The sequence below is a fragment of the Prunus avium genome, chromosome 4 (assembly GCF_965620075.1).
Source record: "Prunus avium chromosome 4, drPruAviu1.hap1.1, whole genome shotgun sequence".
NCBI lineage: Eukaryota > Viridiplantae > Streptophyta > Magnoliopsida > Rosales > Rosaceae > Prunus > Prunus avium.
In genome coordinates, this window is record NC_142287.1 from 23,093,745 (window position 1) to 23,236,047 (window position 142,303).

A 142,303-nucleotide genomic window follows, 5' to 3' on the forward strand; every position below is an offset into this window, starting at 1 on the left:
GGTTTGCTGGCCAAACAACAGTGTTTTTTCTGGGCAATAACATCAGTTGCACTCAGTGGCGATTTTAGGATTCAAATGCGAACTGGGCAAAACTTACATACTAAACTTGACGGTATGAGTGAATTTCATTAATAAACACAAAAAGATACACCTAATTAGGGGACATAATGAGCTTTACTTTCAAATGCATCTCTATTTATAAATAAAAGTTAAACAAATACAAAAACTAAAACTAGACGACGTAATCCTAAATCACGTTAAAAAAAAAAAAACTAATTCTCATAATATCATCAATCAGTTTAATCAAATATCTGAACAATATAAAAAACAAATCAAACATCTCAACCGAATTCCTAAAGTAATATATCCCATATATATATGAGATAAAAAATAGTGTGAGTGTAGGCCATGGCCTATACTAGTCCTACGCTGGGGAGAAGTTGATGTCACAAGGAAGAAAACAGAAAGAAGTTGCTGTAGACGTAGAAAAGAGGAGAGAACTGCCCAGCCAATATTGTTTTTGGAGAAATTCTGCCCAGCCCGCCCTCAACGTAGGAACGCCCCTGGTTGCACCTTGCACTCGAGAGTTGAGGCAAGAAAGATCTCCATTGCTTTCTCGTTTTTTTGGGGGGTCTTTTCTGCTTAGAAGTCAATTAAAGACATGATGAATGAAACATCTAGAAGGGCATGTAAAGAAACCCCGACTGATGCACGAGTTGTTGACTTGTGTGACCATTCTATAAATGAAAATTCGGTTAGGTGTTGGAAATTACAAATGACTGAATGATGGATCAACTGATTCATATGAGCTTTAAAGAATAATTTATTGCACATGCTTATTTCCTATCTTCTTATCCTTGAGATGAAAAACAAAACGGGTACGTTAAGTTATCCACACTTAAATACATTAAACATTGTTATCAAGATGTTAAATTCATATAGACGGGTCAGCGGCCTACTACTAACAATACCAATATTATCTCTAACTTAACTATTTACAAAACCCAATAGATGTGGAGTTTTATCGGGAGGCTCTAAAATGAGCTGCACCACCTTTGGGCTCTAATAAATAACAACTCTCAGAAAAAAGCCATCCCCAATGGTATAAATTTGAGGCTCTAAATGGTAGAGCCTAACAACCGACCGGAGCTGAAGCCAAATATGTGTACCCGGTTGCAGCCCCTGAAAAAGCTGTTAGCCCAACAATTTTTTGGCTCACTTGCCTTGCGACTCAAAAGTCATACTCGCCCATTTTGATAGCTGCTGACTACTTTTTCTATTTTTTTAATCAATTGGCCAATTGCAACAAGCTTGTCTCATTGTTTTTCGTTTTTCTTTTTGTAAAGTTGACTCAGGCTACAACCCTCAAGTTCTAAATGGCTAGGTTTATTTTTTTTCACCATGTTTTCAAATCTTGTCCAATTTTTTATTTTTTTGAGTTGAAATGTTAAAAAGAAAACACTAACATAAATAAGTTAACAAAAAACAAAAATATCACCTAAATTAAATTACATCATTAAAAAAATATAAAACCTCTAATATAAAGCCCCGGCTATAGAGCCTCTTACTGTGGGAGAGATGCCTTTAGAGCTCCAAAGATTCCATCGGAGCTCTAAAAGAGGCTCTATAAATAAATATTCAAGCCCAACATGTGAACACCACATATTGGGTATGTGTAAAGGCTCAATTCAGGCTCAGTCAATCAACTCGCTCTGATACCATGTTAAATTGAGAGAGACGGGTCAGTGGCCCACTACTTACAACATCGATATTGTCCTCAACTTAACCACCTACAAAATCTAGTAGGTGTGAGGTTTTATCACAAAAGGTCTTGGTGATATTAGTAGTGGAACCATTCATTATATCTTGTATTTTATTTAGTCAAATTTCCGATGTATGACTTATATTCTTCAACACAAGAAAGATACATTCACTGTATACCTATTTAAAATACACTAGTTATTTATTTATTTTTTATATGTAATTCATGCACAAAGGTTGTCAACCACAAGAGCCAGTACCAAAAAATAATAATAATTCATTATTTTTTTTTTTTGGTTTATCTATAAACTATGCTTTGATAACATAATATATGAGAGCATTCAACTCAAAACTAATCGGCGATGAATGGAAATGCGATATTGATGAATGTATGAATGTTGACTATTGAGTTCCTTTTATTGAACAACACAATATACTGGTCATCGATGAGATGTGAATCTAAGAACTCCTCTAACAAAGTAAAGACAATATGCCACTAGGGCTAGCAATGACTGAGCATTTCCAGCAAGGGGATCTAGGGGAGAGCAGGGGGGCAATCCCAAAATGCTGTTTCCAACAACAAAAAGTGGCCCGGGCAAGGAGTGGGACCCAGCAAACTGAGCTGGCCCGAGTGCCAACCCACGTTTTGGAGATGACGTCAGCCCTGGCGTTCAAATTTTTTTAACGTTGGCGCGTGCGACACACGCGCCAACGTTAAAAAAAATTTGACGTGCCCGCTACAGTTCCCTAACGGCTAGCTTCCACATGGCGCGCGCTGGGCTCTCTGATCTGATGTTTTCCAGCAATCCAACGGCAGCCAATTTTTGTGCAATAAAAAATTGAAAAAAAATTGAATTTTTTTTTAAAAATACAAAAAAAATACTGAATTTGTTTTCTATAAATACCAACTAATACTCTGAAATTTATCTGAAATGTGAAACCAAAAATCTAGTTATGAATGGTATTGACAGGTAGGAACCCAAAAATCTTACTCGAAAATATTATCCAAAATAATTGTTTAAGTAAAAAAAGTTGTGAAAAAAAAACAAAAAAATGAATAGTAGTTGCCATGGCAAAGGGCAACTGCTGGAAACACACATAGCTTAATATGACAAGGGCAGCCACTATTCACGTGAATAGTAGCTGCCCTAGCCCCCCTTGCCATGGCAATGGGCAAACTGCTGAAAGTGCTCTAAGCATAATTAATGCCACAAAATCTGGTTATTAGGAATTTTGAGGGCAAACCTCAACAAGAGTACAAACACAAGGCATGCAATTTCCAACAAAACATAAGAAACAAAAGCCAAAGACCCCAAACAACTTACGCAAGAGGCAATTTTGACATGTGTAGTGGGTGTGTTTCCCCTCCTTTGTGGTTATGATGGTGTGGTCTCTGTTCCATTTACAGTGACGATGACTTTATGTTGTATTTTGTTTTGATTTGTGACGGAAAAGATTATTATACTAGACTGTGCTGGTTCTAGTCTAATCTTCTTGCGTATGTGTTGCTTTGTTCCTGTATTTGGTCTTTTCGACTCTTGTATTATCTGTTTGTTTCTCTCCTACTGCTCAAAATTGATTAATTAAGAAAAAAAGAGAGGCAACAAAGCCAAACCAATCACTGAAACATCAGAACAGAACATAGTAATTGATGATTGATTTCATGGGAATGACTGATAAAATCTTTCCACATGCCAGTTGGTAAAAGTTACAACTACCACCGCAAAAAATATATACATATATTTTTGCCCAATCTTCAAAGAAATGAAGAGATTTTCTTTGAATTGGATAAAAAGCCAGTGGAAACACACTGACATTCATGTTTCATAGACGTATATGACAGCAACATGTCACCTAATTTTGTTAAGATAATTGAACACATTAGACTAATTTCAAAATTTTTAACAAAGACAAAATCTTTAGAATTGATGCCAAATGACGTATTTTCAATGACCACGTATATTTGGAAGCCACATGATCATCGAATCCGGATGAACCACAGCCGTTGGATACCGACCATAAAAAACCTATCATTTTCCTCCAGTCCTGACACGTGCAACTGACAAAATTTAATTTAAGGTGACAAAGGGCACCTACCCTTTATTTCATCTTAATTGTCACATGCTTTGCTGCCCCAAATCCAACTTTAGCTCAACTAGTGGGGCCCAAAAATGGACTACAAAAGTCACCTGGCTTATGGTTCACGGTCTCTGGTTCACTCCATCAAAATCTAATCTAATATTTTTATTTGGGGAATGCTAGCAACCTTTTCTCTAACCTTCTCCTTTGGACCTTCTCCTCTCTTTGCTTGACATGTGTAATTCTCTATACACTTAAAACAATGCCATTAATATATTATACAAGCTAACTTTTGCTTTCCAAGTTTACCCTTATTACATGTATTCAATTTATCCAAAAAAAATTCACTACTTTCTTACCATCTTATTAATCTTTTTTTAACGTAAATTATTTTTTTTAAGAAAATATGTGCTTTTTTTCTTAAAAGAGGAAATGTTCCTTTATTTTATTTTATTTATAAAACACAAAGGGTTTAGATTTTTTTTTTTCAAAGTCTAAACTTGACGTTAAAAAAAAAGGGGACATTTCTGCTTTTTTTTATTTATTAAAAAACAGATATTTTCTTTATAAAAAAAAAAAAATAAGATGGTAAGAAAGTTGAGAATTTTTTTTGGATAAATTAAATACATGTAATAAGGGTAAACTTGGAAATCAAAAGTTAGTTTGTATAATATATTCATGGCATTGTTTTAAGTGTAGAGAGAATGACAAATGTCAAGCAAAGAGGGAAGAAGGTCCAAAGGAGAAGATTAGAGAGAAGGTTGCTAGCATTTCTCTTTTTATTTTGGGTTCGACAAAATGTAATCAAATCTGGAACTTTGTATAATAGTAGTAGTTAGAAGTTAGTGGTAGGCATAAAACAATGACCATTCCTTGTTTCATGTTCATTGGAATTTATCTGTCCGTCTCTTTCTTCACAACCTTAAATGCAGCTGATGCCATAACTCAATCCCAAAACCTTAGAGATGGCAAAACCTTGGTTTCCAAACATGGCAGCTTTCAGTTGGGTTTTTTCAGTCCAACAGCTGGTGACACCAAGAACCGCTTCTTGGGGATTTGGTGCAAGAATTCATCAGTCTCATCAGCCACAACTGTTACTTGGGTTGCAAATCAGCACAACCCCATCAATGGTTCATCAGGCGTTCTGATGATCAGCAGCTCCGGAAATGTTGTCCTTCTAAGTCAAAATAGCACTGTTGTTTGGTCAATAGCTTTGTCCAAGCAACCCCGGAATCCCATTTTGCAGCTCTTGGATTCTGGCAATCTTGTCCTAAGAGAAGCCGGAGATGAGAATTCAAGGAACTACTTGTGGCAAATCTTGCAGTGGGACGAAAAGTCCGGTCTTCACCGGAGTCTATTGGCTTCAAGTTCAAGGGACATCTGTGACAATTATGGCCGTTGTGGCCCCTATGGAATGTGTGACATTAGCAACCCAGAAGTTTGCAGCTGTTTAAAAGGGTTTCAACCCAAAGATCCTGGAAATTGGAACTATGCAGACAACTCAGGAGGTTGTGAGCGTATTACACCATTCGTGTGCCAAAATGGAGATGGGTTTATCAAATATGGTGGGGTGAAGCTGCCAGATACAACACATTCTTGGGTCAACCAAAGTATGAGCCTCAAAGAATGCAGGGCAAGTTGCTTGAACAACTGTTCTTGTACGGCTTATGCAATCTCTAATGTCAAAGGAGGCAGTAGCTGCACTATCTGGTTTGGTGATCTTATCAGCCTTAGGAAGCTTCCTGATGAAGGGCAGGATCTATATGTTCGAATGCCTGCTTCGGAATCAGGTGTGTGATTTAATCTTTTAATTTTATGTGTGCCATTTTAGTAATCATTTTTGTTTAGCCTAGGGCCTAAATAATTATCTGAACTTCTCTTGTTTTGCTATTTCTTGTATCAGTTGTTTTGTATTGCCTGATGAATCCATTAGCTGCTCTAAAAACTTTGATTATGTCCCCTGCTTTATAGTTCCCGTATTTTTAGTTGAAGCTGTGATATAACTCTAGTTGCTCTGCCCTTTTGAAATAACCTATGAAGACACAGACCGTCCTAAGACGAAGATAATAGTGATAGCTATAGCCGCAGTATCCATTGTTTCCGGGACGTTCTTAGCTGTCTATTGTATTCACAGAAGGAGGAGAAAGCTCAAAGGTAATATTCTTCTCTAAAACATATTCCCATTAGTCCATATCATCTTTTTGTTCCCAATCGGTACAGTAAAGAGACTCTGCCTACATTCTGCAATGGAATATCCCGAACAAGAGGTGCATGTCAAGTCAAAGTCACTGTCTCAGTTTAAAATATTGCATTGTGAGATAGAGCTTAAAAAGTCCTCAGGAATGCTATGAGATAGAGCTTAATTCAAGTCTGGAAGTTCCATTGCAATTGTAACTGAAGCTCTTGTTTAACACTAGAATGAATTCAACAAAAGTTGCAAAGTTAAAGGGAACATCTGTTGACGTGAGTATATTAATTTAATCTGCACTAAAACCAGAACAAGAATAAGACTTAAGGAAATAAAGAACATTGATGAAATCAAATGAGCAGCACAGGCCTTAGTATATATTTCATATTGATAGAGCCGAGAAAAATCATTTAACTACCAGTTGAGGAAGATGCTTGATGTAGGGTAAGAAGAAGGCAAAAGATTCACTGGATCTGTATTTTCATTAAGGGTCAATTGACATGTAAAAGATTGCTCATTTATGAATATATGCCCAACAAAAGCTTGGACTTCTACATTTTTGGTATGGATCCTTTGAAACTTACTAATATTGTTGGAATTAGATATTGCACTACAAACATCGTACTTTTGGTTCTAAGATGCTTGAATTTGTACTTCTGAGAATTCAAATTAGAGTGACATGAATTAAAACTTGCTAGATCAAACTCAAGGTAGACTGTTAGATTGGTCTCAACGCTTCCACATTATCTGTGGGATTGCTAGGGGTCTTCTCTATCTGCATCAAGATTCCAGACTGAGGATTATTCATAGAGATCTTAAAGCAAGCAATGTGTTACTTGATAAAGAGATGAACCCAAAAATCTCAGACTTTGGCATGGCTAGAATATTTGGAGGAGATCAGACAGAAGGAGTTACAAAGAAAGTTGTTGGAACCTAGTAAGTATCCTATGCATCTCTGCCTATTATCTAATATCTACTACTTTCTGAATCATTAAAGTTTTTGTTCCTTGTGACATACTGCAGTGGTTATATGGCACCAGAATACGCCATTGATGGTCAATTCTCCGTAAAATCCGATGTTTTTAGCTTTGGTGTTTTATTGTTGGAGACACTAAGTGGAAAGAGAAGTAGAGGGTTTTATGATCGAAATCAGAACCTCAACCTCATTGGACATGTAAGTATCAACTATTGAGTTTCTCATTTTACTTGTGTTTCATTTTGTGACTGTCAAACATGTTATATGTGCCTTTAGGCATGGCGATTATGGAAAGAGGGAAGGTCCTTAGAGATGATTGATAAATGCTTAAGTGATTCATGCACTCTCTCGGAAGTCTTGCGTTGCGTACATGTTAGTCTTTTATGTGTGCAACAGCTTCCTGAAGACAGGCCAACCATGTCAACTGTGGTTCTGATGTTAGGTGGTGAGAGCGCCTTGCCTCAACCCAAAAAGCCAGCTTTCTTTTTAGGAAAACATCCATCCTCTGAAGCAGGTTCTTCTTCAAGTAAGAACCAAACGTCTTCAATTTTCGGTGTGAGAAACGAAACATCTTCAACTAATGAATCTTCGATAACAGTATTGGAGCCTCGATAAGATTCGCTAATTGTACATCTAGTACCATGCTAATTTTGTTTGATCTGAAGGAACTATCTGATTTATACAAGGTATTATTCAATTCATATACTCATTTTGTACTCCATAAGTATAAACAAAGAATTTGAACTCAAAGTAACAATGTAACCTGATGTTCAAACAGGCAGCCTGATTTTTTGTTGACAGACAGGTTCAAGATAGAAAGATGGGAATTCAGGGCATGTTTGGTAGGCCTCACTGAATTGGACTGGATTAATTAGTACTTAAAACCCATGTTTGGTTAAAGGAGGGACTAACTTAAATGAGATTATATAGTCCAACAGTACAAAAAATGCCTCACTCGCTGGTCCAATCTAGCGAACCTGAAACTTGGTTCGCAAAATAATGAGCTTGCTAAACATAACACGCGAGTCCGAGCCAACGCCTCTCTCTCTCTCGTTTCCTTCAACATCGACTCTGCTCTTCTTCGAAGTTGTACTCAGGCAAGTTTTTTTATCTCCCCCTTTACATACCTCCCTTCACTCTGTCTGCAAAACCCTGTAGCTCTCCACTCTCATTCTCTTCCAATTCCCTTTCGTCTTTTAACTCGGAAAATGAAAACGGAGATGCCTTAGAAGATGCGTAGTTCGAGAGCAGCAGTGCGTCTTCTTCTCAAGGTAGTCTCTGAAAGATATGCTCTAAGGCCACACTTTGAACTGTGGCAGACGTATATTATTTATAGGAGCCAATTACAAGATGTGATAATTACACAGAGTCAGAATAGAAGTCTAACTCTATCGAGATAAGCAACAGAGATTTACAAGGAATTATTATGTGATAATGACAAATAATCTAAGTGTTTGTCTTCGACTGGGTTTCTCCTTCAGTCTCCAACAAGAGCAACGCTTGTTATCCATTTTACCGCATCATTCTGGTAATGGCCAAAGAAGAAGAAAGGGATCAATAAGATCCCAATTGTGTTTTGGGGGTTTTGGTGTTTTTTAATTTTAATTTTGTGGTGTGGTAATTGGTTTGTGAAAAGTTGTGGTGTGGGGCTAATTGGGTTTATTCTGTTGTTCTCTTTGGAAATTTGGAAAGAAAGACAGAGCGAGAAAGAGAGGAAGGCAGAGATGGGAAAGAAAGGCAGAGCGAGAGAGAGAGAGGAAGGAAGAGGAAAGAATGAGAGAATGAGTTTTTTTTTCTTTTGTAATTTTTTTTATATGTTTATAATTTTTATAAATTTTTTTTTTTCACACATCAGCCCCAATTAAATATCCCTAATTAAATTTAAATATTTTTTTAAGTCAAAATCCCTAATTAATTTTAAATATTACAAGAATTATTTTTTAGTCCGACATAGCACTAAACATAGGTCTTCACTATTTTTACAATCCAGCTTCTTAGTCCGACACAACACCAAACGTAGGTCAGTACTTAATCCAGCTTAGGCCAATCCAAGCTAATCCAAGACAGTCACAGGACTCAGTCCAATCTATGACAGTCCGCCATACCAAACAATCCCTCAGGGAACTATTTGTGACAGGGCTTTGACTATCCTTCTGATACATTTTTACCAGGAAATTGAATGAAGCTTGGCAGCTGGATCTTAAAAAGACAGGTCTTGACTCTTGACCAATTACTTCCTTGAGCTGTACACAAGAAATGTGGCAAACTCAGACTTGAAATGTCTTTGCTTTGCTTCAGTGCCAAGAATGCCATGACCATTATGGCCCTTTAGGTGCATTTGGAAATTGTATCATGGGCTTCTTCAAGCATGTACCCAAAAATTTCTTTTGTTTTGTTTTCTGTTTTGTTTTGTTTTTTTTTTGGTTTTAATTTGCCACAACGTAGTTTGTTTTGATTAGTATTTGATTTTATTCCCATGATGATTCCAATGCTTCATTACATTAAATAGAGGTCATGATGTATGTCATGTTATATAACAATCATAAACTCTTAAGACACAAGAAAAAATAATTATTTCCACTTTGTCAAGGTGTTTTCTATAATTTTTATAGCAGCAAAACTTTTTTTTGGTTGTTGCCAAAGTTAGGAAGGGGGAGGGGAAAACTCACACACACACGGGTGGGAATTGAACTCAGAATCACCTAAAAGCACGCCAAAGACCTGACCAATCTAACTAACACCCAATTGATTAATAGCAACTCAACTTTACAAAGCTGAAGTTGCAGCATGCATAAATATTTGGTTGAAAACCCAGATAATATTTTTTTTAAAAAAATAAGAAAAGGAAACAAATAAAATTTAATAGTAAGGATTATAATATGGTAGACTATATAGTTGATATACTAAATAAAGAAATGAAAAATAAATATGAGATTAGTGGGATGACTAATCATAACACTTGATATTAAAGAGATGAAATTTAAAAATGATTAGTGGGTCAACCAAACCAAGCCACGTAATAAATCCAGATATTCCATGTCTTCATTTCATAAGAGGCAAATACAAGACTTGGTCAATTTCTTTGTAACATTCCAAATTTCAAAGCTTCAAAGCCTTCATTCTTTCATTCAATAACTTATCAAAATCACATTCCAATTCAAAAATCATTTTACATCTCTGCCCTAATTCCCAAATACACAACAGAAGCAGGCAGGCAGGCAGAGGCAGGGCACAAGTTGCAGCAGTAAAATAACAGAAATCAAATGAAATGAAGTGAGGAAGAAGACCAGAAAGCCCCAAATCCCTCTCCGAAAAAAGAAAAGAGCAGCCAGAAAATGGAGAATGGTCACGATTGGAAAATTGCTGAGAAATTCTCAGGTTTGACGATTGCAGGCGCTGACCCAATTCGTTCTTCAAACAACAGCACCAGCAATCAAGAAGGAAACTTGCTTCAGGTCATGAAAGCCATGGAAGCTGCAGAGGCCACAATCAAGCAACAGGTTGAAGAGAACATCCGATTGAGGACCCAGCTCGAACACAAGATGCTCGAGCTCCACAGATACAAGCTCCACGAATCCATGCCCACCCAAATGACGCCTTCTGTTGATCCGTGGGCCCAGCGCCTCCATGGATCTCATGATCAAGCTCATCAACCAGTTGCTCATGTCGACAATCAAATCGATAGGATTGCAAATCCCGCGCAGACTCATAGAGAATCAGAAACCCGAGAAACCCAATTGGGTAGCAGCGAGATCAATGGAGCCATGAAGGTCGTTCGAGTTTCTGGTAATCAGGCAGCTGCAGAAAACGCCAGCAGTGGCATCTCTCGGTTGTCTTCACCGTCCACAACGACGTCGCTTTCTCCGGGAAGGTCGAGCACCGAAGGGGAATATGATCCTCAGCGTGTCAATTTTTCTGGACATGGGTTGATGCCATTGAATGAAAGAAACAACCCCAGCAACAGCCTGTGGAAGAAGGATCTGGTTGTTAAGGTTCATGAACATGAACAAGAGATTATGCAATTGCGAAAGCATTTGGCGGATTATTCGATCAAAGAAGCACAAATTCGAAACGAAAAGTATGTGCTGGAGAAGCGCATTGCTTATATGCGTTTGGCATTTGATCAGCAGCAGCAGGACCTTGCTGATGCTGCATCAAAGGCTTTGTCTTACAGACAGGACATTATTGAGGAAAACATTCGGCTCGCTTATGCCGTGCAGGATGCACAGCAGGAGAGATCGACGTTTGTTTCCTCTTTGCTGCCAATTCTGGCTGAGTACTCATTGCAGCCTCCGGTTCCTGATGCACAGTCCATTGTTGGTAATGTCAAGGTTCTGTTTAGGCATTTGCAGGAGAAGTTGCTTCTTACTGAGTCCAAATTGAAGGAGTTGCAGTATCAGTTAACGCCTTGGCGATCAGATTCGAATCAGCAGCCTAATAACATTAGCATTGCTGCGCCTCCTTCACCACCACCTCAGTCCATTGGTGGTGGAGCATTGCTAAATGTGAGCAGAAATGGGCTTGAAATGGTTCCTCAGAATCAGCCAACATATTCTTCCAATGGTGGAAGAGTGCCAGCTTCTGCTTCTGATACTCAGACAACCGCGGATTGGGATCATCATCCTCAGAGTGGTTTCGGTGGTGGTGCCCCCAACAATGTGGAAACCAATGACTTGGGATTGGGGAGTTATTCACCTGTTCCAAGCAGGACATCAGCAGGCCAAGATCAAGATGTTCCTGTTAATCTTGCTGTTACTCAAGGTGATACACAGCGAGTAAATCATTATAGTGGAGGGACAAGCAATAGACAGGTCACCTTTCGTGATCCTGTTGGGAACACACAGAGAGAGATGGATGATCAATATGCAGAGGGAAACCAGAATGACAGAGAAACCTCATCCAATTGGAGTGCAGGGAACTCTCCTTACACATCCCCACTTAACGATTCCAGCTCCCCGTATCCTCATTATCTACCGCCGGTTCTCGAAGAGGGTGGTTCATCTTCATATTCAGAGGCTGCAGATGATGATCCATTACCAGCTATAGAGGGCCTCCAAATTTCGGGTGAAGCTTTTCCGGGGCATGAACTTCAAGTCAGCGGGTACTCTATCAATGGAACAACCAGTTGCAACTTTGAGTGGGTGCGCCACATGCAAGATGGATCTGTCAATTACATTGATGGAGCAAAGCAACCAAACTATCTTGTAACTGCTGATGATGTCGATACATACCTTGCTATCGAAGTCCAGCCTCTGGATAACAGGAAGCGCAAGGGAGAGCTTGTAAAGGTGTTTGCCAATGAGCACAAGAAGATCACTTGTGATGCTGAAATGCAAGGCCAGATAGAGAAGATTCTTTCTAAGGGTCAGGCTTCATTTAAAATATTTCAGTTCGCTGGATATCTTGACATTTGGGAACCTGCTACATTGGCCATTAAGAGGGGAGCTTACAGCATTAAGGGCAGTGGAGGACCTAGTGGAAGTGGTGGTGTAGTTACAGAGAAGTTTTCGCCGAACACATTTGTCACAATTCCTTATGGAGGTCCTGCAGAATTCATAATAGTTAGCGGCTCGGATGGTGGTGGTGGTGGTAATGAGTATCTCTTAAGAGCAGACAATGAAAGCTGTTCTAGAGATACAGTTGTGCTCACATTAAGATTATTTATCCATAGGGCTGATGTGAGAAAAAACTCGAGGAGAGGGAAAAAGATGTTATTTTTTTAACAAGTAGCTGTTCCTGTTAGGCTCAGCATTCAGCAAGACTCTCTGTTGTTATTTGTTTTAGAGTCTGGGTGTCCATTACATATTTGGGGTGTTGGGTGTGCAGTTGAAATCTCAATTTGAGTAGCGTTGTGAGAAATTTTTGACTGAAATTGATGGCCTCATCTTTGCTCATTATTCTTTGTGGATGCCAATGACAAGCTCTGAGAAACCCACCATTGAAGGCCCAATGTTCTGTTTAATGGTCCCAAAATTTAAACATGATCCATTCCTGCCAAAAGAATTTAAAAAATCCAAAGCATCTAGTATTAGTACTTTTTTGACCATGCATGCAGAAACTTCAAAATATTCAAGCCTGCATTAGACCATCATCATCCTGGAAGTTAATTTTGGTGTAACAGTATCACATATACAATCACTGGCCACTTATCTTTTCCCTACTTTTACTCTAGTAGCTACAAGTTTTCCAATGTTCATTGAAAAACTATTTCAATTTTTATATAATCTGACTGTTTCTGTGGGAAAATTGCATGCCAACACAGCTATGAATAATACCTCGAATAAATTACATGGTGCAAGATTTGCAATTAATTGCATCTCATCGAGCCTCAGGCAACGTTATGATAGAGTCGTAGGTTGAAGATGGTTCGTTCTTACTTGAAGATGTTAAGTTCTTACTTGAAGAAGAATCTGCTTCAGACGAATATTTTCCACCAAAGAAACCTGGTTTTTTGGGTTGAGGCAAGGGACACTCATCACCAAACATCAGAATCACGGATGACATGGTTGGCCTGTCTACAGGAAGCTGTTGCACACATAAAAGACTAACATGTATGCAACGCAAGAGTTCGGATAGAGTGCATGAGTCCCTTAAGCTTTCATCAATCAACTCTAAAGACCTCCCTCCTTTCCACAATCTCCATGCCTAAGGCACGTAATATGTTTGTTAGTCACAAGATCAAACACACGTATATGAGGTCTTTGATGGAGACTACTCACATGTCCGATGAGGTTAAGGTTGTCATCCGGATCATAAAATCCTCTACTTCTCTTCCCGCTTACTATCTCCAACATTAAAATTCCAAAGCTAAAAACATCTGATTTTACAGAGAATTGACCATCAATGGCATATTCTGGTGCCATATAACCACTGTGATATTAACAAGAAACAAAACACATTTGATAAGAAACTATTAGATGATAATTAAAATGCTATATGAGAAGAAACAATAGATATTTATAAAAATACCCAATCCTAGACATGTATTTATAAAAATACCAAATCCTAGACATGTATTTATAAAAATACCCAATCCTAGACATGTATTTATAAAATTACCCAAGCACTATTTAAACATAGAAACATACCCAAAATGGGTTTTGGGTATGTGTGTAATGATGGGTTTTGGGTATGTTTATAAATGGGTTTTGAGTGTGTGTAATGATGAGTTTTGGGTATGTTTATAAAGTGTTTTGGGTGTTGGGTATTTTTATAATTTCAGCCCCCATTTTGGGTATTTTAGTGTAACTCCCAAGAAACAAATCATTTGAACTTCGAAAATAGAATGTAATAAGGAGAGTTATAATGGATACTTACTAGGTCCCAACCACGTTTCTTGTAACTCCTTCAGTCTGATCTCCTCCAAATGTTCTAGCCAAGCCGAAATCTGATATTTTTGGGTTCATGTCCTTATCAAGTAATACATTACTTGCTTTAAGATCTCTATGGATAATCCTCAGTCTGGAATCTTGATGAAGATAGAGAAGTCCCCTAGCGATCCCACGGATAATGTGGAACCGTTGCGACCAATCTAACAATCTTATTTGAGTTTTATCTGCAAGTTTTAATTGAAGTTACTCCAATTTGAAATCCCAAATGAACAAGCTGAACAGTTTTAGAACCTAAAAATGACTAGTAAAACTATTTTTAACAGTATATAGTAAGTTTTAAGGATCCTAACCAAAAATGTAGAAGTCCAAGCTTTTGTTGGGAAGATATTCATAGATAAGCAATTTCTCTTCTCCGTCAATGCAACAGCCTAGAAGCCTTACAAGATTCCGGTGCTGAAGTTTGGCTATTAGTAGTACTTCATTTTTGAACTCATTTAGCCCTTGTCCTGAACTTTGCGAGAGCCTCTTCACAGCAATTTCTTGCCCATCTTCTAGTCTACCCTGAAAATTCTCATTAGGAAAAGGATTATAAAGTTTCAGATGAAAAAAAACTGCTTCATTGTTCTTTACAGTTCTTATGCCTACATCTAGGAAACTTACCTTGTATACAGGTCCAAAACCACCTTCTCCAAGCTTCCTGGTGAATGAAAAGTTATCAGTGGCAATGACTATTGTTGACAGACTAAATAATGGTAGCTCCAGGTCGGCTTCCTGTCCTTCATTGTCCTGACCCATCATTCCATTCTTCCTAATTTTCTCTAAAAAAATAAAGAAGATCAACTACTCCCCAAGTATGATGAATGAGAAGCAAAATATGAATACATTTATAGTAATTACAAATCAAATGACCATATAATTAAAATATAAAAGCAGTGTATCTTTTGTGTTTTCCTATTCTGTACTCATGCATTCATTCTCTTAAAAGGGTCACTGTTCCACTCAGGTAACTGAGCCTATACAACAAATAACTGCAAACTTAAGGAATCTAAATCCACACGAGTATATGAGTTTAATCTGCCCTGAAGCAAATGTCATGGGGAATGGATAGCGCATGATTCAGTACACCATGCTATGGTTGGAAGCTAAATACACCATCTAAAGAAAAGAGATCATTGGTAAAGTCAAATGAGCAGCACTTGATGCAGACGTAGGATGGAACCTAGAAATATTATATAATTATCAATTAAGAAAAATGCTTGATTTGAAGTCAACACAAACTGGAATAACAAGAACCAACCTCTAGTCTTCTATACAAAAAGAAGTCCTGGGTGGCCTTTTTTTATTGTTTGATCATTGTGTGATTGAAATTCATGAAGTGTGTATTAGTTTCATGAAGGCAGCCTCAAAATTCAGACAGTGGCTTGGTATTTTTGGCTGGTGACAACGTTCAAAAGTGGAATTCATTTCTAAAGCATTGAAAGTTGAGATTAAATGAAAACACATAAAAAAAAATTCTTGCTCAGAATACTGCATTGCAGAATACCTTATTGAATAACACTAAGGTAAAATGGCAATAGTTTTACAAAGTTGAAGGTCATAGAAGAACTAGTACCTTTGAACTTTGTCCTCTTTCTGCGAATGCAATAAACAGCTAAGAGTGTCCCAGAAACAACTGAAGCAACAGCTACAACTATCACGGCTATCTTTGTCTTAGGCCAATTCGCCTCTTCATAGTTAATTTCAACAGAGCAAGAAAACTACTGTTAAATGACAGCTAGAATGACAAATATGAGCAGAACATAAAACAAGTGAAATGATCAAAAGTTTACAGAAAATTATGGTTTTATCAGGCAATACACAATTATTGGCTTAATGATTGAGCCCATAAAAAGAAAATGATTAATAATTTAACATTAGTAGCGCACTTCATTATTTACTGAGGAGAAAAAGAAAATCTGTTGCACATACTTAATCCTGAAGCAGGCATTTGAATATACAGATCCTGTCCACCATCTAAGAGCTCTCTGATGTTCATCAGATTACCAAACCAGATGGTGCAGCCACTGCCTCCTGCTTTGACACTGGAGCTTGCGTAAGCCATACAAGAACAGTTGTTCAAGCAAATTTCCCTGCATTCCCTGAGACTCAAAGTTTGGTTGACCCAGGAATTTGTGATGTCTGGCAACTTTAGCTCAGGATATTTGATAAACTCATGTTTATTTTGGCAGCTCAAAGGTTCAGTACGCACACAACCTTCTTGGTGTTCTCCAAAGTTCCATTTTTCTAGTGCTTTGGGCTTGAAGCCTTTGAAGCAACTACAAACTGGGGATTTAGTAATGGTACATATTCCATTGGGTCCACAAAATCCATTGCTGTCACAGGAGTCTCCTGAAGTTGATGTGTCATGCTCTACCCTTGACGCCAATAGACTCCTGCAAGCCCTAGTCTTTACATTCCATTCAATCTTCATACCCTGAAACAACTTATCAGAGTGAGAGTCAAAGCTTTGCCACAAGTAGTTTTCTGAGTTTCCATCTTTGGCTTCTCTTAGGACAAGATTGCCAGAATCCAAGAGCTGCAAAATCGGATTCCTGGGTTGTCTGGACAAATTTATTGACCAAGCAACAGTCTGATCTTGGCTTAGAAGGACAACACTGCCCGTGCTGTTTATCATCAAAATCCCAGATGAACCATTAATGGGGTTTTGCTGGTTTGCAACCCAAGTGACATTTGTGAATAATGAAACAGAACTCTTGTGCCAAATTCCCAAGAAGCTGTTTTTGGAGTCAGGAGCTGGTTGACTGAAAAAACCCAATTCAAAACTGCCATGTTTGGAAATCAAGGTGTTACCATCTCTAAGGGATTGGGATTGAGTAATGGCATCAGCTGCAGTTGAGGTTTTGATGAAAAAGAGGGACACATAAATTCCAATGAACATGAATGAAAAAATACTGGCCATTGTTTTCTTTCTAGTCTTGGAGTTCTACATCATCTATGCCTGCCTGCCTGCCTGCCAGCCTACTACTAAGTAGAATCTTTACAAGTCCAAGATTCTTAGATGGGTAGATGCATAGAAAGATGATGTAGAATTGTATCCAGAAGGGGGCATAATGCCATTGACCGCCATCCACAGATTTGTTGACTTTTGTGGTCCACAAAAATGAAAAAAACACGGCTTGGCCCCACAGATCGAAGTTTAGCGGCTGACGGGCCAACCCGGGAATTGGAAAAATTATATTCTTTGCAAATATACATGCGTAATACTACTTAAAATGAAACTGGAAAGAGTAAAGTAAGTCACTGTCCATCAGATTCTGGAGCCTCAACTCAGACAATAATAGGAAGAAAGCCGAAGTTGTAACCCAAATAAATAAAAAAACAGAGAGAGAGAGAGAGAGAGAGGGAGAGACCTGCAATTCCTTCTTTTCCAGGAGAAGAGAAGACCCAAGAAGATTGTTGAGGTGAAGGAGACGGAGAAGTTTGGGGGGTTCATGGCGCGAAGGGTCCCATACGGTACACAAGTGCATTTGGGCCAAAAAGGAAGTCAAGCGAAGTGGTCACAGTGGACACGTGGGCCCTTTGATTTTATTGGGTAGTCAAATCTCACAGAAAGTCAGAAATGAAAGGGATTAAATTGACGGGGATGAAATTCCTAACTCATTTATGAACTTGTTGTGAAATTATTGCAAGATAGAAATAAGTAGAGTATCGTTCCCACGAAGACTGTAATTTTCTATTAATTACCAATTATGATTAATTCAAAAGTTTATCTGAACAATTGATTAAGAAGATTGATTGATTTAAGTAACCTAAAACAATTATGAAAAATAGCAATTTAATTAATGATAGAAAATTAAGATGATGAGACACTAGAGCATCCGATTTCACCATAACCAATTCCACTTAATTCTTATAGCCAATTAACCCTAATTACTATCCATGTTGACAGTTGGTTTCTCCTAATTCATTCGATATCCCCTCTCGGGCTCAACCAAAAGTATTCTTAATTAACAACTCATTCTCTCTCGAGCAACAGATTTAGAAAATCAAGAACCCATTAAGTTCTATGAGAACCTGCAAGAAAACTGCATGAGTCATGTTAGTCCCTCTCGGGCACTCATTCAAGTCATGGTATTTGTTACAAGAAGCAAACACCAAACATCTCCTCTCGGTCTCCGCTTGGATCATCAATTAAATATTAGCTAGATATTTAAATCATTAAGAACAGTAACAAATACTCAACATGGGATAATAATCAGGAATTAATATAACTATAAAAATTAAGTATTCATGGTTAGGCTACATCGTAGCCCTAGCAAGGGAAATTAGTTCATGACAAAAGAAAATATAAACAAGAGAATTATTGTCATAAAACCGATTTGGCAGATGGATTTGATCTTCGGAGTCTCCACAGGAACACCTTCGAAAGCTCCTCAAGTAGTGCAGCAGCAAATCCTTGGCTCTCTCTGATGTTTCTTTGGGTGTATGAAAGTTGGTGGAAAAGTATGGTATATGGGAGGGATGGTCTAAAGAGATCCTTAGGGTGACCTTATATAGTGTAAAACAACTAAACCCTACTCTTAAAAGGTCTGGAAAAACTCTCCTAAAGCAAAACAAAATCCCAAACAATTAAGGAAACAAATTAGGAAAGAATCCTTCTTTGACTTGGAAACACGTCAGCCAACTTGCACGCACGTTTTGAGGTCGTTCCAATTCCTAGTAAATTCTGGAAAAATATGAGAAACGTAGCTTTATGTCTAAGCTTTCCAGGCATATATTACACGCCACTAGGAAAAATCGGAAAGGTCTTCAAATCTTCAATCTTCAACAGCAGTGCAGTTCTGACGGGATTTCAACTTAGGCTGTCTTGACTTGCAAGTCTGGAGCATTTGGCTTGGTAGAAAATTATGAAACTTTGATACAATGATCTTCAATGCCTTAGATTTCTTCTCCAATTGGCCTTGTGCTAAAATTCATTCGAAAAGTCGATTTTCAGTCGAAATCCTTCCAAGAGTGCAGAATAGCTGAAAATAAGGAAAGTAAGGTAATAATGCTATTTTAAATTAACTTTCCCTACAAAAACCAAATAAAAGAGATATAAAAATATAGTAAATAATGCACTTATCAGAACTTAATAAAAAATCTACGGAGTTGACTGAATGATTAAACGCCTGTGACACCTGATGGACTTGAAGAGTTACATGAATGGCTGAGGACTAAAATGTAAGTTCATAGATTATTGGTAACTACAGGCATTAACTTGTTTTTTATACAAGCCATAGTTTAAATTGTTCTAATCTATGAGGCGGGGTACATGTCCCGGTAAATTGGCCTAACTCATGTTTGTTAGGCGAGAGAAACTCTCATGTAACGGGGATATCATTTTTTACTATCTCGGCCAATAACACAATGATATGTGAAAAAATTAGACATTAACATTTTAGATTAATCATCGTATCCCTTAAAACAGCTGTTGTAAGCCCACAATACATTTGCAGCACATCATCAGGCTAGCTGGTTGAGACATGTTGAATTGGGAAGATATCTAGTTTTGGTAAGTACTGGTAACTTCAATATTGAGTGCATTGTAGCAGGTAAAGATTGATATTTAGCCCTTGAAAAAAAAAAGTTACAAAAGGAGTGACTTAGCTTGGACAGTAGAAAGATCTATGCATGGAATGTATGATAAACAACACTTCATATATTTTTTCTGCATCAAATCTTTGATATGCATAGAATGTATGCCATTCATTGCAATTGGTTTAACATTCATAACAAAAGGGATATTTTCTGTTTTCATTTTCTTGCTGCTTTAGCTGATTTATTAGTGATTCTATTATAAGTTATACAAGTAGGATCTCTACAGCTGTTCTTGTTAGCCTCCATTACATGTTTGGCTGTTGGGTGTGCAGATGAAATTTGTATCCCCTGACTGGGACTGAGAGCTAATATTGATGGCCCATCCTTCCTTGCTCATGATCATTCTATGCCAATCACAAGCTTTGAGAAACACATCATTGAAGGCCCAAAACTGTTTAATGCACCCAAATCTGCAGCATGATCCATTCCTGCCAAGCTTTTTTAGACCGGTGCTTGCAGAAACTCCAACTATCAAGCTTCAAACAGAACATGAGCCTCGAAGTGGAAGCTATAATGTTACATTTACTCCAAGGTGCATTCAAAAAAAATATTCCATGTGTTAATATAATTTGACTGCTCTGCAGGAAAATTGCACTGCAACACTGTTATCAATAATACCTCGAAAAAGTTACATGGTATAAGATTGAATCTTATCGAGCCTCCAGCACGGTTATGGTAGAGTCAAAGGGTGAAGATGTTTTGTTCTTACTTGACGAAGAATCTGCTTCAGATGAATATCTTCCACCAAAGAAACCTGGCTTTTTGGGTTGAGGCAAGGCGCCCCCATCACCTAACATCAGAATCACAGATGACATGGTTGGCCTGTCTTCAGGAAGCTGTTGCACGCATAAAAGACTAATGTGTATGCAGTGCAAGACTTCTGATAGAGCGCATGAGTCGCTTAAGCTTTCATCAATCAACTCTAGAGACCTCCCTCCTTTCCACAATCTCCATGCCTAAGAGGCACATGATATATATTTTTATCAGCCACAACATCAAACACAGGTAAATGAAGAATTTGATGGAGAATACTCACATGTCCAATGAGGTTAAGGTTTTCATCCGGATCATAAAATCCTCTACTTCTCTTCCCACTTACTATCTCCAACAACAAAATGCCAAAGCTAAAAACATCTGATTTTACAGAGAATTGGCCATCAATGGCGTATTCCGGTGCCATATAACCACTGTAGTATTTATAAGAAACATAACAAATTAATTTAAAAGCTAGTAGATAATAAGGAGAGATGTAATGGAGCAAGAAGCAAAACACATTAGTTAAGAAACTAATAGATCATAAGCAGAGATGTTCTACGTACTTACTAGGTTCCAACAACATTTCTTGTAACTCCTTCATTCTGATCTCCTCCAAAAGTTTTAGCTAAGCCGAAGTCGGAGATTTTTGGGTTCATCTCCTTGTCAAGTAAAACATTACTTGCTTTAAGATCTCTATGAATAATCCTCAATCTTGAATCTTGATGCAGATAGAGAAGACCCCTGGCAATCCCACAGATAATGTGGAAGCGTTTTGACCAATACAACAGTCTACCTTGAGTTTGATCTAGCAAGTTTTAATTCATGTCACTCCAATTTGAGATCTCATAAGTAAAACTGATATCAAAAGTATATAGTAAGATATAAAAAGGGTCCGAACCAAAAATGTAGAAGTCCAAGCTTTTGTTGGGCATGTACTCATAAATCAGCAACTTCTCTTCACCCTCAATGCAACAACCTAGAAGCCTCACAAGATTTCGGTGCTGAAGTTTGGCTATTAGTCGTACTTCGGTTTTGAACTCGTTTGATCCTTGCCCTGAACTTTGTGAGAGCCTCTTCACCGCAATTTCTTGCCCATCTACTAGTCTACCCTGAAAATTCTCATTAGCAAAAGGATTACAGAGTTTTGAGAAAGAAAAAGAAAAACTGCTCCAGTGAGGCTTAAAGTTCTTTTGCTCACACATAGGAAATTTACCTTGTATACTGGTCCAAAACCACCTTCTCCAAGCTTCTTGTTGAATGAAAAGTTGTTAGTGGCAGTGGCTATTGCGGACAGACTAAATAATGGTACCTCCAGGTCTTCTTTCTGTCCTTCATAGTTCTGACTCATTGTTCCATGCTTCCCCATTTTTTCTAATAAGAAGCATGCTAGATATAAGTTACCACAAATTGGAAAGAAACTTCTTGCCCATATTAAGCTAATATCAACAACACTCCCAGATAGCTTTTTTTTTTCTTCTGCGTTTTTTGTTTCTTTTAATCATTATTTGTAATGCAAGTCATTCCATATCCATTAGTTTCACCATGCCTGCCTCAGAATTCAGAGTCACATGAGATGCTGTCAATGTGCCAAAATCTCAGAGTGTTTACTTATGGTGTTCTTAAGCGTAGAAAGTTGAAACTAAATGAGTACACATCAAAGTATTCTTGCTCAGGATATTGCATTGCAGAATGGAGAAGTAACGCCCCTCTTTACAATATCTAATTGAGAAAAGAAAAAAGACAAAGAAGGTGGTGATAGAAGAAATATTACCTTTGAACTTTGAACTCTTACGGCGAATGCAACAAACAGCTAAGAGCGTCCCAGAAACAATGGAAGCTATGGATACAACTATCACTGCAATCTTTGTCTTTCGGCAATTCGCATCTTAGTAGTTTCAACAGGGAAAAACAGTTATTGTTAAATCACAGCTAAAATGAAAAATATGTGAAGAACATAAAGCAGGGGAAATAATATAATGGATTCAGCAGGCAATATGATTAAATAAATACATAATGGAGAACCTAATTATTCATTGATGACAAAAGAAAAACCTGTTGCACATACTTAGTTCCGAAGCAGGTATTCGAATATACAGATCCTGCCCACCACCAGCCAAAAGCTTTCTAATGTTGATAAGATCACCAAACCAGATGGTGCAGCCACTGACTTCTCCTTTGATACCGGAGCTTGAGTAAGCCATACAAGAACAGTTGCTCAAGCAACTTGCTCTGCATTCCATGAGGCTCATACTTAGATTGACCCAAGAATTTGTGATATCTGGCAATTTCACTGCAGCATATTTCATAAACCCAACTTTAATTTGGCATTTCAAAAGTTCAGGCCGCACACAACCTTCTGTATATTCTCCCAAGTTCCAATTTTCTGGTCTTTTGGGCTTGAACCCTTTTAAACAACTGCAGACTTGTGAATTACTAATGTCACACATTCCATTGGCGCCACAAAGGCCATCGTTGTTACAGTAATCTCCTGAAGTTGATGCTAATAGACGCTGGTAAACCCCAGTATGTAAGAAACCCAATTGAAAGCTGCCATGTTTGAAGATCAAGTTGTCAGCTGCAGTTGAGGTTCTGCAGAAAATGAGGAACACATGAATTCCAATGGAAATGAATGAAAGAATTTTGTCCATTGTTTTCTAGTCTTGGACTAGTATGCCTACTAATTTCAATTCACAACTGCAGTGTCTTTAACGTGAACAAGTTGCAGATGAAAATTATAGCTAGATGGAGACATTGTGAAGGAGCCTAAGGGCATAGACCTCAACCACAAGTTAGTTGACTTTTTGACCCACAAAATGATGAAAACAGATTTCTTTGCCTGAAAAAACGAGCTAGAAGTTGGTGGGGCAGTTTGTCAACATGTGATTTGATTAATGTGGTTGCCGCATGTGTAATTCCAGGGACTATTGGACCCAAAAATTATAAAAAAGTTGGAAGAGTAAAAGCAAATGTTATTTGAACTGTATGCCAAAGAAAGGCATCCAAAAAATTCAAAGGCAACTAGAACGAATGGCAAAGAAAGCAACGATGTTGAAACGTTAAGATTGGCATCCCAGCAACTGAAATGTCAAGAATATAATTTTATTAAAAACAGTCTGCAGGTTGCGTGGACAATTTTAATTCTTTTCCTCTGTTATAGTCAAGTGGCAAGTTAAAGTATTGTATAATATGTGCAAGGGAGTCAAGTTTCAAATAAACCTCCCCTCTCCTTCTGGCCTTCCTTGTACTTAAAACAAATATTTGCTAGGGTCTCATTGCTGACAAATGATGTGCTGTAATATGCTGCAAGCTGCGCTACCTGCCTGAAATCGAGGACGAAGTGCCAAGAGTTTTGGCATGTCCTCTGGAGTCTTGACCTGATTGATAACCTACAGAACGTGTCTTACATTTGCAATTGGAGACAGTTATAGGCACTAACTTTTTAGATTTATCACCATAAACCATAGAAACAACTTTGTATGTCCACATTACATTTGCAGCACAGAACTGCTTGTAGCTGGTTGGGGCAGGGTGAATTGGGCAAAAATCCAGTCTTGGTTTGATTATGGACAAGTAGAGGGAAAAAGGCACTGATTATTTCAATATTGAGTACATTGTAACAGTTAAAATTTGACAACAAGGTCTATTGTAACTTGGGCATTGGAAGACTTAAACATATATACAATGTATGACAAACAACACTGCATAAATTTATATGATCTAATGATCCTTAACGAGGCTCGAGTTGTGTAATGGTTAAACCATTAGAAGATGGTTTGTTGTTAATTAGGGGAAACTCTCCGTTGAGTAAATCCTTTTCTGGAACAAATCCTGGTTCTTTGGGCTCAGGCAAGGCATTTTCACTACATAACATCTGAACTACAGACGACATGGTTGGCCTGTCCTCAGGCTGTAGTTGCACACATAACAGACTGACATGGATGCATCGCAGTACGTCTGATAGAGTGCACGAGTTCCCAAACCCTTCGTCAATCAGCTCTAATGGCCTTCCTTCTTTCCACAATCTCCATGCCTAAAACATGTTGAACATATTTGTCATTCATTCTTTTAATATACATAAGAAAAAAGAAATCTTGGGCTTGAACTTACTGGTTTAACTTACGTTTCCAATAAGATTCAGGCGGTGGTTCAAATGATAGAACCCTTTGCTTTTCTTTCCACTTATTATCTCCAGCAGTAAAATACCAAAGCTAAAGACATCAGATTTCACTGAGAATTGCCCTTCAGTAGCATATTCAGGTGCCATGTAACCACTATATATGGAAAAGATCATTGAAACAAATTAAGCAATGTTAAATTACAAACAAAAGGAGAATTGTATAGTATGCAAAGAAAATGCCAGAAATACTTACTATGTTCCAACCACTCTGTTTGTATTTCCTTCAGTTTGATCTCCACCAAAAGTTCTAGCAAGACCAAAATCTGAGATCTTCGGGTTCAAGTCTCTATCAAGTAAAACATTACTTGCTTTGAGATCTCTGTGTATAATCCTCAGTCTGGAATCCTGATGAAGATAGAGAAGTCCCCTAGCAATCCCACAGATAATTTGGAAGCGCTGAGGCCAATCTAACAATTTACGTCGTGCTTCATCTGGAAAGTTTTAAACTTGAATTCTCAGAGGAGTATTGTACAGTAGGCTAGTCCCACTACACTATCAGAATTTCAAGGGATCAAACCAAAAACAAAGTCCAACTAGATTCAGAATTTTAAGGGAACAAACCAAAAAGGAAGTAGTCCAAGCTTTTGTTGGGCATGTATTCATAGATCAGCAATTTCTCCTCTCCCTGAATGCAGCAACCAAGAAGCTTTACAAGATTTCGGTGTTGAAGTTTGGCAATCAGTATTACTTCATTTTTGAACTCCTTTATTCCTTGTCCAGAACTTCTTGAAAGTCTCTTGACTGCAATTTCTTGACCATCTACGAGTCTACCCTGAAGATTATTCATATTTGCAGAAAGATGGTGATGTCCCAAATGAAGCAAGTGCTTCCTCAAACTATGGTTCTTATACTAGCAGATTAAAAACTACCTTGTATACAGGTCCGAAACCGCCTTCACCAAGCTTATTGTTGACTGAAAAGAAATTAGTGGCACCCTCTATTGTTGTCAAGTCGAACAATGGTAGCTCCAGATCTTCATCTTTCTGTTCTTCAATGTCTTGACCTTATATAACCAATAAAAAGTAAAAACTATCAGTCATTATAGCTACTCTTGTTCAAGATAATGAACTAGTGATTCTATTACAATTAGTAGGAAAATCTTCCTGCAAGTTTTTGAAGATAAATATGGCTCTAATTCTATCACTGCAAAGGCGGTTAGAGTGGGTAATCTTACCTTTGACATTTTTCCTGCCTCTGGCTTTGAGAATGCAACAATAGCCAACTAAGAGCATCCCAAGAATAAGGGCAGAGGCAGATGCAATAATCACAGCCATCTTCCACTTCTCATCTTCCCCTCCTTCATGGATGATTTTGTTGGAGACAGTATGCAGACATAGTTAAAATCAAGACAAAACTTACACATAACAGAAAAGGGACATTTTAATTCATAAAGATCAAATTGGAACATCCATAAGTTCATACCTAGTTCTGAAGCAGATATCTTGATATATATATCCTGGTCACCACCTGGCATTTGCTTGATATCGACAAGATCATCGAACCAGATGGCACAACCACTGCCTCCTCCTCTCACATCCAAGTTTGTATAAGCCGAACAAGAACAATTAGATAAGCATTTGGCCCTGCATTCCTTGAGATTCATGCTTTTATCTACCCAACTATGCGTAGTATCAGGCAATTTCAACCCGGGATACGTGGCGAATCCATCATTCTTGCAGTTCAATGGCTTCCTGCGCTTACAGCCTTGTGAAAACTCATTTAAGTTCCAGTTCTCCGGTGATCTAGGACTGAACCTATCCAAACATTGACAAATTGGGGATGAACTAAGAACACAATTGCCATTACCACCACAGTGGCCATAACTATCACAAGGGTCTCTTGGAAACGATGCATAAATTGTCCAATTTCGGTCTGCTTCGGACCAAATCCACTCCTGTCGATACGGCGGCGACGTGGTTTGGTTCATCATCATCCTTCCAAGTGCAGACTTATTCACCATGTGGATTGTCATGTAAACCTCATCCTCATTGGAGATGAAGCTGAAGTTCAATGCAGGAAGTGCGTTGGCTGGTTTACCACTGAACAAAACACCATTCCATGGGCCACTTCTCAGGTACTCTTTGGACCCTTTCCACATAACTGGCTCCGGATACTCATGCAGCTCCATTTCCCAGATGAAGTCCCCTGGAGAAGGGTCATCTGGACTTTTCCATGCCGTTAAACGTCGATTAAGTCCGGTCCTCAAGTCCCATCCAAGCTTCATTCCTGGCAACAAAGTATCAGATGGGTAGTCAAAACTCTGCCACAAGTAGTTTTCTGAGTTTGCATCTTTCTCATCTCTGAGGACAAGATTGCCATTATCCAGGAGCTGCAGGACAGGGCTCTGGCTCTGGGACTGTTTTGATGAATTTGTAGACCAAACAGTCTGGTTGTTGTTGTTGTTGACAAGGACAAGATTGCCTGTGCTGTTGATCATTAAGCTGCCAGTGGAACCATTGATTGGAGTTTGCCTGTTTGCAACCCAAACAACAGTTGGAATTGGGATGTTCTTGTACCAAATTCCCAAGTAGCGGCTCTTGGACATGCCTGGACTGAAAAAACCCAGCTCAAATATTCCACCCGGAGACGAAACCAATGACTTGCCATCACTGAGGGACTGAGATGAAGTAATGGTATCAGCAGCTGATGAAATTCTGCTCAGAGAAAAGAGTAAGCAGATACTGAAAACCAAGAAACAGAGGAGCTCCATTGAAATCTATTTTAGCTTTCTCAGTATCAAGCTTACTGCTTACAAGTTGAAGTATTGATACTATTTGGTGGAGCATTAAGAAGAACCCAAAGACCCAGAACTGCACGCAGTTGACTTGTCTGTAGCAGACATTTTTGGTCCCTTCCCTACCAAGCATTAAAAGCGCACTTCATTTCTTTAACTTTTTCTTACAATGACATAGCAGGCGTAAGAAATCTTTTTCATTATAGTTAGGCTATGGCTTGTATTTAAAAAAAAATCTTAATAATTTTCTTACAATGAAGATTTTGTATATTGAAAATAAAAAGGGAACGTTCCTTGAAATATATATATTTTTTAGGTTTTGTTTTGGATAAATATTACGAAGTGTCCCATGCTTGAAGGGTGAGATTAATCTCTGCTCAGGTTTCGACTTGTTCCTGACTACAAAGTACTTTCAACGGATTTTGAATCCCTGCCATTGAGGCTCTAAGTAGCTCGCCAACTGAAGGTAATAGTTTACCAATCACACCACACCTTGTGATTGGAAGTTGAAAGCTTTGATGTAGCCCGTGGATGGCTTTCAAATTGCAGTAGTCAGGGATATAATTGTGGACTATGCAAGTTGAGGAAAAAACAAGGCGCCTCCTTTTTCCTTTTTTCCACGCTAATATTATAGACTAGAGTAATGCTCTTGGTCAAAGGTTCACTTTAGATCTTGACACTTCTTAATAAGGTGGTTGGCTGATACTTCTATGTATCAACTCCAATATAGTTAGATGTAAAGTTCTTCTAACAAGATACTCGTTCCTCGGATGCAGCAAGAAAATCTTATTTCAATTCAATTTTCTTTAGGTTGGATTTCATTTATTGGTGTAGTCCTTAGTCCAAAGTGTGATACTTAAAACTTAAAATCGAAAGTGCTGATGGGGTTTAGCCCAGTGAAAAGACTCACTTGCAAATCCTTAGTCATATATTCAAACTCTCATAGCACCTTCATAGTGTCTTCGTTAAAGGAGTTTGGACACACATATGAAAGTATGCATACCAAAATAAAATTTTGGTTAAAATTTAGGGACCATTCGTATAATTTGCCCTTCCCCTTAATCAATCATTCATTTAAGCATTGCACATCCTGCACAGTTCTAGTTCATTTTATTATGTTTTCAGGCTCACTCTCAACCTAAATAACTTTATAAAAAAAAATCAATTGTTAGTCGAACTACTTTGTTGCTGAAGTGTCAAGCTAAATAAAGGTAGGTTATTTTATCACCAAAAGCAACTCATCAACAATACGACCTTTTTGTTTGTTTGTATTTTTATCTTCAATATCAATAACCCACTTGGATTATTCTGTGCGAATTTTCAAACCACTACATAATCTGTCATTCTAGAAGAAGAAAAACTTTTGGTCCGACGACGACGTTACTCGTGCGATCACTTTCATGAGCAAACAAGAGTTCCAGCATTTGGGTGTCATCCGGACCTAGGTTGATTTGACTCAGAAATTACTAGGATCCAACCAAACCAAGCTATTCTAGAATGAAGGTTTTGCTGTCATCAGCCTCTTCTTCCAAAAAGACACTACGGTACGTCTAATACACGTGCAAGACTAACTCGTTAAAATTGCAAAAGGAAAAGTTTCTGCACATATATATTTTACTGTAATTTGTCTGTAAGAAAGGAGCCAAGTATTTTCCTTCCGGAAATTCTCGTGTGGTGCACTGTAGAAACTTGGATTGTCAATGGTTTCATTAAGCCTGTTGTTTTTTTCTTGAGTCAAAAAGCTTGTGGAAAACGCATCACATGCCTCTGTAATTTCTAGATTTCCACAGACATTTCATTGCGCCTGTTATTTTTCCTCGAGTCAAAAAGCTATGAGAACAATGACTTGTAAAAATTTATCTAAATCAAATGGACAATGGATTTTGATAATTTGTGGATTGCGATGGGTGCTTCTTTGTTTTTCTCTATAAGTCAACAACCTTCTGGAAAACACACCCCTTAATGGCGGCACATATGCAGTCATAACCTACAAATTAGTCGACAAATTTAATTGGATCCAGTTTCTCTTCTTCAGCTTTTCAGTGAGCCAGAGACTGAAAGGTGTTAGGTTTTATAAATTTATACATATCTAACCTCAAAGTCATAAATGTACGCCATGGCTGAAAAGGCCGGTCACACTCACGGGTCATTCAAAAAGAAGAGGAAGCAGAAGCCTTTCTATGCCCTATTATCACATTGACTTCAGACTTTGGCTTTACTGTGGTACCAGGGTCCGATATTCATGTTTTGGCTTTGGGTTCAAAGTTCACATGTGCTCTTACGTCACTCATTGTGTATTGTAATTTAGTATTTTATTTCATTTTAAGTTGGATACTATAAGATTCTAATTCCAATTTAAAATTTCACTTAGTCATGCTTTAAGATAACCTTACTGCTTCGTTCACAAAGTGTACGTTTGAAAAATAGTTGGTAGCAACCAACAAGAGTTGGTCCAAGTGGAAGGGGCTTGGATCCTTTAAACAAGAGGTCCTGGGTTCGATCTCAGGCGCTTGCGAATAGAGCAGACTCTGTTAGGAGAGGTCCCCGCTTTGCACCTAACCGTACCTCGAGGGATTTAGTTTCTGCAGTTCCGCGGGGATACCCTGGGAAACCAAAACCAAAAAATAAAATAAAATAGTTGGTAGCATGTACATGTAGTATGACATGAATAGCTAAAAGGGTTTCATCACTCAACCTATACATTGTTCAATAAAAGAAACCATTTCGATCTGTAAACTAAGTTACCGTGAACTAATCAATCGTTAACGAGCCTCCAAAAGTGTAATTGATATTTCTTTTCTTGAAGATGATAGATTACATGATGATCAATAAGTTAGTATTTATTTGAAAATGCAGATTGTGGATTCTGAAAATGCAGGTTGTAGATTTTGAATGTTTTTGAAATTTGAGTATTTGCAGATGTTAGAATGAAATAAGGAGATTGAAAATGCAGGTTTGTTTCATCAATTATAAAATTAGGGTTTGCTGTATGAAAATGCAGATTGAAATTTGGGCCAAAAGTAAAGTCTGCCCAAAATTTGTTCACAAGTCGAATCGAACCGGCCCAAATCATAGTGATATTATCTTTTATTTTTACTACATGACAAATATTTTTAACTCCGAGTTTTATACTTTGTCCTTTTTTTCGTTTGTCTTTACAAGCCAACAAGCTTCTGGAAGCAAATCATAATCCGCCTAATTAATTGGCAATTTCAATTGGAGCCAGTTTCTTCAGCCTTTCAGTGACTGCAGTTGAAAGATTTTAGGTCAACGTCAATATGCTAAAGTTCTGTAGCAAAATATTTTATAAATTTAAATCTAACCTTGAATGTACGCCATGGCTGATAAAAGCAGGTCACGAGTCATCAAATAAATTCAATTCTTTTCATTTGTCCAAAAAAAAACTTGCCTTTCTCGGGAGCTTTAGTTTTCACACACAATATAGTTTGCTATTTAGGTAAATAGGAATTCAATTTAAGCTAATTAGGATAAAGCCAAAAGTCAAAATATAGTACCTGCTTTTACCAAAATATAATTAAAGAACTTTAAAATTACAACATATGCCATTATGCCATTATTTTCAAGTTTCAATATTTTATTTCAAATTTACAAAATATCTAGCCAATCACCACACCAATCTCGCGTGCCGGCCACCGCCGCCGAACCCCGTCGGAATCCTGCTGCCGGCCACCTATCGCCGGCCTGCCACCTTTTTCCGGGGACCAACTCCGTTACTCTTTATTCACCTTTAAAAAAAAATAATTTGTGTCATTGAATGGACTTGAACCTTGTCCCACAAAGGAGGAAGGCACACTCACAAACCACTACACCAAACTTGATTTTGTAATATTTATTCAGTTATACAATATTTATATAAACAATCAATGGTTAAAACAGAGTCAGTTTAAGACAAAACATGTGCTCAAATTTGAATACAAACCAAAAGAAAGCCATGTTCAAAGTACTAAAACTACTAAAACTAATATCAAAACACATTTAAGCAGTTGTAACATTGCCATACACTTCTAAATGCAGTTTATGAAACCAGAAACTGCAATTCAGTTTCTGTTTAAAAAACTGAAACAAACAGAGGCCAATTCAATAACTGGGCAGCCAAAGAACGAAATCACAAAACAGAGGCCAAATTCACACCATCAATCGAACTTTCACTCAATTTTCTCTTCATCCAAACAGATGGTGGTATATAATTTGTTCAAATCCGCACAAAAAGTCAACATATTTACAACAGTTCATCACAAATCCATACTTACAATCGTGTGATCTATATATCAGTTCTGATACAAAAACATCAAATTTTAATAATATTGACCACTTCCATAAAAATAAGATCCAAAAACCCATTAATCTAGAAACATAAATCGATACCAAATATCAACAATTGAATGCAAATATAGATACACGAAATAAAAGACGATGAGAGAGAGAGAGAGAGAGAGAGAGAGAGAGCAAACCGGGTTAGAATGAGAGCTAGAGGAAAGGGCCTGAAGCTTTGTAAGTCATCCGCGGAAAGCAGAAACCGAAAGAAATTGGAAGCGCTTCGATCCAGAGAAATAGAGTTGTGTAAGAAACGAAAGTGAAAATTTTGTAACAAAGGGAAACAGAGGGGAGGAGAAAGGGAGAAGATGCGGGGGGAGAGATATATATATATATATGAGAAAGTAATGAATTTGGGTTAGGCTTTTAAATGAAAAGGGTGTAATTGTCCTTTTAGTGACTCTTTGGCCTAATCCAAAATAACAATTCTTTTATAGGTATTAAAACCAAAACCAAAATAGCAAATGTCTTAAATACTAATAAGTAAAGTTATCTATGTCTAAAACCTAATTTTACACTTTGGTTGGACCAAACGTTCACGTACGCTAACGTCAATTAATTTATTTAATTAGTTTCGAGCAAAATGAAATAAATTCTTCTTCTAAAAGATTAACATGGGCGCATAAATGGGCTTAGTCAAATTAGTTAGAGCGGATATGCTCCCCACTTTGCACTGGATTTGAATCACTCTTCCTGTAATTTAGATTATATTAAAGTAGAATATCGTTTGTATATTTTTTTTTTAAAAAAGCCAACCAATGTGAATAATAAAAAGAACGAAAATAAATGCCAATTCCATTAGCTCATGTTGGCTAAAGCCTGAACTTTCCTCATTGGATGGGCCTAAGTCCCTATATTGGGCCTGTTGGAAAGAATAACAGATGGAAAAATACTAACACAAGAAGCCTGTTTATGAGATCTTTTTTAAAATAAAAAATAAAAAATTATAAAATAATAGATTTTTAATGCGGAATGTTTATGAGATCTATTGAACTTGGGATACTAAGAAAATTTCATAAAACAAAGAATGCACATATTCATGCGTCAAGATAACCTTGCTGCGTTGTCCAAAAGTGTCCGTTGAGAAATAGTTGGTAGCATATACATGTAGTAGTATGACATGAATAGCTAAATGGTCTTTATCACCCTATCTATTGTTCAATAACTCATGCCACTTCGATCTATAAACTAAGGGCCTTCTCATCTTCCCTCTTAATCCCATCTTCACTCTCATTCTCATTGCCATTCTCCCTCTTTTTCCTCTATACTCTAGCACAAAAAATGAAAACTAAAAACTAAACTTAAAATGGTTATCAAACGGTCCCTAAGTTACTTATTTTGAAAGTATGCACAACAAGTAAACAAAGCAGCATGAACCTATATACCATGAATTAATCGATTCTTAACGGCCCTCCAAAAGTGTAATCGATATTTCGTTTGTTGAAAATGTTTGATTACGTGAAGAAGAGCCTACTTCATGTGATTCCTTTTCTATAAAGAAACCAGGTTGTTTGGGCTGAGCCAATGCAATCTCACTTCCCAGCATGATAACCACAGATGCCATGCTTGGTCTATCCACGGGATGATGTTGCACGCATAAGAGACTGACATGGATGCAACGTAACACTTCCGATAGAGTACATGAGCTTTCTAAACACGTATCAATCAGTTCAAAAGGCCTTCCTTGAATCCACAATATCCATGCCTGAAACATGTCAAAACACCTCTGTGATCAATTGCCATTCACACGTCTAACATTTATCAAGAAGAAATTATACTGCTGATTCTTACATGTCCAATAAGGTTATGACTGTGGTTTGGATGGTAGAATCCCTTATTTTTCCTTCCACTTATGACCTCCAGCACCAAAATACCAAAGCTAAATACATCCGATTTGACAGAAAACAGCCCATCAATAGCATATTCAGGCGCCATATAACCGCTGTTGAAAAGTAGAAACATCATATGCAAGTGAGAAGATAATAAACCATTGAAGAGGAAGAAAACTAGATCATGCAAAATATTATAAGAAAAACTTACTATGTTCCAACCACTCTGTTTGTATTTCCACCAGACTGATCTCCTCCAATTAATGTTCTAGCCAAGCCAAAGTCTGAAATTTTTGGATTCATTTCATTATCAAGTAAAACATTACTTGCTTTGAGATCTCGATGAATAATCCTTAGCCTGGAATCCTGATGGAGATAGAGGAGACCCCGAGCAACTCCGCAAATAATGTGGAAACGTTTAGGCCAATCTAACAGTAGTTCTCCTCTCACACTATCTGGCAAGTTTAATCCAAATCCAACTTCAGTTCAAAGCTGTTTAAAAACCTACATATGAATTATTTTAAAGCAATTGATTCTGCCTAAATTTATAAGGTACCAAAGGTCCAAACCAAAAATAAAGGAGTCCAGGCTTCTGTTGGGCATGTATTCATAAATCAGCATTTTCTCCTCTCCTTGAACGCAGCATCCAAGAAGCTTTACAAGATTTCGATGCTGAAGCTTTGCAATCAGTATAACTTCATTCTTGAACTCATTCAATCCTTGGCCAGAACTTCTTGAAAGCCTCTTCGTAGCAATTTCTTGTCCATCTGGCAGTGTCCCCTGGAAATTTACAGTATTTCAAAATATTGTGAAACTCTGGATGTAGTTATTATTTCTTAGTTTGGCCCTTAAAATACAAGTTACAAATTTACCCTGTAAACAGGTCCAAATCCACCTTCTCCGAGCTTGTTATCGCTTGAAAAGTTATCAGTGGCACTAGCTACTGTGGGCAGGTCAAAGAGCGGGAGCTCCAGATCCTCCTCTGGTTCCCCTTCTTTGTTCTTATTTGTTTCACCTATCTCTGTTTTCCCACATGTAGTAGAAATGGGGTTGATGTCAGTGATAGCTTATAAGTAAGAGTAAAGGAAACAAAAACTTATATATGCAAACGGACTATGTACTAATTTAACCATCTCTTTTCACGAAATTAAACTCCATACAACTTTAAATCCCTTTCTGTCAAATAATCATCAAAATACAATCAAACAACACCCACAAATTTTTTGCAAAGATGGTCAAGGTAGTTAATGTACCTTTTAATTTTCTCCTGTTTTGGAGAAGGTAATATCCAACTAACAGCACTACAGAAAACAATACTGCTACGGAAACTGCAATTATCATTGCTGTCTTCACTTTACCACCACTTTCTTCATCATGTTTGTATGATGCAGTAGAGAAGATGAGTAAAACATGCAGCAAACAATAAAGGAAAAATCTGGTCAATTATTTAACTTAGATAGAAGAAAAATGGATTTCTTATCAAAACAACATGGAATCAACAATCGAGCTACATGTCACATAAAAAGTATTTAACAAGCAGCTAGTGTTACAAAGTTCCATACCTAATTCTGAAGCTGACATTCGAATATACAGATCCTGCCCACCAGCTGGAAACTGCCTGATATCTATTAGATCACCAAACCAGATGGCGCAGCCAGTACCTCCTCCTCTGATATCCGAGCTTGTATAAGCCATACAGGAACAGTTGTTCAAGCATTTGGTTCTGCATTCCTTGAGATTCATACTTTTGTTCACCCAAGAATGTGTAGTATCTGGCAGTTTCAAGCCAACAAATTTGACAAACCCATCTTTATAACTTTCCTGGCAGCTTAATGGTTTATTGCGCACACATCCTTGAGACCAGTCTGTCAAATTCCGTTTTTCTTGAGACTTAGGCTTGAATCCTTTTAGACATTGGCAGACTGGATTCTCACCAATGATACACTTTCCATTGGCTCCACAGAGGCCATAATGATCACACAAGTCTCTTGGTACTGATGAATAGGTCCTCCAAGTTTGATCTGCTTCAATCCACGTAAAGCGATCACGAGTACTGGTGGTTTGGTTCAAAACCGTTCTTGTGATTACAGACTCATTTTGAAGGTTGTACATGTAGTACACTTCATCATCGTTATAGACAAAGTCAAAACTATAAAGTGGATTAGGCCTTAATTCTGGTGAACCACTGAATCTCAGGCCATTCCATGGGCCACTACGATAGCATTTTGCAGTGCCTTTCCGAACATATAACTCGGGATAAGTATCAAGTTCCATTTGAATCCCATCAGTGAAATCTGCTGGACTGAATTTTTCCATGCTGATAAACTCCGTTTTAGACCGGTCCTTAAGTCCCATCCCAACTTCATTCCTGGTAACAATGTATCAGAAGGATAGTCGAAGCTTTGCCACAAATAAGTTCCTGTATTTCCATCTTTCACATCTCTTACTACCAAATTTCCAGAATTTAAAAGCTGTACCATTGCACTTGGGACGTGTTTAACTGAGCTTGTTGACCAAGCAACACTCTCATTCTGACCCAACAGCACAAGATTGCCTGTGCTGTTTATCATCAACATGCCGGAAGAATCATTAATGGGGTTGCATCTGTTTGTAACCCAAACAACAGTTCTAACTAAGAGGTTCTTGTACCAAATCCCCAAGTAACGATTCGTGGAACTACCTGGACTGAAGAAACCAAGCTCAAAGCTTCCATCACTTGAAACCAAGGTCGTGTTGTCACGGATAGACTGCAAGGGGCCAATGCTGTCAACTGCAACGGAAATTGTGAATAACAGAAAGAGCAAATTAGTACTGATAAGCACAAAACAAAGTTCACCCATTAAATTCTAAATTTTCCTTTTTTTTTCCTTGATGTCCCCTGCCTAATGGTTTCCTGCAAGTTAAAGATATAATTAGAAAGAAAAGATACTTGTGGTTCAGAATTGATAGGATTATATGCATCCTCAACCAAACTTCAAAGAATTGTGGAAATGTGGAAATGTGAAAATGGTTGGTTTTTGACAAGTCATAAGTAGATTTTCTTCTGCTTGATCTACATAATCCATCAATGGTGAGGCCCTACCTGTCAACATCTGAATACAAAATGCGTTTTGGAGTAAAAGTTTCCATCTTGGACGAAAATCAACCCCAGATTTTACATTGCTACTGCCTAATCTAAACGAAATTCGAGAGCTTTTTGGCTCAAAATATTGGCCTATTTGAATACGTTACTTTAAAATTTCAAAAGAGAACTAACAGAAGAGAAAATCTGGGTTCTGGGTACTTACTGTTGGCAGTTGAAGATTGTCAAAGACAGAGAAAGTGGCGGCATTGTTGTTTCGTCTGCGACGTCCAAATATCATCACTGTAATATCTGTTTCCACATTCTCTCCTCTGCTTGTAAGGAATAACAAATAAGTACTTGGGCTCGCCAATGCCACCCTCTTCCCTTTTCTACCTGAAACTTTCTGGCTTCTTCCTTTTTCACCCAGTTACCGCTCATTTTAGCCATCGTTCAATCAAATAAAAGACTTTTCGAATTTCTTCATTAAAAAAAAAAAAAAAAAAAAAAAGACTTCTCGAATTTCTCTATATAAAAGCTAATTAAGCTACGCCTGGGGTGCGTTTGGTTCATGGGGGAATTGAGAATGGGAGTGTTTCTGTAGAAGTGATTTTACTCACTAATGATTTTAGCCGAATCAGTTTATTGCATATAAGTGCTTTTATACTGTACATAAGTGACTTTGATGTTATTTATGGTGTTTGGCTACCTAAAGAAAAGTGTTTTTTTTGTCAATTTTCATCATCAAACATATTAAAATTTAAAAAACAATCATATAATATTAAATTTTGAGCATACTCAGACAAAAATAAAAAATATATATAGGTCTAAATCATACCAAAATTTTCTTTTAAAAAAAAAATACATGGATAAATGTTTCTTTAGGATGAGAAAATATATTGTTAAATGACACAAATATGCCATCCGAAAAAAAAAAAAAACATAAGTATCAAGAAGACATAAGAAGATTTGCAATTCTCTCAATCATCCATCTCTCGTGCACGAGTTAATTTTTCTTCTACAATAATCTCTGCCTCATGTGTTGGGTGAAGTAGCTCTTCATCATCATCATATGGTTGGAACTCTACATCTGCCATTAAATGAATTCTTATGAAGTTATGGAGAGCCATTAAAGTGACATCGACTTCTACTTGTTTTTTCAAGGGAAAATTATGAATTTGACGTACCATTCTCCATCGGTTTTTCCAAAACACCAAATGTTCTTTTAATTATGCACCTTATGTTGGAAATTTTATATTATTTAATAATATTTAATTTCTATAGTGAATAAAAATAAGTGTTGTGTGTCTTAATATTTGTTTTGCACTTGGTTATCCTTTAAAGTGCAGTTATTAATTATTAAATAATGAGATTCAAATGATCAAGTGGTCTTGTTTCCATAGAGTTGTGTCTGTAACTTTTCAAATGAAAAGCTACTTATGTTTCAACAAGAGGTGTAATGAGTTTTATATAAAGCAAACACCTTCACTTACTTGGAATATAGAATGAAGAGAGTTCTTATCCGTGAAAAACAAAGAGTATCCCCAATATTCTATTGTTAAATTCTTCCTAGTTTTGTCTTGGGAGTACAAATATATAATTGGTTCACCAGAGTCTTAAATTGAAGTGCTTCAATTTAGGATTATCGATTGTTGAATCATGGGAGATGGATGCCTATAGAACTGCGAGCACAAGGACAGGGGCGAAATCTGTCTTTAGGACATTGCAATTCTTGCAAGCCTCAATCGCTAAAGTTGTCAGTATTTCTACTTGTGTTTGTTGATTTACATTAATTTCATGTAAATTTGTTATTGTATTTGATTATTACAATTATATTGAGAATTATTATTATCTTCAAATTCATATTTCCTATTGTTCCGCCAACAATCTAAAGACAGACTCTCATGGAACATGAGAAAAATGAATATGCGGAAGACAGAGAATTGATCCAATTGAATTGGGCTAGTTGATGATATGCTGGGTGATGTATATTAAGTATACAACAGCATAGGGGAGCCATTGTGTTTCATCTGGAAATAAGATCCGTGCATGTTATCCTTTAAATCTTTTGTTGAACGCATGGCTCTGATCTTGTTCTCGCATGAACAGATTTAAAGCGTTAATTAGTGTTTTGCAAATGCTGGTTGGCATGAAGTGTGTGGCATGACTGTTTTGTCCACCCGTCCAACTTGAAAGGACATAAACCGATTATCCATGTTGAATCCATTTGAGATTTTCTTGTTATACAAAGAGAAATCGTATTACAAATTTGTACACCTCATGGATATGGTGTTAAGAAAGTAATTAGTTGCTTTCGATTTTGATGGGTTGTTACATTAATGGCGCAGCCCACTAGAATAAATATATGTTTATATAAACGTATATATGAGCCTTTGGGTTGATATCGAAATATGCACTTGGCATATTGGATTACATAAAGAAAGATTGCAAATTTGTCAGATGAAGGAATCCGTAACAATTTTCACTATAGGAAAATTGATGGACCATAGGGGTCAGTTTTACTTGAAGATGGTCCTGTGGTTTATGAGATAACACAATGATATAGTATATTGGATTTGTGAATTTATTTTGCAAATTGTATAAAGAGACGTGTATACCATACATATGACAGAATATATCAGTGATTTTTGTATCTCAAAAGTTGTGATTGTTGGAAGTTTGAAAGCAAATTGTCCTACATTGGAGAAACCAAAAGGTTTCACATGCTTTATAAGCATGAAACCTTAACATCAATTAAATAAGGATTGGTGGGCTGATGGGCTTGGATGGATGGATTGCTTGATTAATAATAATATTTAATTAATCAAGACTTGGGATTTCTTTTAGCCCGAAAATAAAATAAATATTTTTATTTTGTTTTTCGGATTTCTTTTAGTAGAGGTTAGATTCAAATCAAAAGACTTATCTTTTTGTTTGAATTTTGAACAGGAATAACTGTTGTTAACTGCTATTTTGAAGGGGTGCGAGTCTGTTATAAAAGCACAAGTCCTATGCCATAATACGATCATCTTTTCCATCCATTTCTTACTGCATTAAATTTATATACTGTGTTGGAGAGAAGCACACCACCGTTCGCCAGAATCCAAGGATCCGGTGCTGGACCCTTGGATTATAGATAGTTGAATCCTGGGAGATAGACGTCTGTTGAACTTCAAGCACTGAGAGGAGGCGAAATTCTGTCTTTAGGACATTGCGAAATACGCAAGCCTCTATCTACAATAAAAGTCAGTTTCCTGTATTTACTTTCTATTTATACATTTATATTAAGTTGTAGTTTGCTGCTGTCTACAATATAGAATTGTATATTATCATTGTCATCTTATAATACAAGTCATTTACTGATTTTTCCTAACAGTGATACTAATGTTCACCTGGGTATGTATGTTAAGAGACCGTGACTATACAAAAAGGTGTTGTAGTTTGAGGGTGCTGTTGCGGGAATTATATTTTCGATTTCTCCAAACAGTCATTAGACGTAATTACTTATCAAACTAATTGTGGAAGTCTATTGCAAAATTGAACAAATGCTGAGAACTGTAAAATATGGGAATCTATTGCAAAATTGCACTAGACATAATTTGCAAAGTTCTTAAGGTATGAAAAATCATTGATAGTTTAATAGCAACCACAATTGTAAGAGAATTGTGGGGGTGGTTTAACTATCTTTGTAATCTTATATTCGTTTAAGAATGAAAATGTAATTTGCTCAATAAAAGAGATGAGTAACTTTTATTTTAAGGTATAGAAAGGTTAAAGACCCTACAAATACCTTAAATGTGGGGGAAGTCTACCGAAGAGTTGGCAAATTACTTAGTAAGTCCCAACAAAACGCATGGAGGACTTTTTGAAAACAACTACTCTCGAATGAATATAATTTCTTAAGACGGAATGTGCACACCCATATGTTTATAGTCAACCTAGTGTATCCAAAATTTAAAAGGTTGGACTAGATAGTGAGTTGAGCATCGAGGGGAATGAGGTTAAAGCCAACATATTGAATGAATCGGCCGAGCGGAAACCTAACCTAGTTGATTGGAGATCCCATGGTCTAGGTTCAATAGGCAAATTGGTTGGGAATGATTCAAAGTTGTTAACACACTATACCTCATTCCTATGGTGGAAAAAGTGTGTTGTCAGCAGAAGTACTGATATCTTATAAATAAGAGGAATAGAGCAGACTATTCTTAATTAGTGTGTCACCTATGTGAGAGTAGAAGTGGGGTCGCTTTTATGAGAACGAGATGGCTAAGTTCTCTAAAGCTCTCATGAATCTGGGAATTGTTCAGGACCAAAATAAACACAACTGCATGAACCATAATATATTAGGATTGGAGATGTGTGATTCCTATTGTCTTGGTTTACTACTGCGGTGAACAATTCAAATTCATTATATCCACTGCGTCACCAAGTAAATCCGATAGGTATTCACTATGATAGGTTCAAGTCCAAAAGACACCTCTTCAGATGCATCTCTTTTCCGCCAGTACTCTCAATTTCTTCTCAATTTTTCATTCATGTGGGGTGTTTGTACCATATCTGACCCTCCACTCGTGCAACGACACGTGGATCTCATAAACTCGCCCAAGTACCCAAGTCCTCGGACAATCGGCATCGGCCACCGATGGCATTGCCTCAAAGCTACGAACAGCCGCTGCAGGCCCAACACAGCCTACAATCGGTATCCCATACCGATCCTACAGAATCAGCCTCGAAGCACCCGCCAGAAATATCTAAATACTCGTGTCAACCTCATAGGGCCCTCCCACGAGTCCCACATCGGAATTGAGCACTAAGAGCATACTAAATGCCCTCTATAAATAGGCCCCCTCCACTACAATGCAGGGGTAAGACTTTTCAGCTTGACTTTTATACTTCTATATGGTCAACAGCAAGAGCTCTTAAAACAACAAACTTACTTCAGCATCGGAGGGTCTTAGGCTGGTTCCACACCGGTTCCATAGACCTTACGAGTCTCGACTTCTTTCTATTCAGGATCAGCATCCAAGGACAGGAAGAATCGGCATCCAATATTCAATCGATCTCTTGATCGTCCATCCCATTTGTAAGTTGCACTCATCTCCATCTGTTCAGTTTTTAGTGCCAACATGGGGGATTGTTGGAAATTTTATATTATTTAATAATATTTAATTTCTATAGTGAATGAAAAATAAGTGTTGTGTGTCTTAATATTTGTTTTGCACTTGGTTATCCTTTAAAGTGCAGTTATTAATTATTAAACGATGGGATTCAAATGATCAAGTCTTGTTTCCGTAGACTTGTGTCTGTAACTTTTCAAATGAAAAGCTACTTATGTTTCAACAAGAGGTGTAATAAGTTTTATATAAACCAAACACCTTCACCTACTTGGAATATTGAATGAAGAGAGTTCTTATCCGTGAAAAACAAAGAGTATCCCCAATATTCTATTGTTAAATTCTTCCTAGTTTTGTCTTGAGAGTACAAATATATAATTGGTTCGCCAGAGTCTTAAATTGAAGTGCTTCAATTTAGGATTATCGATTGTTGAATCTTGGGAGATGGACGCCTATAGAACTGTGAGCACAAGGGCAGGGGTGAAATCTGTCTTTAGGACATTGCAATTCTTGCAAGCCTCAATCGCTAAAGTTGTAAGTATTTCTACTTGTGTTTGTTGATTTACATTAATTTCATGTAAATTTGTTATTGTATTTGATTATTACAATTCTGTTGAGAATTATTATTATCTTCAAATTCATATTTCCTATTGTTCCGCCAACATCTTAGAGATGAGTGTATGTGATTAAAAATTTCTTTCTCCCTCTTGTTTGGTTTTCTCATTGAAAATCAGGAAGATGATATTTACCTATACATGTGAAACAATAACAATATCAATATTATTTTCCATATTTGATAGAAGAAACATATCCAACTTGAAATAAATGGCATTTTGATTACTAACTAGTAGGTGGATGTGGAATTTCAATGCTGGTATTCTTAAGGTCTCAATATATACATGTATCATGGGCGACGCCCTCCCATCCAGCCCAAGAAAATGTAAATCACATATTAAAATCACATACAACCATGATATTTTGGGTAGTGATGCCTTTTCTACCAATATAAGGTACTTGTATTTCTTTAGACACAACTAGTATATGTGTTCCATCAATTGCCCCTATGCAATCTTTAAAGTATGGCTAATATCGATTGTCATCTTTAATTTTCTTTGAAACTCTCTTGAATTCATAATTACTGGGACTTATAAAATCATAGTGAAGCCATGACCTAATGTGAGAAGAAATATTGCTAAAGCCTCCAGTAATGGTATTTCTCCACCTTCTTTCAAACACATGTTATTGAATGACGTTATATAATGAGAAGAGGATGCTTTTAAGGTTGAGGTGATGGTAAGTAGGGTGAAATAACTTTTAATGCCTTTGTATGAGGCTTATGAGAAAGAAGATCCAGCATTTATGTAACATACCGATCCAATGTTTAATCATTTATTTAATCTACATGAATTAATTAAATTATTTAATAATGAAATTACAATTTTGCCCATGGGATAGGGTTATTTTGGTCACTTTTTAATCCGGTAGGATTTTGGAGAAATGAATTACACTATGACATAGATCGCGTCGATACAAGTTCGTAGACACATAGTGGGCTCAAATCGGAGTTGCAACGAAGAAGTTACGATCAACGAAAGTGCAGTGGCACAACCGTAAATATTTCGAAGTCTGTTTTTAAAAATCTAATCTCTCTCTCTCTCTCTCTCTCTCTCAATGACAAACCCCCCTTGAACTGCCGGCCATGTTTTGGCCGGTCACCGCCACATTCGGCCACCATTGGTCAGAACACCGGTCCCAAAACGATCAGGTCACCACCCTCTCTCCGTCCCGCCCAAGCCTAGCTGCTATCCGCCGCTCCAGCCGCCAAAAATTGCTCAAAACCGCTAGATTTTTCGTAAATTTTCTGTCGTCGATTCCTACGATTCTGGCTACCAAATTTGTCGATTCATGTATGCTTTCTCACACTACTACAAAAAGGGCAAAAGACGACCAGAAAAAGACGACGGTAGAACAAAAAACCGTCGTTGTTTTTAAAAAGACGACGGTAATAAAAAACTATCGTGGATAAGTGACTTAAACAACTAAAAAATGGAGATACTGTTGAGAATTTTTTTATAACGACGCACAGAAATAAAAAAGCGTCGTCTTATTAAAAAGCTTTTCTTCATAGTTAAAATCTGACCAAAAAACAACGACAGCAGGTATGACAAGCGTCGTCTTTTAAAAATCAAGTGTCCTTTTTTTGGTAAAGACATGGTTGTTTTGAAAGAACTGTCGTCTATTATAAGTAAAGACGACGATTTTTTTATAAAACGGGTCGTCTATTATTAAGTAAAGACGACCTTTTTTTATATGAAAAGGGTCGTCTATTATATGTAAAGACGACGGTTTTTTTTATAAAAAGGGTCGTCTATTATTAAGTAAAGACGACGGTTTGTTTATAAAAAGGGTCATCTTTACTTCAACATAGACGACCCTTTTTATATAAAAAGGGTCGTCTATTATATTTAAAGACGACGGTTTTTTTTATAAAAAGGGTCGTCTATTATATGTAAAGATGACGGTTTTTTATAAAAAGGGTCGTCTATTATTAAGTAAAAACGACGGTTTTTTTTATAAAAAGGGTCGTCTATTATTAAGTAAAGACGACGGTTTTTTTTATAAAAAGGGTCGTCTTTACTTCATCATAGACGACCCTTTTTATATAAAAATGGTCGTCTATTATATTTAAAGACGACGGTTTTTTTATAAAAAGGGTCGTCTATTATGAAGTAAAGATGACGGTTTTTTTAAAAAAGGGTCGTCTATTATGAAGTAAAGATTATGGTTTTTTTTAAAAAGGGTCGTCTATTATATGAAAAGATGACGGTTTGTTTTTAAAAAGGATCGTCTATTGTGAAGTAAAGATGACGGTTTTTTAAAAATAAAAATTTAACGGTTATTTCAACTCTGATTTTGATGATTTTTTACAGCTACACTCCTTGACCCTATATGAATACAATGACCGCATTCGATCGTCAATTTAAAATATTTACACTAGTGGATACCACAAAATCTTATGTTATATTTAATGAAAGTATAAATAAACTCTTAATTGTTAGTGAATATATTGTTTTGATGGCATACGCATTCTACGAAACTAGTTTCAACGATCCAACCGTCAAATTTGTTTGTTTACACTTCGAGATCATATATGCCAAAAATCGGAAAAATAAAAATAAATCAGAGATCAAGTAACGGGACAAAACATTTCGACGGTTATAAACGAAAAATCAAGATTTAACGGTTATTTCAACTCTGATTTTGATGATTTTTTACAGCTACACTCCTTGACCCTATATGAATACAATGAACCAATTCGATCGTCAATTTAAAATATTTACACTAGTGGATACCACAAAATCTTATGTTATATTTAATGAAAGTATAAATAAACTCTTAATTGTTAGTGAATATATTGTTTTGATGGCATACGCATTCTACGAAACTAGTTTCAACGATCCAACCGTCAAACTTGTTTGTTTACACATCGAGATCATATACGCCAAAAATCGGAAAAAAAAATAAATCAGAGATCAAGTAACGGGACAAAATATTTTGACGGTTATAAACGAAAAATCAAGATTTAACGGTTATTTCAACTCTGATTTTGATGATTTTTTTACAGCTACACTCCTTGACCCTATATGAATACAATGACTGCATTCGATCGTCAATTTATAATATTTACACTAGTGGATACCACAAAATCTTATGTTATATTTAATAAAAGTATAAATAAACTCTTGATTGTTAGTGAATATATTGTTTTGATGGCATACGCATTCTACGAAACTAGTTTCAACGATCCAACCGTCAAATTTGTTTGTTTACACTTCGAGATCATATACGCCAAAAATCGGAAAAAATAAACATTCAGAGATTAAGTAATAGGACAAAACTTTTCGACGGTTATAAACGAAAATTCAAGATTTAACGGTTATTTCAACTCTGATTTTGATAATTTTTGCCAGCTACACTCCTTGACCCTATATGAATACAATGAACCAATTCGATCGTCAATTTAAAATATTTACACTAGTGGATACCACAAAATCTTATGTTATATTTAATAAAAGTATAAATAAACTCTTTATTGTTAGTGAATATATTGTTTTGATGGCATACGCATTCTACGAAACTAATTTCAACGATCCAACCGTCAAACTTGTTTGTTTACACATCGAGATCATATACGCCAAAAATCGGGAAAAAAAATAAATCAGAGATCAAGTAACGGGACAAAACATTTTGACGGTTATAAACGAAAAATCAAGATTTAACGGTTATTTTAACTTCGATTTTGATGATTTTTTACAGCTACACTCCTTGACCCTATATGAATACAATGACTCAATTTGATCTTCAATTTAAAATATTTACACTAGTGGATACCACAAAATCTTATGTTGTATTTAATGAAAATATAAATAAAAAAGGGTCGTCTATTGTGAAGTAAAGATGACGGTTTTTTAAAAAAAAGGGTCGTCTATTATGAAGTAAACATGATGCTGTTTAAAAAAAAAGGTCGTCTATTGTGAAGTAAAGATGACGGTTTTTTTAAAAAAGGGTCGTCTATTATGAAGTAAGGACGACCCTTTTTATATGAAAATGGTCGTCTATTATGAAGTAAAAAATGGCCGCTTAAGTGAATTCGCGCTCGACAAATTTTCAAATTTTCACCCGTCTTTGAAAACCTTATCTCTCATTAACAAGCGTCGTCTTTTAAAACACGCTAAAAAAGGCTACTTAAGTGAATTCGCGCTCGACAAATTTTCAGATTTTCCCCCGTCTCTGAAAACCTTATCTCTCCCTCCTTGAAACCCTCATGCACTCTCTAAAACACCCTCATTAAACTCTCTACAAAATCATCAAAAAATCGATATCAATGAAGGAGTTGAGAGATTGAGGTCTTCGCAGATCCATAAGATGTAGAGGGAGGTTCTGTATTTGAGAATCAAAGCTGGTTGAAAGGTTTGATTTGAAAGATCTCGACCTTCACTTTCTTCAAAGAAGATCTCGCTCTCAGGCACTCAACTCGCTCATCAAACTCAGCGACTCGATCTAGAAAGACTTATGGAAATCGGTATATATATATATATATATATATATATATATATATGTTTGTTCATGTATTGTGCTAATTTCGTGGGATTTAAGTGAGTTTCTCATTTGGGTTTTTTTATAAATATGCACAGCCGTCCCACAAGGCCTTCGTAATCAAGAAGAAGCTGACGAAGAAGATGAGGCAAAACATACCCATCCCTCACTAGATCCGTTTGTTTTTGGACCGACAACATCATCAGGTCCAAAATACTTTTTGTTTTTGTTGTTTACTTTAATTATTTTGGAATTTCATTGTTAATTTTCTGAATCTCTGATTTTTCATTTGTTATGGTGCCACCACAAGAACAGGTTATGGTGCCACCACAAGAACAGGTACTTTGCCAATTATGCCAATTGTGTTCTGCTGTCATTCTAGAGCTGCATAGATCTTTTTGCTAAGGTTACTGCTAAACAAGTTTATGTTTAAGAGTATTGGGGTCTCTTTCGTGCAGGTCTTTCCTTTTCCGACACCAACAACTTGGAAAATGTGCAAGAAGGCAGAGCTAAGTCAACCCAAGAACAAATTGATGAAGTTAAAATCAAATTAGTAGATTTTGTGAGCTCCGTTATTTCTAATTATAGGTAGGAAGTATGTATGTAATAGAATAAAGATTGGTTGACTATGTAATAACTATTGACTCTTCAAAAAACTAAAGATAATAAAACGATGGTTTTATTGGAAAAACCGTCATCTGTATATATTATCAATGACCTCTTTTAACACCATAACGTCTTTTTATATACAATCAACGACGGTTTTACTAAAAAATCGTTGTCTTAGAGTTTGTTTATGCCTAATAAATCACGGCCGTGAGCTGGCCGAAGGAGCCCCCTTTCTCGGCCCTGGCACTTGCTCGTAAAACTGAAACGCAGCGTTTTAACAAGGTACTTTGCCTTCCTAAAGACAAAATAAAAATGCTAAGGCATGATCATCTCGGCCTCGAGTGCAGGCCGAGGCCGAGGCTGAGTAAAATCACGGCCAGAAATATTAAAGTCAGATCATCACGTGATAGCAGGGACCCATGCTTCATTTAATGAAGTAGCGCCTGTTTAATGCAGCAAACCCACTGACCACAAATAAGCATTTAATGCATGAGGGAAGGTGGGAAGTGACTGAAGTCAGGTTTTGGGGACAGAAGACAGAGTGATTAGACGTAGACATTCTCACAAGAATTCTTGCAGCTTGAGAGATTAGGTCACCAGCTATCAGAGCAATAAATGCGTCTCCACGGCCAGCGGTGCAGAAACCACGAGTAGGGCGGCGGCCGAGATTCACCAGGATTTATGGGGTCACACCACCATGCTTCACGATCCCAAATGTCGATTGGACACCCACTTGCGCTAATCAGACTCCACTATGCCTAAATTCAGCCTCGATTACTCATCTAGGAACTCTTCCTATAAATACAAGGCTCGAGCTACATTCAAAGGGTTCAAACACCAAACAAAAGCCTCCCACGGAGCAACTTATATTTTCCTGTAATGCACTTTCAATATTTTACTTGCTTTCCTAGGAGTAGTGATAGTTTGTAAGGAAGATTCATTCATCAATATATCATACGACCCTTGATTTTCAAGGCGCCGGAGCACCATCTCTGTTGTTCGTTCCCTCACCCCATATATCATACGATCGTCGCTCCCTGAGCAGCGCGCCGGAGCACCGCCCAAAACCCACCACCAACACCATCACTTAACGGCCTTGTAGTTCAGGCCGTGAACCTAACAGCCGAGACTAGTTCATCTCTCGGCTGCAATCGTTTGATTAGAAGACGAGTTCAAACAGGCGCACCACTTATCCATCCTACACTCATCAACATCTCGACTCACGGTAGACCGTGCTGGCACGCCCGCGCACAACCGCACCGCACCCAAAAGCAGGAAACCGCGTGTCAACGCACATCCCCTCTGCCCGGAACTCCAGGCCGTGAGATTTGCGCGGCAGACAGAGTTAATAGACGACAATATTTCAAGAAATCGTCATCTTCACATTTAATAGATGATGGCTTTTTAACAAAACCGACGTCTTTGGATATAATAAAACATAGTTCTTTACTTAATAATAGACGACCATTTTTATAAAAAAACTGTCGTCTTTACATATAATAGACGACCCTTTTTATATGAAAAGGGTCGTCTTTACTTCATAATAGACGACCATTTTCATATAAAAAGGGTCGTCTTTACTTCATAATAGACGACCCTTTTTATAAAACAAACGTCGTCTATTATATGTAAAGACGACGGTTTTTTTTATTATAAAAAGGGTCGTCTTTCCATATAATAGACGACGGTTTTTATATAAAAAGGGTCGTCTTTACTTCATAATAGACGACCATTTTCATATAAAAGGGTCGTCTTTACTTCATAATAGACGACGGTTTTGAGTAAAAGCGTCGTCTTTAGAAATAATAGACGACGGGGATTTACCGTCGTGGTTTTATGCATCAAAAGATGTCGCTCGATTTCACGACGGTTGAAAAACCGAATACACGTCTATTTCGATTTTTGTAGTAGTGTCATCATTTCAATGTGCTCTAGCTGATGGTTGGGTTGATTAAGATTGATTTTGAAGTTTTGAAACTCGTTTTTTGAATCAAAGTTTTCGCCGGTTTTCTGCTCGATTTTCCGGCAAGTTCCGGTCACTTTTTGGCCATGGCCTAAGAACAAAAGTTACTCCACGTGTTGTCTAGATCACGTAGGTATATGTATTGATGAGTGTTTTGAGAAATTTTCGATCCCCGAAATTTTCTCAAAACACCCACGCATTACCGACGCATGGGCCACGTGTGGGTGACCCATTTGATCCTAAAATGATCCCCATGTCATCTCGAGCACGACGGTATGCTTGGATTTGAATTTGGTTATTGTTTGGCGGTCGATCGGATTTAAGCATATTAGGCGTTATCCGGGTTCGATATGTTCAGACCTTTGGATAGAATCCATTTCCAAATATATTGATCTAGGCACCTCTAGGATCGTGTAGGAATTCGTAGATTGAGAATCGGAGTCTCGGATGCTTCGATTCAACGATTAGGTAAAACGGTGACCATCCGATCGTGCGATTGCGAGCGATCCGACCGTTTGAATTTGACCAAACTTGCAGGACATGTATAATAAACCTTGTTGAACCCATAGGAACTTTCAGATCAGAAATAGGAGGTCGTGAGCCCCATAGGCCCGGTTGACCAAATTTGGGAAGTTTGACCACTCGGTTGACCGAGCGTCTTCCGAGGTTATTCCACCATTCGAAACACGTAGTTGGACCTTAGGAACTTCTCGTCATCGTTCACACACTTGGAATCTCGGGAAAAACTAGGAAATTATTTTAAAGTCTCGTTCGAAGTATTTTATTTTAATCTAGCCTCGTATTCTTAAATAGGTACTCCGGCCCAGTGTACCCAGTAGGCAAGACCTTCTCAGGGTCAAGCAGCGTATCTGTGAGTGGACTTTGTTTTTAAATAATATTTATTATTTTCAAGGATGGAAAAATATGCATAATGAGTTCTTTGATTTTTGAGTTATTATATATTTAGAAGTTGAAATATAATATGATTATGAAAAGTATTGGAATTATATTTGAATATTTGGGCTGCCATTGGTGATGGTGGAGGTGACTCCCCGGACGTTCCTATAAGAAAAAGAAACAAAAACAAATCAAGATAAAATGAAACAACAAACAATAAACGAAAACGAACAAAGCACTCTAAACATACTCAATTGAAACAGATAAGCAGCCGTGCCAGTTCCCCGGCAACGGCGCCAAAAATTGTTGCATTCCTAAAAGGACACAAATTAATGTGCAAACAACCAATTAAAAATACCCGCAAGTGCACGAATCTATTGAGGTATAGATTATGTAAGTACGGGGTCGATCCCACGAAGAACTTGTCGGCTTCCTATAAGTTCTAATTTGAGTACGTAAAGAACACTAATTTAACACACCACAAATGCACAAATGCAAATTGGAAACTAAAAATGAGTAAAGAAATGTAAAAGAAATGAAACAACACAAGAAACCAAAGAAAAACAGAAACAGCACTTCTATCACCCTTTTATCACCTATTTATCACCTGTGAACAGTGCCGTAAACAGTGAAAATGAACAGTGCGACCGGTCGTGAACAGTGACGACCGGCCGTTTTTGGACAGATTCATGTGCGACCGGTCGCCTGAACAGCAACGACCGGTCGTTTTTGGGCAGATTCGTTTCTTTGTTTTTCCAGTTTCGACCTCTGTCCAGTGTTTTGCCTATAACTTTCCAACCGTTTTTCCAAATTTCAAGTTCTTTATACGGTTGGATTCAGCACAGAAAATGGAAGAACACAGCGTGGACCAAAAGTCAAAAAAAATTATGGAAACAAATAAAATTCAGTAAACAAGACACACAACGTATCAAACACACAACTCACACACACATTGGGGGGGGGGGGGGGGGTTGGTTTGGTTCAAGTGACCTATTTCTATTGCATGAAAGTAAATGGACTTTGAATTTAAATGAGAATGGCAGAGATGAATTATCAAAATGTGGAATTAAAATGTAACAAACACTAGGGTTTCGGAATCCACCCTAAACAATTCTACCTATGTTCATGAATACTCAAGTAATGAACTCTAAACGTGTTAATGAAGATGTTCGCAATCAAGACCATGGGTTGTGGCTCAAGACGCATTGATTCTCTCTAATATACGTAAAGTGCATGGTTCGTGCTACAATACTTGTGCCCTCCTCATAACCGAACCTAGGTATGGTTCGTACTTCGATTCAATTACAAGGAAAACCCATTAAGTTCAAAGAGAATATGAACATCACAAGAATCCTAATAGCATGGTGTTTACATTAGGTATTCAAGAAACCAATTCACATGGATGGTTCTTACTCCATCCATTTATTGCTTAGGAAAACATGAAGATACACATAATCCCAACAACCTCAAGAAGCATGCTTTCAAAGATGGCCAACCAAGGAAAAACACACATCAAGGATAGATTAATTTGGTGAATTGGAATTCATCAACAATGTCTAGAAATTCATCCACTCAAGCATCAAAACAATAAGGTAATCATGTTTAGGGCTTCAACCTAAGCCCTAGCTATGGAGTTTAGTTGCTCATACTTATTTCAAATACAAACTCAAAACAAAACTAGAAAGAAGTTACAGATTTTGTGAACATAGGAGCTCAAGGTCTTCAATGGTGGAAATCTCTTCCACTTCTTGCTTTGTTGCCCTTGTCTTCCTCCTTGAGCTCCCTAGCTCCAAGCTTCATCTCCAGCTGCAAAATCTCTGCAAATTGTGGAATGATTCTGATTGCAATGGCTGATGCTCTTTTCACTCCTCTCTCCTCCTTTCCAGCTTTTCCAAAATATCTTTTAATATAAAACAATTACTTTTGTTAAAGCCTTAAGCCTTGTCTCCTTGCCATGATGGGCTCTTTTGTTATTGTCTTCACCAAGATGCTCTTTGTTTCAGATAATATCTCTCAACCAAAGTAATTTCTTGTTACCAAGTGTTATGGTAACAAGAAGAATCAAGGTAACATTATGGAGGTAAAAAAACTGGCCTACTTCGGATTTCCAGAGCTGCTGTAACATATAGGATCAGTTGGATAGGCTAAACTTGTCCAATGGAGCTCAAATTTGGATATGTTGTAGTTAACATCCATTGGAACAAGTTTCATGAAGATCTTCTCCTCATCCGAGCATCAGAGCATGTTGATCCCAGGCCAAGAAGTTGACCTACGAAAATGAACAAAAACAGAATTTATAACCAATAATGCACTTTTAGTTCATTTTCATTCTAACCAAGGTAAAATCTAAGAAAACACAAAAAGGAAGTAAAAAGCTATAAAATGTCAAGAACTAACTCAAAATAATAGGTGAATAACATGAAAAATCATGTGTAAAAATGAACCGAACAGTAGGCAAGACCTTCTCAGGGTCAAGCAGCGTATCTGTGAGTGGACTTTGTTTTTAAATAATATTTATTATTTTCAAGGATGGAAAAATATGCATAATGAGTTCTTTGATTTTTGAGTTATTTTATATTTAGAAGTTGAAATATAATATGATTATGAAAAGTATTGGAATTATATTTGAATATTTGCGGATTGTGATTATCTTTAATGGATATATGCTATTTTTGAGAATTATTATCTATATTTGGATATGTATTGGGTACATGGGGTTATTGGTAATGAGATTATGGAATGAGAGTGGGTTGTGGTTTATGTTAGTTTAGAGCGCTATTAGCACTACCCTATGTACCTCATTGGATTTGAAATACATGGATTGGATACTTGGAAACTTTTGAGATACTTGGATATGTCGGAACCCTGGCACCCTTGACAGGGTGTTTCGTAGACCCTTAGTGGGGTTAGTCTGCACGTGTAGGACTTGTCACAGGCATACGAGTATTGAGGATTTTGCTGTACGTGCTGGTGAGCTAGTCCCCAGGTTGGACGGCTTGTTCCCTAGCCACATGGTTAATTGAAGATTCTTCCATGTGGTCTAGCCAAATAATCCCCTGGTTGGATTGTTTCCCTGGTACAAGTTTGGTAGTGGTTTAGCCAAACAATCCCCTAGACATTAGTTGACCTAAGCTGAGCAGCAGCGCCGAGCCCTGAACTTCCGAGCCCCGACTTCCTGTAGGGAAATTTTTTATCTATTTTTACTTATGTTGAACTTTATTTTGTTTGTAAACTGAATTCCGTTAGATATGCTCTTTTATTGCCCATGTTAGGGTTGAATTTAAGGCCGGAGGCCTAATATGTAAATTGCATGTTATTACTGTGTGCATGCTGCTGGTTGTGTTTATAATTGTGTTAACAGGTTTAAAAATTTGGGAAATGTCCGTTTTTCAGGGGAGACTGCCGAAATTTAGGGCAGAATGTCTCGAACTCTTTTCCTTGATTTGGAAAAAGAGGCTATGACGTTATTAAATGGGCCTAACATCAGCTTGATGTCGGAAATATTACAAGATTCATCGCGGATTCCAGGGAAATTCAAGGCGGGTCCTGTCAATTTAGCTAATCTAATGTGGAGGTTAATGCCGAGGGTGGGGGGAAGTAAGTTGTTGGGAGTGATCCAAGACTTAAAAGGTTTTTAAGAACAAGAAATGACAAAGATATGGTTCAAATAAAGAATGAGGTTGATAAGTACTTATTGGAGGCAGCTCAAGATCCAGAAGCACCAGTAGGATTTGATTTGTTAACTTGGTGGAGAGAAAACTCTCTAAGGTTCCAATTTTGTCTAAGGTTGCAAGGGATGTATTTACTAACCCTGTTTACAGTGTGCCTTCAGAATCTAAATTTAGTGCTGGGAAGAAGGTTGTGGATCTTTTTTGAGCTTGTTTGACCCCGATAACAGTTGAGGCCCTTATTTGCACTAATGATTGGCTTAAGTGTGAGGCTTTTTACTTCAACAAGAAGCCCACCAAAGATGATCTTGAGTTTTATTAGACTTTGGAGAAAATGGAATATGATAAGTGTGCATTTGTAGAGATTATAACTTGTTCCTGTAATGTTTTTTTCCTTTTTTAAAGTTGTTCAATAACCTCTGTTCGTACCACTTTACAAAACCCAAGGGAATGTATCGTATAGTAGTGTAGCTCGGAAGTCCGAGTGTCGTATCCACAGAGAGCAGTGTAAAGAAAATAACAGAGATGAAAAAGAACAAGTGTGATTGAGAGGTAGATTTATGCAAGATTTGATTTAAAGAAAAATTAATTGATTAAAACACTAAGGCATTGGGGTTCCACTTTTGACATAAGCATGCAACTCTTAATAATTTGATCCACAAAATATTTTCCAATGTAGTTGTTCAAAATAATTAAAGCTCTTTTTAATTTCCTTTAGAAGTATTCTAAGCATAACTTGTACCAATGGCAACAAACTATCAAAAAATAATCTTCGTCGAAATTCTATTAATCTTTAGTAATTCTCTTCTCTTTTAAAAGCATGAAAGTTTTTACTACACAATAGGAAAAACATGATTGAACCCAGGAAATAGATTATCAAACATTCATCAATTAATTAAAAAGAAAAATACAAATTCCATTTGAACAAAAACTACAAATTCACATTAAAGCTTAAGTTTGGATCAAACGAATAAAAATTGCACACTCATATTAAAAGCTTTCTCCCTAGCCTTAGCTAGGGAGTTAGTTCCCCATAATAAAATAAAACTAAAAACAGAAATTAAAACTTAGAAAGATGGAGGGAAGAGAGAAAGCTCAAGAGTTGTGGAGCTTGGGTGTGTGTTGAATGCTGTGGAGGATCTCTCTATTTATAGGAGAAGCTCATGTTGCAACCTTGCAATATGTCTTGAATAAATTATTATCCCATCATGCCATTCCCGCAGCTTTCTTCTTCTTTAATTCCTCAATTGATGCTCCACTTCCATTGTTTATTGCCATCATGATTCCATTTCCTTATCTCTTTCCTTTGGTGGCCAACCATCTCTCTCTTTGCATTCCTTTGGCATGTGCAAACCTCCAAAAGGTAGCCTTTCATCATCTTGTTGCCAACCCACGTGAATGCCCATGACATGTTTATTGTCCAAGTTGAATAAGCCATCCTTGTAACAACAACACCTCACATGTGACATACCCATGTATCAAAGCAATTAGTCCAAAATTAAACAAATAAGATACTAACAAATATCATTTAAGGGATATTATATGTAATAATTATGTGCTCATCAACCTCTTCCTTTTTATCTCACATTATGTATGTTTTGTTGGGATTACAACACTGCCACGTAGTGCAAAAGATTCCACAAGTGATGTTGCTGCCAATTAGGGGTGAGCATCGGTTCGAAACCAATGGTTTTTTACCAATCCAATCCAATCCAATCTTCTATTGGATTACAAATTTTACAATCCAATCCAATGTGTTTGGATGTCAGGATCCAATCCAATCCGATCCAATGTACATTGGATTGGATTGGATTGGATGATCGGTTTGTATGAAAAAATAATTATGATAAAAAAAACTTCATAATCTTTCATAACATTTAATTCAAAATTCAATATGATGAAAGATATGACATTAATATATTAATTTTTAATATAAATTAATATAATATTATATTTAATATGTTAACGTTTTGATTTTTTCGAAAGTAAGATTAATATATTAGTGAGAAACAAGATGAAATGTAAATATTATACAACATGAAAGTATATTAATGTGTATATTGGATTGGTTCGGTTTAGGTTGGATTTTCAATTCTTGATCCGCCATCCGATCCAATCCAATTGGATTTCTATTTTTCTAATCCAATCCAATCCATCAATGTTGTCGAAACCAATGAAAATTGGATTGGATTGGATTGGATTGGTCGGTTTTAGTGGATTGGTTTGGATCCTGCACAGCCCTACTGCCAATATTTGAAGTTCACGACTTTGAGTAAGTAGCCCATTTATATTTCTGTTATGTTTTTATTATTTTGGTTTGTAAGCCTAAGTGAAGGTAATAATGAGACTTCATTTTTTTTTTTGTAAGGCTTACTTGAGTCAGAGAGGATCTGCTGTCCCATTTTATGTGTCTTTCGGTGTCCCTTCTCTGTATAATTGACACCTGTATTTTGATTTAAGACATTATTTATTCAGATTTCATCATTTCGATTTTACCCTTCTCATTGGTTTTATTTTTTATAATAACCAAAATTGAATAAATTTAGACAATTACTGGTCTGCCATCTCCAAATCTCTCATTTTACACCATGAAAGATCCCAAATCTCTCATTTTCCCCTCACCTACAAGTGGCCGCCGTGCCCATTGCTCAACACACAGGAATTTCATCTTGGGTGAAATAAAATAAACTACAAATATATATATATATATATATATATATATATCAAAGAAGCCCAATTTGATGATTCATAGTAGCATCCTTCTGATAAACCATATCAACCCGCATTTGCTGTAGAAGTATATGTCGAAGTGGTGGCATAAAAGGAACACACAATTATCGTTATAAAAATTATGTCTATTTATAAAAATTATTTTACAAAAGGATATATTTTACAAAAGGATATTAAAACTATGAATTATAAAAATTTGTCTAAATCAAATTGACAATGGATTTTGATAATTTGTGGATTGCGATGGGTGTTTCTTCGTTTGTCTTTACAAACAGGTCACGAGTCATCAAATAAATTCATTTCTTTTCATTTGTCAAAAAAAACTTTCCTTTCTCCTACCTATTGTCATAACATTGACTTTACACTTTGGTTTTTCTGAAGCTGCTTCACATTTTAATATGGAATCAGAGCATGTTACTCATGTTGATGTATGCTCACGTTAATCAATTTATTTCATTAGTTTTGAGCAAAATGAAATAAATTCTGTTTCTAAAAGATTAACATGCCAACCAATTGGCATAAATGGGCTTAGCTAAATTAGCTAGAGCGGAATATGCTCCCCACTTTGCACCCGAATTCAAATCCCCCTTTCCGTAGTTTAGATTATATTAAAGTAGAATATTATTTGTATATATAAAAAAAAAGAAAAAAAAACCAACCAATGTGAATAATCTATATATCTATATATATAAAGCAAAAGGCAGAGAATGGTGAAACATTCAAAATACCAAAAAATGCCCTTGGTTAATGCAAACATTAAGAATTGAAATTATTAATTAAATGAGGATAATATGGTAAATTCACACTTTTTCATATTAAAAAAATTAAAATTAAAAGAAAAATCAGATAATGAATCCTATTTTTATGGAACACAACTACCCATTATTTTTTTCAATTCTAAAAAAAATGTCTCTCATAGGCGCGGAAGCGCATGTGGAGAGGCTAGTATATATAAAGCAAAAGGCAGAGAATGGTTAAACATTCAAAATACCAGAAAATGCCCTTGGTTAATGCAAACATTAAGAATTGAAATTATTAATTAAATGAGAATAATGTGGTAAATTCACACTTTTTCATATTAAAAAAAAAATTAATTAAAAGAAAATCAGATAATAGATCCTATTTTTATGAAACACAACTACTCATTATCTTTTTTAATTCTAAAATAAATTTAAAATTTTAAAAAAAACCCCTCTCACAAAAAGAATGAAAATAAATGCGAAGTTCCATAGCTCACGTTGACTAAAGCCTAAACCTTCGTCATTCGCTGGGCCTAAGTCCCTTTATTGAGCATGTTGGAAAGAATAACGGATAGAAAAATACTAACACAAGCCCGTTTATGAGATCTTTTTTTGTTTTTTGTTTTTGGTTTTTGGGTGCAGAAAGTTTATGAGATCTATGGAACTTGGGATATTAAGAAAATTTCATAAAAACAAGGAATTCACATATTCATGCTTCAAGATAACCTTGCTGCTTTTTTCAAAAGTGTCCGTTGAGAAATAGTTGGTAGCATATACATGTTGTATGACATGAATAGCTAAATGGTCTTTATCACCCAACCTATCTATTGTTCAATAACTCACACCACTTCGATCTATAAACTAAGGGCCCTCTCATCTTCCCTCTCAATTCCATCTTCACTCTCATTCTCACTTCCATTTTCCCTCTTTTTCCTCTATACTCTAGCACAAAAAATAAAAACTAAAAACTAAAATTGCAATGGTTATCAAACGGTCCCTAAGTTACTTGTTTTGAAAGTATGCACAACAAGTAAACAAAGCAGCATGAACCTATATACCACGAATTAATCGCTTCTTAACGGCCCTCCAAAAGTGTAATCGATATTTCGTTTGTTGAAGATGTTTGATTACCTGAAGAAAAGCCTACTTCATGTGATTCCTTTTCTATAAAGAAACCAGGTTGTTTGGGCTGAGCCAATGCAATCTCACTTCCCAGCATGATAACCACAGATGCCATACTTGGTCTATCCTCAGGATGATGTTGCACACATAAGAGACTAACATGGATGCAACGTAACACTTCCGATAGAGTACATGAGCTTTCAAAACACGTATCAATCAGTTCTAAAGGCCTTCCTTGAATCCACAATCTCCATGCCTAAAACATGTCAAAACTCCTCTGTGATCAATTGCCATTCACACGTCTAATATGTATCAAGAAGAAATTATACTGCTGATTCTTACATGTCCAATAAGGTTATGACTGTGGTTTGGATGGTAGAATCCCTTATTTTTCCTTCCACTTATGACCTCCAGCACCAAAATACCAAAGCTAAAGACATCAGATTTGACAGAAAACAGCCCATAGATAGCATATTCAGGTGCCATGTAACCGCTGTAGAAAGTATAAACATCATATGGAAGTGAGAACATAATAAACCATTGATGGGGATGAACAGTAGATCGTGGAAAAATATTCAAAGGAAAACTTACTATGTTCCAACCACTCTGTTTGTATTTCCACCAGTCTGATCTCCTCCAACTAATGTTCTAGCCAAGCCAAAGTCTGAAATTTTTGGATTCATTTCATTATCAAGTAAAACATTACTTGCTTTGAGATCTCGATGAATAATCCTTAGCCTGGAATCCTGATGGAGATAGAGGAGACCCCGAGCAACTCCGCAAATAATGTGGAAACGTTTAGGCCAATCTAACAATAGTTCTCCTCTCGCACTATCTGGCAAGTTTAATCCAAATTCAACTTCAGTTCAAAACTGTTTAAAAACCTACATATGAATTATTTTAAAGCAATTGATTCTGCCTAAAATTTTAAGGTACCAAAGGTCCAAACCAAAAATAAAGGAGTCCAGGCTTCTGTTGGGCATGTATTCATAAATCAGCATTTTCTCCTCTCCTTGAACGCAGCATCCAAGAAGCTTTACAAGATTTCGATGCTGAAGCTTTGCAATCAGTATAACTTCATTCTTGAACTCATTCAATCCTTGGCCAGAACTTCTTGAAAGCCTCTTCACAGCAATTTCTTGTCCATCTGGTAGTGTCCCCTGGAAATTTACAGTATTTCAAAATATTGTGAAACTCTGGATGTAGTTATTTTTTCTTAGTTTGGCCCTTAAAATACAAGTTACAAATTTACCCTGTAAACGGGTCCAAATCCACCTTCTCCGAGCTTGTTATGGCTTGAAAAGTTATCTGTGGCACTAGCTACTGTGGGCAGGTCAAAGAGCGGGAGCTCCAGATCCTCCTCTGGTTCCCCTTCATTGTTCACATTTGTTTCACCTATCTCTGTTTTCCCGCATGTAGTAGAAATGGGGTTGATGTCAGTGATAGCTTATACACGAAATTAAACTCCATACAACTTTAAATCCCTTTCTGTCAAATATTCATCAAAACACAATCAAACAACACCCACAAATTTTTTGCAAAGATGGTCAAGGTAGTTAATGTACCTTTTAATTTTCTCCTGTTTCGGTGAAGGTAATATCCAACTAACAGCACTACAGAAAACACTACTGCTACGGAAACTGCAATTATCATTGCTGTCTTCACTTTACCACCACTTTCTTCATCATGTTTGCATGATGCAGTAGAGAAGATGAGTAAAAAATGCAGCAAACAATAAAGGAAAAATCAGGTCAATGATTTAACTTAGATAGAAGAAAAATGGATTTCTTATCAAAACAACATGGAATCAACAATCGAGCTAAATGTCACATAAAAAGTATTTAACAAGCAGCCAATGTTACAAAGTTCCATACCTAATTCTGAAGCTGACATTCGAATATACAGAACCTGCCCAGCATCTGGAAACTGCCTGATATCTATTAGATCACTAAACCAGATGGCGCAGCCAGTACCTCCTCCTCTGATATCCGAGCTTGCATAAGCCATACAGGAACAGTTGTTCAAGCATTTGGTTCTGCATTCCTTGAGATTCATACTTTTGTTCACCCAAGAATGTGTAGTATCTGGCAGTTTCAAGCCAACAAATTTGACAAACCCATCTTTATATCTTTCCTGGCAGCTTAATGGTTTATTGCGCACACATCCTAGAGACCAGTCCATCAAATTCCATTTTTCTTGAGACACAGGCTCGAATCCTTTCAGACATTGGCAGACTGGATTCTCATCAATGATACACTTTCCATTGGCTCCACAGAGGCCATAATTATCACACAAGTCTCTTGGTACTGATGAATAGGCCTTCCAAGTTTGATCTGCTTCAATCCACGTAAAGCGATCACGAGTACTGGTGGTTTGGTTCAAAACTATTCTTGAGATTACAGACTCATTTTGAAGGTTGTACGTGTAGTACACTTCATCATCATTATAGACAAATTCGAAACTATAAAGTGGATTAGGCATTAATTCTGGTGAACCACTGAATCTCAGGCCATTCCATGGGCCACCACGATAGTATTTTGCAGTGCCTTTCCGAACATATCCCTCAGGATAAGTATCACGTTCCATTTCAATCCCATAAGTGAAATCTCCAGGACACGGGTCTTCTGAATTTTTCCAAGCTGATAAACTCCATTTTATACCTGTCCTGAAGTCCCATCCTATCTTCATTCCTGGTAAGAACGTATCAGAAGGATAGTCAAAGCTTTGCCACAAATAGGTTCCTGCATCTCTTAGTGTTAGTACTAAATTCCCAGAATCTAAAAGCTCTACTGTTGCACTTCGGGCATGTTTAGCTGAGCTTATCCACCAAACAACACTCTTATTCTGACCTAACAGCACAAGATGTCCTGTACTGTTTATCATCAAGATGCCGGAAGAATCATTAATGGGGTTGCATCTGTTTGCAACCCACACAACAGTTCGAACTGGGATGTTCTTGTACCAAATTCCCAAGTAACGATTCTCGGGACTACCTGGACTGAAGAAACCAAGCTCAAAGCTTCCACCTTTGGAAACCAAGGTTGTTCCATCACGGATAGACTGGGAGGGACTAATGCTATCAACTGCAAAGGAAAGTGTGAATAACAGAAAGAGCAAATTAGTACCGATCATAAACGAAAAACAAAGATGACCCATTTAGTTTTTGTTCTGGATCTCCCTTCCTACTGGTTCCATTCATGTTAAGGATAGAATTAGAAAACACCCTTGTGATTGTTAACTGAGAAGACCCTGTATGTACCGTGAAGGAAACCACAATTGACTGGTAAGTAGTATGCATTGAAAACATAGGCAACTTCTGATGTTTACAAAATGCTGATGTATTTATCAAGAAAAGAACATTATATGCTGGAATTCACATAGCCAATCATAGCATATGTATTTCTCAGTATGTTATGAGTGCAAGAAATGCCATCCTCATTCAAACATCAAACGATGGTGGAAAAATTGCAGGTCAAAATAGAAACTTTTTTTGTTACCTTCTGTCTTGATCGATAGATCACGTAACTGTGTAGAGATATGGTACAAACCAGTTGGCCAAATGAGCGCATCAATGCTTGGTCTCGGACACCACCAATCAGCAAATGAAAGACCAAAAATTTGTTGTAGTGAAGAAAGAATTTCCCTCCTTTCACATTCACAGGTTGCGTCTTGCGTTTCATTCTCCAGCTAAGTTCTGGTAATTAAGGTCACAATCAACAGAGGAGTGTCTCGGGAAATAAAAAGCCTGAGAAAGAAATTTGAGTTTTTCGCTCAAGTTTTTCTTTTTCTTTATTCCAGATTTTGAGCACATTTCACTTTCAAATTTGAAAAGAGAATTAAAAGAGGGTTCCAGGGTTATGCGGGGAGCTTTTTCTTGGGAAAATTGAATTGACTCAACTAAAGGATGCAAGGAGGCTAAATCTGGAGCAAAGGTTTTACAGAAGACTTTTTCACACGTTTTGGCTTGATTTTCTAAAGAGTAACCCCAAATTCAATGAGATTGTTGGGAAGCTTGGAAACTTTCTTGGAGGTTTATGAATTAGTTTGGTAAATGGGGAATTGATTTGTAATAGCTCTAGTTTGGGAAAGGGGAAATGATTTGTAATAGCTCTAGGTGTGACTTCCAGTATGTTGTAATTCCAGGTGCATGACTTTCTATCCCAAGCATTAATGGGGTGGCTGGAATCTTGGGCGGCTGGAAGGTTGCCACGAGTAAGTCAGTTTGGGGATGAGCAGCTGGACATCCAAAAGTAAGCCTGTAAAATGGGCTGAGCCGAGTCAAGCCAGTTCGACCCTGAAAAATACGAGCCCAAGCCCTACCCTATAAGAGCATTTCCAGCAACAAACCCTTGCCATGGCAAAGGGGGGCTAGGGCTGACACTATTCACATGAATAGTGGCTGCCCTTGCCTTTTTTAGCTATGTGTGTTTCCAGCAATCAAACTCTTGCCATGGCAACTACTATTCATTTTTTTTGTTTTTTTCACAATTTTTTTACTTAAACAATTATTTTGGATAATATTTTCGGGTAAGATTTTTGGGTTCCTACGTGTCAATACTATTCATATCAGATAAGATTTTCGGTATTTTTTTTTTAAAGTGAAGAGTATTTGTTGGTATTTTTATAGAAAATAAATTCAGTATTTTTTTTGGAATTTTTAAAACATTTTTTCGATTTTTTTTCAATTTTTTATTGCACAAAAAATCGTCGCCGTTGGATTGCTGGAAAAAATCGAATCGGAGAGCCCCAGCAGCAACCACGTGGCAGAGAGTACTGTGCGCGGCACTGTAGCGATGCACTGTAGCGCTGACGTCATCAATGACGTCAGCTTGCCCGAGTTTTGGACCTGGGGCTAGACTTGCCCTCGGGCCAACCCAGTTTGCTGGGTCCCACTGCTTGCCCGGGCTGGGTTTTGTTGCTGGAAATAGGTTTTTGGGCTTGCCCCCCCCCCCCAACCCTCCCCGCTGGAAATGCTCTAACGGACTTTCTTGGCCCTTAAATGGGCCGGGCCGAGCAAGCTCCATATGAAATGTGCTAAGCCCAAACCCTACCTACGAGCTTAACAATTTCGGGCTTTTAGTTCGGGCCTATACGGCCCATGCCATTTTTTGGAACAAAATAATATTTAGAGATTTTAATACCAACTTAGACATTAATCACAAATATTTAGAGATTCTAATACCAAATTTGCCAAAACTCAGTACAAAAGTAGTTTAATTATGGACTAGACATTCTAGGCCCACGCACTCGTGCTTGATGGCTATCAAGTCTGTGAAGATATTTATAAAACACAAAATAGCTGAAGTGAATGTGTGCAGGCGATGTGGGACTGCCTATCATACTTTATGGTTATTTAGCTTTTGTTTTGATGCACCATGCTTTGGGTTGGTTCTTTCTAATGGATATATCTTTGATTAATTTGTGTGCACACACGTCCTCATGTACTAGCTTGAAGGAGTGATTCAAACTTCAAATATATTTTTCTAAGTTCAATCAAACCAATTAAATGATAGGTAACAATCATAGCCTTATAAATGAATGGTTTAGTAGGCAATGATTATAGGCTTAGTAGCTAGAGAGGTTGATATAAACATGTGGCTCATATCATTAAGGGGTCGTTTGGTACGGCGGACTGTTATGGACTGGACTAAATCCTGGGATTGTCTTGGACTGGCTTGGCTTGGCTTGGCCTAAGCTGGATTAAGTACTTGCCTACGTTTGGTGCTTCGTCGGACTAAGAAGCTGGATAACAAAAATAGTACTATCCTGTGTTTGGTTTATGCTCGGGCTGGGACAAAAAAATTTAAAATTTTCTTTGAAGTGATAATATTTTAATTATCAACTATTTTTACTATAATTCCAAGACCAAAAATTGGTATTAAATTTTCCAAAACTTGCCTATATTTTAAGAACATTTCTAAAATGTGAAAGCTCAACTTCCCTAATGCAAATTGCCAAACCGTCACTAAGTAATTGCAAACACAACATGCAATTGCAATCACAGTTTGCAAAAACCAAATGTCTGTTTGCAAACACAACATGCAATTGCAATCACAGTTTGCAAAAACAAAATGTGATTAGCCACATGACCTCTACCCTTTTATTCTTCTTTTCTTCGTTCAAACATGGTGGTGAGACAAGCTCCAAACCATCCCAACATCATATAAAGCAAAAGTCATATAATATTTATAGATGCAAAAGTTAGATATTTTATATATATGCGTCATCCACATGGCTTGAAATTACAAATTCACTTTCACATATTACTTTCCACAAGCGCACAGACTAACAATAATAATAATAAACCAAAAACCCACTAAATAATATATATAAATAAACATCCACAATTCCAAACTGAGACTAATAAAGCAGCAAAAACAAAAGCTATAGCAGCTACTTGTGGTATTTCTAAGGTGGGAGATGCACTTGTGGTGTTTCCAATTTATCAGATGTTGCCTCCTTCAAGCATTTTCGTTGAGCAATTGCTCAGCAAAGGATTTTTTGATATCAGCATCAAGTGACTTGAACAGAGATATTGTTTGTGGCTTATCCAAAATGACTTTTAATGCTTTAATTTGATCCATAGCAGAAAATCCCATTTCCTTGACTTCTTTGGCAATATCAGATCGATCTTCATTACCTTTTAAGAAAGCATCAGTCACCATTTGCATTCTTTTTCCAGATACTTCAAACAATTTTTCCAATGCAGTCACAATTCTGTCTTCATCACTTGAGCCTCTTTTCCTCTTGTTTTGACTAGCCACAGATTGGCTGCCCTCCTTGTTTATTGACATGGGAGATGTATCATTGTCATCACTAGCATCAACTTCATTATTCCCTTGCTCTTCCATCATCTCACTGGGGACTTCAGCTCCTTTTCCTTTAGCACGATCCTTTCCAAAAATATTAGCAAGTCTATCAAATAATGGGAATGATTTGCTCCTCCATTCAGCTGCATTCTTGTGGTGCTACAATAAAATAAGACACCACTTAGTTTATGTTTAACTATGTAACAAAAAACAAATCTCTGTAATGAAATATAGGCAAGTAGTACCTGCACATAAGTCTCCCAAGCTTCATTACTATCAACTTCAATGCATTTTTTTAACATCATTCCATGCAAATCCACTTGTGTTTATGATGTCATAAATTATACTATATTGTTTTTTCCACCATTTTAACTTTGATTCAATGTGTGGACTTGCCTTTAGCTAAGCACCAAGACATAGATTATTCAAAAACTTCTCCATTTGGAGCAAAGTACCATATTTGAAATTACCAGTCTCACATCAATGGCCTCTAGCCACAAAATCTTCAAGCACTGTCAGCAATTGCTCTTCCTCAAATTTAGACCATGACCGCCTAGTTTGTTTCCTCCCTTGCTCAAAGTCTTGATTGGTATCAACACTTTCCATTCCTATTATTACTCCACACATATAAAGCAACACTATATATCATCATTGAACTAAAGAAAAACAAACAACAAAAGAAATATGTAACATTGACAAACAATAGGTAACAACAGCAAGGTTGTCAAAATTATAACATAATTGGTCAAGTCAATATAACAATCATAATCATTATTCAAATTGCAAAGTGCTTAATCCTCAAGCAAATTAATACATGCTTAAGTTTGAATGGTGATCTTTCAAATACAAATTGAAACAGAATTCACAAATTGGCTAGCTATTCATAAACCACAAATTGAAACAGAAACCACAAATTGCCTAGTTATTCCTAGTTGCCCCCCACTCATTATATAGTTGCAAGGCCAAGTCATCCCTCCATGCAGTCCATTGATTGGATGCTTCGACAGTGCCAATCGTATCACCTTCTACCGTATTTTCTGCCTCATTAATTTCATTCACTTCATGCTCCATTGGATCCATGGACATCTCCCTCATAATGAGATTATGTAAAAGACAACAAGCTGTAATTATCCGACATTGCGTCTTTATAGGGTAAAAAGACGGACTCCTTAGTATGCCCCACCTAGCTTTCAACAACCCAAAACATCGTTCTATTACATTTCTTGCTTTTGAATGCCTCATATTAAAATATTCTTGATGATTTGCAGCTGTATATCCATCTCTCCATTCGGATATATGATACCTTGTTCCTCTATATGGTGCAAGAAATCCCTCACCATTTGTGTAACCACCATCTACCAAGTAATAATAACCTAATAACCAAAAATTGACAATTCCTATTAGTGTTGGTATATAAATTTAATTCAAAATTGCACATAAAGTGAATACTTACTAATGGCCTTACCCGTGGGAACTTTTAACCAATTTGGCCTAGTTATGTTATCACGAAGGATTCGAGAGTCAGATGCAGATCCCTCCCAACCCAGCAATACAAATATAAACTGCATGTCACGTGAGCAAACAGCCAACACATTTGTTGCAATTTCACCCTTCCTAGTTCGATATCTTGGTTTATCAGTTTCAGGCACACGAACTTTAATGTAAGTTCCATCTAGAGCTCCCAAGCAATTCTAGTAAAAGAAAGGTTATCTTTAATTAAGTTCTAAAAATTTCAAAAGAAGACAAAGCAACTTACTAGAATTTCTCCAAATTTCCAATACATAATAAACATACCTTAAAACATTTCCATCTATACTCTGTGCAACTCTCACCCACAGGTTCCGGCACTCTCAATAGGTTACCTTTCAATCTTAAAATTCCTTGCAACACAGAGTTGAAGTACCTACTAATGGTCTCACCCGATCGAATAAATCTACTTCTAATAGTATGATTCTTAACATGATGTGCAAGTACATGTAAGAATATACACACTTGTTCCTCCAAAGTCACCAAACCATAATTTTTAACCCTTCCATTAGTGTGAAGCAACTCACATAATATACCAAACTTCCTTAAATCCATTCTTAATTCGCTCTCACACACTACATCATTCTCCAATATACTATTTAGATAACGCAACCGCGTCTCACGTCTAACAAAGGAATGATTATTAAGGTCACATCTTTCTATAAGCCATTGATTTCTCCTCATTTTGAACATCATAAGCACAAGAATTGTGCAACCACACATTGCCTCTAAATGCCACATCTCCATCAGTAATATCAACAAAAGCTTTCTTCGATCCATATCTAATAAATCATAGAAACCACCAAAAATTAAGCATGTATATTTTTATAAACCAACAAAGCATATGTTTAGATAATATATATACAAACCAACAAAGTTTTTGCATTGCTTATGGTACATGTTTCTTTTTTTTCTTTTTTTTCACCGGAAACAATTACATATGTTTAGATAATATATCTAGTCATTCTGTTGCAAACGACAATGACTTTCATTAAATTTGTTCAAAACTCCAATTCCACCCATCAATTTATTCATATTTTCCCATTCCAAACAAAAACCCCGTAATCAAAACAATTCAAAACTGAAAACCCTAGAAAAATACCCAATTATAATCCATGAAACAGAAACCACAAATTGCCTAGAACATTTCCAAAATGTGAAAGCTCAACTTCCCTAATGCAAATTGCCAAACCGTCACTAAGTAATTGCAAACACAACATGCAATTGCAATCACAGTTTGCAAAAACCAAATGTCTGTTTGCAAACACAACATGCAATTGCAATCACAATTTGCAAAAACCAAATGTCTGTTTGCAAACACAACGTGAAATTAGCCACATGACCTCTACCCTTTTATTCTTCTCATTCCAAATAAAAACCCCATAAACAAAACAATTCAAAATTGAAAACCCTAGAAAAATACCCAATTATAATCCAATGAAAATTAACCAATACAAATGTTAACTCTCATCAAATTAAGCTAACTACAAACAACCACATAATCAAAACTTTAAAATCAAACTAAGAAATACCAAATTGAACCCATCAAATATCACCAAGGAGAGAGACAAACAGAGAAGAAGAGTGGAAAGAGAAGAAGAGAGTTGAACAACTAACCTTGAGTGAGTGAGAGTAGAGCATAACAGAAGATTAAAACAAAGCAACGTGGAAGAGGAGAGCCAGAGCATGTCGAAGAGAAGAGCAGAGCAGAGCAACGTTGGATAATGGCAGACTCAATAGCGACTTCGTTATTTAGAGACACCTCTTCAGAGTTCTCTATTTAGTGCCAACGAGTGAAGTTTTTTTTGTGGGCTCGGATTATATAGTCTCATTTAACTTAAAGATGGGCTGCACCAAACATGGGCTTGTGGTTTTATTTAAGCTAGTCCTATCCAAGCCAATCCAAGGAGGTGTACCAAATAGCCCCTAAGTTGATTGGGTAGAAACATGGTAGCTAGTGAGGGAGGAACATGTTATCTATCATTAAGTTGATATCAACTTCCGAGATCTATGGGTTTGATGGATGAACATCCATACCCATTGATATTAATTTCCCATATCTATTACTTGAATCAAGTATAAAGTTTTCATATCTCCCTTTCTTCCATTCCAAGGGCAAATGGAAGAGGTAGTGGGAATGAAAACTTATTTATGTGAAAATTTATTGTAGTTTTCATCTCTCTTTCTTCTCACTTGGAGGAGGATATTATTTTATCTCTTACAAAACACAAGCACATGGATGACTCTTCCCTACTAGCAATTCCACATCGGTTTCTTAAGGAACCCTCTACTTTTTATTTATTTATATTTTTTTATTTTTAAATCCTTTTATAAAACGCTTCAACCTTTCATAGTAGTCCATGGGCTTTAAGTCCACTTTCCTCCCATATGTTTTTGTTTTGTTTGTTCTTAAATGCATTTAAGTAGAATTACATTTAATTATAAGAGTTATTAATTTAAATAAAAATTAATTTATTATATTAGGGCTGGGCTGGGCTTTTTAAAGGCTTAAAAACATGGCTCAAGCCTTGCCCATTAGACATCGGGCCGGGCTAAGCCCGCCTATTATATCGAGTCAGGTAAGCCCATAATTAAAAAGATCGATCCGAGTTGTCAAGTTCAGGCTAGCCCATCGGGCCTGGGCTTTATTTACAGGGCTATCCAAAAGTATTGAATATGTGCAGCTGATGTGTTGTAGTAGCCAATGCATTAATGTGGAGGGTTCTCATCCCAAGGGCATTGATGAGGTGGCTGGCAAGATGAGGTAGCCGTTGAATGGAAGCTCCCTACTTGTCTATTAAAGGAGGAAGCGCAGAGATTACAAATATGGACCAGCCCAATGGGGAGCTGAGAGTTGAGAGCTTGCTTGTAAGTCTAGAAATCAAGGAGGGAAAACTAAGTGAGAGAGTTCATGTTGGGGCCCAAAATGTCACAAGAAACCCAAAGATATTTCAAGCCCAATATAACATGCAATGTTGGTCATGCGTTAATCTCAGCTATATTTTGGGAATTAATTCATTAAATAAATATACAATTAATGTACATGTCATGCCATGCCAAGCAAATAATACATTTTCCTATGCTAAACCACCCGACAAGCTTAAGTGGGCCCAAGCCACATATATGTATGGGGCTTGTTGAGTGGGTTATGGTGTGAATGGTTAGAAGGATCCTTGAGACCTATCAAAGGTTCAAAAGAATGGAGATTTTGGGTAGCTTAGGAGCCCTAAAACCCAAGCCCATTTTCTTGAGCCCATTGGTGCTGCACCTCTTCTACCAACCTTCCCGCATTAAATCACCAACCCAATAACTCTTCTACCAGCATCAAAGCTCAAGCTACCACGTGTCTTCTTGCAGCACTCTTTCTCCAGCAGCACGTATTATCCAACCGATCTCCAAACTTTCTAGCACTTAACCAATTGCCAACCTGCCAATATTAAAGTCACCAACTCAACTCTCCACTGTCCACCATTAAAGGCCACATATCCAATCTTCCAATGGTGCTGCACCTCCAACACCTATAAAAAGAGGCCTGAACCAAAAACCAGAGGGGGAAGACAGCAAGAGCAAGCCATACTCTCTAGCTACTGGAAACATCATATTCAAGCACAATTTCATTCATCTTTTTCATCTCATTCCTAATACACCCATTGCTAGAAACAGACCAAAATCAAGCTTAACCCTTTCATTCTTCCCATTTTCTCCTAGGAAGGCAGAGGCAAGCTCACACTCTGCTGGAAATCGCCCAGTTTCAGCCATTCCAAACCCAGAAACAAGCCCTAGCTATCCCAAGCTCAGACATACCAAACTAAGCAGAGGCAAGCTCATCCTTAAACCACCCAAAAACCCAGAAAACCCACTGCGTGAATACACAAAGCCCAAGCCTTCCTCCATCATGCTTCTCTTCTTTCATAACACTACTCCAAGACCTGCACATCACCCAGAAAACCATCATAGTCCTAAAAAACACAACATGCATCTCACCTCCAGCACCCTATTTCAACTCAAGCATCCCAAGCATTCTCTCTTGCTAAATGCATGAAGACTTACCTCTCACGCCACAAGCCTCTCATGCCAAGCCTATATGATCTGTGTACAATATCAAAGTATCAGTCTCAATATCAGCTGCTATATTTCATCACAGCTGCCAGGAACTTCATCTTCTTCAACATCTTCACCAGCACTGTTTCACTACCTGCAACACTATCCCACTTCAAGAAAAGCACTTCCAATACAACAAAATCAAGCAAAATCATTCCAGTACCTGTTATGCATCAAAACCTGCAAAGAGCCACTGAAGATGACCAGAACATTTCCTAAGAATCGGCATTCTTTCGGGATATTTTGGGGCCTAATCCTTGAACCTAGGTGAAGGGGCAACGCCACTCTCTCTTTATAGCGGCCCAAGTTTACCTAGAGCTGCTGTAACAAAAAAGGCCCATACAGTTCACAAGAGCATCAAAAGTTTGAGCAATGTGTGACACAGAAAAGAGAGCTTGGGGAGAGAATAAAGTTCTAAGGGGGTTTCTTTGTTAACCAAGGTTGTAACTTATTTGTTCATTAGTGAATTTTCACAAGGGGATCACCAAGAGGACGTATGCATAGCCGAACCTTTATAAAACTATGTGTTCTTTGTGTGCTTCCTTATTTTTTTGAGTGTGTGAGTGTTTCATTTATCCTTGTGAGTTGTGAGGGTTTGTTACATAATCTATTGTGAACAAGATCAAAAGGAGTTTCCGCACAACAAGTGGCCTCAGAGCTACATTTGCAGCATGTATTAGTTCATGGCCAAGTGCTTTTACGATTTCCAAAGAGCTAGCGTGTTCGAGATAGCGAGTGACAAGCAAACTGGTAGTGAAAGCAGCTCACATCAATTGAAACAACCACATGTGGTCAGCATGAAGGTGGAGTTGAAGCCTTTCATTGGCAAGGGGAACTTCATACTTTGGCAAAGAAGGATGAAGTCAACCCTTACATAGCAAAATCTCAACGTTGTCTTGGGAGGCAAGGAGAAGAAGCCGACAACCATGACATACGAGGAGTGGGGTGTTCTAGATTAGTTTGCTAGATGAGCCATCGAGAACTACATCGCAGATGAGGTGCTCATCAACGTGATGAAAGACATAGCGAAGCAAACATGGGAGAAGCTCGATGAGATGTTTGCGGGGAAGTTGATGTCCAACAATCTCTTCCTCAAGTAGGAACTCTTTAATTTTCGGATAGAGGAGGGAGGAAATCTAATGGAGCATATAAAAAACTTTAATATGTATGGCTGATTTGCAAGGAATGAAAGTATTGTATAATACAAAGGATAAGGCACTTATGTTTCTAACATCCCTGCCTCCATCCTATAAGCATTTTTGAACGACGCTTATGTTCGTGAAAAGTACTCTGAACTTTGAGGATGTGGTGCAAGATGTGATGATGCATCTGTTGGCGGCGCAAATCTCACGGCCTGGAGCTCCGAGCCGAGGGGATATGCGTTTAACACGTGACGTCCTTCTTTTAGATGCGGTGCTGTTGTGCGCGGGCGTGCCAGCACAGTCTATCGTGCTTCGAGATGGTGATGTAGATGAAATGGTTAAGTGGTGCGCCTGTTTGGGTTCGACTCCTAATCAAACGATTGTGGCCGAGAGAGGAACTGATCTCGGCCGTCATGTTCACGGCCTGAGCTACAAGGCCGTTTAGTGGTGGTATTGATGGTGGATTTTGGGCATTGCTCAAGGAGCAACGGTCGTATGATATATGGGATGAATGAAAGAGTAACAGAGATGGTGCTCCGGCGCCTTGAAAATCAAGGGTCGTATGATATATTGATGAATGGATTTTCCTTACAACCTAACACTACTCTTAGGAAAGCAAGTAAAGATATTGAAAGTGCATTACATGAAAATATAATTTGCTCCGTGGGAGGCTTTTGGTTTGGTGTTTGAACCCTTTAAATGTAGCTTGAACTTGGTATTTATAGGAAGAGCTCTTGGAGGAGTAATCGAGGCTGAAATCTGCGTGGTGGAGCCTGATCAGAGCAAGTGGGTAGTCTAATCGACATTTGGGATCGTGAAGCGTGGTGGTGTGACCCCATGAATCCTGGTAAATCTCGGCCGCCGCCATGATCGTGGGTTCTGCGCTTCTGGCCGTGGGGACGCATTAAATGCCTTGGTCTAGTGGTTGGTGATCTGACCTTATGTTGTAAGAATATTTGTAAGTATGTTTGCGCCTAACCACTCTGATCTCTGTCACCAAATCCTGACTTTAGTCACTTTCCTTCTTCCCTCGTGCATTAAATGCCCTTTTGCGGCTAGTGGGTTTGCTAGTCAGAGGCGTTACTTCATTAAATGAAGCGTGTGACCCGGCTGCCACGTGGCGATTTGACTCTAATCCCTTCGGTCGTGACTCTTTCGTCCTTCGGCCTCGGCCCATAATATCGCGGTCGAGGCCGAGATGATTATGCATTCGCAACTTTTCCTTTGTTTTTTTAGGAAGGCCAAACATCTGACGAAACGCCACGTTTTAGTTCATGAATAGGTGCTAAGGCCGAGGAAGGTCCTTTCGGCCAATTTTTATGGCCGTGATTTAATAGGCCCAAACAGCATCACAGAATGTCCCAACGTTAGGAGGAAAGCTCTTAAGATGTAGATCTAGTCGTAGGAGCCATTCAAGCAAGCATCGAGGCAAGATAAGAAAAATGAGGAATGCTAAGTCTAAGGACAATAAAGGTTGCTTCAAGTGTGGATTCTGAATCATTGGAAGTGAAATTGTCCGATATGGAAGGAGAAATAGAACAAGATGAAGAATGTTGAAGGTTCAAGCGCAGCCAACGTGTCTATCGGAGACACAAATGATGAACGTTTGATGGTTACAAAGGAGAGTAACGAGGAAGTCATGGAAAATTCTTCGGGTGAGAATTCTACTTCAAGCTGGATTTTAGATTCATGATGTTCCTATCATATGTGTTTAAATAAGTTGATGTTTGACACATATGAGGCTAAGGGAGCATGCAAGATTATGTTGGGAGACAAAACTACATGTGAAGTTTTGGGCATGGGGACAGTGAAGATCAAGTTGCAAGATGGTGATGTTTGGAGTCTTAGTGAGGTAAGGTTTGTACCTACACTAAGAATAAATCTACTCTCTCTTGGCTCTCTAGATAGAGATGGGTATTCATACAAGGTCGAATGAGGGAAGTTAGTAGTCACACAAGGTTCCATTGTGGTTATGAGGGGAGAGGTTCAATCAAATAACACATACAAGCTTTTGGGAGATACAACTACTGGTGGAGCAGAAAGTTCTACCAAGGTATACTCGGATGAAAGCAAGGCTGAGTTGGGTGTGTCTTGTACCAAGGAGAGCAGGCAACATATCTTAATGTTAATGAGCCGGTTTAACATAATGTAGTTGTAGGTTCGTTCAACACAAGTTGGACAACGAAGGTTAGTCAAGGTTGCGCTATTGACATTTCATCATCAAAGGTGCTTGATTTCAAGGGGGTAGAAGTTGTGGAGTTGAAGGACAAATTCCACAAAAGTGAAGTCAAGACAGTAGATGATGTTGTTGAACGTAAGCTTCTTGCCAATGTGGTCATGGAAGGGACTCCACTTGAGGTGGAGCTTGACATAGGGTCTGAAGAAGATGGGCAATAACAACAAACTCACAAAGGGGTTTTACTTGAGGTTGATCCATCATAACTGTAAGGTCCGGGCCTAAGGAATCCATCAAACTGTCCGTAGGTTTGGATGGATAGACCAAGAAGTTTCAACCAAGTTTCAGAGTGCTTTAGGGAGAATGAAGCGTGAAAGTTGAAGGGGTGGATTGATGAAAAGGAATGATCCCATGAAGGAATCCGTTTGTAAATCCAAGAGCAAGGTTGGCTGCATGGGGATTTACACAATAAGGGTGGGTGTGCGGTTTGCATACTAAGACATGTCTAGGATTCAAGGTTCCGTGAAAGCGAGGATCAAGGAGTTCAACATGAAGGATCTCATTTCTACACATGAGGTCCATGTTACTCAAGTTTAAACTTGGGTGGCGTACCTCCTCACCTGAGGTGCATTAAGGCAAAAGGTTTCTTGCCCTGGTGGAGCTGTTGGGAGTTACCAAGACGATTCCAAAGAGATTTGAAGATTCTCTGGAGGTAAATGATCTTCACAAAGGAGTTTAGGCTCGCCAATGTGGAGATTATTGGGAAAATTGGCTTACCTAAAGGATGCAAAGAGGATAAGTCTAGAGCAAAGTGATCGATGGCTGGGCAAAAGCTATCGATTGCTTTTAGGTTAGAGACGATCAGAAGCACTTCCTCTCCAAAGCGATCGATCACCCGTGATAAGCGATCGATCTCCTTTGTTCTGCAGAAGACTTTTCCACACGTTATGGCTTGGTTTTACATGTGTTTTCAGTTCCCATTCCAAATAGTTTTGCAACCCCAAAGTCAATGAGATTGCTCTCTTCCCTTCTTCCTTACTGATACGATTTTTACCATCCACGCAAATAAGTTTAAAATCACATAAAATACTTGCAAGAATACAAGGCTATTCATGCAAGGTCATTCTCCTCAAGGACTATTTAGCAATTTATGTAAAAACAATTTCTAATTAACTACCTAAAATTGAAAGTTGAGAAAGATGTTTATGAAATTGTTTGATACTAAAAATTTTTTTTAATAAAAAACAATTACGATTGAAGAAAAGAGTTTTAAATACCAATTTATAAAAGCACTAGGGTTTCACCATCACCTAGCAATCCTATGAATTTTTACAGATTACTTATGATTTGCACATGCCACTTTGAAGGTTAGGTTTTCCTAATTTATATTCTACTTGGAACCTCCAACATAGAACGTATATCCAACATGCAACCCGTCTGGACGTTCGGATCAAATCTGAACATGAAAGACTTATTATGTTTTTGTGAAAACCCTTTGAAAAACCATGCAACCCTTAAGACGTGGTGTTCATCTTAAGTGAAATTACAATTATTAATCACAAGAAGCCAGACTCAATTTTAGGGAACCTTCCGACCAAAATTGCATCCAATTACTTTTCTAAAGATCCTAATGGTGATCATGCATTAAGACAATTAGATAGTTTAAAACAATGATTAACAATTCAAAGTATGCATGCAATCAATCATAAGCAATTAAATAAAAATTACATATTCATGCTAAGGTTCAAGGCTTCACCCTAGCAAAAGGAAATTAGTTAAGCATATTCATAACTGAAATCATGGAAAATATTATTAAGAAGAAAAAGAATGAAAACCCCTTAAAGTCACAAAACTTCAAAACCCTAGCAATTGCTCTTCACAATGTCCCGTTTCAAAAACCAAAAAGAAACCCCAAAATTTCTGTGAAAAAGAACTTAAATACCTCCTAAAACCCAGCTGCCCAATCCCCACAAGGAAACTAATTAAAATAAAATAATACTAGGACATAAAGTCCAAATTGGATTAGGAGAATCTGCCCACAATCTGCCCACCCACGTTTTGAGCTCAAATCTCCTCCAAATCCTAGCCCAAGATAGCTTGTTTGAAAGATAAAAATATTCTGAACACATCTCCAGAAGGCCACGAACCCATCTGAGGTCATTTTGGGCTCTAAAACGCAATAAAAGCCCAAAACGTCACTAGTCCAGCACCGCGCACTGCACATTTATTTTATTGCCAGAAAATAACTGCTTGGTGGACGAATCTGATATTTTAATACGATCAAGCTAAGTGACTAACGAACGTCCTCAAACTAGAATTATTCCAAAATTCGTCCATTTGATTATGTTTTGCTCCAGAGGAAGTCAACAGTCCTATATTGGAAATATAATTCAAAGTATCAAAATTCTTCCAAAATATTAACCAAAATATACTAAGAATGAGGTTAAATATATAATATAAAATATGCCCATCAAAATACCCCCAAACTTAGCTTTTTTGCTTGTCCTCAAGCAAAGCAAATCTAGAAAACAAACACAAAAACTAACGAACTAAAAACTTTAAATAAAACCTAGCTAAACAAAATTTCCATTAAAGTTGCAATCCATAGAAAATGTTAAAAACTAGAACATCTTTTCAATAGATCCAACTAATTCCACCACAGAGTCTAAACTATTTAGAATCAATTAGAAAAGAATTCACAAACTTCCTTCGGTGTAAAGTGAACCATCATAGTTGGAGACTCGATTAAAACCCTTACCTCTCATCCCTTTTATTCATACTTCACATACTTATAGAATCATTCTCATTTTTTTTGTTTTTTTGTTTTTCAGTAACAGCAGTGGTCGTGCAATGTCGGTTCCCTTAAGCTTTCGATCCAACCCGTGTAGCGAGCGTTAGGTCAATGTCTCCCAAACCACTAGGGCTTTAGAGCACTAGGTGTAGAACACCCCTGAGGACTTATTAACTCGGGCTGAAAAGGCTATGAAACCAACTAACCACCCTGCCCCATGCTAAAACTCTACCGTTTGTCTCGAGAATCACTGCTGATTAGGCAGGACTGGCCCGGTTACTAGGCAAAGCTGTGGGTGAGACAATTATTACTTTATAACACATACTAACTTTATTTTATATAGAACAAAAATTAAAACACACTTAGACAAAAAGTTAAGTATTTCAATCTCACTCCCCACAAACCATGCTGGTGTGATGTGCAAATTCAAAGTATAATTCATGAATTAGTGTCTAAGCAACAATAAATAGAAAAGACTGTATTGTGAGATTAATCTTCACCATGTCCATTTGTTCTAACGTTTAAAATAACCTATGGATATTAACTTAAAAATGAAAATGTTAAACAAGACTCAAAAAAATTAAAAATCTAAAATTTACTTTCCCACCCCCAAACTTAAATCACACATTGTCCTCAAGGTGTGGTAAATAAACCGAAGAAACAAGAGCATACCAAACAACTAAATCCTATAAAATAGAAATAAAAAATGAAGAAAATATCCACTACTACAAAATAGTTAAACCACAACACAAAATAGACGACGGTGCATCTTAAAACCGTCGTTATGTTTTAAAAGATGACGGTGTTTTTAAAACCGTCATGATATATCATCTTATACACTACTAGCGTTAGATTGATTTTTAAAAGACGATGCTTGTCACTAACAAGCGTCGTCTTTTAAAACACGCTGAACAAAAAAAAGGCCACTTGATTTTTAAAAGACGACGCTTGTTAGTGACAAGCGTCGTCTTTTAAAAATCAAGTGGCCTTTTTTTTTTTTGTACAAACGACGGTTTTTTTGAAAGAACTGTCGTCTATTATATGTAAAGATGATAGTTTTTTTAAAGAACTGTCGTCTATTATATGTAAAGATGACGGTTTTTTTGAAAGAACCGTCGTCTATTATATGTAAAGACAATGGTTTTTTTGAAAGAACTGTCGTTGTTTTGTTATATAGACGACGGTTTGTGACAAAAAATCGTCGTTAATTGTAGGCAAAATACGACGGTTTTTATTTACAAAAAAAGGCTACTTGATTTTTAAAAGACGACGCTTGTCACTAACAAGCGTCGTCTTTTAAAACACGCTAAAAAAAGGCCGCTTAAGTGAATTCGCGCTTGACAAATTTTCAGATTTTCCCCTGTCTCTAAAAACCTTATCTCTCCCTCCTTGAAACCCTCCTCAGCTCTCTAAAACACCCTCATGAAACTCTCTACAAAATCATTTGAAAATCGATATCAATGAAGGAGTTGAGAGATTGAGGTCTTCGCAAATCCATAAGATGGAGAGGGAGGTTTTGTATTTGAGAATCAAAACTAGTTGGATGATGAAGATCTCGATCTCCAAGCTCTTTAACGATGATCTCCATCTCAGGCGTTCAACTCTCTCATCAACCTCAGTGGCATGGTCCGGTTAGCTTTCCAATTTCGCAGTCACGATCTATGAAACAATTGAGCATACAAGGTCGGTTTGCAAAGCTGGATTGACTAGCTTTTTCAAGTTTTTCTCAATTTTGCCTTTTTTTGTAATTTTTTTCTGTTTCCTGCCATTTTTGTTTCATAGAGCACAGATCTGCTTAGGTTTTACACAAAATCTGTTGATCTTTTCCTTTCCCCCTTTTTGGTGGTGTTGATTGAGATTTTTGTTTTGTTTTGTTTTTATGTCTGAAGCTGTAGCAATGTGACTTTCTTTAAGGCTGGCTGACACTAATTCATAATTGGGTTTATCGAAGTCATGTCCAGAGTTGAATGGATTTCATTCTTTCCTTTTTCTTAACTTTTTTGTTTTCTCAGAATAAGACTGTGCTGTAAAATTTTGAATTCATCTTACTTTGTTATTATACATGATATTATATTTAGTCACAACACAAGCTTTCGCATTGCTGTATGTATGAGTTGGGGCAACATGTTTTCCATTCTTCATTAAGTTATGTTTCTGCAAATACCTTTCTGTCAGTGTCAGGTATTTTGATTTATGGGTAGAAGGAGAACATAATAAATCAATATTCAATCTAGGATCCTGTATGTGACTAAGATTATTTCGACTGTAAATCGTGATGGTTGCACCAAGTTGTGAACCTTGTTAATCAGTTATGACTTTTTCAGCCATATGTATTGCTCTTCTTCTCTGATGACACATAATAGCTTATCCAAGTATATTACTGTTGTGCTTCTTTTGAGAGATCATGCTCTAACTCTTCTTTTTTTATTTGCAAATTTATAACTTTTTCTTTTGCAGGTTTTCTATGGTCTTTTCCATGTGAGTCGTATGTTTTTTTGTTGTTGAAAATTTGTTACCTTCTCTTTTCACCATCATTTTATTTATATATTTTTCCTTTTGCAGGTTCTCGATGGTCTTTTTTATGCTCATTTTACAAGTTTTCTATGGAAATATGGTCCAATGGTAAAATTTTTCTTCCACCTAATTTTATATGTTTATAATCTTAGCTTTTTTTCTCTATCTGTCATTTTTATTTATTTACAAGGATGATGGAGGAGACTTCAGTTGTGCATCATTTGTATGTTTGGATGAGGAAGGCTTAGATTAGGAGTACGTAGGTCTTGTTAGGAAAAGATTGTACTACTTAATTACCATATGTATCAATTGAATATTTATATTTAATTGGTAGGAATTATGTTTGTTGTAGAACAAAGATTGGTTAACTATTGAATCTTCAAGTTTTATGAAAGAAACTATTTTTGAGTGTATATATTCATTAATAAAGCAGTATGGTTGGTTTTCTAGTTAAAATTGTTGTATAGCATCATAGGAAATAAAAAAGAACTAAAATGTACCAGTTTGGGAACTTATTAGACGACGGTTTTTATAATAAATCGTGGTCTTTACAGATAATTAACGACGATTTTTATAAACCAACCGTTGTCTTTGTAGATAATTAACGACGGTTTTTATAAAACAACCGTCGTCTTTAGAAACAATCCATGACGGTTTTCATAAAAAACCGTCATCTTAACCTACAATCCACGACGATTTTATTAAAAACCGTCATCTTTCCTCCTATAATTAACGATCTTTACCTCTAAACAACGGCGGTTTTGATAAAAAACTGTTGTCTTTATAGATAAACAATGACGGTGAAAAGCCGTTGTAGTTTGACACCCAAAAAGATGGCGGTCGATTTAACGACGGTTTTCAAAGCATTACAACGACGATGGATCCCCGTCGTCTATTTTGTTTTTTGTAGTAGTGATCCTAAGAAAGAAACTAGGAAATCGAAATAGAAAAACAATAAAAGAAAATAAAAGAAGAACAAAAATACCCTAAGAAAGAAACTAGGAAAGCGAAAGACAAAAACAATAAAAGAAAATAAAAGAGAACGAAAATACCCAGAAATTGGACACCTCGGGTACTCGAAAGCAGGTCTTGGCAGCTGGGACTTGCAAAGAGGCGCTGACCGTCTCGTACAAGTACACACTTGCGTCATATCTGAGCAACAGCTACAATATAATGGTGTAGCAGCTGCGGTGTCATGTGAAAAACAACGATCTTGACCATGCAGTGGATCCCTTCCACCAGCCTCTAGCCAAGAGCCACCCGCATCTCCTTTTATTTATTTATTTTTTTTTTGGACGAAAAATAAAAAAGAAAATCAGAAAAAGTTTAAACAAAAATTATCTAAAATAGTCCCCGGCAGCGGCGCAATTTCTTGATACGATTTTTACCATCCACGCAAATAAGGTTAAAATCACATAAAATACTTGCAAGAATACAAGGCTATTGTAGTATAGATGCTCATGCAATGTCGTTCTCCTCAAGGACTATTTATCAATTTATGTAAAAACACTTTCCAATTAACTACCTAAAATTGAAAGTTGAGAAAGATGATTATGAAATTGTTTGATACTAAAAACAAATTTTAATAAAAAAAAAACAATTACGATTGAAGAAAAGAGTTTTAAATACCAATTTATAAAAGCACTAGGGTTTCACCATCACCTAGCAATCCTATGAATTTTTACCAATTACTTATGATTTGCACATGCCACTTTGAAGGTTAGGTTTTCCTAATTTATATTCTACTTGGAACCTCCAACATAAAACGTATATCCAACATGCAACCCTTCCGGATGTTTGGATCAAATCTGAGCATGAAAGACTCATTATGTTTTGGGAAAACCCTTTGAAAAACCATGCAACCCTTAAGACGTGGTGTTCATTGTAAGTGAAATTACAATTATTAATCACAAGAAATCACATAAAATACTTGAGGTCGAGCAAGTAAGCAAGTAAACTTCCTCTCCCTCTCTCTATGGTCGAGCAAGTTTCACTCTCTCTCCTATGGTCGAGTGAGTCCCTACCTTTAGTCGAGCTGTGGAGGCTTCCCATCCTAAGGGCATTGATAAGGGTGGCTGGTAAGATGAGGTAGTAGTTGAATGGAAGCTCCCTACTTGTCTATTTAAGGAGAAAGTGTAGAGATTACAAATATGGACTAGCCTAATAGGGAGCTAAGAGTTGAGAGCTTGCTTGTAAGTCTAGAAATGAATGACGGAAAACTAAGTGAGAGAGTTCACAAGAGCATCAATGGTTTGAGCTTGGGGTGAGAGAGAAAAGAGAGCTTGGGGAGAGAATAGAGTTCTAAGGGGGTTTCTTTGTAAATCAAGGTTGTAACTTATTCTTTCATTAGTGAATTTTCTCAAGGGAATCACCAAGATGACGTAGGCATAGTCGAACCTCAATAAAATTTTGTGTTCTTTGTGTCCTTGCTTATTTTTTTGAGTGTGTGAGTGTTTCATTCATCCTTGTGAGTTGTGAGGGTTTGTTACATAGTCCATTGAGAACAAGATCATAGGGAGTTTCAGCATAACACTTTTCCCCTAGCCTTTTGGTGCTAGATTTTTGCATCCATGCAATCTTGCAAGGTTTTGTATCTTAACCAGTTTTATGGGATTTATACCAGTTTGTGTGGCTAGTTTTATGATCAATCTTCATAGATCTGGTGCCTATTGCCCCTGATTTGCTTACTTTTACAGTTTTGGGTTTTAGGTTTTAGAACTATTTAGATATGTTTGCAGAGGAAGTGGAGTTGCTAGATTGGTGGGCTTTTCTATCAATTGGTGCTTACAAATCATGTGGGGAGCTGGAGAATAGCGATGGAATTTTTGAAATGTCCAGGTGGATGTTGAGTGGTCATTGCCATTTATTTGTTGTTGTTTTCTTCCCCAATGTATTGCAGAGTTCATGATGGCTTGGTCTGCTTCTGGCACTGGGTATGAAGGTTTGTTGGGTCCTCTTCTAGTTCAACTCCTAGTGAGATGGTTGGCCAGGATGTGTATTTTTTATCCATACTATCTAGCAATGGATGTTTTTCATTGTCTCTGTCTATAGGTTTACTTATTGCTAGAACCCTTCCTGCCTTATGTTGGGCTCTATTGTTCATCATTTCTCTATAATTGCCCTATTTATCAATGAATTACTTATCTGTTGTGCCAAAAAAAAAAAAAAAAGAGAATTAAAAGAAGAATTTTGTGGTTTTGGATACTAACTTGTTGGGAGTCTCAGGTTGCCAAAGAGCATGATCACTGTAATCTTTTTTCCCACGTTAGTTCTTTTTTTTTTTCTTTTTTTTTTTCCTTTTTTTAAATATATATATATATTTTAATACAAGCTAGTGAAAGTCGAAACTAGAAGGAGAAGGGGTTTCCACCCACACACTACCAAAATGCATGGTGTTCGAATATGCAAGTAGTTTATTATACTCATGCCATATTTTCGATTATTTAAATCTTGAGCCCAGGGGTTACACCGTTAGTGATTTTGTCCAAATTACTAACGTTTACGGAGAATCGAATCTAGGATCTCCAATTCAGAGATAAAATGTATACATCTTTTCCCTTGAGAAAGTTGTGTGGGGGCAGTTGCCTCCACCCTTTGTTCTTCCCCTAAAAACAACTTTACTTCATTGTCTGTTTTGCTCAAGAACAAATGGGAGGCTCTTCCTAGTAGCCTATGGTTAAGAAGAATTGGAGGCTCTTCTTCTTTATATGCATAAAGCCAATTGAAATTTAAGCCAATGAAATCCAGATGGTTGCAAATTCGAATTTAGATGGCTGAAGCAAATTACAAGGGTAGAAGGTAGACAAAAAATTAGACGTAGTGCCCGTTTGGCATTGCTTATTTGGGTGATAAGTGATTTTTTTAAAATTTTGGGAAGCCCAACCCGTTTGGTAAACTATGAGAAAACTATAAGGGAAAACAGCTAATGAGGTGCTTTCATTTTCTGATTAAGCGGGAACTAGTTTCGAATAGGTGCTGGGTTTAATGAAATTTACAAATTTTCGAAAATACTCCAATCTATTTCACGCAGTCTCTTCTCTTCGTGTGTCTTCTCCTTCGCATCCCTTTGCTTCTTCACGCCATCTCTTGTACACAGTTCTCCTTCTCTTGAATCTCTTCTATTCTACCTATTATTTACTCACAGTCAACATAATGTCCTTTTTAGTCATTATACACAGCTCACAACACTTTCACACAAAAATTTACCAAACACTTAGAAACTGATTATTGTACCAACATCACTTTTAACAAAAGTGATATCAAATGCCAAACTACTTTCTCTGATAGCTGATTTCTCTCACAGCAAATCTGACAACGATTATTTTCACAGCACAACAATGTCAAACTGGCTCGTAGCATGAGATGAATAGCTTTGTGGTCTTTATCTAGCCTCAATGCTTGAACCTAGTATAGAACCACTTCAATCTACAAACTTGTATGTTTTGGAAATATATGAACATGTCAATATAGTAGCAAGAACATATATAATTAGCCTTATCGAGCCTCCAAAATCGTAATGGATTCATTGGCTGAAGACGATTGATTATCTGAAGAATCAACTGCTTCATGTGATTCCTTATCCATGAAGAAAACCAGTTTGTTTGGACTGAGCCAAAGCAATCTCACTTCCCAATATTGTAACCACATACGCCATGCTTGGCATATCCTCAGGATGATGCTGCACACACAAGATACTCACATGGATGCAATGTGACGCTTCTGATAGGCCAAGTTCTGATTTGTTTCGCCTATTTTCTGTTTTCTCTCATATAGTAGAAATGGGCTTTATGTTAGTGATAGCCTATAAGTAAGTGTAAGGAAACGAAAACTTATATATGCAGATCGAATATGTATACTAGTTTCACCATATCTCTTCTAACCAAATTAAACTCGATCAAATTTTAAATCATTCTATCAAATACTCATCAAAATACAATCAAACAACACCCACGAACATTTTGCAAAGATGGCTAGGGTAGGGTAGTTAATCTATCTTTTAATTTTCTCCTGCTTCAGTGAAGGTAATATCCAACTAACAACACTTCAGAAAGCACTAGTGCTAAGGAAACTTCAATTCTCACTACTGTCTTCAGTTTACCGCCATTTTCTTCGTCATGGTTGTATGATGCAGTTGGGACGTGTTTTAACTGAGCTTGTCAACCAAGCAACACTCTTATTCTGACCCGACAGCACAAGATTGCTGTTGCTATTTACCATCAACATGCCAGGAAGAATCATTAATGGGGTTGGATCTGTTTGCAACCCAAACAACACAGTTCTAACTGGGATGTTCTTGTACCAAATCCCCAAATAACGATTCGTGGAACGACCTAGACTGAAGAAACCAAGCTCAAAGCTTCCATCACTTGAAACCAAGGTCGTGTTGTCACGGATAGACTGCGAGGGGCTAATGATGTCCCCTGCCTAATGGTTCCTGCAAGTTAAGGATATAATTAGAAAGAAAAGATGCTTGTGGTTGATAATTTAGAAGATTATATCCATCCTCATTCAAACATCAAATAATTGTGGAATGTGCAAAATAGTTGGTTTTTGACAATTCAAAAGTAGATTTTTTGTTTCCTCATGTTCTTGATCTACATAGTACTGTCAGTTCATACATCAATGATAGTGTCCTTTAGACAGTATTTCTCATTTACCCTTGTGCAGTGTCCTTTATTAATTAAATCAACAGAGCCCAAGAGCCCCGAGGCCCAAAGCCAATCTTTTGACAATTAAATTTATATATTTATTACCCAAATATAAATATAAATATAAATATAAATATATATATATTCCAATGAGGCCCGACTTTGACTTCATTACAGCATCTCTAAGGGAGATGGCAAATACCAAACATCAAATTTAAATTTGATGGCTGATGTGGCAATTTGACATCTTACATAGCTTTACACTCCCCGATATGTCAAATTAGATTATTATTTTATTACATTTTAGTGTTGATTTATTTTTAATTAAAAAGAAAAGAATATATATATATATATATATATATATATATATATATATATATATTCATTTGCCATCTTGCTTTTAGGATGTCAAAAATAACATCTCAACCTCCAGCCTTCATTCCACATCAGCTTTGACACATCGGTTGGAGTGATGTGAGATGTTATTTCCAGCCGTTAAAAGTCTATGTGGCACTTTTGACACATCGGTTGGAGATGCTCTTAGGCCCATACTCTATTTACTATTTCTAAAATGGTGGTGCTTATAAACCATGGAAGTAAACAACTCCCATTCCAATGTGGGACTTAAATGAAAGTGTATTTTTCCTATACAAACTCTTAACACTCTGGATGAAAATTAGCATTCTCTCTCTGATTGTACAGAACAACAAATAAGTACTCAGGCTCCCCTCTTCCCTCTTCCCTTTTCCACTTTAAAACTTTCTGGCTTCTTCCTTTTTCTTCCTGTTTAAGACTCATTTTCAGACCAAAAACAAAAAACTGCTCATTTTAGTGATCTTTCCAAAACTAATAATTTATGTTTGTTCCGGGTACCATCCAATCTAATGCATATGGGATATGTGAAAATATTCTCCCATACACATAGGACATAAAAATAAAATATTTCCACATGTCTCATTTATATTGGATGGTAGAACAGCTAGTGTATCCGAAACATACAAAAATTTCTCATCGTTCTCCTATAAGTAGTAACTCCTATAGTTTTGCCAATGGAAATTTGACATGTGTGTAGAAGAAGTTTTTATTTTTGTATTTTTTATGAATTATTTTGGCACATGTGTTAAACCTTGATTTGTAGGAAGGAGAAGAGTATATTAGAAGGGAGACAAGTAGTATCCTTTTAATCAAATAAAAGACTTATGGAATTTTTCTCTATACAAAAGCTAATTATGCAATATAACTCTAATGTATTAATTGTTGTTGCTTTGAGAAGAGAATAAAAAATAAGATATGACTAAGGGATCGTTTGGGATTGCTTCTCTAGGAAGCACTTATGCTCATAGGCATCTAGAAAAAGTGTTTTTATTATAAAGATGTTGACTCGTTTGGGATTGCTTATCTAGGAAGTACTTATGCTCATAAGCGCTTTTATTATGAAATTTTTGAATTTTCATAAAAAAAATCCAAGTGCTTCATGGAAAAGCACTTGGGAGTGTTTCTTGAAGAAGGATATAGCAGGTGCTTCTCTAGAAAGCGTTTCTATGACCTATAAGCATTTCTAAACTTTTATGCTAAATGCTATCAGAAGAGCTTTTAGCCTTTTCGGAGGCGCTCCCAAACATGCCCGAAATTCATAAGAAATCCAAGTGCTTCCTGGAAAAGCACTCGCTTCTCCAGAAAGCGCTTCCATGAGCCAAAATCACTTCTAAACTTTTCTGTCAGACACTGTTTGAAACACTTTTGGTTGTTAGAAATCACTTTTAGCCATTCCAGGAGCACTAACATGCCCTAACTATTATGTACGTGAAAGAAATGAAATGCTACTATACCAAAATGACATTCTAATTGTTTAACTTGTACATAATGCAAATTTTAATTTAAGTGGAAGGGGTATGTAAAGTGGTTAAAAGATTCTACATTTGAGGTCCTTTGTTCGATTACCCCCTGTTGCATTCCTAAAAGGACACAAATTAATGTGCAAACAACCAATTAAAAATACCCGCAAGTGCACGAATCTAATGAAGTATAGATTATGTAAGTACGGGGTCGATCCCACGAAGAACTTGTCGGCTCCCTATAAGTTCTAATTTGAGTACGTAAAGAACACTTAATTGACACACCACAAATACGCAAATGCAAAATGGAAACTAAAAATAAGTAAAGAAGTGCAAAAGAAATGAAACAACACAAGAAAACTAAAGAAAAACACAAACAGCATTTTCTATCGCCATTTTATCACCTGTTTATCACCTGTGAACAGTGCCGTGAACAGTGAACAGTGACGACCGGTCGCGTGAACAGTGACGACCGGTCGTTTTTCGGCAGAGTCGAAATTTCAATAAACGTGTGATGAGCGACCGGTCGTGAACAGTAACGACCGGTCGTTTTTGGGCAGATTCGTTTCTCTGTTTTTCAGTTTCGACCTCTGTCCAGTGTTTTGCCTATAACTTTCCAACCGTACGTCGAAAATTCACGTTCTTTATACGGTTGGATTCAGAACAGAAAATTCAAGAACACAACGCGGACCAAAAGTCCAAAACAATTACGGAAACAAATAAAATTCAGTATCAAAGACACACCACGTATCAAACACACAACTCACACACACATTGGGGGGGGTTTTGATTTGTTTCAAGTGACCTATTTCTATTGCATGAAAGTAAATGGACTTTGAATTTAAATGAGAAAGGCAGAGATGAAATATCAAAGAGTGGAATTAAAAAGTAACAAACACTAGGGTTTCGGAATCCACCCTAAACAATTCTACCCAAGTTCATGAATACTCAAGTGATGAACTCTAAACGTGTTGATGAAAATGTTCGCAATCAAGGCCATGGGTCGTGGCTCAAGACGCATTGATTCTCTCTAATATACGTAAAGTGCATGGTTCGTGCTACAATACTTGTGCCCTCCCCATAACCGAACCTAGGTATGGTTCGTACTTTGATTCAATTACAAGGAGAACCCATTAAGTTCAAAGAGAATATGAACATCACAAGAATCCTAATAGCATGGTGTTTACATTAGGTATTCAAGAAACCAATTCACATGGATGATTCTTACTTCATCCATTTATTGCTTAGGATAACATGAAGATACACATAATCCCAACAATCTCAAGAAGCATGCTTTCAAAGATGGCCAACCAAGGAAAAACACACATCAAGGATAGATTAATTTGGTGAATTGGAATTCATCAACAATATCTAGAAATTCATACACTCAAGTATCAAAACAATAAGGTAATCATGTTTAGGGCTTCAACCTAAGCCCTAGCTATAGAGTTTAGTTGCTCATACTTATTTCAAATACAAACTCAAAATGAAATTAGAAAGAGTTTACAGATTTTCAGAAAATGATGAAAGCTTCAAGATCATCAATGGTGGAAGTCTTCTTCTCCACTTTTCTTGGCTGCACCTTGGCTTTCTCCAAGCTCCAAAAACTCTCCAAAATCTGCTCTCAATCTGTAGAATTCAGAATTGAATTGCTTTCCACGTTCAAAGGCTCCCTCCATATCTGATTGCCAATTGCTTTTGCTCCTTTTCCCATCTTTTCCTACTCACACTTTTAATATAAAACTCATTCTTTCTCTAAAGCTTTTGCCCATTGTCCCCTTGCCATTATGAAGCATTGACTCACAAAGATGCCAAATACTTCAGAAAATATCTCTTTTACAAAGGTAATTCCTTGTTACCAAGAGTTATGGTAACAAGAAATTAAGATGACACAAAGGAGGTAAAAGCTGGCCAAATCCGGATTTCCAGAGCTGTGGTAACATGCTGGATTGGTTGGATAGGCAATACTTGTCCAATGGAGCTCAAATTTGGATATGTTGTAGTTAACATCCATTGGAACAAATCTCATGAAGATCATGACCTCATCCGAGCACCAGAGCATGTTGATCCCAGGCCAAGAAGTTCACCTACGAAAATGAACAAAAACAGAATTTATAACTAATAATGCACTTTTAGCTCATTTTCATTCCAACCAAGGTAAAATCTAAGAAAACACAAAAAGGAAGTAAAAGCTATAAAATGTCAAGAACTAACTCAAAATAGTGGGTGAATAACATGAAAAATTATGTATAAAAATGAACCGAACACCCCCCTCTCTCAATATCGCTAATTAAAATTCAAAACAAAAGATTAAGGGTTGCACCTACCCTAAGTTCGAGTCCCTTTTTTACATATTAGATGATTTATGATAATTTAGACTATCGCTTATATAAAAATAAAAACATAATGACCTCTTTAGATTGCCAATCACTTCATATTTCGAAATGTCAAAAGTAATATATGAAATAGGAAATTCAAGTAATATTATCATGGTATGAGAATGCTCAAAGTCGTAAATGTACGCCATGGCTGATAAAGTAGGTCACGAGTCATCAAATAAATTCATTTCTTTTGACCTTTTCACTTGTCAAAAAAACTTGCCTTTCTCTGCCTTATTATTATAACATTGACTTTACACTTTGGTTTTTCTAAAGCTCCCATATTCACATTTTAATATGGAATCAGAGCATGTTATTCACGTTGGACCAAACGTTCACGTAGGCTCACGTCAATCAATTTATTTCATTAGTTTTGAGCAAAATGAAATAAATTTTGTTTCTAAAAGATTAACATGCCAACCAATGTGCATAAATGGGCTTAGCCGAATTGGCTAGAGCAAAATACATTCCCCATTTTGCACCCGATTTCGAATCCACTTTTCCGTAGTTTAGATTATATTAAAATAGAATATTGTTTGTATATATTAAAAAAAAAGAAGCCAACCAATGTGAATAATAAAAAGTACGAAAATAAATGCTCACGTTAGCTAAAGCCTGAACCTTCGTCATTGGATGGGCCTAAGTCCTTTTATTGGGCCTATTGAAAGAACAGCCGATGGAAAAATACTAACACAAGCCTGTTTATGAGATCTTTTTTTTTTTTTTTTTTGATGCGGACTGTTTGTGAGATCCATGGAACTTGGGATATTAAGAAAATTTCATAAAACAAAGAATTCACATATTCATGCCTCAAGATAACCTTGCTGCTTCGTTCAAAAGTATCCGTTGAGAAATAGTTGGTAGCATATACATGTAGTATGACATGAATAGCTAAATGGTCTTTATCACCCAACCTATCTATTGTTCAATAACTCACACCACTTTGATCTATAAACTAAGGCTCTCTCATCTTCCCTCTCAATCCCATCTTAACTCTCATTCTCACTCTTTTTCCTCTTTACTCTAGCACAAAAAATGAAAACTAAAAACTAAAATTGAAATGGTTATCAAACGGTCCCTAAGTTACTTGTTTTGAAAGTATGCACAACAAGTAAACAAAGCAGCATCGATTCTTAACGGCCCTCCAAAAGTGTAATCGATATTTCGTTTGTTGAAGATGTTTGATTACCTGAAGAAGAGCCTACTTCATGTGATTCCTTTTCTATAAAGAAACCAGGTTGTTTGGGCTGAGCCAATGCAATCTCACTTCCCAGCATGATAACCACAGATGCCATGCTCGGTCTATCCTCGGGATGATGTTGCACGCATAAGAGACTAACATGGATGCAACGTAACACTTCCGATAGAGTACATGAGCTTTCTAAACACGTATCAATCAGTTCTAAAGGCCTTCCTTGAATCCACAATCTCCATGCCTGAAACATGTCAAAACTCCTTTGTGGTCAATTGCCATTCACACGTCTAATATGTATCAAGAAGAAATTATACTGCTGATTCTTACATGTCCAATAAGGTTATGACTGTGGTTTGGATGGTAGAATCCCCTATTTTTCCTTCCACTTATGACCTCCAGCACCAAAATACCAAAGCTAAATACATCCGATTTGACAGAAAACAGCCCATCAACAGCATATTCAGGTGCCATATAACCGCTGTTGAAAGTAGAAACATCATATGCAAGTGAGAACATAATAAACCATTAATGAGGAAGAAAACTAGATCATGCAAAATATTATAAGAAAAACTTACTATGTTCCAACAACTCTGTTTGTATTTCCACCAGACTGATCTCCTCCAATTAATGTTCTAGCCAAGCCAAAGTCTGAAATTTTTGGATTCATTTCATTATCAAGTAAAACATTACTTGCTTTGAGATCTCGATGAATAATCCTTAGCCGGGAATCCTGATGGAGATAGAGGAGACCCCGAGCAACACCGCAAATAATGTGGAAACGTTTAGGCCAATCTAACAGTAGTTCTCCTCTCACACTATCTGGCAAGTTTAATCCAAATCCAACTTCAGTTCAAAACTGTTTAAAAACCTACATATGAATTATATTAAAGCAATTAATTCTGCCTAAATTTATAAGGTACCAAAGGTCCAAACCAAAAATAAAGGAGTCCAGGCTTCTGTTGGGCATGTATTCATAAATCAGCATTTTCTCCTCTCCTTGAGCGCAGCATCCAAGAAGCTTTACAAGATTTCGATGCTGAAGCTTTGCAATCAGTATAACTTCATTCTTGAACTCATTCAATCCTTGGCCAGAACTTCTTGAAAGCCTCTTCACAGCAATTTCTTGTCCATCTGGTAGTGTCCCCTGGAAATTTACAGTATTTCAAAATATTGTGAAACTCTGGATGTAGTTATTTTTTCTTAGTTTGGCCCTTAAAATACAAGTTACAAATTTACCCTGTAAACAGGTCCAAATCCACCTTCTCCGAGCTTGTTATCGCTTGAAAAGTTATCTGTGGCACTAGCTACTGTGGGCAGGTCAAAGAGCGGGAGCTCCAGATCCTCCTCTGGTTCCCCTTCATTGTTCATATTTGTTTCACCTATCTCTGTTTTCCCACATGTAGTATAAATGGGGATGATGTCAGTGATAGCTTATAAGTAAGAGTAAAGGAAACAAAAACTTATATATGCAAACGGACTATGTACTAATTTAACCATCTCTTTTAAAGAAATAAAACTCCATACAACTTTAAATCCCTTTCTGTCAAATATTCATCAAAATACAATCTCTTTTCACGAAATTAAACTCCACATATTTTTTGCAAAGATGGTCAAGGTAGTTAATGTACCTTTTAATTTTCTCCTGTTTCGGTGAAAGTAATATCCAACTAACAGCACTACAGAAAACACTACTGCTACGGAAACTGCAATTATCAGTGCTGTCTTCACTTTACCACCGCTTTCTTCATCATGTTTGTATGATGCAGTAGAGAAGATGAGTAAAATATGCAGCAAACAATAAAGGAAAAATCAGGTCAATGATTTAACTTAGATAGAAGAAAAATGGATTTCTTATCAAAACAACATGGAATCAACAATCGAGCTACATGTCACATAAAAAGTATTTAACAACCAGCCAATGTTACAAAGTTCCATACCTAATTCTGAAGCTGACATTCGAATATACTGATCCTGCCCAGCAGCTGGAAACTGCCTGATATCTATAAGATCACCCAACCAGATGGCGCAGCCAGTACCTCCTCCTCTGATATCCGAGCTTGTATAAGCCATACAGGAACAGTTGTTCAAGCATTTGGTTCTGCATTCCTTGAGATTCATACTTTTGTTCACCCAAGAATGTGTAGTATCTGGCAGTTTCAAGCCAACAAATTTGACAAACCCATCTTTATATCTTTCCTGGCAGCTTAATGGTTTATTGCGCACACATCCTAGAGACCAGTCCGTCAAATTCCATTTTTCTTGAGACTTAGGCTTGAATCCTTTTAGACATTGGCAGACTGGATTCTCACCAATGATACACTTTCCATTGGCTCCGCAGATGCCATAATTATCACACAAGTCTCTTGGTACTGATGAATAGGCCTTCCAAGTTTGATCTGCTTCAATCCACGTAAAGCGATCACGAGTACTGGTGGTTTGGTTCAAAACTATTCTTGAGATTACAGACTTATTTTGAAGGTTGTACATGTAGTACACTTCGTCATCATTATAGACAAAGTCAAAACTATAAAGTGGATTAGGCCTTAATTCTGGTGAACCACTGAATCTCAGGCCATTCCATGGGCCAGTACGATAGTATTTTGCAGTGCCTTTCCGAACATATGCCTCAGGATAAGTATCACGTTCCATTTCAATCCCATAAGTGAAATCTCCTGGACACGGGTCTTCTGAATTTTTCCATGCTGATAAACTCCGTTTTATACCTGTCCTCAAGTCCCATCCCATCTTCATTCCTGGTAACAACGTATCAGAAGGATTGTCAAAGCTTTGCCACAAATAGGTTCCTGCATCTCTTAGTACCAAATTCCCAGAATCTAAAAGCTCTACTGTTGCACTTGGGGCATGTTTAGCTGAGCTTATCCACCAAACAACACTCTTATTCTGACCTAACAGCACAAGATGTCCTGTACTGTTTATCATCAAGATGCCGGAAGAATCATTAATGGGGTTGCATCGGTTTGCAACCCACACAACAGTTCTAACTGGGATGTTCTTGTACCAAATTCCCAAGTAACGATTCTCGGAACTACCTGGACTGAAGAAACCAAGCTCAAAGCTTCCACCTTTTGAAACCAAGGTCGTTCCATCACGGATAGACTGGGAGGGACTAATGCTGTCAACTGCAAAGGAAAGTGTGAATAACAGAAAGAAAAAATTAGTACCGATCATAAACGAAAAACAAAGATGACCCATTTAGTTTTTGTTCTGGATCTCCCTCCCTACTGGTTCCTTTCAAGGTGTGGATAGAATTAGAAAACACCCTTGTGATTATTAACTGAGAAGACCCTGTATGTACCGTGAATGACACGACAATTGACTAGTAAGTGTCAAACAAAGTAGGGTAAATATTCAGTTATGCTAAGATACACTCATATTTGCTCATATTATTATTCTTCTCCAATATGGAGGTATTTATACAAGTACAAAGATATGTTAACCCTAAATAAAATAGGAAATATATAAAAATTACAATAGGAAGTAAATCTCTATTACAATAGGACTAAATAATAATTGGTAAGTAACCAAAATTCTAATGAAATAAGGAACCAGAATCCTAACTAAGTAAGGACTCGCCAACACTCCCCCTCAAGTTGGGCAAAGATATTTCGCATGCCCAACTTGACAAGCGAGTTATAGAACACCATACTTGAGAAGCACCAATTGTAGAGAAGGTCTTTTTGTCAACTACGAGTGAAACAAATGACAAACTAAAGCAAAGTTCGCAGCGGAAACACAAGAGCAAACCCTAAAAAATAGGGCACATAGCAGAACACAGAAACCCTGTGAGCACGACAATAGATAAGGCAGAACACAGAAGCCCTGTGAGCACGGCAGAAGATAAGGTAGATAGCAGAACACAGAAACCCTGTGAGCACGGCAGAAGATAAGGCAGAAACCAAACCCTAAAAAATAGGGTAAGGCAAGGCAAACACACTAGCAAAGGCATGAGCAACAATACTGGCACCAAAACAGGCAGGAGCAACAAGACAGAGACATAACAGGCATCATCAACAGCAATACAAGGCATTGGCATTGGCACCAGCAACAGCAGAGACAACTTCTCTTCACTCCTCTTCTCCCCCTGAAGAGAAGGGGTCGATGGAGCCATATGATCAATGGTATTTAAGAAACATGCACTGACTAACACTGAGATGTAGCAGAATCAGCCATGGCAGATAGGTGGTTAAATTGTAGCAGAATAGATGAGCAGCGGTGACAATAGCAAGGTAGGCAACGATGACGGTAGCAAGGTAGACGGCGGCGGCGGCAGACTAGGATTATAAGCTAGATTTATAGTGCAACGGAAATAGGTAGTCTCTAGGGTTAGGGTAGAGACAGATCAAAACACAGTAACATCATCGGCAATGACCATAACAACGGAAACAATAGCGGCAATGGTAACATCAACGACAGTAGTAGAGGTAATGGCAACGACAATAGCAACAACAACAGTTCTTCCATATCAACTTTAGCTAATTCACACAGACAACTTCTCTTCACTCCTCCTCTCCCCCTGAAGAGAAGAGGTCGTCAGAGTCAAGAAATAAGCAACATCTTCATGGGAATATGTCAAGCTAATGGGGATACGTCAATAAACATATCCTTTTCACTCCCCCTCCCCCCCTTAAAGAGGAGGGGAGGAAAGCACTTAAATTGTAAGGAGAACGCAAACACAGGTCACAAGAAAACCTAGGCTCTTATACCATGTCAAACAAAGTAGGGTAAATATTCAGTTATGCTAAGATACACTCATATTTGCTCATATTATTATTCTTCTCCAATATGGAGGTATTTATACAAGTACAAAGATATGTTAACCCTAAATAAAATAGGAAATATATAAAAATTACAATAGGAAGTAAATCTCTATTACAATAGGACTAAATAATAATTGGTAAGTAACCAAAATTCTAATGAAATAAGGAACCAGAATCCTAACTAAGTAAGGACTCGCCAACAGTAAGTAGTATGCATTGAAAACTTGGGCAACTTCTGATCTTTACAAAATGCTGATGTATCTATTTATCAAGAAAAGAACATTAATGCTGGAATTCACATAGCTATCATAGCATATGTATTTCTCAGTATGTTATGAGTGCAAGACTGATAACCCAAATGACTGGTAAGCAGCCAATGCCATCCTCATTCATACATCAAACGATTGTGGAAAAATTGCAGGTCAAAATTGAATTTTTTTTTTGTTACCTTCTGTCTTGATCGATAGATCACGTAACTGTGTAGAGATATGGTACAAACCAGTTGGCCAACTGAGCGCATCAATGCTTGGTCTCGGGCCCCACCAATCCGCAATTGAAAGACCAAAAATTTGTTTTAGTGAAGAAAGAATTTCCCTCCTTTCACATTCACAGGTTGCGTCTTGCGGTTCATTCTCCAGCTAATAGTTCTGGTAATTAAGGTCACAATCAATAGAGGAGTGTCTCGGGAAATAAAAAGCCTGAGAAAGAAATTTGAGTTTTTCGCTCCAATTTTCCTTTTTCTTTCTTCCAGATTTCTTGGGAAAATTGGCTCCTTAAAGGATGTAAGGAGGCTAAGTCTGGAGCAAAGGTTCTACAAAAGACTTTTCCACGCGTTGGCTTGGTTTTTCACCTGTTTTCAATTCGCATTTCAAATAGTTTTGTAACCCCAAAGTCAATGAGATTGTTGGAAAGCTTGTGAGCTGTCTTGGAGGTTATGAATTAGTTTGGGAAGCTTGTGACTTCCAATATGTTGTTGTAATTCTAGTGCATGGCTTTTGATCCCAAACATTAATGGGGGTGGCTGGAATCCAAGGCATTGATATGAGCAGTTGGACATCCAAAAGTATTGAATATGCGCAGTTGATGTTTTGTAGTAGCCAAGGCATTAATATGGAGGGTTCCCATCCCAAGGGCATTAATGAGGTGGTTGGCAAGATGGAGAGATTATACAATAGTATCGTAGCACAAATGAGGTGATGCTACGGCCCAGTAGTTTTTCAACACGTGGTAAAATTTTGATAAGTCGGACATTGCTTAAATGCGTTTTAACGTCATTACTGTTGTTTTCAAGTTACAGTTCTAAGGTAAATTATGTTCCTGTTTTTTGTTTTTTTGAATTATGTTCCTTTTTTCTGCTTAGAAACCGAAAGAAAAGCTTTTGGGTCCAAAAGAAAAGCTCTTCACAGTTCAAAATTCTGATTGATTATTTCAAGTATGGATGAGATTGTTGTTTTGTTTTCTTTAATAATCGAGAACGATATCATATTGTTTTGGGTGGAATCAAGATTTGAATGTGGTAGTCGGCGAGGTCAAGGCGGTCGTCGTGGTGCTTTGCAGCGGTTGGTCTGGACCAAAAAAAAAAACTAGTCTCCATCGCAGCCCCTCCCTCCTTAGCCTTGTAAATGACAACTGATTGAATGTAGGATTTTTCGAACCCAACTCCAGATTGCACCAACACCTCAGAAGATTCTAAAAAATTTCATATGTGTCTTGATTATTAACAACAATGAATCCTCAATTTCATCAACGATTTAAGAAGAAATCAAAAAATTGGCTTAAAGGAATTGAACAATAGAAAACCCAGACCTTAAGAGTAAGAGATAAATTTGAGGAGCTTCAACAAATTATCAGAAATTTCGATTAGGAATAGCTTCATAGAAGAATCTAGTCGGTTAAAAGCAAACGGTGTTAAACCGTCAGACGACCACAACGACGTTGCCTAATGTTACAACTTCATTTGAGTTTAATTGCTGACGTGTTAAAGTTTTATTGCGTGTCAAAAAACTACTGGGCCGTAGCACCACCTCATATGTACTACGGTACTATTGTATAATTTCTCGGCAAGATGAGGTAGCAGCTAAATGGAAGCTCCCTACTTGTCTATTTAAGGAGGAAGCACAGAGATTACAAATATGGAACAGCCCAATGCAAAGCTAAGAGTTGGGAGCTTGTTGTAAGTTTAGAAATCAAGGAGGGAAAACTAAGTGAGAGAGTTTACAAGAGCATCAAGGGTTTGAGCAATGTGTGACACAGAAAAGAGAGCTTGGGGAGAGAATATAGTTCTAAGGGGATTTCTTTGTAAACCAAGATTGTAACTTATTTTTTCATTTGTGAATTTTCTCAAGGGGATCACCAAGAGGACGTAGGCATAGCCGAACCTTTATAAAATTATGTGTTCTTTGTGTGTTTGCTTATTTTTCTGAGTGTGTGAGTGTTTCATTCATCCTTGTGAGTTGTGAGGGTTTGTTAATCTATTGAGAACAAGATCAAAGGGAGTTTTCGCACAACAAGTGATTTTCAGAGCTGCATTTGCAGCATGTATTAGTTCATGGCCAAGTGTTCTTACGATTTCCAAAAAGCTAGTGTGTTCGAGATAGCGGGTGACAAGCAAATTGGTAGTGAGAGCAGCTCATATCAATCGAAACAACCACAGGTGGTCAGCATGAAGATGGAGTTGAAGCCTTTCACTGGGAATGGGAACTTCACGCTTTGGTAAAGAAGGATGAAGTCAACCCTTACACAGCAAAATCTCTACGTTATCTTGGGAGGCAAGAAGAAGAAGCCAACAATCATGACAGACGAGGAGTGGGGTGTTATGGATTAGTTGGCTAGAGGAGCCATTGAGAACTACATCGTAGATGAGGTGCTCATCAACGTGATGAAAGACACAGCGAAGTAAACATGGGAGAAGCTCAATGAGATGTTTGAGGGGAAGTTGCTGTCCAACAAGCTCTTCCTCAAAGAGGAACTCGTTAATCTTCGTATGGAGGAGGGAGGAAATCTGATGGAGCACATAAGCAACTTTAATATGTGTGTTACTGATTTGCAGAAAATGGAAGTGTTGTATAATATGGAGGATAAGACACTTATGTTTTTTACATCCTTGTCTCCGTTCTATAAGCATTTCTGAACGACGTTTATGTTCACGAAGAGTACTCTAAACTTTGAGGATGTGGTGCAAGATGTGATGATGCATCACAGAATGTCCCAACGTTAGGAAGAGGGCTCTTTAGATGCACGTCTAGTTGTAGGGAGCCATTCAAGCAAATGTTGAGGCAAGAGAAGCAAAATGAGGAATGCTAAATCTAAAGACAATGAAGGCTGCTTCAAGTGTGGATTCCAAATCTTTGGAAGAGAAATTGTCCGATATGGAAGGAGAAATTGAACAAGATGAAGAATGTCGAAGATTCAAGCGTAGCAAACGTGTCTATTGGAGATACAAATGATGAACTTTTGACGGTTATAGAGGAGAGTAACGAGAAAGTCATGGCAAATCCTTCGGGTGAGAATTATACTTCAAGCTGGATTTTAGATTCCGGGTGTTCCTATCATGTGTGTACAAATAAGTTGATGTTTGACACATATAAGGCTAAGGAGGCATGCAAGATTATGTTAGGAGACAAAGCTACATGTGAAGTTTTGGGCATGGGCCAGTGAAGATCAAGTTGCAAGATGGTAGAGTCTTAGTCAGGTAAGGTTTGTACCTGCACTACGAATAAATCTAATCTCTCTTGGCTCTCTAGGGACCCCACTTGAGGTGGAGCTTGACACAGGGTTTGAAGAAGATGGGCAATAACAACAAACTCACAAAGGGATTCTACTTGAGGTAGATCCATCATCAATTGCAAGGTCCGGGCCTAAGGAATCCATTAAATTGTCCCTAGGTATGGATGGATGGAACAAGAAGTTTCAACCACGTTTTGGAATGCTTTAGGGAGCATGAAGCAGGAAAGTTGGAAGGGTGCATTGATGAAAAGGAATGATCCCATGAAGGAATCCGTTCGTAAATCCAAGAGCAAGGTTGGTTGCATGGGGATTTACAGAATAAGAGTGGGAGTGCAGATTGCATACTAAGGCATATCTAGGATTCAAGGTTCCATGAAAGCGAGGAGCACAGAGTTCGACATGAAGGATCTTATTTCTGCACATGAGGTCCATGTTACTAAAGTTTAAACTTGGGTGGAGTACCTCATCACCTAAGGTTCATTGAGGCCAAATTCAAATTTCTTGCCATGGTGGAGCTTTTGGGAGTTACCAGGACGATTCCAAAGAGATTTGAAGATACTCTGGAGGTAAATCATCTTCACAAAGGAGTTTAGGCTTGTCAAGGTGGAGATTTTTGGGAAAATTAGCTTTCCTAAAGGATGCAAGGAGGATAAGTCTGGAGCAAAGCGATCGATGACCCAGCAAAAGCGATGGGCCATCGATCGCTTTTAGGTTAGAGACGATTAGAAGCACTTCCTCTCAAAGCAATCAATCCCCCAACAAAAGCGATCGATCGCTTTTAAGTTAGAGACGATCATAAGCTCTTCCTCTCCACATCGATCGATCACCCATAATAAGCGATTGATCGCCTTTGTTCTGCATAAGACTTTTCCACACGTTTTTGTTTGTTTTTCCAAGTGTTTTTAGTTCCCATTCCAAATAGTTTTGTAACCCCAAAGTCAATGAGATTCTCTGGAAGCTTGTGAGCTGTTTTGGAGGTTAAGAATTAGTTTGGGAATGGGGGAACTAATTTGTAATAGCTCTAGGTGTGACTTCAAGTATGTTGTTGCAATTCTAGGTGCATGACTTCCTATCCCCAGCATTAATGGGGGAAGCTGGGAATCCCAAGCATTGATAGAAGCAGTTGGACATCTAAAAGCATTAAATATGTGCAGCTGGTGTGTCGATCGTAGCAGCCAAAAGCATTATATGCATAAAACCAATTGAAATCTAAGCCAATGAAATCTAGATGGTTGCAAATTCGAATTCAGATCACTGAAGCAAATTATAAGGGAAGAAGGTAAACAAAAAATTAGACGTAGTGCCCGTTTGGCATTGTTTATTTGGGATGATAAGTGATTTTTTTTAAATTTTGGGAAGCCCAGCCTGTTTGGTAAACTATGAGAAAGCTATAAGGGAAAGCAGCTAATGAGGTGCTTTCATTTTCTGATTATGCGGGAATCAGTTTCGAAGAGGTGCTGGGGTTAATGAAATTTACAAACTTTCGAAAATACCCCAATCTATTTCACGCAATCTCTTCTCTTCGTGTGTCTTCTTCTTCGCATCCCTTTGCTTCTTCACGCCATCTCTTTCACACAATTCTCCTTCTCTTGAATCTCTTATATTCTTCCTATTATTTAGTCAACATAATGTCTTTTTTAGTCATTATACACAACTCACAACACTTTCACAAAAAGAATTTACCAAACACTTAGAAACTGATTATTGTACCAATATCACTTTTAACAAAAAGTTTATCAAACGCCAAATTGCTTTCTCTTATAGCAAATCTGACAGCGATTATTTTCACAGCACAACAATGCCAAACTGGCCCATAGCATGAGATGAATAGCTTTGTGGTCTTTATCTAGCCTCAATGCTTGAACCTAGTACAGTTTCACTTCAATCTACAAACTTGCATGTTTTGGAAATATATGAACATGTCAAGATAACAGCAAGAAAATATATAATCAGCCATATCGAGCCTCCAAAACTGTAATGGATTCGTTGGCTGAAAACGATTGAATATATGAAGAATCAACTGCTTCATGTGATTCCTTTTCCATGAAGAAAACCAGTTTGATTGGGCTGAGCCAAAGCAATCTCACTTCCCAACATTATAACCAGAGACGCCATGCTTGGCCTATCCTCAGGATGATGCTGTACACATAAGAGACTAACATGGATGCAACGTGACGCTTCTGATAGGCCAAGTTCTGATTTGTTTCGCCTATTTCTGTTTTCTCTCATATAGTAGAAATGGGCTTCATGTTAGCGATAGCCTATAAGTAAGTGTAAGGAAACGAAAACTTATATATGCAGATGGAATATGTATACTAGTTTCACCATATCACTTCTAACCCAATTAAACTCGATCGAATTTTAAATCATTCTATCAAATACTCATCAAAATACAATCAAACAGAGCGATAGCCTATCAATTTACATCCCTTTTCTTTATCATGTTCGTATGATGCAGTTGGGACGTGTTTTAACTGAGCTTGTCAACCAAGCAACACTCTTATTCTGACCCGATAACACAAGATTGCATGTGTTTATCATTTCAAAATGCCAAGAAGAATCATTAATGGGGTTGCATCTGTTTGCAACCCAAACAACACAATTCTAACTAGGATCTTCTTGTACCAAATCCCCAAATAATGATTCGTGGAACGACCTGGACTAAAGAAACCAAGCTCAAAGCTTCCATCACTTGAAACCAAGGTCGTGTTGTCACAGATAGACTGTGAGGGTGTAAGGTTTTTATTTGGACCTTTATTGTATTTTGGCTCTTCTCTTAAACCAACAAACCCGTTGTAATATTAATTAGATTCTAGGTTAGAATCAGTGTGGGTTGAAGGGCTTCCATGTCTCCTCGTTGCAGTTCAAAAGGTAAAATCATATGCATAGATCACTTGGATTAATACATTCTCACTTGTATTAATCCATTCTGCGTCAGTTTTTACAGCTTTGTCAGATTCCTTTATTGCATTGATATTTTTTATCTGACCAAAGCATGGGGTTTATTATACTTATTATTGACTATCTTTACAAAATATTAAACCCCTTCTTTCTAAAGACTCTTGATTATTATATTCTTTCTTTGTTTTTGCACACACACCTCAACTATACTTTTGTGCAAAACTTGTGCTTCTGTATTTGACAAAAGCTTGAGAGTATCTTACTCACTCTCAAACGGCTCTTTGCTTTCCAGGAAGCATGTTTTTGTTTTGTTTAATAACCCATACCCTTCTTTACAGAAAAAGCTGTTTGTCTCCCACCTTTTTAAAGTGATGGGATTTTTCCTATTAATTATTCTTCTTGTCAAGCAGCCACATGCGGCTACTGTTGGTTCCCAAACACACCCATGCTATTTGGTTATATTCCTCTCCATACCTTGTCAGCCCACATGCTCTCCAAAAAGGATAAAACAATTCCTTATATTATTTTGGTTTTTGGAGCCGTTAACTTGTTAAAGTTCTTTTGCCTGTGGCTTGCTAAAACAAAGTGTTTTGAAATAGCTCTATATATTTCCCTTCGGACAGACTTGCATGAGAGGGCTTTCACTCATGCATGAAAATAGGTGCTGCACTTTCCTTTGAAATATGAAGCAGACCATTCATTCTTGATGGAAAAACAGAAACTGCACATACACTTAAAATCTTATGCAGTCATGTTTATAGTTTTTGAAAAACAATTCTAATTTGCTTTTGAGCATTCAAAAACAAGTTTTATTACTTTAGCCATTGTGATTTAATTGAGAGCATGGTTATGATTGCATAATTCATTGAAAAACTCCAAATTAAATCACATTGATTTCGGCTGAAGTTTCATTGTTTCATTGTTGTTATTTTGAGTTAAACTATATGCTTCAAGTTCATCACTTCTAGTTTAATCATCACAACACTTAGGTTTCATTTGTCTAGCTCAATCATACTTTGTGATTGAGATAGATGAATCTGTGAAACCATAACTCACTTCATACATCAAACTACATGCAACTTGAGCTTGGTGCTCTTGAGAGGATCTGCTGCTAAGAGATAAAGAAAAGGTACTTGCTGAAAGGTTGGATTGTAGCTACCTATAGGTGATAGATGAGCTAAGCCTTCTTTCGTTTTTCTTGTATTTCGTAATTGAGTAGATTGGATCTCTCCTGGCTTGGTGCCCCCAGTTTTTCACCCTGTTGGGTTTTCTGGGTCAACAATTATCGTGTGTTATTTACATTCCGCTGTTACTAGTTTTAATTTATTAACCACGAAATTGTTTTTGTTTGTGCTTTTGTGCTTTTGAAGAAGTGTAATTTAAAAAGAGTAGTCTTTTTCTTCTCGCCTACTTCACCCCCCCTCTGTAGGCTTTTAGAGCTTACGGCCTGGTTTTACAGAGGGGCTAATGATGTCCCTTGCCTAATGGTTCCTGCAAGTTAAGGATATATAATTAGAAAGAAAAGATGCTTGTGGTTGATAATTGAGAAGATTATATCCATCCACATTCAAACGTCAAATAATTGTGGAAAGTGCGAAATGGTTGGTTTTTGACAAGTTAAAAGTAGATTTTTTGTTGCCTCATCTTCTTGATCTACATAGTATTGTCAATTCATACATCAATGGTAGTGTCCTTAAGAAAGCATTTCTCCCCTACCCTTGTGAGGTGTCCTTTATTAATTAAATCAACAGAGCCCAAGAGCCCCGAGGCCCAAGACCCATCTTTTGATAATTAAATATATATATTTATTACATATATATATATATATTCCAGGCCCAAACCATGATGAGGCCCAACTTTGCCTCCACTAGGCCCATACTCTATTTAGTATTTCTAAAGTGTTGGTGCTTATAAACCATGGAAGTAAACAACTCCCCTTCCAATGTGGGACTAAATGAAAGTGTATTTTTCCTATACAAACTCTTAACACTCTGAACGAAAATTAGCGTTTTCTCCTCCGATTGTACGAAACAAAAAATAAGTACTTGGGCTCCCCTCTTCCCTTTTCCACTTTAAAACTTTCTGGCTTCTTCCTTTTTCTTCTTGTTTAAGACTCATTTTCAGACCAAAAACAAAAAACTGCTCATTTTAGTGATCGTTCCATAACAAATAATTTATGTATGTTTCGGGTACCATCGAATCTAATGCATATGGGATATGTGGAAATATTCTCCAATACACATAGGACATAAAAATAAAATATTTCCAAATGTCCCATGTATATTGGATGGTGCAACAACTAGTGTATCCGAAACATACAAAAATTTCTCCTCGTTCTCCTATAAGTAGTAACTCCTACAGTTTTGCCAATGGAAATTTGACATGTGTGTAGAAGTTTTTATTTTTGTATTTTTAATGAATTATTTTGGCACATGTGTGAAACCGTGATTTGTAGGAAGGAGAAGAGTATCTTGGAAGGGAGGCAAGCAGTATCCTTTTTAAAAACAAAAGACTTATGGAATTTTTCTCGATACAAAACTAATTATGCAATATACCTCTAATGTACTAATTGTTGTTGCTTTGACTAAGGGATCGTTAGGGACTGCTTCTTTAGGAACCCTTATGCTCATAAGCATTCTAGAAAAAGCGTTTTTATTATAAAGATGTTGTCTCATTTGGGACTGCTTCTCTAAGAAGTACTTCTGCTCATAAGTGCTTTATGGAAAAACACTTGGGAGTGCTTCTTGAAGAAGGATATAGCATGTGCTTCTCCAGAAAGCATTTCTATGATCTATAAGCACTTCTAAACTTTTATGCCAAACGCTGTCAAAAGCGCTTTTAGCCTTTTCAGAAGCACTCTCAAACATGCTCAAAATCTTCATAAGAAATCCAAGTGCTTCCTGGAAAAGCACTCGCTTATCCAGAAAGCACTTCCATGAGCCAAAATCACTTCTAAACTTTTCTACCAAACACTGTCTGAAACACTTTTGGTTGTTAGAAAGCACTTTTAGCCATTCTAGAAGCACTAACAGGCCCGAATTGTTATGTACATGAAACAAATGAAATGCTACTGTACCAAAATGACATTCTAATTGTTTAACTTGTACATAATGCAAATTTAAATTTAAGTGGAAGGGGTATGTAAAGTGGTTAAAAGATTCTACATCCAAGGTTCCTTGTTCGATTCCCCCCTTTCTCAATATCGCTAATTAAAATTCAAAACAAAAGATTATGGGTTGCACCCAAATTCGAGTCCCCTCTCTATATATTAGATCATTTATGATAATTTAGACTATTGCTTATAAATAAATAAATAAATAAATAAACATAATGACCTTTTTAGATTGCCAATAACTTCATATTTTGAAATGTCAAAAGTAATATATGAAATAGGAAATTCAAGTATTGAATGGCATTTTATAATGTCATGTGCTCTCCACCTATTATCATGGTACGAGAATGCTAAAAGTACGTAGCTGACCTAAACCACATTTTATTCTAAACTAATGTTAACCAAAGGTAGTTACTTAGGCCATCTCCAGTCATAGGGCTAAATGTAGTCCGGGGCTAAAAATTTAGCCCTCCAAAATATTAATTTTTTAAAGAATAGTGTAGGGCTAAATTTTTCCATCTCCAGTCATGCGGGGCTATATTTTAGAGTCATTCATATTTTATTATATATATCCAGCTATCACATCAACTTACTTTACTATTGGCTTTTAAAAAGCGAATGCATGGGCCCACAAAAATTTGGCCTAGACTAAAGGTGGGCTATATATGGCCTGGTTGGAGGGCTAAAGGGCCAAATGTGGCCCTCCAAATTTGGCCAAAATTTTATTTAGCCCATGGCTGGAGATGGCCTTATAGTTTTCACCATGTTAACCGAAGGTAGAACACATGCAACAACTTAAGTGAGATGGTACTAATGCACCAAGGTCAAAGGTGGTGAAAAATATTTTCAAAAGAGAGTAGGACTTCTATTATCTCACGTATGGTAAATTATTATCTTTATTTGTACTATTTTGTCTTTTCGAGAAATATTGTACAAAAGCATATTAAAACCATGACAAGAATGAATTATAAAAATTTCTTTAAATCAAAGAGACAATGGATTTTGATAATTTGTGGATTGCGATGGGTGTTCCTTTTTTTGTCTTTACAAGCCAACAAGCTTTTGGAAAGTATATATTCCTTTAATGGCGGTACATATGCAATTATAACCCACCAAATTAATTGACAATTTTAATTGGAGCCAGTTTCTTCAGCTTTTCAGTGAGCCTAGTGTCTGGAGAGAAACTCTCATGTAACGGGAATAGCACACTTTTTGCTATCCCTGGCCAATAACGCAATGATATGTAAGATAACTTTTCTACGCGTCATTGTGTTATTGGCCGGAAATAACAAAACAATGATATCCTAGTTACATGTAAATTTTTTTGCAGTGATTGAGAGAATGCAGTTAATGTCAATATGCTAAAGTCCTTTAACAAAATATTTTATAAATTTATATCTAACCTCAAACTCAAAGTCGTAAATGTACGCCATGGCTGATAAAGCAGGTCACGCAATTCATTTCTTTTCAATTCTTTTCTCTGCCTTATTATTCTTTCATTGACTTTAGACTTCGTTTTTTCTGAAGCTGGTATCTTTAAATTAGATTAAAGTAAAATATCATTTATATATAAATAAATAAAAACTAAAAAAACCAGAGCATGTTACTCATGTGTTGTGACTAAAAGTTCACACATATACTGATGTCAATCAATTTATTTCATGAGTTTCGAGCAAAATGAAACAAATTCTGCTTCTAAAAGACTATTAAGAGATCCCAACGAATGCGAATAATAAAAGGGAAAAACATTGTCTAAGTTCCATAAAACATAAATAAATAAATGCTTCGCGTTGGTAAAGCCTGAACCTACAAAATTGGATGGCCCTAAACGTAAAGCCTTTTTATTGGCACTGTACGAAAGAACAACAGTATGGAATAACCCAAGCCTGTTTATGAGATTTATGAAAGTAGGGATATTAACCAAATTCCATAAAACAAAGAATTCACATATCCATGCTTTAATTTAAGTGTTCAAAAACTGACACCGATCTATAAACAAAGTGACTTGTTTTGGAAGTATGCACAACAATTGAGCCAAGCAGCATGAACCTATATACCACGAATTAATCGATCCTTAACGAGCCTCCAAAAGTGTAATCGATATTTTGTTTGTTGACCATTGATTACCTGGAGAAACGCCTGCTTCAAGTGATTCCGTTTCTATAAAGAAACCAGGTTGCTTGGGCTGAGCCAAGGGAATCTCACTTCCCAACATTATAAGCACGGATGCCATGGTTGGTCTATCCTCAGGACGATGTTGCACGCATAGAAGACTAACATGGATGCAACGTAACACTTCTGATAGAGTATATGAGCTTCCTAAATGCGTATCAATCAGTTCTAAAGGCCTCCCTTGATTCCATAATATCCATGCCTGAAACATGTCAAAACTCGTTTGTGGTTAATTGCCATTCATAGGTCAAATATGTATGAAGAAGAAATTTTACTATCGATACTTACATGTCCAATAAGGTTATGACTGTAGTTTGGATGGTAGAATCCCTTATTTTTCCTTCCACTTATGACCTCCAACACCAAAATACCAAAGCTAAAGACATCAGATTTGACAGAAAACAGCCCATAGACAGCATATTCAGGTGCCATGTAACCGCTGTAGAAAGTAAAAACATCATATGGAAGTGAGAACATAATAAACCATTGATGGGGATGAATAGTAGATCGTGGAAAAATATTCAAAGGAAAACTTACTATGTTCCAACCACTCTGTTTGTATTTCCACCAGTCTGATCTCCTCCAACTAATGTTCTAGCCAAGCCAAAGTCTGAAATTTTTGGATTCATTTCGTTGTCAAGTAAAACATTACTTGCTTTGACATCTCTATGAATAATCCTTAGCCTGGAATCTTGATGGAGATAGAGGAGACCCCGAGCAATTCCGCAAATAATGTGGAAACGTTTAGGCCAATCTAACAGTAATTCTTCTCTCATTTGATCTGGCAAGTTTAATCCACATTCAACTTCAGTTCTATATACGACACTGTTCAAAAACCTGTATATGAATGATTTCAAAGCAATTAACGGTCCAAACCAAAAATAAAGGAGTCCAGGCTTGTGTTGGGCATGTATTCATAAATTAGCATTTTCTCCTCTCCTTGAATGCAGCATCCAAGAAGCTTTACAAGATTTCGATGCTGGAGCTTGGCAAACAGTATAATTTCATTCTTGAACTCATTTAATCCTTGGCCAGAACTTCTTGAAAGCCTCTTCACAGCAATTTCTTGTCCATCTGGTAGTGTCCCCTGGAAATTTAGAGTATTTCAAAATATTGTGAAACAATGGGTGAACTGATTCTTTGTTAGTTTGGCCTTATTATAAAGCAAGTTACAAGTTTACCCTGTAAACGGGTCCAAATCCACCTTCTCCAAGCTTGTTATCGCTTGAAAAGTTATTTGTGGCACCTATTACTGTGATCAGGTTGAAGAGCGGGAGCTCCAGGTCCTCCTTTGGTTCCCCTTCGTTGTTCTGATTTGTTTCGCCTATATCTGTTTTCTCTCATATAATAGAAATGGGCTTTGTGTTAGCGACAGATATAAGTAAGAGTAACCATATCTCTTCTAACCAAATTGAACTCAATAGAGGTTTAAAACACTTACTATAAAAAAAAAACTCATCAAAATATAATCAAACAACAACAACGAACATTTTGTAAAGATGGTCAGGGTAAAATAGTTCCTCTACCTCTTAATTTTCTCCTCCTTCGGTGAAGGTAATATCCAACAAACAGCACTCCAGAAAACACTACTGCTACAGAAACTTCTATTGTCATTGCTGTCTTCACTTTACCTCCATTTTCTTCATCATGGTTGTATGAAGCAGTAGAGAAAAAAATAAAAGAAAAATCAAGGTCAATTATCTAACTTAGATAGAAGCAAAATGGGCTTCTCAATGAAACACAATGGAAACAACAATTGAATTACATGTCACATAAAATGTATTTAACAAGCAGCTCGTGTTACAAAGTTCCATACCTAACTCTGAGGCTGGCATACGAATATAAAGATCCTGTCCATTAGCCACAAACTGCCTGATATCTATTAGATCACCAAACCAGATGGCACAGCCGGTACCTCCTCCTCTGATATCTGAGCTTGTATAAGCCATACAGGAACAGTTTTTCAAGCATTTAGTTCTGCATTCCTTAAGATTCATACTTTTGCTCACCCAAGAATGTGTAGTATCTGGCAGTTTCAAGCCAACAAATTTGACAAACCCATCTTTATATCTTTCCTGGCAGCTTAACGGTTTATTGCGCACACATCCTAGAGACCAGTCTGTCAAATTCCATTTTTCTTGAGACTTAGGCTTGAATCCTTTTAGACATTGGCAGACTGGATTCTCACCAATGATGCACTTTCCATTGGCTCCACAGATGCCATAATTATCACACAAGTCTCTTGGTACTAATGAATAGGCCCTCCAAGTTTGATATGCTTCAATCCATGTAAAGCGATCACAAGTACTGGCGGTTTGGTTCAAAACTAATCTAGAGATTACAGACTTATTTTGAAGGTTGTTGTACATGTAGTAAACTTCATTGTAATTATAGACAAAGTTGAACCTATAAAGTGGATTAGGCCTTAATTCTGGTAAACCACTTAATCTCAGGCCATTCCATGGGCCAGTACGATAGTATTTTGCATTGCCTTTCCGAACATATGCCTCAGGATATGCATCAAGTTCCATTTCAATCCCATAAGTGAAATCTCCTGGACACGGGTCTTCTGAATTTTTCCATGCTGATAAACTCCGTTTTATACCTGTCCTCAAGTCCCATCCCATCTTCATTCCTGGTAACTGTTAATTATGTAGTCAATTAATGTGTTAATTATGTAGTCAATTAATGTTTGGCACCTACTATGTTTGGCACCTACAATATTTGGGGGGCTTGACTAGGTTGGTTGCCTAACTTGGTTGGTTGCCTAACTTGGGGGGCTTGACTAATGTCTTAGGAATTTGTATATATATGTGTTGATTGTAAGTAATGAAACATAAGTGAAAAATCAGAAAATATTCTACAACTCTCATTCTCTCTACACTTTCCACTCTCTACTCTCAATATTCTCTATGTTTTAGCATGGTATCAGAGCCTATGGCTAATCCTTAAGATCCTCTATCAAATTGAGAGTCGTTGGCGTTTTTTTTTCATGTTGCTGTAAATTCTCTTGTTTCTGTTAAATTTCCTCTCTTTATTTGTATGGGCAATAAGTCCCTTGGCCACGATGGCATAATTTGTTTCCTATGGGCATTACGTTCCTTGATCACCATGATCTCTTTCCTCCGTGAGCCTCATCATCGCTCACCGAGCCATTTCCTTTCCTCCGCGAGCCTCGTCACCGCTCGCTGAGCCTTTTCCTACTCGGCCTTGTCTCTGTCATGCCGAGCTACACTACTGCCGTTGTTCCCTTTGCACAGCCACTCTGGTGTTTGCATCATCTCTCAAGCTCTAACGAGCTTCCTTATGTTTTTTCTTTGACTTTTCTGCTGGTCTCTATCTTCTTTGCTGCTATCTTGAGCTCTCTTTCTCCTTCTCGTTTTTTAGCACCCTTTCTTTGTCTCTTTTTTTGGTGGGTTCCTTTTTTGTTTGTTTGTTTCTTATCACATATTGCCTTTCTTCATCATTTCCTCTTGTGCCCACGTGATAGGTGTCTTACTTGTTACATTCCATTTTCTTAATACTACTATTCTCTTTTTTATGGTTTCTTTTCTCACCACCAATCTCATACTTCTTATTTTATTCCCTTTTATTTCCTTAAATTATTTCTTCCACTCTATTTCCATCCAATTTTTTGTCTGGTATATTTCTTCTCCCTTGTTGCCTTTCACTTTTCTCTGTGTTACCCACGGGTGTTTTCTCCTCATCTCTTCGTTCTCATGCACACCCACGCCAATAACTTGGCTTCCGTTTCAACACCTCTTACACTTGTCCACGTCACCTACCCTATCTATACAATATTCATCCCTTTCTCTCTATGTGTGCATACACGTCATCCACCTTCATTCATTTTTAATCCTTCTTTCTTTTTGGGTTGCAGACTCTTTTCCATCTTTTATTCCTTTTCTCCAGTTGTCGGATGCCCATCTCCATTCCACCTTTCCTTGCATTTGTTTCTACCACGAGACTGGCATGTTTGAGTCTCTTTACTATTATTTCATTTTCTCTTCTTCCAAATCTCGACCCTCTACCAGTGTCAGATTTGAGGGGGAGATAGATGCAACTTTATTTGGGTGCTGCAACTTTATTGTCATTACCGGTGTTGCTTTCTCCAAATCTCGACTCTCATACGTCGTCGGATTTGAGGGGGAGTGACACTGCTGCTCATCTATTCCGCTGCCTGCAATTCAGTTACCTATCTGCCATGACTGATTCTTCTACATCTGAGCTTCAGTCAGCTTCTGTTTCTCAAGTGCCACTGCTTTTATGGTTCTGACAACCCCTTCTCTTCAGGGGGAGAGGAGGAGTGAAGAGAAGTTGTGTCTGCAATAATGGAAGTATTTGTGACGCTGCTAGTATTGTTGTTGCTGCTTACACCATCCTTTGATGGTGCCAGCTCTTGCCTTTTGTGTCCCTTTGCTGTTAACAGTGTTGTTGCTCCTACCTGTTATGAGAGTTGTTGGGGACAGTGTTGCTGGGGATAGTTATATTGCTCTTGCTGGTACCAGTGTTGCTCTTGCTGGTACCAGTGTTGCTCTTGCTGCTGCCAGTGTTGTTGTCTCTTGTTGAGGACAATGTTGTTGTTGCTTCTACCGTGTTCTTGCCTTTACCGGTGTGTTTCCGATGTGGTTATGCCCGTTGACCTTACCTTTGCTCTTGACTTTCCGTACCTTGCCTTATCCTATTTTTTAGGGTTTGGTTGCCTTTGCCTTTGCTTGGGTTTGGTTTGCCTTGCCCTTGCCTTTGTCGTGCCTTACCTTATCTTTAAGGTTTTGTTGCCCTATCTGGGCTTTCTTTGCCATGCCTTGCCACCTTGCCTTTGCTTGGCATTTATTTGCCTTACCTTGCCTTACCCTTTCTTTTTAGGGTTTGGTTTTACCTTGACGTGCCTTTCCCTATTTTAGGGTTTGGTTGTGTCCTTTGCCGTGTTCACAGGGTTTCTGTGTCCTTGCCGTGTTCACAGGGTTTCTGTGTCCTTTACCTTACCTTTGCTGTGTTCACAGGTTTTCTGTGTCCTTGCCGTGTTCACAGGGTTTCTGTGTCCTTACTGTGTTCTTTGCTTTGCCTTTGCCTTGTTCGCATGGTTTATGTGATCTACCGACCAACCGGCTGCACTTGGATTTGGTGTTGCCACCGACAGACCGAAATGATTAACTTCAATGTGGCCTTTGCTCCACGTGTGGCCCACCATGTAGTGGTCCCACGTGAGGGGGCATGTTGAAGTGGATCGACATTTTATTAAGAAGAAGCTTGATGCAGACATATTAATGAAGGAAGTCTCTTGTTATAGCTTTCCACAACTCTCTTGGCAAGTTGGGCATTGGTGATATCTATGCACCAACTTGAGGGGGAGTGTTAATTATGTAGTCAATTAATGTGTTAATTATGTAGTCAATTAATGTTTGGCACCTACTATGTTTGGCACCTACAATATTTGGGGGGCTTGACTAGGTTGGTTGCCTAACTTGGTTGGTTGCCTAACTTGGGGGGCTTGACTAATGTCTTAGGAATTTGTATATATATGTGTTGATTGTAAGTAATGAAACATAAGTGAAAAATCAGAAAATATTCTACAACTCTCATTCTCTCTACACTTTCCACTCTCTACTCTCAATATTCTCTATGTTTTAGCAGTAACAACGTATCAGAAGGATAGTCAAAGCTTTGCCACAAATAGGTTCCTGCATCTCTTAGTACTAAATTCCCAGAATCTAAAATCTCTACCTTTGCACTTGGGGCATGTTTAGCTGAGCTTATCCACCAAACAACACTCTTATTCTGACCCAACAGCACAAGATGTCCTGTGCTGTTTATCATCAAGATGCCGGAAGAATCATTAATGGGGTTGCATCTGTTTGCAACCCAAACAACAGTTCTAACTGGGATGTTCTTGTACCAAATGCCCAAGTAACGATTCTTGGAACTACCTGGACTGAAGAAGCCAAGCTCAAAGCTTCCGCCTCTTGAAACCAAGGTCGTTCCATCGCGTATAGACTGGGAGGGACTAATGTTGTCAACTGCGAAGGAATGTGTGAATAACAGAAAGAGCAAATTAGAACCAATCATAAAAGAAAAACAAAGACGACCCATTCAATTTGGTTTTGTATATCCCTTCCTACTGGTTCCATCCGAGTTAAGGATAGAATTAGAAGAGACCCTTGTGATTGTTAACCGAGAAGACCAAACATATACAGTTTAGGACACGACTATTGACTATTTATGCATTGAAAACATGGGCAACTGTTATTCTCAATATTTTAAAACCAAATGAGTGCTAGAACCCAATGGCGGCTATTGACTGGTAAGCAAAAGTGAAGCTTTTTTGTTACCTCCTGTCTTGATCCATCACGGAACTGTGTAGGGCTATAGTGCTGTTGCTTCATACAAATCAATTGGCCAAGTGAGCGCATGCTCATCAATGGTTGGTCTCGGTCCCCACCAATCAGCCATTGAAAGACCAAAATTTGTTTTGGTGAAGAAAGAATCTCCTCCTTGCACATTCACAGGTCTTGGGGTTCTTTCTCCAGCAAAATTTACAGTATGCGAATCAGTTCTGGAAATTCGAAACGAAATTTATTTTTTGATTGAGTTTTTGGCTCCAATTTTGAGTTTTCTTTATTTTCAAATTCGAAAAGAGAATTCAAAGTAGAATTTTGGGTTTTGGGTGACGAAACTGTGGTGGCTTTCTTCTTTGGGAAATACACGTGGATGATCACTTTGCCCAACTTTCATTCCCAAATGATCACTTTAGTTTAGAGCATCCACAATGAACTTTTTAAACCACTTCCTTAGCTAAAATTTAGAGAGGAATTGAAAAACCTCACCTCCAATCATGCTCCCTATACAGCTTCTACAGCAGGGAGATCTCTAAGAACTCCTAAATCTGAGGAGAGAGAAAGGGCTCCTAATGACTTCCTATAATTAAATTCTACTATATTTTATTATTATTTTAAATATTTATTTAATAATGTCTTTAATTTTATCATTTTTTTTCCGCATTTTATATTTTTAATTACCTTTCCACATTGCAAAACACAAGCATATATTTTTAACAATTTTATCATTTCTTTTCGCTGTAGTATTTTGCAGCACACTTTTTATGTTTTCTATTCTTTTTGTTGTGGGTTTTTTGCAAAGCACAAGCAAATTTTTTTTTTTCGATTCTTTTCCCTATAGACATTTTGCAAACGGGCCATAAGTTAAAGACTTGGGCTAAGCAGGTTTAAGGCAAAAATAAAAAAAGACTTGGGCTAAGGATCTTAACCCAATAGCCAACTGAAGCAATAAAAAAGAAAGAAAAAAGAAAAAAGGGAAATACACTTAGATGATCACTTTGCCCAACTTTCATTCCCAAATGATCACTATACAAATCTTATTCACTTATAATTATTTTGGACTTGAAATTACCTAATTGCCCTCCATAAGCATATCTATTGACCTTTTATCACCTCTTTTCTGAAAGCCAACTTCTCCCAACTCCTCTCCTCTCTTTCTCGCGCAGCTCTCTCTCTCTCTCTCTCACAGTTCGTTCTTCCTCTCTTAGCAATTTCCAATTCGGTTATGTGCAAAATGAGTGATTCTAAGGTGGGTTTTGTATTTGTTATTGACTAGTTTGTCTTTTTGTATGGTTTTCATTTGAGAAGGATAATTTCACTAACCTGTGATTGATTTTGTGAAGTTTAGTAATTAGAGAGATTGGAAATTTCGGTATTGTAACTGTGAATTAATTACTTCATGCTTGGATGAAACTTCTATTAGTCTGATTGATTTTGCTCTATGGATGATGAAGTGCCTCAATTTGCTATTTCTCATCGTGGATTGGTTCATTTGTGATGCATGTTTTCAGTTCCATTTTATGATGCATATTTAGTGTGAGAATTTATTGTGGTGACAATGGCTATTCCATTATAACACAGCTTTACCTCACTAGGCCCTAAATTAGCTGTTAAGTAATAATGCAGAAGTAAATTTGTTGTTATCATTGCTGTTTCAGCATCTAGTAGGACATTTTGCACCGTTCTAGTCGTATGGTTAATTACGTGATTTTGAAATACGAATGTTAATTGGTGTGGGATTTTTCTCTTCCTTGTGCTATAAAACCTGCTAAATTTTGTTGTTATTCCTTATTTGCAGCCAAGCACGGATCTACATAGTGGGATGTTTGGGCAACAGCCAAAGTCTAAAGTATCGAGAGTTTCGGAAATATCAATGGTCCAAAAACACAGATATATCGAGAAATATCGAGGAAATAAAAATTGAATAAAAATCATGGAAATTATGAGAAAAACTTGGAAATTTTTATTGAAACTTTAGAGGATGTTTACTTAGTCAATTGTCTATTATTTTATCACAAAAAATTAGAAGGAAATGCATGGCATGGTGGGTTTAAGTGATTTAAGTTGATTATGTAGCGACCTGACAAACACTGTGACTTTAGAAAATATGTAGTAATTAGTGAAAGAAAATTAAACACACCATAATTTTTTAGTTATAATAATTTACTACAATATATTACACTTGATACATAAGATAAAATATATGAGCTTGACCAAAAAAACAAAGATAAAATATATGGGCTTGGGCCGGCCGGGCCGGGCTTTAAAGAGGAGAGAGAAAATAGCGGGCCGGGCCGGGTTGGGTTTTTTTAGAAAATTCAAAGCCCAAGCCCGACCCATGAGCCGGGCTTGAGAAAGCCCATCGGGTCGGGCCGGGCGAAAACGGGCCTACTTCAATCGAAAAAAATCATAAACTTAATCATAAGGGCATTTTAGTCCAAATTTGAGATTAAACTCACTTAATTCCAATATTTTCACATCAAACCAAATTCATAAAACACCTAATAAAGTCACAACTTAATAAGATTTTCTACAAAAATAATAAAACCAAGTATTGTTTTTGAGGTTATTACATAATTAGACCGTAATACGTTTTAAGAAATAATTTTTTAAAATAATAAGTATAATTTTTTTTTTTTTTAAAGGATGGTATGAATAAATATGCAAATGTTTGGTGATGTGTTCAAAAAGCATGATTATATTTGGTGGTACAATTATGTTTCGTGATATGATTATTTTTGGTGATATGATATGTTGTTCATCTTATTTATATATATATAATTGTTGTATTAATAATTGACACAAATTAAATTAATGTGCTAATCATCCAATTATAAAACTAGGAATGAGTAAAGAAAAGTAAATGAAATGAAACAAATTATATATGTGATTTAAGTGATATAATCCTAATCCTAAACTCTTATTTATACATAATTATATATGTATGCGGGCCTAACGGGCCGGGCTTTTGTGGGCGGACGGGCCGGGCTTTCTTGGGCCTAATCGGGCCGGGCCTATGGGTCGGGCCGGGCTTCAAACACTCAAGCCCAAGTTCGGCTCGGCCCAAGACGGGCCGGGCCATCTCAAAGCCCATAATGGACCGGGCGGGCCCCCATCGGCCCATGAGCCCGCGGGCCAAATGATGAGGCCTACTTAGTATCACATATAATGAACAATATTAAAACTCAAAGTGAATAATACAACTCCATAATATATAACACACAAAAAATACAACTACATAATAAAATAATAAATAACATTAAATATATGCCTAAATTTATCCTTAGGGAATTTTTTTAATATAAAAATTTATCATAGATAATAAATATTAGCTTGCAGACATTTAAAGACGTTATAAATATTACACGCCGAAAACATAATCACAAAATCATTTACAGCGTGTTGGATAAGGCGCAATGGGTCTTGAGAAAGGGAGGGGTTCAAATCCCTCCATGCGCAAAAGCGAGACTTTTCAACATTTTTATGTGTTTTTCGGTTTCATATCGCGATATTATCGCCTAAATAATGCATGAAAAATGTTGAAATTATTGGTCCCGATATTATCGCGAATATCAACAAAAATATCGATATATTGACGATAATTAGGTGGATATGTGGGAAAATATCTCTCACTCAAAAAAATGATATTATCTGCGAAATATCGCCGATAATATCGATATTGGCTACAACCCATACCAATATTTTTTTGCATTTGTAATACCATGTAGTATTCTTAAGAGAATAAAAAAACTTAATGGATATAGCCCATCCCAAAGTTGAAAGCAGAGCCCACTCATCAAGCCTTAGTCAAACTAACGTGGGTTGAATGTGAAGGATGCAAGTCGTGCTTCGAATTGTCAATGCCTGACTTCAACATCAAGAGATCAACCACGTCTAGGCCCATGCCTGATGATCACCCAAGTGTTCCTCCAAACCTTGGTCCTGGTACTAAGGGCCAGAATTGTCTTAATGGGTTGTTCTACTATGATCGTTATTCCACTTACGGCCCCTTTGGATTTGAATGTTTACATTTTTTTTCTGAGCAAGGGCAACTAGCTATCCCTAATGTGGCATTTGGGTGGGGACTCTTCAATAAGGTGAACTTCAATGACTATTTTCATGGTCATGATAATCCAATAGGAGGGATTTTGGGGTTAGGCAGGGGTCACCCAAGAGGTATTCAAAAATTATTATTAAGACATTATCGTGGAGCTCAATGTGGAAAACAGGGAGCAGAAATTATGGGTGTGGAGCTCAAGGAACGCGGGAAAAATCAGAAACATGTGTCATAATGGACGTTTATAAAAGGAAACAAGGGGAGAAAAAAAATAAAACTCAGAAAACAAAAAACCTAGCTCCGCCAATTTTCTTCCTTCCCATTTCTCTTGATCTAAACTTAGAAATAAAATGGCCTCTTCATTCCCATTTTCTCTTGATCTATTGAGACACCTAATTTTCATCTATGAGACTTATCATATTTAGGGATGGCAATGGGTCGAATCGGGGGTGGGTATGGCATTCTCATCCCCATTCCCATCCCCGTTAAGCTTTTTTCCCCCATCCCCGCCTTCATACCCGCAATATTCATATTGGGGATTCCCCATCCCCACCTTCATTGGGGAATGGGTTCCCCGACCCGCCCCATTACAGAAGAAAAAACCAACATATAACTATTTTGTTGAAAAAAAAAGGTACTAATTCAAGATAATGAATATATATAATATATACTTATAAGACAATATAAGAATGCTTATATATGTATTGGAAGTTAACTAAATAAATAAGTAGTGTGGTTTAAGATTTGTATAAGTTATATAAGTATATAATATAATATATATAATATAAAACTTAGTCGGTACAATCACTTTAATAGCATATTTATATATACTATAATATATATATACCTCATCAAAAATCTAATATATATATATTCTAAACGGGGAGGGTTCGGGTTGGGGATTAAAATACCATCCCCGCCCCTACCCGAACACTATACCCAAAAAATTCCCCATCCCCATCCCCATACCCCTTTTTTGTCCTTCATACCCGACCCATTAGGGTCGAATCCCCACGAAGATCCTTACCCGCGGGGAAAATTGCCATCCCTACATATTTTAGCATTGACTAGGTGTATTATTTTTTGTTATTAATTAAATTCATTCGTGCTGTCGAGTTTTATTATAAGGTAAATCCAGCCCATGCCATTTTGAATTCCTGGATCCGTCCTTGTTTGCAGCTATTCGTTTTTGGGTCATTCTCTGAAGACGACAACAAATAATATTGATGTAGCTTCATTACCTTTATCCAATGACGAAGGTGGTCTCTCCAATCAATTTTCAAGTCTGGAATTGCATAACAGAGAGCAGAATGGTCGTGTTGATGATTTATCAGCTTCTAAGGTAAAGGGGGAACTACATAAGTGTTTGAATGGGCCTGTTACAGTTTCTACGGTCTTGTTGCCTCGTGGTTTAATCAATTCAGGGAATTTGTGCTTTCTGAATGCAACGCTACAGGCTCTTCTATCCTGTTCTCCTTTTGTTCAGTTTCTACAGGGATTGAGAACTCACAAAGTGCCTAAGGTCTCTATCTGTAGCAGTGGGGCTGGATCAGTCAAAATTGGTGCACATCCTATATTAGATAACTCTGTGGAGGGAGATGAGATTGTTTAAGGGGGAGTATACTGAAACTTAGAGTGAAGCTTTCTCTGTTTTTAACTATTGACCATGTGAAAACTTGCAGAAACTCCAGGGAACTTAAGCTTCGGTGGCATCCTATCAAAGTTTGTGGGATAGGGATGGCCAATCATTAGCTTAATATCTTACCACTTAGTTTGGCATCTTGATCTTGATCTTGGTTTTTCTTTCTTTTTTCCTGCAGAGGAAAGATGAACTCTTTTTTAGAGAAGGGTGAGTGACTATCAAAAAGCATTATGTCAGGGCTCCAAGATGGTGGAAAGAATTTCATCTTTAAGATAGATGCAGACTTATAGTCATCAATTTGTTGCAATTTCCTCCAACATTGTATTGAAATGCTGGATTTGGAATTAAAATTTTGTTACTCTTCTTTGAGCCAGCAATTTGTATATTGTATTTCAAGGGATATATATATATATAATGCCAAGGTCTGATTGAAGTTGTATTAATTTATGCCGTGCCGTCCTTAGCTTGGGGTGGTTATCATTTCAGTAAAGAATTTTGTATCTATAATTTAAAATTCCATTATAATAAGGTGGAAAATGTGAAATGTGCATCATATCTCAATCTCATCATTGTGTTTGCAAAATCATGCATGCCTCTGCTACTTTCAGCATCAAGAATGTCTCCAATTTCATAGGGTATGTATATCATTGGCAGGAAAAATGTAAGGGAAAATGTCTGATATAATTGTTTTCTGTTTCTTTCTGCAGTTTTGTCTTGACAAATTCTGTCCCCCTCGCCTTTTTCTTTTCAGATTGCACAAGGAAAAGAAAAGCCACGCCCAACTTGTTTATTGTATTTTTATTGCTTTTGTATTGCTCGTCTATTGCCACTATATTGCTTGTTTATTGCTTTCGTATTGCTTTTGTATTGCATGTCTGTTACCACTTCATAATCTACGTGACATTACAATGGAGTGGAGCCTTGATTTTGGGTTGGTTTTCTTAATTAATATAATTTGTTGCAAGGGAAGCAACTATGAGTTTGATTTATAAAAGGACGTGACGTCCTTAATGGAATCACATTCTTAAACTAATAGATAATCAATAAAAAAAGCAATAATGGAATCACATTCTTACACCAATAGCTAAACACGAATCAATCATATTTAAGAGATACATATATGGTGCTTGTTGTACCTTATTTATACAATAATGAATAATGATCTAGCATTTTCCTTTACAAAATAACCTTATAAAATCAAGCGTTTTCTTTTACAAAATATCCCTATAAGTTTACTCACAAGATAGACTTGAAAAAACAGGTGATAAGAAACAAATATAAGTGCAATAACTAGGCAATACCACAACACTACAATGGCAATACGATGACAATACAAATGCAACAGGGGAGCAATACAATGGCAATACAAAAACTCCACATTCTCACTATAAATTCATTCCACATTCCCACTATATATTCATAATCTACAACATATTACAAAAAGGACTTGGCGTCCTTAATGGAATCACATTTTACACTCCTATATCGTCAAAATACCCTTGAGCAAGGAATGGGCGGAGAGACTTATGTAAAAGTTGAGGATGTAAAAGATGTTCTTGACTTGAAGGTGGATTAGTTACTGGCCAAAGGCTTCTTAGGAAATTATTTTCCTTTCGCAACTCTCCAAGAGCTAATCCAGCCTGAGGGAAAAAAACAGAGTCAGAGATACATAGGCATAACAAGTGACACTTGAGTTGAGTGCATTATGAACACCAGAGAACTCAGATAAATCACCAATATAATTGTCCTTCATAGATTAGGCCTAACTCTATCGCACCTTAACATGTTGGTGATAGGTGGTTTGTGCTCCAACCACTTCGTGAAATTACCCAAAATAAAAACCATTCTCCAAAATTGATACTTTCTCTTAGTAAATTAGAAAACTAACAATTTTGCTAAAGGCAATTTTATCTTTTTAGATAATTGACTAAATAAACATCCTCCAAAGTTTGAAGAAAAATTTCCAAGTTTTTCTTAGAATTTCCGTGATTTTTATTCAATTTTTATCGATATCGATAATATCCTGATATTTCCATCGAAATTTTCGTATTTCTGAACTACCAATATTTTAGACCTTGATCCAAATTACTACACAAGTGGTTCATATGGCCTGGTTTTTGTTTCATCAGTTATACTAACTGGAAAATAAACGAATAAAGAAGGTTTTGGAAGAGAAAGTGGATGAAGTGCTGGGCTTGGGGTTTAGAGAGGGTACGAGTTATAGAGAGACCAAAATAAAACATTTTTTTTTCTTCCAAAATTTAGTTATTTAAATATCTATTTTTTTTCTTTCTAAAATTTATATTTTAGTTCTTAATTAACCTTGATTGCAATGTAAACTACATGTCTTTAAGGGCTTGTTTTGTACGTCAGATTGTACTGACTAATTTTTGTCGGATATTATTATAATATGTTCATGAGAGGACTGATTGTTTATTCATAAAATTTTAAAGGGTTTGGTGCTATTCCGGATAAATAGTCTAACTAAGTTATACTGTGTTTGGTGCTTCGTTAGACTTTTTTTTTTTTTCAATTCTTTGGCAAGATTATAAAACCAGATTACATGAACTAACTCATTATCATAATTGTAGAACTTAGGATTGAAGTTACATAGTATATAAGCACACCTTTATTGATGGAAAAAAAAAAAAATTCAGATCTTGATATAAAAAACTTCTTTTCTTGATATATGACAGGACCCGCCCCGAATTCCTCGGAATCCGGGACAAATCCCGTGGTATTTTAGACATCAAAACGATACCGGGCTCACTTACTAAAGAACGAGACTTTCTGCCGAAAATTCGGCAGAGTCTCCCTTGGAAATTGGACTTATCCCCAAATTTTTCAACATGTTAAAAACACAATTGTACACATCCCAACAAGCAACATGCTTCAGGAACGATTAAACAATTTACAACAAAGGCCTTCGGCCTCACAAATCAAACCCTAACACGAGCGATAATAGAGCAATCTAAGAGTTCAGTTTACAAAGAAAATGAAGTTTGACAGATTAGAAAGGATTAAAAGTTCATCATACGTAAGCTCGGGATTCGGAAGCTTGCGACTCGGCTATATATATATATATATAAGTAACATCACCCAGTTTGTACCGGGGAAACAATCCAACCGGGGATTGTTTGACTAGTCCACATGGAAGAATCCTCAATTGACAATGTGGCTAGAGAACGAGCCATCCAATCGGGGGACTAACTCTACCAGCAAGTATAGCCGAATCCTCAAAACTCGTACGCTTGTGACAAGTCCTATGCGAGCAGACTATCTCGCTAAGGGTCTATGAAACACCCAGTTGAGGATGCTCGGGTTCCAACGTATCCAAGTATCTCAAGGTCCCAATCCAAAGTTCCAAATCCGGGGAGGTATATAAGGTAGTGCTTATAGCACTTCAAAATGACATACTAATCTCATTCCTTTCCAATATCTCATATCAACACCCCAAGTACCCCACACATAACATAGATAGAAATTCTCAAGAATCATATGTACAACTCAAGATACTCAAATATGCCAAAACCCAAATATAATGCATATACTTTATAAAAACATTAAGTTCAACAATTGAATATATAATGTATTCAATAAACCATTAAAACAATATGCATAATTTTTCCATCATAAAACTATGCTTATTATTTGAAAACAAAGTCCACTCACAAATAGTCTCATGCTGCTTGATCCTGAGAGGGTCCTGTCTGCTGTGTGCGAGTAGTTGCAGTACCTATTTTAGAATACGAGTACGAAATTAATAAAGAACGCATCGAACGAGAACTTTAAATTAAAATCCTAGTTACCCGGGTTTCAAGTCAGTGTACGAGGAACGAGACGTTCCTAGGATCCAACTACGTGTTTCGGATGAAGGGATAGCCTCAGAAGACGCTTGGTCAACCGGGTGGCCAAACTTTCCAAATTGGGTCAACCAGGCCATGGGACCCACGACCTCCGTTTTATGATCCGGAAGTTCCTATGAGTTCCACAAGGTTTACTAAGCATGTCCTGCATGTTTGGTCATATTCGAACGGTCGGATCGCTCGCGATAGCACGATCGGACGGTTATCGTTTACCACAAACTTTAAGTTATTGAATCGGAACATCCGGGGCTCCGATTCGCGATTCGTGAATTCCTACACGATCCTAGGGATGCCTAGATGAACATATATTGAAATGAAGTCGATCCAACAGTCCAAACATGCCAAACCGGATAACCCCTAATATGTGATATCCGTTCGATGATCAAACAATAACCAAATTCAAATCCGAGCATACCGTCGTGCTCATGACGAGATGAGGATTATTTCAGGACTCAAAGATTGGCCAAAAAGTGGCCTATGTGCAGGCAGCACGTGGGTGTCCAAAGAGATTTTTGGCGATCGGAAAAACTCCAAAACCACCGGTCAAGACTTATACCTACTTGATCAAGACATTGAGTAGAGCAACTTTTGTTCTTGGACCCACCCCAAAAAGTGACCGGAAGTGGCAGGAATCGAGGGCCGAAATCGGCCAAAACTTCTATCGCTTATTTGACAACCAAAACGCAGAAATTGATCGTAAACAACACAACCAACAGCTAGAACACATTAAGAGGATGAGAAAGCATACCAAGTTCGAAAGATTTGGTGGACAGAGGCGTCCGAACGAGCTCCGCAAGTTTTACGTAAAATCTGGCCGTAAATCTGCAAAATCCGGCCAGATCTGGCGGTGGTGGCAGCTGGGATGGGGCGGGGCTGGAAGAGGGAGGAGAGGCGGTCCTTTTGGGACCGGTGTCGCCAAGAATGGCAGCGTGTGGTGGCGGTGGCGACGGTTTAACCGTCGATGCTGTTCTGTCGGGAGGGGGGGATCGCACGAAGAGAGAGAGAGAGAGAGAGAGAGAGAGAGAAGGGTTTTTTTTTTTTTTTTTTTTCCAGATTTTATTAAAACCAACTTCGAAAATATTACGGTTATGCCATTGAGTGTATTTTGATCGTATCTTTTTCGTTACAACTTCGATTCGAGCCCACTATGTGTCTACAGACTCATCTCGGTATGATCTATGTAAAAACACTGGTGATTTCCCCAAAATCCTTGTAGATTAAAAAGTGACCAAATTACCCCTACCCTCGAGGTCAAAATTGGAAATTCTTATTTAAATTAAGGGACATTTTGGAAAAGGCCAAAGGAGAGAGAAATATTTTGAAAAGAAGGCAAAATGGACAAAAATGCCCTTATTTATTTTTGGGATTTCCTAAGGAATCATTTACATTTGCATGTCTTTGGTTTGGAAGTTGAGGGGTTTTTCTGTCTTTTTTGGAAAAGTTTTGGCTTTTTCCAAAAGTAAAAGTTTTTTTGTGGCTAAAACCTAAATTTACTTTAAATTAATTAAATAATTTAAATGAACAATTAAATTAGGATCGGGGTGTTACAATATACATATCACATACAAGACATGAAGCATGTCGAACATCATCAATCTTTTCTCTTGTGTTCTTATGGACATGAAGCATGAAGTATGTCTGACAAACTTATATCACACAAAATAAAGGGCTTAAGTGTATGAGAGAACTCTCTAATTTTACTTTGTTGATGTGCATGAATCGATTTACCCATGGTCATTCTAGCTTTTGCCATCTTAGCTTACCATTGTAATTATATAGTAATTTTTCCAATACATGAAAAATTGAAGGATCGATGTGATGGTTATTGTATCTGGACTGGAAAAAAGTTGACATATTTAGTCATATACCCATTCTTAGCACTACTAATATAGATAAACCCTACACCATTTAATTTCTATAAACAAACAAAACAAAAACCAAAAAAATGATAGCTGGCCCTATTGAATTTAATTTTGATTATTAAATTACTTTGATGCCCTATTAAGTGTTTTGGGTTTTTTTTTTATGAGGTTTTGGGATTGGGTTTGTTTTAAGAAATCAATGGCAGTTTTGTAATTTAAAAGAAGTTAAGAGTCTTTTTGTTATGTTATAAAATGGGCTTTGGGTATGTTTCTAAAGTCCATTTCATATAGGGGTTTTTTTTTTTAATTTTTTAAAAACCAATAATTTGGGCTCCTATATTGGGTATAATAGTAAATCTCCCAAAAAAAATTTCACTTTATTGTATCAGCACCCAACATGCTTATCTCCTAAGACGGAAACACAATTCACAATTAATTAAATAATTGAAATTAAGAGAAACCCCTAAGTATCAAAGCTTTGGCAGCTTCGTATTGCTTTTTTTTTTCTTTCTCTCTTTAATCTTTTTAATTGTTCTCTTTGTTTGATAAGACTTGAAAGTATAGTTAAAGGATGCACAAACAACCAGTGCAACAACATGGATTTTGAAGAAAAACTCACAACTTAATTTTCACAAAAATTTAATATATAAAGAAAGAAAAGATGAAGACAGAAGAAGAGAGAAGAAGTAAGAAGAAACATATTGGAGAGAGTATGAGATAGAGGGAGAGATGAATACATGGAGAAGAGAAGATAGCAAAGAAGAACCCTAAGGAGAAGACGATGGAAAGAGCGTACAAAGCCTGTTTTCTTTTTCCCTAGCTTTATAATTAAGTGTGTATTATCTAGATGTGGGTTATGGTGTAACAAACGTGCCCTAATTGCATGTAGATGTGGGTTAGCAAAGAAAAATGTGCCCGCCCTCTTGTATCTAATTGGATCCATATATTCTAGTTTAGAATATCACGTTATAAAAAGAAAAAAAACTGCGTGCCTTTAATTATAAAAACTGAAAAATCAAACAAACACTACGGACTAAAATTTAATTTTACCTTTTGGTGTAACCTTTGTCTATAAATTGTTGCAATTTACACCAAAGGGAAAAATTGGAGAGGGAATGGAGTCTCATACAGAAAAGGTGAGGGATCGAAGGACAAAATACTGAACGAATATATACAGAAAAATAGACGCAGCATGAGATGAATAGCTTTGTGGTCTTTATCTAGCCTCAATGCTTGAACCAGGTACAGAATCACTTGAATCTACAAACTTGCATGTTTTGGAAATATATGAACATGTCAAGATAGCAGCAATAACATATATAATCGAACCTTATCGAGCCTCCAAAACCGTAATGGATAATTCATTGGCTGAAGATGATTGATTTTCTGAAGAATGACCTGCTTCATGTGATTCCTTTTCCATGAAGAAACCAGGTTGTTTGGGCTGAGCCAAAGCCATCTCACTTCCCAGCATTATAACCACAGACGCCATGCTTGGCCTGTCCTCAGGATGATGCTGCACACACAAGAGACTAACATGGATGCAACGCGACATTTCTGATAGAGTAGATGCGCTTCCTAAATATGTATCAATCAGTTCTAAATGCCTTCCTTCATTCCATAGTCTCCATGCCTGAAACATGCCAAAAATCCTTCATCAATTACCATCTATTCGGCGAATATATGCAGCAAGAAGAAAGTTTACTCTTGATACTTGCATGTCCGATAAGGTTAGGGCTGGTTGGGTGGTAGAATCCCTTGTTTTTCCTTCCACTAATGACCTCCAGCACCAAAACACCAAAGCTAAAGACATCAGACTTTACAGAAAATAGACCGTCAATAACATACTCGGGTGCCATGTAACCGCTGTAAACAGAAACATCATGGAGAAGTGAGATCACAACAGAAACCATTGATCAGGATTAAAAGTGTACCTACAGAAAATATTAAAAGACAAACTTACTATGTTCCAACCACTCTGTTTGTATTTCCTCCAGTCTGATTTCCCCCAGTCAATGTTCGAGCCAAGCCAAAGTCTGAAATTTTTGGATTCATTTCATTATCAAGTAGGACATTACTTGCTTTGAGATCTCTATGAATAATCCTTAGCCTGGAATCTTGGTGCAGATAGAGGAGACCACGAGCAATTCCACAAATAATGTGGTAACGTTTAGGCCAATCTAACAGTAGTTCTCCGCTCATTTGATCTGGCAAAGTTGAATGCAAAAATCCAACTTCAACTCTCTATAGAAAATTGCTTAAATATGAAATTGTTTTACAGCTATTAAGCAATTAATTTTGAGCAAATTAATAAGGTTTTCAAAAGTCCAAACCAAAGATGAATGAGTCCAGGCTTCCGTTGGGCATGTATTCATAGATCAGCATTTTCTCGTCTCCTTGAACGCAGCAACCAAGAAGTTTTACCAGATTTCGGTGCTGAAGTTTGGCAATCAGTATAACTTCATTCATGAACTCGTTCATTCCTTGGCCAGAACTTCTTGAAAGCCTCTTCACAGCAATTTCTTGTCCATCTGCTAGCGTCCCCTGTAAATTCACACTATTTCAAATACTGCAACCTTGTAAAGAAAGTTAGTATGCCCCTTATTATACAAGTTACAAATTTACCTTGTAAACCGGTCCAAAGCCACCTTCTCCCAGCTTGTTATTGCTTGAAAAGTTATCTGTGGCACTAATTACAGTGGCCAATTCGAAGAGCGGGAGCTCCAGGTCCTCCTTTGGTGCCCCTTCATTGTCCTGATTTCTGTCTCTTATTTCTGTTTTCTCTCATGCAGTGGAAATGGGCATCATGTTAGCTATAGCCAATAGGAGTAAGTGAACAAAAGCTTATATCCGCAGATGAAATACATATTGGTTCAACCATATACTTTTGAACAAATTTAAACTGGATAAAACTTTTAAGCATTTTCTCTCAAATAGTCATCAAAACAGAGTTAAACAACATGGATAAATAAATACTTGGAAAGATGGTCAGGGTGAGTTAATCTACCCTTTAATTTTTTCCTTCTCCGGTGAATGCAATAGGCAACTAACAGCACTCCAGAAAACACTACTGCTATGACAGCTACAACTATCAATGCAGTCTTCAGCTTACCGTCATTTTCTTCTTCATTGTTGAATGATGTAGTAAAGCAGATACAGTTAAATTGCAGCCACAAAAAATTCAAAAAGATTGGTCAGTTCTTTAACTTCGATAAAAGCAAAATGCACTGGTGACATAAACAAGCAACTTTACGTTACAAAGTTTCATACCTAACTCCGAAGCTGACATTCGAATATATATTTCCTGCCCAGAAGTCAGAGCCTGTGTGGTATCTATTAGATCACCAAACCAGATGGCACAGCCAGTACCTCCTCTGATATCTGAGCTTCTATAAGCCATACAAGAACAGTTGTTCAAGCATTCGGCTCTGCATTCCTTGAGATTCATACTTTTGTTCACCCAAGAATGCGTAGTATCTGGCAATTTCAAGCCAACGAATTTGAGAAACCCATCTTTATCTGTTTCCTGACAGCTCAAGGGTTTATTGCGCACACATCCTAGAGACCAGTCAGCCAAATTCCATTTTTCTTGAGACTTAGGCTTGAATCCTTTTAGACATTGGCAGACTGGATTCTCACCAATACAATTTCCATTCGCTCCACAGAAGCCATAATGATCACACACATCTCTAGGTCTTGATAAATGGGCAGTCCAAGCTTCATCTTCTTTCTTCCAATGAAAGCGAATACATGAACTGGTGGTTTGGTTCAAAACTATTCTTGATGTTATAGACTTAATGGTGGGTTTGTACATGTAATACACTTCCTCATCATTGTACACAAAGTTGAAACCATAACGAGCAGGATGCTTCTCTGATGAACCACAGAAAGTGAGGCCATTAAACGGACTGGCACGATAAATTTTCGTGGTGCCATTGCGAATATATGCCTCGGGGTATGCTTGAAGTTCCATTTCAATCCCATACGTGAAATTGCCTGGACAGGGATCTTCTGAGTTTTTCCATGCCGATATGTGTCGTTTCAGACCCGTCCTTAAGTCCCATCCCAACTTCATTCCTGGTAACAAAGTATCAGAAGGATGGTCGAAACTTTGCCACAAATAGGGTCCTGAAATTCCATCTTTCACATCTCTTACTACCAAATTTCCAGAATCTAAAAGCTGTACCATTGCATTTTCGACACGTTTAACTGAGCTTGTGGACCAAACAACACTCTTGTTCTGACCAAACAGCACAAGATTGCCTGTGCTGTTTATCATCAACATGCCGGAAGAATCATTAATGGGGTTGCATCTGTTTGCAACCCAAACAACAGTTCTACCTGGGATGTTCTTGTACCAAATTCCCAAGTAACGATTTGTGGAGCTACCGGGACTGAAGAAACCAAGCTCAAAGCTTCCATCACTTGAAACCAACGTCGTGTTGTCACTGACAGACTGCGAGGGGCTAATGCTGTCAACTGCAGAGGAAATTGTGAAAAACAGAAAGAGCAAATTAGTACTAATATGCAGAGAACAAGGACCACCCATTAATAATTTTTCTTTTTTCTCTGTGCCGGAGAGGGATTTCCTTCAAGTTAAAGATTAGAAAGAAAAGATGCTTGTGGTTGATAATTGAGAAGATTATAACCAGGCTCATCCAAACGTCAAATAATTGTGGAAATTGTGAAATGGGTTGGTTTTCACAAATCAAGATTAGATTTTTCTTTGCCTTCTGCTTCATCTATATAGTACTACTGTTAATTCACGCATGAGTTTGCTACATGAGTCAGTCCATCAATGGTGAGGCCCTACCTGTCATCAATTGAATACAAAACGCGTTTTGGACTAAAAGTTTTCCATTCTTTTACTACTGAGTTCCTTCTTGTACAAAATTTCTTGTGTACAGAAATCCCAGTCATTATCAGTTCAGACCAGACGAAAATCCCAGTCATTATCAGTTCAGACCAGACGAAAATCAACCCAAGACTTCACATTGCTTCTGCCTTAGCTAAAAGAATTTTGAGCTTTTTCTCTCAGAATCTTCGTCTTTAGTTCGTTCGACTTTGAAATTTCAAAAGAGAATTCAAAGAAGAGAATTGGGTTTTGGGTACTTTACTTTTGGCACTTGCAGATTGTCAAAGACAGAAAAAGTGGCGGCATTGTTGTTTTCATCTGCGGCGTCCAAATATCATCGCTGTAATCTGCATTTCCACTATGGTCTGAAACCAACTAACAAATATCGCGTTGCAATTCTTCTCGTAAAAATGAGAGGTTGCAATTACGACATTGAACAACGGGGATAAAAGGAGGAAGTCAAAGAGTTAAAAAGGTAGAAAAGGGAAGAAAATGACGGCTGCTATCCACGAATATAATCATCATTCTTGATGGAAGTCTTTTTATATTTTTATAATCATCATTCTTGATGGAAGTCTTTTTATATTTTTATAATCATCATTCTTGAAAAAACTAATAAAATAAAAAACTAGTTTAGCTATTTAATTAATAGTGTGGCCATTTCAGTATTTAATGAAAATAATAAATTTATCGATTTGCTTGTAATAGTTCTATTTAGAGAGATGATTTTAAAATGGTACCATAGAAATTGACCATACCTATCATAAAAAGTGCTCGAAAATAAGAAGAAACGAATTTCTATTTGGTGAATTGACCTAACTCAACTGCAGAAAGCGAGTGCACCGCATATGAGTCAGTACTTTAATTTCTAAAGTAAGTTACAAATGTGCCCTTGTTTACTTTGAAAACTAAGAGTGAGCATTCACATGAAATGACAGGCAGTTTTGTTTCTGCTTACTATTTTGATAAAATATCTGTAGAAAATATCATTTGCTTATCATGATTCATGTGACTTCACTTAACATAAAATTCAACGGGACTGGTACATTTGGAATAAATATAGGTGGTAAATTGTAAAAAAGAAAAATTATTAGGTCCATATCGTATTTGTGCAAATTTCCAAAAAAAAAAAAAAAAAAACAATATGTATATAATTATTAGGTCCATATCGTATTTGAGGAAAAGATGTTCTATCTTGCTTCCAACTGCGTTATACTCATTTCATTTTTTGAGTGTGATTCACGCTTGGTGGATGAAGAATCTGCTTCAATTGGGTTCCTGTCAGTAAAGAAACCAGGTTGTTTGGGCGCAGGCAATGAACCCTCACCACCCAACATCAGCACCACATATGCCATGTTTGGTCTATCTTCTGGTTGTTGCTGTCAAACAAAGTAGGGTAAATATTCAGTTATGTTAAGATACGCTCATATTATTATTCTTCTCCAATATGGAGGTATTTATACAAGTACAAAGATGTGTTAACCCTAAATAAAATAGGAAATATATCTAAATTACAATAGGAAGTAAATCTCTATTACAATAGGACTAAATAATAATTGGTAAGTAACCAAAATTCTAACTAAATAAGGAACCGAAATCCTAACTACGTAAGGACTCGCCAACACTCCCCCTCAAGTTGGGTAAAGATATTTTGCACGCCCAACTTGACAAGCAAGTCACAGAACACCATACTTGAGAAGCACCAATTGTAGAGAAGGTCTTTTCGTCAACCACGAGTGAAACAAGTGACAAACTAAAGCAAAGTTCGCAGCGGAAACACAAGAGCAAACCCACGAGTGAACACCATACTTGAGAAGCACCAATTGCAGAACACAAAAATCCTGTGAGCACGGCAGCAGATAAGGCAGAACACAGAAGCCCTGTGAACACGGCAAAAGCAAAGGCAACCAAACCCTAAAAATAGGGTAAGGCAAGGTAAGGCAAATAAAGGCCAAGCAAAGGCAAGGTGGCAATGCATGGCAAAGAAAGCCCATATAGGGCAACAAAACCCTAAAAATAGGGTAAGGCACGACAAAGGTAAAGCCTTACCCTAAAAATAGGGTAAGGCAAGGCATGGCAAGGCAAGGCAAAGCCAAACCCTAACAAATAGGGTAAGGCAAGGCAAAGAAAGTCAAGAGCAAAGGCAAGGTCAACGGGCATGACCACAGCAGAAACACATCAGCAAAGGCATGAGCAACAATATTGGCACCAACAAGAGCAACAAGGCAGAGACATAACAGACATCATCAACAGCAATACAAGGCATTGGCACCAGAAACAGCAGAGACAACTTCTCTTCACTCCCCCTCTCCCCCCGAAGAGAAGGGGTCGATGGAGCCATATGATCAATGGTACTTGAGAAACATGCACTGATTAACACTGAGATGTATCAGAATCAGTCATGGCAGATAGGTGGTTAAATCGCAACGGAATAGATGAGCAGCGATGTCACTCCCCCTCAAATCTGACGATGTATGAGAGTCGAGATTTGGAGAAAGTAACACCCAAATAAAGTTGCAACACTCCCCCTCAAATCCGACATTGATAAAGGGTCGAGATTTGGAAGAAGAGAAATTGAATAATAGTAAAGAGACTCAAACATGCCAGTCTCGTGGTAGAAACAAATGCAAGATGGGAAGGTGGTAGGGAGGTGGATGAATTTGTATAGATAGGGTAGGTGATGTTGACAAATGCGAGAGGTGTTGATAAAGGAAGAGACATATGGTGCAAAACAAGTCAATAAAATAAAGGATAAAAAAAAGAGAGGCAAGACATCTAGCATGTGGGCAAGAGAAGAAAAGACAGAGAGAGCTCAAGAGATAGAGCTAATCACAAAGGGTGTTGGCGGGCAGAGAGAGAACATAGAATATTAAATATAAAAAGTGAAACAAGTGGAAGACAGAGTGCATGTGGGATATGGGCAAGACAAGAAGCCGGGACAATGCCGGCAACACAGAGAGAGTAAGTAGCTGTGCAAAGGGAACAATGACAGTGTGGATTGGCCGGGATAACTTTGAATGAATTGGTTTTAGGCTGGTATGGTATGGGATTGCAGATGCCAGACGGGCCTGGAAACTTAATTGGAAGCTTGACTTGGGATGTGATACCAAGTCTGTAACATAGAGGAAGAAATCACGGCAGATATGGCTCGGCGAGCGTTGATGAGGCTTGCGGAGGAAAGCAATGGCTCGGTGATCGGTGACGAGGCTCACGGAGTAAAGCAACGGCTCAGTGAGTGGTGACGAGGCTCACGGAGTAAAGAGACTTGTTATGAAGTTTCAAAGATAGAGAAGCTGAGACATCAACAAAAACCATAAGATGAAGACCCATGATGGGTTAGGAATGAGGAGTGCCAACGACTCTCAATTTGGCAAAGGTAATCACAGGGGAACACAGCGGAGCACAGCAAATACACAAATACGGTAGATGCACGAAGACACGAATGACACGAACACAGCGACACAACACACAAACCCAGGAGGGCACACAGGGCACTGGTAGGAAAAAAAATATGAGGCTAGAACACGGGTGAGCACAACACACGGGTCACCAGAAAAGTTGGCTCTAATGCCATGTCAAACAAAGTAGGGTAAATATTCAGTTATGCTAAGATACGCTCATATTATTATTCTTCTCCAATATGGAGGTATTTATACAAGTACAAAGATGTGTTAATCCTAAATAAAATAGGAAATATATCTAAATTACAATAGGAAGTAAATCTCTATTACAATAGGACTAAATAATAATTGGTAAGTAACCAAAATCCTAACTACGTAAGGACTCACCAACAGTTGCTGCACACACAACAGAGCTATGTGAATGCATCGCGACACGTCCGGTAGAAGACATGAGCCATCTTACACCTTATCCAATACTTCCAATGGCCTTCCTTCAATCCATAGAGTCCCTGCCTGAAATTAATCAAATTTATGTTATGTTGCTCTTCCTTCCTTCCCACGTTAAAAAAAACATATGAAGTAAGCTTGAACAAGTTGTTCTTTAATAAAGCTTATCCCCTGTTCTTCTTCCCACTCGCTATCTCAAGCACCATGACGCCGAAGCTATAGACATCGGATTTGACTGAGAAGAGTCCATCAACTATGTACTCAGGAGACATGTAGCCATTGCAAAATGAAGTTGGAGTTACGAGTTCACCAACAACGTAAAATGTACGAGACAAGTTCAGAGCTACCTACTAAGTTCCAACCACTCTATTAGTATTTTCTTCAGTTTTGATCTGCCTCGAATGCTCTAGCCGTGCCAAAATCAGATATTTTTGGATTCATGTCTTTATCTAGCAAAACATTGCTGGTTTTAAGATCCCTATGGATTATCCTCAGTCTAGAATCTTGGTGAAGATAAAGAAGTCCTCGAGCAATTCCGCCGATGATATTGATACGTTGATCCCAACCAAGTAATTTACTTCTTGTATCATCTGACCAATTGATCATAAAAGTTAGTTTAATCTACTCTTAATTTTAGAACATAAAATTTAAGAGGAATTATGAAAAGACTGATGGGAGTGCTAGTCGATGGAGGTTCAAACCAAATATGAAATAGTCCAAGCTCTTGTTGGGCATGTATTCATAAATTAACATTTTTTCGTCTCCCTCAATACAGCAACCAAGAAGCTTTACAAGATTTCTGTGTTGAAGTTTAGCAATCAATATTACTTCATTCATGAATTCTTTAATTCCTTGCCCCGAACATTTTGAAAGCCTTTTAACTGCTATATCTTGCCCCTCTATCAGTATGCCCTAGAAAGCATCATTTCCAATAAGTTGAGAGAGATATTTTTAAACTAAGAATACATCACATTATACTCTGTTACCTTGTATACTGGTCCAAAACCACCTTCTCCCAGCTTGTCATTGTTTGAGAAATTGTCAGTGGCTCTGGATACGGTGGCCAAATCAAATGTTATCAGCTCCATGTCTTCGTTTCCGCATTCAAAATTAAAGTTCTTTTCACGTATGTGTTTCATTTTTCCTGAGAAAGTTGATGAAGCAATAAGTTCATGATTCTTTCCAAAACAGGAAGAGGGAGGGAGGATCAAAAAAATTCTATCACCTTCCAGAATTTTGTCCTCTCCTACTCTTAGTCAAAAGCATGACAGCCAACCAAGGTGGTTTGTGTGAGTGGTTCGGCACTCTCATTCCTTAAGAGAGGTCAGAGGTTCGATTCCTGCTCTCATATGGAGTCACCACTTTGGCCAGCACTTTACCTCTTACGGGCCAACCCGGTGTGAGCGGGGATTAGTCTGGGTTGTGGTTAAGGCTTAAAGGTGCCACCCATAGTTGAGGCCCATCCAGGACCACCTCGTGGTTCAGACCAAAAAAAAAAAAAAGCATGACAGCTAGAAAAAAATAAACACGGAGAACTCTGTGTAACACATGATCAACAAAATGGTGATGTTAATTAATTTCTACCTTGTGCTTTCAATTTCTTCTTCCGCTTGTAAAAAACCAATCCTAGTATTATCACTCCCATGACTAGCAGCCCAACGCTGGCTATGATTGCCACTTTCTTCTTTACACCAGAGGGCTTGCTCGTCTTGATGTCATCTGAAAGATCACAAGTAGATTTAGTGATGTGTTCCAAGTTATAACTAAAAGTTCAAATCAAATAATTCGTTAATCATTAGTGCAGCCATTCCCTTGTGCTCAACATAACGTCCTCTAAACAAGACCAGAAAAAAGTAAGGAAGAAACTAACTTGAAAGAACATGAAACAAAACCAACCTAAGAGGGCTGTCCGGACAAAAAGGACTTGCCCACCAGATTCGAATTCTTTTATATCAATGAGCTCACCAAACCAAAGCAAACATCCACTTCCTCCTTCACTAATATCCAAATTTGCATATGCTGTGCAAGAGCAGTTTCTCAAACACATTTTCTTGCATTCCTCGAGGGACATAGTACTATCGATCCATGACGAAGATGTATCCGTTAATTTCACCCTAGTGAAATTCTGAAATCTGTCTCCATTACTACAACCCAATGGAGTTTTAGGAACACACCCCAAAGACGTGTTGTTTGAATTCCATTCTCTGGGAGATTTTGGTACAAAACCTTGTAAGCATGAACATTGAGGATCAGTACCAAGCTTGCAGAAAGAAAACGCATATGCACCACACAAATCATAGGTGTCACACCAATCTGCATAGTACATTATGTCATTGCTTTGTGATATATCAAACCACATGAACCCCTGCAAGACACCGGACAAGTTCAGCAGTAATCTTGCATGCAACGCATCCTGCAGGAACTCAAACTTGTAAGAGACCTCACTCTCATTTGAAATGAAAACGTATTTAAATAATTTATTCCCAAGTTCAGGAATCCCTGTAAAACCAAGGCCATTCCATGAACCCAACCTATACTGTACTCTAGGACCTTTCTTAATAACCAGTTGAGGGTATCCGCTACAATCCATGGAAAATGAGAATGCGCCCGGAGCTGGATCATCTGCATCTTTCCAAGAAGACAAAACCTTGTTTAGCCCGGTTTTCGAGTTCCAGCCAAGCTTCATTCCTGGTAGCAAATTATCAGTTGGATAATCAAAGCTCTGCCACACAAGCTCATTTCCATCTTTCACTACAAGATTTCCTGATTCTAGGAGCTGAGCAACTGGTTTCCTTATGAATTTTCTTGAAGTGTTGGATGACCAAACAATGCTATTTCTATTTGTGTCACTTAAAAGAACAAGAGCTCCTTGATCAGTGATATTCAAAGCTCCTACTGAGAGATGAGTAAGTGGATTTTCTCTGTTGGCCACCCATACAACTTTCTGAGGAGATATTTCATTGAACCATATTCCCAAGTATCGGTTACTCGAATTACCAGGGCTAAAGAATCCTAATTTGAAGCTTCCACCGGAGGAAACAAGGGTCTCTCCATCTCTGATCGATACACTTGGAGTGATGATGTCTTTGGTGTTGGAGATACTTAGAATGGAGAACAGAAGTGATGTAAAGACAAAGAGCATTGTAAAGATTTCCATAGCTCTTCTGTCTACATGAGTAGGAGAATTCAAGTTTCAAATACGTGAAAGATTTTAGGAAATTTCGTGACTCTGCTGTTCTCGTGAACCTTTTGAATACAACCGCGCATTCAATGCCTCCAATAAAGCTCCCAACAAATCTTGGACTTGTTGAAAATCATATGGTTGTCAATGAGGTAAAAAGAAATAATGTAGATAGCTTTAATACAAGTAGTTGGAGCTGACCGGCCTTCCCCCTGCCTTTGTGGTTGAGTGCGCTGCATTAACTCCTAGTGGTCTTGGGTTCGAAGGTTGGTACCACCTTCTCAGCAAGTAGTTGGAGCTGTGGTCCCTTTTTTCCCTTCCTCCCAGGTCATCTACTTCAAAGAATAGGAAGGAGCTGGGTCAATACCAATGCCCTGATTGGATTTTTGCCTCATGAGAGGACTCCTTCAAATTCGGATAAAATTGAAAGTTGGACTAGGTTGAAAAGAGCGGGCGAGCTCGAGCTAGCCCCTGATGACTTGCTTCTTCTGGCCTGATCGCACGTTGCGTAGGCGTGCCACTATTGGGGATGCGACTAGCCCAGAAGACTTGGTATATGTGATGTAGAGTGTCTCTTTAATGGACTTGCGCTTGATTTGGACCTCTGATCGAGCCATTGTACTCCAAGTGGGGTATTGGCTTGGATGAGTTCTTTTCTATGCCTCAATTAAGAGGACTTTAGTATTCTTTCAATTGTGCGTTGTTGGTTTAACATATATAGATGATACATGACCAGAAAAGAAGGAATCCAATGTTGAGGTTAATGCTCCCTTGATCAGGTTCGGAAACCTATTTTGGGCCCAAGATGACCTTATATTGGGTCAAGACTCAACTAATTTGGGCCGAATACTATGATTTGGGCCCATGCAAGCCTTTTTCTGGGCAAACGAAGCCCTATTTGGACCTAAAACCTTTATTGTTGGTCTATCTAGAAATGAGCAGTTGTATTCAAAAGGTTCAAATATAAAAGATGCGGGAAAGCAAATTGCCAAAAAGTATGATGCAAAAGGTAAATGAAAAGAATGTAAAATACGATTAATGTAAGCTGTAATGAGAGTACAACTTTCAAGAACAAGAGATTTCTCAATCCAGACCTAGTATGGTAACAGGTTAAAATAAAAGCCAAAAATTTCTCTATTTAGTTCTTTTTTCAAGAACAAATATTTAAAAGACTAGAATATCCAATCTGTACAGATTTCAGCTATTTAGCAGAGAACTATATCGAGTGTTTAAACAAGAATCATACCATAGGGATGGCAAAGCAATAAAAAGATAAACGTAGAAGTTGTCAACTGGTCATCTGGGCAACAAATTGGCTATTTCAAAAAATCTTGAAGTTTGTTCAAGTGTTTACAAGACGTTGCATTTGATTTTGGAGAGAGAGTCCTCTTGTGCAGCTATAGAGCCTTTATATTTATAGGAAAGAGTCCCTAATGATGAAAGCACAACTGTTGATATATCCTCGGGAGCCGATTTGTAGGGGGAAAGGATATCTCAGATGAAACTACTGTTCTCAACAGATGCCCCTTTGATTTGTGTCCTTTTACAGCTGGAGCTATACAAGCCCCTTGCTATATCTCAGAATAAGTAAATGACATTTTCTTTGATTATTGGGTAAATGCTCTTAACTACTTGAGCTATACAAGCCCCTTGCATTTTTTGTGACTATTAAGCTAGCCATAAATTACAAAGATCACAAAGAATCCAACTTACAGTGGAACAGGATCAAGAAAAAGTGAAGTGACAATATCTTTCATAAGTTTTCCAACATGTGTGAAGCCATCTCCCCTTTCGTAAACCAGATCCACAACTCTTGTTAAATTCGCATGAGGACAGGCTTTGGCACATCATTTGGCCTTATAAGGAGGTCCTCGTTTATATCCTTCCAAAAATCCACAACTTGTTTGTTGAAAACATCTAGTGCCTCTTGCTCTGAGACTCCATGTTGCTTCATTTAGCAATCAACACTCGAAGCCTCATGCCCTCTCTCCTTCTCAGACTGCAAAAATATATAATCCAAAGCATTTAGTTAATTGATCTTGTTTAATATTAATTCAGCGTGTGATAAAGAAAATTGTATACCTTGCAGCCGGCAATGTCATTCATAAGCCTAAAAATGATATTCAAAAGCTCTGAGAATTTTAGGGTTATTAAACAACCACTCAAATGCTTCTTTCGTTACAAGATTTCCCTCTCCAAGTAAAGATATAGTTGAAAAGTAAGTTGTTACCAACAGAAGCTGTTGCAACATGCATATACTTCTCCATAAATATAAAGATATAGTTCGAGCAGGACATTCCACCTGAAAATTAGTTAAAATTAATCATTAAGCGTATCAATTTTAGTTCAGCAAAACAAAAAGGAGAAAAAAAATATCTTTACATAATAAAAAGAAGGAACTATGATTTGGGGATTCTTGGGAACCGAATTTAGCAAAAACCTAGGTCAAATATTTCCTTCCATTTGGGGATTCTTGCCTTGAATTAGGGATTTGATCCTCATTCAATCCCTAATTGATTTAAATCTCCCAAAATCAGGAAAAATAATTCATTTCCCAACAAGAATTATTTTTCCCCAAACCCTAGCCTCTGAGACTCCTATAAATACACGGCTACACCAAGGCTTGAGGTAATTCTAAACCTACGTCTGAATTCCTCTCTGAGACTCTACAGGAATTCCCCCTCACAAACCCTAGCCGCCATATTCTCTCTCCCTCTTTCACAAGGCTCCGGTCACCCGATTCACACCATAAACACATCTCCGTACTCTTTTTAGCTATTGTTTCTTTATGAATCAATTGAACTAACTTAGAGATCCGAGGGCCTTTGGCCAACACCCCCCGGGTGTGGTCCTCTTATTCCGATTTATTTTGTAGGGAGAAGGAGACGACGAAGAGGAAGGAGGAATCTTAGATGAATATTCTTGTGGGACAAAAATCGCTCCCACAAATTGGTGCTTTCATTGAGAGCACAAGTTATTCTCAGTGCGTGCTCATGAATCAAGGGAAACCCATTTCCTTTCCATCATACGTTTCATCCGAAACTCTCAAATTATCATGGTGGAACAACCACCGCGAACCGGCGAGAATTTCTCTAGACACCCAAGGGCCCCTCATGGTGAATATGTTATTTTTTTTCTCAAGAAAAAAAGAAAAAGAAAACATAAACCTCTCTTTGCTGGAACCAGAACCCAAAAAAAAGATGGAAAAAAGGAAAAATGGAGAATAAGAGAAAGGAACATTCTCTCTCTCTCTCTCTCTCTCTCTCTCTCTCTCTCTCTCTCTCTCTCTTGTTTTTGACTCCGCATGAGAAGAACAGGAAAAATGGAGAAACCCATAGCTTAGTAGCCGGTTCACCACCACCCACGACACAACCTGCCCTAGCAGGACAAGAGGTCAGCGACCTCCAAGCCCGACGGCTCACGCCGCCACAGCAGTAGGAAAGCAGCCTGGGTGCAATCAGAGAAATTCACCAGCCACTGCTATTCTCGAGTTCTGCTGCCGTTTTCATTTGGCCACACGAGGAACGAGATGTTCCTAAAGTCCAACTACGTGTTTCGGATGAAGGGATAGCCTCGGAAGACACTCGGTCAACTGGGCGGTCAAACTTTCCAAATTGGGTCAACTGGGCCCAATTCACGATCCGCGAGTTCCTACACGATCCTAGGGATGTGTAAGTGTATGCATGTTGTGATTTACTTTTGGCTTCCCTTGAAAATTTTGTAATAGGACAATCATTGTATTTTCCCAAGCTCTATTTTAGATTAAGAATTACATCTCTAGGTGTTCTTATTCGACTACATTATGATGGACAACAATGTGTTTGACAAAGGTAAATTTTGCATTGCATTCACTAAATTCCTGAAGATTATGACTAGTCAACCTTTGCATTAGTATGATTTCCAGCTCACTGTTTCCAACTGGATCCTACCCATCTGTTTTGTCCTATTCTATGAAATTCTCTACTGCCTTGTACAATTCTAACCTAGGAATTTTTGTGTAAAAACCAAAGAATTCCTCATTTGGCAGCCGTCTCTTTTGTGGGTGAGTTTTGGAAAGTTTCTGAGAAAACTTTCTCTTCTTGTCCCTCAAGAGCAAGCCTTCATATTTTTCATCTTTGAGTTTTCCAAATTGATTTTTCGAAAACTGCATTTGAAATATGAAAACCACATCTTGCTAGATCAAACACTCTCTCATATATATCTAGGTCAGATTCAAGATTGATTTCTTCAAGAGTATGGTTTCTTGAAGAAATTGGTCATTTACTCCTTAAATCCAAATTTCGCTTTTGTCTGAGTTGGAGCTGGTTAGCTGGTGCCATGGGATGAAAGAGCTGAAAAAGGAGCTGCCATTGCCATGAAGAACCAAGCTGCTGGTTTTGCTAAGCTGGAGAAGAAGATTGCACAAATGAGGTATAGCTCATCTTCCTAAATAAACCTAGGATTTGTTAAGCTTGCTAGTGTTTCTTTATAAGAATCTTTTTGCTTAGCGGATTGCCTGGTCGGTTGATGACCCCAATTTTTCTCAATGGTGGGTTTCTGGGTGAACAATTTCTGGTTTGCATCTCTGTAATTTTCTGGGTTTGTGTTCTTGACAGTTGACTAGTCATCGCATGATGTTCATGTATTTTTTGGGTTTGTGTTCTTGATAGTTGACTAGTCATTGCATGATGTTCATGTATTTCTGGGTTTGTGTTCTTGTGGTTGACTAGTCATCACTATCTGATGTGTGCTATTTATTTTATTATGATGTGTTCTTGATAGTTGACTAGTCATTGCATGATGTTCATGCATTTATGGGTTTGTGTTCTTGCGGTTGACTAGTCATCACTATTTGTTGTGTTCTGTTTATTTGATTATGATGTTTTCATACACTTTCACCATAGTTGTTGCTAGCATAGGGGATGCCTAGATTGACGGGTCATTCTAAGTGCCTAGGTTGTCACTAGTAATCTTCTAGGCTTGCAGGTACAGATTGTTATGCTCTATGTGTGTGTTCTTCGTTATGGTTTCTCATGACTAGCAATTGACTAGTCATAAGTATATTT

The 142,303-nt window shown here is 37.4% G+C and overlaps 9 protein-coding genes, 3 long non-coding RNA genes and 3 pseudogenes across 26 annotated transcripts; 3 read left to right on the top strand and 12 right to left on the bottom strand.

The window, feature by feature from the left end:
* The first annotated feature begins 4,639 nt into the window (after positions 1-4,639).
* LOC110752215 (G-type lectin S-receptor-like serine/threonine-protein kinase At4g27290) lies at positions 4,640-8,853 on the top strand. Its single transcript, XM_088252372.1, has 7 exons — positions 4,640-5,630; positions 5,881-6,008; positions 6,467-6,590; positions 6,727-6,964; positions 7,052-7,202; positions 7,281-7,690; positions 7,783-8,853. The coding sequence occupies exons 1-6, from the start codon at positions 4,703-4,705 to the stop codon at positions 7,617-7,619; spliced, it is 1,908 nt and encodes a 635-aa protein (XP_088108498.1). The 5' UTR covers positions 4,640-4,702; the 3' UTR covers positions 7,620-7,690; positions 7,783-8,853.
* A 1,486-nt stretch (positions 8,854-10,339) lies between these two features.
* Positions 10,340-12,901, top strand: LOC110752213 (uncharacterized). The gene has a single exon (XM_021952818.2). The coding sequence runs from the start codon at positions 10,340-10,342 to the stop codon at positions 12,725-12,727; it is 2,388 nt and encodes a 795-aa protein (XP_021808510.1). The 3' UTR covers positions 12,728-12,901.
* On the bottom strand, positions 12,857-17,885 carry LOC110752214 (G-type lectin S-receptor-like serine/threonine-protein kinase SD1-1). Of its 4 annotated transcripts, XM_021952824.2 has the most exons (9): positions 17,746-17,885; positions 16,304-16,808; positions 15,948-16,061; positions 14,996-15,153; positions 14,686-14,896; positions 14,322-14,559; positions 13,724-13,874; positions 13,280-13,649; positions 12,857-12,995 (listed from the first exon to the last, which is right to left on the bottom strand). In XM_021952824.2, the coding sequence occupies exons 1-8, from the start codon at positions 17,860-17,862 to the stop codon at positions 13,323-13,325; spliced, it is 1,821 nt and encodes a 606-aa protein (XP_021808516.2). In that variant the 5' UTR covers positions 17,863-17,885; the 3' UTR covers positions 12,857-12,995; positions 13,280-13,322. The 4 variants fall into 4 exon arrangements, with proteins under 4 accessions (XP_021808516.2, XP_021808514.2, XP_021808512.2 ...); XM_021952822.2 differs by having other exon boundaries at positions 14,686-14,891; positions 14,996-15,032; positions 16,304-17,848; XM_021952820.2 differs by having other exon boundaries at positions 16,304-17,846.
* Positions 17,886-20,369: 2,484 nt separating this feature from the next.
* Positions 20,370-23,527, bottom strand: LOC110752216 (G-type lectin S-receptor-like serine/threonine-protein kinase SD1-1). The gene is made up of 7 exons (XM_021952827.2): positions 22,797-23,527; positions 22,503-22,616; positions 21,945-22,102; positions 21,630-21,840; positions 21,299-21,536; positions 21,012-21,162; positions 20,370-20,931 (listed from the first exon to the last, which is right to left on the bottom strand). The coding sequence occupies exons 1-7, from the start codon at positions 23,377-23,379 to the stop codon at positions 20,626-20,628; spliced, it is 1,761 nt and encodes a 586-aa protein (XP_021808519.1). The 5' UTR covers positions 23,380-23,527; the 3' UTR covers positions 20,370-20,625.
* A 775-nt stretch (positions 23,528-24,302) lies between these two features.
* On the bottom strand, positions 24,303-27,804 carry LOC110752208 (G-type lectin S-receptor-like serine/threonine-protein kinase At4g27290). The gene is made up of 7 exons (XM_088251779.1): positions 26,331-27,804; positions 26,083-26,205; positions 25,778-25,911; positions 25,470-25,680; positions 25,102-25,339; positions 24,852-25,002; positions 24,303-24,761 (listed from the first exon to the last, which is right to left on the bottom strand). Exons 1-7 carry the CDS (start codon positions 27,616-27,618, stop codon positions 24,459-24,461), a joined length of 2,448 nt encoding a protein of 815 aa, XP_088107905.1. The 5' UTR covers positions 27,619-27,804; the 3' UTR covers positions 24,303-24,458.
* Positions 27,805-31,143: 3,339 nt separating this feature from the next.
* On the bottom strand, positions 31,144-32,308 carry LOC110763529 (uncharacterized). Its single transcript, XR_002527756.2, has 2 exons — positions 32,115-32,308; positions 31,144-31,388 (listed from the first exon to the last, which is right to left on the bottom strand). It is a non-coding gene; the product is annotated as an uncharacterized LOC110763529 (long non-coding RNA).
* Positions 32,309-33,377: 1,069 nt separating this feature from the next.
* On the bottom strand, positions 33,378-36,646 carry LOC148295061 (G-type lectin S-receptor-like serine/threonine-protein kinase At4g27290; annotated as a pseudogene).
* A 10,218-nt stretch (positions 36,647-46,864) lies between these two features.
* On the top strand, positions 46,865-47,815 carry LOC148295062 (uncharacterized). Its single transcript, XR_015835168.1, has 3 exons — positions 46,865-47,064; positions 47,177-47,284; positions 47,537-47,815. It is a non-coding gene; the product is annotated as an uncharacterized LOC148295062 (long non-coding RNA).
* Positions 47,816-58,374: 10,559 nt separating this feature from the next.
* Positions 58,375-62,494, bottom strand: LOC110752209 (G-type lectin S-receptor-like serine/threonine-protein kinase At4g27290). Of its 6 annotated transcripts, none has more exons than XM_088251774.1 (9): positions 62,305-62,348; positions 61,801-61,890; positions 60,682-61,497; positions 60,373-60,486; positions 60,060-60,208; positions 59,757-59,967; positions 59,399-59,642; positions 59,150-59,300; positions 58,375-59,063 (listed from the first exon to the last, which is right to left on the bottom strand). In XM_088251774.1, the coding sequence occupies exons 3-9, from the start codon at positions 61,493-61,495 to the stop codon at positions 58,761-58,763; spliced, it is 1,986 nt and encodes a 661-aa protein (XP_088107900.1). In that variant the 5' UTR covers positions 61,496-61,497; positions 61,801-61,890; positions 62,305-62,348; the 3' UTR covers positions 58,375-58,760. The 6 variants fall into 6 exon arrangements, with proteins under 6 accessions (XP_088107900.1, XP_088107901.1, XP_088107902.1 ...); XM_088251775.1 differs by lacking the exon at positions 62,305-62,348 and adding an exon at positions 62,067-62,279; XM_088251776.1 differs by having other exon boundaries at positions 60,682-61,890; positions 62,305-62,494.
* Positions 62,495-65,268: 2,774 nt separating this feature from the next.
* Positions 65,269-68,893, bottom strand: LOC148295063 (uncharacterized; annotated as a pseudogene). The gene is made up of 6 exons (XR_015835321.1): positions 68,761-68,893; positions 67,411-67,925; positions 67,082-67,307; positions 66,639-66,989; positions 65,862-66,224; positions 65,269-65,775 (listed from the first exon to the last, which is right to left on the bottom strand). The product of XR_015835321.1 is annotated as an uncharacterized LOC148295063 (transcript).
* Positions 68,894-90,488: 21,595 nt separating this feature from the next.
* On the bottom strand, positions 90,489-94,201 carry LOC110752211 (G-type lectin S-receptor-like serine/threonine-protein kinase At4g27290). 2 transcript variants are annotated; one of them, XM_021952813.2, is made up of 8 exons: positions 93,974-94,201; positions 92,861-93,676; positions 92,552-92,665; positions 92,160-92,308; positions 91,857-92,067; positions 91,499-91,742; positions 91,251-91,401; positions 90,489-91,164 (listed from the first exon to the last, which is right to left on the bottom strand). In XM_021952813.2, the coding sequence occupies exons 1-8, from the start codon at positions 94,134-94,136 to the stop codon at positions 90,862-90,864; spliced, it is 2,151 nt and encodes a 716-aa protein (XP_021808505.2). In that variant the 5' UTR covers positions 94,137-94,201; the 3' UTR covers positions 90,489-90,861. The 2 variants fall into 2 exon arrangements, with proteins under 2 accessions (XP_021808505.2, XP_021808504.2); XM_021952812.2 differs by having other exon boundaries at positions 92,861-94,201.
* Positions 94,202-107,174: 12,973 nt separating this feature from the next.
* Positions 107,175-113,849, bottom strand: LOC110752212 (G-type lectin S-receptor-like serine/threonine-protein kinase At4g27290). 4 transcript variants are annotated; one of them, XM_088252185.1, is made up of 9 exons: positions 113,251-113,849; position 113,214; positions 109,429-110,254; positions 109,139-109,252; positions 108,794-108,942; positions 108,489-108,699; positions 108,150-108,417; positions 107,901-108,051; positions 107,175-107,814 (listed from the first exon to the last, which is right to left on the bottom strand). In XM_088252185.1, exons 1-9 carry the CDS (start codon positions 113,700-113,702, stop codon positions 107,515-107,517), a joined length of 2,472 nt encoding a protein of 823 aa, XP_088108311.1. In that variant the 5' UTR covers positions 113,703-113,849; the 3' UTR covers positions 107,175-107,514. The 4 variants fall into 4 exon arrangements, with proteins under 4 accessions (XP_088108311.1, XP_088108310.1, XP_021808506.2 ...); XM_088252184.1 differs by having other exon boundaries at positions 107,176-107,814; positions 108,150-108,393; positions 113,251-113,847; XM_021952816.2 differs by lacking the exon at position 113,214 and having other exon boundaries at positions 107,179-107,814; positions 108,150-108,393; positions 109,429-110,247; positions 113,337-113,427.
* A 7,062-nt stretch (positions 113,850-120,911) lies between these two features.
* On the bottom strand, positions 120,912-123,459 carry LOC148295064 (uncharacterized). The gene is made up of 2 exons (XR_015835284.1): positions 123,319-123,459; positions 120,912-121,286 (listed from the first exon to the last, which is right to left on the bottom strand). It is a non-coding gene; the product is annotated as an uncharacterized LOC148295064 (long non-coding RNA).
* Positions 123,460-126,405: 2,946 nt separating this feature from the next.
* On the bottom strand, positions 126,406-130,119 carry LOC110748771 (G-type lectin S-receptor-like serine/threonine-protein kinase At4g27290). Its single transcript, XM_021948717.2, has 7 exons — positions 128,645-130,119; positions 128,382-128,498; positions 128,000-128,148; positions 127,708-127,918; positions 127,338-127,581; positions 127,093-127,240; positions 126,406-127,007 (listed from the first exon to the last, which is right to left on the bottom strand). The coding sequence occupies exons 1-7, from the start codon at positions 129,921-129,923 to the stop codon at positions 126,705-126,707; spliced, it is 2,451 nt and encodes an 816-aa protein (XP_021804409.1). The 5' UTR covers positions 129,924-130,119; the 3' UTR covers positions 126,406-126,704.
* A 1,136-nt stretch (positions 130,120-131,255) lies between these two features.
* Positions 131,256-137,269, bottom strand: LOC148295065 (G-type lectin S-receptor-like serine/threonine-protein kinase At4g27290; annotated as a pseudogene). The gene is made up of 8 exons (XR_015835158.1): positions 135,974-137,269; positions 135,662-135,796; positions 135,064-135,221; positions 134,779-134,989; positions 134,430-134,667; positions 134,203-134,357; positions 134,018-134,143; positions 131,256-131,608 (listed from the first exon to the last, which is right to left on the bottom strand). The product of XR_015835158.1 is annotated as a G-type lectin S-receptor-like serine/threonine-protein kinase At4g27290 (transcript).
* Positions 137,270-142,303: the final 5,034 nt, after the last annotated feature.

Bases quoted from the DNA above. Each gene is read 5' to 3' on its own strand.
- LOC110752215 (XM_088252372.1), top strand. From the start codon at position 4,703: ATGACCATTCCTTGTTTCATGTTCATTGGAATTTATCTGTCCGTCTCT. The intron at 6,591-6,726 runs GTATGGATCCTT...AAAACTTGCTAG, and splicing joins CTTGGACTTCTACATTTTTG to ATCAAACTCAAGGTAGACTG. The intron at 7,203-7,280 runs GTAAGTATCAAC...ATGTGCCTTTAG, and splicing joins ACCTCAACCTCATTGGACAT to GCATGGCGATTATGGAAAGA.
- LOC110752213 (XM_021952818.2), top strand. From the start codon at position 10,340: ATGGAGAATGGTCACGATTGGAAAATTGCTGAGAAATTCTCAGGTTTG.
- LOC110752214 (XM_021952820.2), bottom strand. From the start codon at position 17,294: ATGGCCAGTATTTTTTCATTCATGTTCATTGGAATTTATGTGTCCCTC. The intron at 16,062-16,303 runs GTATGTGCAACA...TTAACTATGAAG, and splicing joins AATGCCTGCTTCAGGATTAA to AGGCGAATTGGCCTAAGACA. The intron at 14,560-14,685 runs GTTAGGATCCTT...TAAAACTTGCAG, and splicing joins CTTGGACTTCTACATTTTTG to ATAAAACTCAAATAAGATTG.
- LOC110752216 (XM_021952827.2), bottom strand. From the start codon at position 23,379: ATGGACAAAATTCTTTCATTCATTTCCATTGGAATTCATGTGTTCCTC. The intron at 22,617-22,796 runs GTATGTGCAACA...GAAACTACTAAG, and splicing joins AATACCTGCTTCGGAACTAA to ATGCGAATTGCCGAAAGACA. The intron at 21,537-21,629 runs GTTCGGACCCTT...AAAACTTGCTAG, and splicing joins CTTGGACTTCTACATTTTTG to ATCAAACTCAAGGTAGACTG.
- LOC110752208 (XM_088251779.1), bottom strand. From the start codon at position 27,618: ATGGAGCTCCTCTGTTTCTTGGTTTTCAGTATCTGCTTACTCTTTTCT. The intron at 25,912-26,082 runs GTAAGATTACCC...TGGTTATATAAG, and splicing joins AGGCAGGAAAAATGTCAAAG to GTCAAGACATTGAAGAACAG. The intron at 25,003-25,101 runs GTAAGTATTTCT...TTCCATATATAG, and splicing joins AACAGAGTGGTTGGAACATA to TGGTTACATGGCACCTGAAT.
- LOC110752209 (XM_021952807.2), bottom strand. From the start codon at position 61,963: ATGGGTCATCTTTGTTTTTCGTTTATGATCGGTACTAATTTGCTCTTT. The intron at 60,209-60,372 runs GTACATTAACTA...GCGGGAAAACAG, and splicing joins AAACAGGAGAAAATTAAAAG to AGATAGGTGAAACAAATGTG. The intron at 59,968-60,059 runs GTAAATTTGTAA...GTAAATTTCCAG, and splicing joins GATTTGGACCCGTTTACAGG to GGGACACTACCAGATGGACA.
- LOC110752211 (XM_021952812.2), bottom strand. From the start codon at position 94,136: ATGGGTCATCTTTGTTTTTCGTTTATGATCGGTACTAATTTTTTCTTT. The intron at 92,309-92,551 runs GTACATTAACTA...GTGGGAAAACAG, and splicing joins AAACAGGAGAAAATTAAAAG to AGATAGGTGAAACAAATATG. The intron at 92,068-92,159 runs GTAAATTTGTAA...GTAAATTTCCAG, and splicing joins GATTTGGACCTGTTTACAGG to GGGACACTACCAGATGGACA.
- LOC110752212 (XM_088252185.1), bottom strand. From the start codon at position 113,702: ATGGGTCGTCTTTGTTTTTCTTTTATGATTGGTTCTAATTTGCTCTTT. The intron at 109,253-109,428 runs GTATGGAACTTT...ACCATGATGAAG, and splicing joins TATGCCAGCCTCAGAGTTAG to AAAATGGAGGTAAAGTGAAG. The intron at 108,943-109,138 runs GTAGAGGAACTA...GAGAGAAAACAG, and splicing joins AAGGAGGAGAAAATTAAGAG to ATATAGGCGAAACAAATCAG.
- LOC110748771 (XM_021948717.2), bottom strand. From the start codon at position 129,923: ATGGGTGGTCCTTGTTCTCTGCATATTAGTACTAATTTGCTCTTTCTG. The intron at 128,499-128,644 runs GTATGAAACTTT...TCAACAATGAAG, and splicing joins AATGTCAGCTTCGGAGTTAG to AAGAAAATGACGGTAAGCTG. The intron at 128,149-128,381 runs GTAGATTAACTC...GAGAGAAAACAG, and splicing joins GAGAAGGAAAAAATTAAAGG to AAATAAGAGACAGAAATCAG.